General features: G+C 38.8%; 1 protein-coding gene across 1 annotated transcript; it reads left to right on the top strand.

Annotated features, from left to right (window-relative positions):
- The first annotated feature begins 10754 nt into the window (after positions 1–10754).
- Positions 10755–77249, top strand: stxbp6 (syntaxin binding protein 6 (amisyn)). Its single transcript, XM_031747206.2, has 6 exons — positions 10755–11120; positions 21058–21272; positions 62028–62158; positions 62324–62489; positions 74609–74766; positions 76043–77249. The coding sequence occupies exons 2-6, from the start codon at positions 21119–21121 to the stop codon at positions 76064–76066; spliced, it is 633 nt and encodes a 210-aa protein (XP_031603066.1). The 5' UTR covers positions 10755–11120; positions 21058–21118; the 3' UTR covers positions 76067–77249.
- The last annotated feature ends 33265 nt before the right edge of the window (positions 77250–110514 follow it).

Consider the following 110514-nt stretch of genomic DNA (forward strand, 5'->3'; position numbering starts at 1 on the left):
GAACATCTTGTTGTTGCTGAAAAATGTGTCACAATCCAACAGTTAAACTGGAAAGTTGGGCAGCAATAACTTCCAAGAAACCATTTGATGCGGTCAACAAATCAAGTTTCATTTGGCAACTGGATCTAGATATGGAGGCTTAAATGTGGCTATTCTTCTAAAGCTCTGTGATGTTCTGTATATAGCCTGTACTCCAGTGGGATCTTCCCCTATTGTGTTCAAAGTGTGCACTGGAAGTAAAGACGTCACAATAATGGCTCCAGCCAATGACGTGGAGTTCTTTGAACATCTAGACTGCCTTGATGTGAGAGAAGAGTATGTTGCAGGAGACCTAAAGGTGACATTTATAGACTATATGCTTCTCACAAACATTTTTTGCATTTTGCAGGAAGTAAACACATAAAAGAAGCAGCACAATACAGAGAGCAAAGTAGCACCTGTTGTCATTCAATGCAGCAGCTTCCTGGCTGTATAGTTCAATTACAAGGAAGTTCTGCTCCGCTTTCCTGTAGTTCACAGCCAGTTAAAGTCATTGTTAATGTCATGGAGCTCTCTCTGTCTCTCTCTCTCTCTAGGAAACCCTTTCTGACATTTACCCTCTTTGCCTGCAGCGAGCAGTGTGCCACAGATAATGTCAGCTATGCCGGCAGATGTGCAGACGGGATGGCTTTGAAATTTTCTTGAAGATTTTTTATTTTTTATTTTTGCTTTTCAAACCAGTTTTTATCTAGATCAATACTTTTTATTATCTTTCTCAAACTCCTGGCACCTGCAGTTAAAATGTCATTGTCCGGGAAAATTTGTGGTGGTTCAACTACTAGCAGTTAATATAATGAGAGCGAAGACTGATTTTCGGGATGGCGATGCTGTTCAAATGGTTGGGACTACAATCCTTTGGATTGGTCCTGACTGAAATATTTATCTTTTTTTTGTTGTTACTTTTATAATCCCTGTGTCTTAATGGTTTCAGTTACCCGTTTTTTTTTATCCATCAATAGCCACAATGAAGTAAAAACTTGAGTAGATTTCCATTGGATTTATGATGAAACAATCTTAGCATTCTCCTAAATTCTTCTCCATTTTGTTCTCCAGCAGCAAACAAATATATTTCTTTGTTTCAACTCATGTCAAAACCTCATTTTTAAAACGTTTTAAGCATAATTAATAGCCTTATTTATTTAGGTTTGTAAATCAACAACAAATGACCATAATCTCTGAAAGTCTAGTTTGTCTCCAGCATTATTTGAGTGTTTCTTTGTCTGAGCCAATTAATTCTGGAAGTTGAGATCCTGCTTGTTATGAACAGAAAATAATGTCAGATTCATCATTCTTTCCAAGCCCTTTCAATTTCCTTATAGTATCTTCAATGTACACACAGTCAGTCAGTGAGCTTCACCGTTCGGTTTCACATATTCGATGACAGGAATTCCACCCTCGACAGAGCTCACATATGTTATTGCCATTAGTTCAGTGTAGATATTTCCATGGAAAAGGCTCAGTCTGGGCTAAACACTAATGAGTGCCAAGAATCTTATCTTGATGTCATCCATTACACCCTGGTGCTGCTAACCTGACTTTAAAGACTTTATGAACACATGTTCTTTTGTTTCCAAGGCTAAAAAGTTAATTCAATAAGTTTTCTAAATCCTCCCTATTTTCTTTGTTACTCATAAATTCAAATGACACTGGTCAGGAATTGGTTTACACAATCATACCGTCACTGCTGACTCACACACAAGACGTTGTCTCCAATGGCTCCAAAGGAGATTATCTTTCACCTGTTCTGGTTTTGATGGAAGCCAGAAAGCAGTCCCCTTCCATGACCAAAATTAGGCATTCCTATGTCTCATGTGTTGGATGAGTACTGTGAACCTTTGACCACCATCTTGTTAGCCTTGCTTTGAATTCCAGGACACCTCACATGCATTTGCAGAAATATAAGTGTGTCATTAAAGTCTCAGAGCCAATCCAGAGGGTGTCCTCTAAGCAGATGAGGTCATGTCACATGTTGTTTATTGAGATGAGATGGGCCTGTGGTGAGCCAAGACGCTTGCATCATCACTTTCTGCAGGATTGCATGGTCATGAGTACATACACAAGTGTAAGCAACAAGGTTAGAAACCATAGCTAAAGATACAGATGTTGTGTATTTCAGTTCACGTAACAGTTCAGCCTAAGTCTGCTCTCAGGCTATTTGCTGTGAGAGTCTTTAAAGTAATTCCCTTCTCCCTCAGGGATCTTTTGGCTTTAAGCACTGTTGCACATAATTGGGTAATTTGCATCACCTCTCTCTTAAAAATGTATTTTGTGTGGCTTTTTTTTGGCCAAGTAATGCAATTTAAAACAAAGTTTTTGTCAGGGAGTGCATTTGGAACAAAAAGACAAGTGTCAGGTCGCTTTGCATGGCAGTAGGAGAACTTATGGTTGCCTGAGGCATAATAAGAGTACATCTATTCAGGTCTGCTGACTTGTCTGACAAGGAAAAAACCAGAAGTAATCTAATGGGGAAATGTGCAGTTTAGAGCAATCTGAGAGCACTTTTTATTGCATTATGACCTATTCCTTTGAAAAAAAATCAGGTGTCTATAAATCGATCCCTGTGCATCAATAGCATTAAAACAGCCTGTACAGCCATAACTTTTAAAGACCTCACTGGTGCGTTCTCCCTCAGTTTCGCCCTCATTTTTTATTGCTTGTTTGTTACTAGATCTGTGTTTGTCCCAAAGTCTCAGTGGCCCCCATGTCCATCCCTGCATCTCTACCTTATCTCCCTTTGGACTCATGGGTATAGCAGTGTCTTTTGTTCTGTCGACAGTAAAAACGAAATTGAAACTGCAAATTGAAATTGGAATCTTAGCTTACTGTGTTACCCAGGGAGCTTTGCACTTTGATCAGCTAATTTAGCTGCTTTTGACTGTCAGTTGGCAGTGAAACAGTAATAAGGGGTGGAGTGAGAGTGAGTCATTGACAGGCAGAGATAGGAGAAAGAGAAGACACAGGACTCTAAGAAGAAAGCTGAAAACCTGAAGTTGTCCAACCAATGCACAGAGTAAAATGATTCGCTAGCTTTGCACTGCTGTAAAGAAATAACTTGCCTCACATTTATGGCACCAGGTTCCAACATTTGTTAGACATATAGAAACGTATCTAGAAATGACCAAGTAAGTAGAAAGCTGTATGTATAAAAAAAGTAAAAGTGCTGTATTGAAGGACGTATTTAATGTAATGCATGAATGCAGACAGAGTGACTCCTGTGATGATTGCAGGTGCCTTTAAAATGATAAAGGTGACAGTGTTTTGAAGAGTACCATACAATACCCACACACACGCGCACACAGAGAGAGAGAGACACACACACAAAGCTATCATTTAGCTGTCCCGCTGCTGTGATAGAGATGGATTGAGTTTGTATTGTTTAATGGTGCGTGCCTCCATTACGGAGTTTTTTGCCCAGTGAGTTGCTCTCAGATTTGGCTTCAGCACACCCCAGAGTATTAACTTTGATTCAGGATGAGCTCTTCTGAAAAATCATTTTTTCCCCCCCTTTCAATGAAGCAGCTGCCTGTGGGCAAAATTAGTTTCTAAAGTGTTTCCACAGTGCATGGTGGCAGGCAAATGCAAAACAGAGGCAGACTGAACCACGTTTCACAGTTATTAAGTGTTTGGCATTTCACATTGTGTTTCGTTTGTACTCTGTACTACTGCAGCGGCCTTAGAGTGACAGGCTGAATGGTTCATTTTGTATTCACTGTTTATTCGTGTTACTTATTTTCAAGGTTTTCATGGCTGATTTCTGTAAAAACTGCTAGACTTTCAAGCATTGTACTGGAATTTTATACTGTACATTCTGTAATCTAAATCAAATTATTATTATTATTAATAATAATAATAAACTAAATTTACAAAAGTAGTTTTTAAGGTATAGTAGTTTACCACTTAGTTGTGCTAAATGAGTGAATGAATAAGTGGGAGTGGTGCATTAGATGAGTTTGGGACAAATTTAAGCAACAGTGTGAGACTGAAAAAAACCCCTCTGTTATACTATAAGACTGTAAAGTAATTTGTTGTTATTCTTGAACATTTTCTTTCATTTTTTTTCAACAAGTGCAAAGTTTGCCTTTCCCTCATAAGCTGGGTCTTGATTTAATTAGACTTTTTTTTCACACTAACCTGCGTCACTTATTCAAAAACCAGCATTTTATTAGGAATGCAGAATTCAAAACAGAGATTCAAAGCAAATATATTTGGCATTTTTAATAAAGAGACAAAGCTGCGCTGATTGATCAGAGCATGAAAGTCATTACTTGCGGTTGGCTGGGCATTAATATGATTGATGGTTAATATCTTCTGCAAATCTAATTAAAGTGTCGGTCTCTGGGAAAGGAATGGTCCTGTGTTGGTCCCAAAATTCAGCAAAACTGTTGTCAAGAATTATGTCAGTGTGAGCGGTTATATGATTTGCTGGTGAGATCATTTTTAAGAAGTGACGGGTCCTTATGTTCCAGCAGTGGCTGAAAGATCATATGGATAAGTCCTGCAATCAGAATAAACAAAATGAATGAGCAAATCATATGAAGCCTTTGGACAGGCAATGTCCTAAAATGCCTCACTGTAACAGGATAAAGGTACGTCTTAGAAACTGTGTAATAACCATCAACACAGAGGTGCTTGTTTGTGTCTTCATGCTACACTGAGCACAACTGTGCACGCAGCCAAGCAGCTTGTTTACTCCAGGTGTATTAGAACTGGTTCTGATTACCAGAGGATTTTAACTAAAACGCACTCGCGCAAAGAAACTTAATTGTGAGATTCAAGTGGAAAAGGCAAATGATAATGTTAGAAAGTACCTTACAAACAACACAGGTCAGATGCTTCTGTTTCAAATGTGATTAGCTGGGCTACATTTGAGAGATGTTTTATCAGCCGCTAGAACTTCAAATCAATACCAAATCCGAGGTCTAAAAATGTCTTATTTCACACAACTTTAAGATTGTCAGAGTGGATTGTTCCACTTGATGCGGTTCAGTAATGTGAAGTGTGCATGAAGAGTGCAAATATACACTTTTCTTGATAAGTGAAATCTAAACGAGGAGTTTCAGACACACCCTTTTCATAACCGTAGTCCTCAGCTCTGGATGAGCCAACATTCTCGAAGAACTACAAAACGACTGATGGAAGAGTATAAAACATTCTCTGCTTGGAACACAAAGCCATACATGGAAAAATCAATGCACGCCACAGCTCACACACTGTGCACACTTACTGAAGTAATATATGCAGCCACAATAAGACATGTTTTTCTCCCTAGTGAGCTCCCATGCAGCTCTGTAACCAGTGTCTGATGAGTGTGTGTGTTTCATACTTCACACTGTGCAGAGTAAGCTCCAAACCACATGAATTCAGTGTTTGATTTAGCAGGAGAGAAAGAGGGAAGAATGGAGAAGGCGGCCATCTGGCCATGGTGTGGGGAGAAGAGAAGCAGGAGCGGTGGTTGGAGCAAAGGGTCCCTCGCATCGTTCCATTCCTTCTGTAGTCAGATCCCTATGTTTACCCTGCTCGCCACGTGGGACTGAGGAACCTCCTTCTCCCTGATCCCATGAGCGAAGTCGCAGGCTGAAAGCGTGTTTATCTTTTCCAGGATTTTGGCGGGAGGGAAAGAGGGGGGTGGGGGGTAGTGATGGAGCCAAAGGAGAATAAGTGCCGGAGAGCCCTGACAGTAGCTTGGAATTGTATAATGTTCCTGGCTATGAGGAAATACATTCCTCTGTGCTAACAATGAGCATAAAATGATGCACAACACGTCTAAATGTCTACTTGATATAATGGTGCAGCTGAAAGAGGGTTTCAACAGTGGTTTGAATATCACTCAGTGTGACAGTAAAGCAGTTTTGAGGAAGCAATGTAACAAAACTAGATGCATTTTGTGCTTCTTGTGTTTTACCATAATGTTTTAGTCATAAAACTAAGTGTCAGAAATTACAAAAAATATAGATTTTACAATTGTTGACTGCTGTCTTGTAACCACCTTGATAAAACAGAATGAATGCATCATTAATGATTGAAAATTGTTCCTCTAAAGAGTGAAACAGTTAACAACATGCATGATAGAGTCTGTTTTTCCGTGTATGGCTGTAGTTTGTTATTTTTTTTCCCAACAGCCTTCCCTACGCAAAGATTCCACTCCTCTAACATGTCTTGGAAACTTCAAACCACACAAGGGGAACCTGGAGGATGTGTCAGTCTCTGTGGTGTGTCATGCATCCAAAAGCTAACCTCAGCATCGAATTGAGCAATGAGCATAGCCAAGGTTTCGACATTTTCATTGGGCAATCAGTCTTGAGGCTTTTATTGAGACTAGCATCGTACAAAACCTTGACGTGGTTCAGTGCTTTGCCTCTTTCATCGGAGAAATTCACTGACCAGGCTTTCCCTGGAGAGACTCAAGTGCCCCAAATCCCAAACTCAAAAGCAGGAAACTAATGCCTGCTAATGCCCTTTTCACCCTCTCAGCTTGTGTGTGTGTGTGTGTGTGTGTTCTCATATATATGTGTGTGTGGATCAGTTTCTCCCCCTTTGGCCACTTTCTGCTTTTTCCTCCACCTGGAAAAAGGGAGTCATTACAGTAAAAAGTGTTTACTTATGTAGGAGAACACAGAGTGTGTGCAGTGCAGTGTCAAAGTACCTTCTTGTATTTGTCCCAGAGGCCTCACAGCCACAGGAGTCAAGTATTCCCCTTCAGATCAGAATTTATACTCAACAGAAGGGTCTCTGTAACAGAGTGGATGGTCACATGGTAGCCTCGGGTAGTCTCAGAGGATCAAGAGGGTTTTCTTTTTTACAAATTCCACATTCCTGAAATGAACTACATGTTGTGCCAGATTGCTAAGCTACGTGCGGCAACGAATAACAAAGCCATACAAACAGTAATACGATCCCAAGGAAGTTTTGGGAACGTTCATATTTAATTACTGCTGTGCTGTTTGCCAAGTGAAAATTTCCTCTGTTTCTGCATGAAGCAGAGTAATCTGACTATCAGCTGTACCTGTTGTCAGTGGAATGGTAAATAAGTTGCATTCTTGAATGAAAAAAACGACTGATATCTGCCATAAATACAGTTAGCCTTATATTTCAAGAAATAGCATGTTGTAGTTCCTCAGGCTCCAGAATGGAAAGCCAGGCAAGTTCTTTTCAATGACTTTTTGCTGGACAAAACAGAAACATGAATTTCTGATTACAGCATTGCTGTTTTTCCAGCCACAAGTGGTTTTCTTATCATGCATTTCATCTCATAAAGCTGACCTAAGGGCATCTACTATAGTACAGCGGGTCCTCCGCTTATCGTGGGAAGTAAGGATAGCTTAAACGCTCAACAGCTCCCTCTGCAACATGTTAACGATCAAATCCCCGGAGGCAAAAAAAACAGAAGCACATAAAATATGAGCTATCTCAGATGAAGCAGAGGTTTCCAAGTTTCTTCAAAATGAAGACAGAGCGTGTAAAAGAAGCCAGATCTATCAGGAGAGGAATTAGGGCTCTGTGGGGAACACGGATGACTCACAACCAGACAAAATCATCAACTGTTTGTGTGCGTGTGTTTGTGAATTCCCATGGAGCAGATTTCTGTTGGCAAGGTTGTGGAAAAACAAAAGATGATGGTCCTGAACACCTCCCACTCGTCCAGCGGGGCGTTATTGGAAAGTGTTCAGGTACAGTAGGCCTGTCTAAACGACTAATTCAAAGAACTTGAGCTTCTTTTTTTAGATGATCTTGGGGAATGCCTTAGTTAGCAGTCATAATGTGGGAAACTGCCGTATAACCACAAGTCTGTAATGTCTGCGCCACAGGCAGTGTGATGAGAGTCATAGTATAACACCATTATATAATGTTGTTTTCTCGTGAGATGACGCTATAAGGAGTCTAGTAACCTGTTTCTGGAGGGGAGACATTTCCAAACAAATATGTAAAGGTGGATAAGCTAGCTTTTCTTTTTCTTTTTTTTAAAAGAGAACTTCCTTTATAAGACTTCTTGAACAGTTACTGTTCATGAACTCTTACAGGGAGATATCACATACTAAACTTAAAGTCTGAGTCATACAGACTATGCAATAAAGCCAATTGGTGTCATAACTGCCAGTATATCATCAGAGGGACTGAGGTTAACCTCATCAGGCACTGTAATCCTGTCCAGGCTAAGACCAGTTGCAGCTAAATAAGTTGTAGAAGATATTTTGTAGACTAAATATGATAATCAGTCTTCTTCAGTGTTTGAGACATAGAAAAAAACAAAAAACCAATATATATTGTCTCCACCACTACGCTCATATATCCTCAGAAGCCAGAACGCTCTTTTCTATGAGTTCAGCAACCTTGGTTATGTCCAATGTTCCCTCTAATTTTTCATGTGTCTGAGCGAACACACAAACTCCCTGAGAGGACACTTGGACCACTGTGAGCGACATCAGACACGTGCACTTTGGTCACGCCAGCATCTAATCCATCCAAGTTACATGGTTTATTAAAATAATCAAATTACAGCATTTACATTTATGTTAGACTACTTTTAATTAACTGCTTTAGCCCACTTACAATGAAAATGTAAAAAATCTTGTTCATGACCTGTGTAGTATGTTAACACTATTTGTAAGTAAAAATAACTTGAACTCCAATTTTGAAAACACAACTTCTTTCTTTCTTTCTTTCTTTCTTTCTTTCTTTCTTTCTTTCTTTCTTTCTTTCTTTCTTTCTTTCTTTCTTTCTTTTTCACAAAGCTCTGACTTGTATAATGAGTATAAGTCTGTGGTCTGGGAGAGAGTCCTGTAACTCTGTCTGCCAAATACAGTATTTAATGACCAATGTTGGGCAATTAATTATATAGTTCTTCAAAAAAGTAACTCAGTTTGGCAAACAACAAAGCTTTTTGCAGCTATTTTTTTATGCAGCCAAGGCGTTTTTAAATAAACATTTCAAACTATTTACAGAACAATCAGCTGTTCTGCATCAAATCTGATGCCACACAAATTATTTGTGCCACTCCAAAAAATAATTTCTGTCCAGTATGAGATAAAGGAGAACAACAGCCTGATACCTGCAGGCCTGACAACAGGAGATGTATCACTCCTGTAACACCTGTAACAGTCAGCAGTCGCCTCATTGTTCTGACACACACAACAAAACTATTGACTACACTACACACTAACTACACAAGATTTGCGCTAAACGTCTCAAATCTCTCACATCTCAGAACACCGCCGTCACTCCTAAAACTTCCCCCCGTTTCTTCTCAACTAGATGCCAAGTTGCCATATCATTTTTTGATTGGTCGACACGGTACTTTTTTCGACCAATAGGAAAGGGTGGGAGTTTTTGGTTTTGTTTTTGCTCACAGGCGGAGAGCGCTTTCGAGCGTTTTCCTTATAAAACGCCGTTTTTAAGGTTTCTTCCAGCAGTAAATATAAACAACGATAGTATTCAGGAAGAAAACCAAACATTGCATATATTTTTAGCATAACTCTGGTTTTACGTGGCCTATCAACACAATTTAAAAACTGGTATAAAGTCCACACTTTTTCCGTCAATTGTTCCGTCTGTCCTGCTCACATCTCCAATGGTTGTACACGTTGTCATTAACGTGGCTTCACTCCACATCAGCAACGCCGCTTTGCTAGCTAAAACACCGGTGTCGGCACATAAGGACGCTGTCATAGGCTGTCAACGTTGATTAGCTGCATATATACGAATGTGAATCGCATTATTGGCTGGACTTTGGGATAAAGTGGCATCGTTCTAATCCCATACAGGAGCAGCCAGTCACTTACTGACTAACACTGCAAAACAGAATTGTTAAAGTTTTAATTTTAATTTCAATTCAGGTTAGATTTTTTTTGTGCGCAACGCAGATTTTCTGTGCAGAGACCTTGCCAGCAGTGCGCAATTGCGCACGTGCGCAGCTTAGAGGGAACATTGGTTATGTCATATTTATTTAAAGTTGCAACTTGGGGAAGTCCGAATCATTGAAGAGAAGCTACTTTCAGTTTTTTTTTAAAACCCTTATAAACTATTAGTGTTTCATTCCTTCACAGTACAGTTCAGGACAATTTTGACCCAGGCCACCAACCTCAGAATCTCTCTCTCCGCTAGCTTACCTTTTGTCTCTTTTTACCCTCTTTTTACCCTCTTCTCTTTCCCCTCACCCCCACCCGGTTGCAGCAGATGGCTCTCCTTCCCTGAGCCTGGTCCTGCCAGAGGTTTCTTCCTGTTAAAAGGGAGTTTTTCCTGCCCACTGTTTCCAACTGCTTGCTCACAGGGGATTGTGTGTTTTTGGGCTTTCTTTCCAATATTGTAGGGGCTTTACCTTGCAATATAGAGCACTTACTGTTGTTGTGAATGCCATATCAATATAACTGAACTGAATTGAATCGGTGTCTACAACAAATTGACTGACTAAAGATTAACTTGATTTTAACTTAATTCTAGTTTAATCTCACCTTAGAATTAAGTCGATTCTTATGTATTATAAATGTAAAAATGTAAAATCGGTTGGTGCTTGGTATGTGTTAGGGTCAAGGTTAAGTGCTTATTGTACCGAATGATCATAGTTTGACACATTTCTATGAAGTATCCTTTTGCTTTCACTTTTGTGTTTGAATATTATACATATTATGACTTTTCAAGGGACAATAAACATCCAGCCACCGCCTCCATTCAGCCTGGGAATTTTCTTCTCCGTCTCTCGAAGCGTACAGACGCGAGGAGCTCACGACGTGGTGGTGTGATACTGTACGTGATTGGCGGGCGGGTGGGTTTGGTTTGTGTGTCTGGGAACCTGCTACTGGTCTCCCATCCATACACGCTCACACACAGAGAAAGAGCCACGGTCAGACAGACTGGCTCTCCAACAACGACAGCGGGGGGAAAAAAACTCTCCTCGCGGCTCAGAAACCAGCAACTACTGCAGAAGTGAAGTCGACGTGATGTTAACCTCGAAATGCTCCCGTTTATTTTGAGAAGAAGGCTAACAATAGGGAAGAAGCTGCTTAAAAGTAGGTGAAGTGTGACAGCTGGAGACATTTAACCCAAGGATTTGTTGACTGCACGTGGAAACGGCTCGCTCAGACGCATCGGTGAGTAGTCTCTGCGTCTTACTTCGGTTTTGGAAAATTTCCCGCAAACAATCAAAAGTTGGGCTGATATTTTACACAGGCGTGCGGGGGGAGTTTCTTGTTATTGATGAACGACTGGAAGACTGCGCCAACAACCTTTCAGCCACTTTGCGGTACAATCAATATAAGCGTGCGCGCGCGCTTGTTAATCATTAACTAGTGCACGCGACGGTGTGACTTACTTAAAAAAAAACAACTTATGTTTTTATAAATTATTATTATGTATCATTCTCTCGGGGTTTTCTGAAAGGATTGCTTTGACAACATTATTATTTGAATTGTTGTTAGAAAATACATATTTTTTTGTATCCGCGTTCACGTCCCTGTTTTTGTACTTTAAAGTGTACGTTTGATGCCTGTGTTGTAAATTAAAATTAAATAGCTCCCAAAGTTTCTGCCAAACGTTTAATATTTGAGCGCCAGCCCAGCATATACAAATATTCCAGTGAAATTCCTTTGAGCCCAACGTGAATGTGGGGAGTTGTCCAGCATGAGTATTATGATTGTAGGGTGTGCTTCTCTGTCATCTGTTTGCTCGTCTTCATGTCACAGTGGCATGTTAGAGTAAAAAAGCCTCCAGATATTATCCACATACTAATGCACATATGTTAAAGCTGCAAAGGAGAGGGGAAAAAAAGCAAAGCGTTACTAGTTTGAATTCCTTCCAGTGAACCATATGGAGCAAGATGTTTGAAGGCTAAATATGTTCCCTTCTTAAATCTAAAACGTTCAGTGTTTATATTTGGATAATTTGTGCAATATCCAAAAGCAGGTTTTTGGCATCTTTGTGCTAAAACAAAACAGTCCAAATGTGTAGGGAAACCAAGCAACTGTTTAGAGCCTCAGGGGCCACCTCTGAGCGTTTAAAACAAGGGAATGATGAAATAGTGTTTTTAGTTAAAATGCGTATCAACCAAACGGCCTTTTTAAAAGGAAAAAAGACATATGCTTTTCTTTAAATATATCCTAAAAAATCTCAGGGGTGGCTCTTTACAAAGTCCAACACATGCTTGTATTTAAATACTACTATACCAAATCCCAGAGCAATTCCCACTTTTGTATCTGCACAACATGCTGCAGACCTTGAAGAATGTTTAGTTCGGATTAGCTGTGAGGCTCCTCCTATGCTCCTCCTATGCTCCTGGTGGCATTAACTAACCCACTTACATTAAAATATTGCTTCATGCTGCATGAGTTCAGGGTTTAATTTGCTCTGGCATGCCATAAAAGATAAGCTTATACCTTTCCTCATAATTCAGTGTCCAATTACAGTCATAATGTAAACTGTTGAGCCGGCTCCCTCCCTGTGTGTCCACTACCTTGGCTTCTTCTACTGCTAGACAGGACATATCCTCGAAGGCAGACATAAGGAGATAAAGATCCTTGTTTCTGCGGTGCATCATATAGTGAACAAATACACCCTGCTGCCAGGGTTTCTGATAAAATGACATTGAGGTCTGGAGTCTGAGGCTTTCCCTGAATTGCTCTGCTCTGTGCTGTGTTTTAATATACTTAATGGAAAGGCAATAAAAGGAAGACACAATAAAGATATAGGGGTGTGTCCTCTAAGTGCCCCCCCCCCCCAATTGCTAATTGTTAACTAAAATTTGGGTAAAATACTGGCTGTCGTCCCTGTCACTTTTCCCCAGTCCAGTTAGCAGACAGCAGAGGAAGGGCGTGACAATCCCACTGACCAGCAGCCACATGATGCTACTTCTGCAAATGTTGAATGAACAACAGTGAGCCTTATGTGCACTAGATGACATCTGGAACTAGCGCTGTATTAATATGAAAAATAATACTTAAAGAAAAGTCAGCTAGAGTGAGGTAATTGCAACACATTACGTGATATTCTTTGTCATGGCAACCAACTCAATTAAGTATTTTCAGAAGAGAACCTGATGTTTTTGGCTCGCCTTCAGATTTTTAGTTTCTTTAAATACAGAAATATGTAGAATTTCGTCTTGATGCATGCTCAATCATCCAGGTAAGTAAATCCACAAACGTTGAGCCTGTTCACCTGGACGTAGCGTTTTCAGTGGGAGAAACGTTTCAAAGAACTGACCTCACAGCCCATTGTTCCTTCAGTGGTGCTAGTTTAAGTGATTATGCAAATGTACTGTTTATAAGATTGGGGAAACCTGCAGTCAGCTGAGACTGAAGAAGTCACTTGGATGAGTGACGAAACATTCCTCCCACTGAAAACGCTACGTCCAGATGAACAGAATCAACGTTTGTGGATGTAGAATTTCATGCCTAGCATCTCTCTCGCCCCATCACAGTTCACTTCAACTTCTTGTTGCCAACTTAGTGACTTTGTCACTAGAGTTTTTTTGTTTTTTCAGCATCCTGCAAAAAAAGTACTCAAAACAAAACACCCCCACCCAAAAAAACTTCAGGCGGTACTCCTTCGTGAATGCTCTTGTTCTCCCGCTGCTGGCGCAGCTTTTTCACCATCTGCTCTGTTCAGCGAGTGACACCGAACAACAAGGTTTCAGCTAGTGACAGACAGCTGTGCACCTTATGAGAGGAAAAAAACCCATCAACTTGGGTCTGTTTCTCTCAGTCATCATCTTACTTGTAAACGCAGTCAAAAATCACAGCACAGCCATTATATCTAACTTTGGCTAACAAGATGATGTTGAAGGGCGGGTGCTGAGTTAAAAAAATCTAAATTTTGCAGTGAGAGATTGTTGCTCTTATTCAGTATTTTGGCTATATGGACCGGCATCTCTCTTTACCTTGATGTATATTTACTTCTGTATTGTTGATGTGTCATGCCATTGGTCCTCTAACAGTCATTATGCTCATGAGCTCTACAGTGTTTAAGACATCTCTCAGTAAGTGCTCTCTGTCTGCTTTTCTTCTGTTTTCCCAGCCCCCTTCTCAAATGTTTTATTGCTAGAGGGCACTGGGCTCTAAAGAATGAGCTCATTTGGGGGCCTGGCATGTCATTCATTGATTCATGGTTAGCCCATGCTGCCCTGGCACTATATAACCTTCACTAACAGCTGACTTGCACAGGAAAATGGATGGGACCTTCCATATCTTTCTGTTTTAAGGGCAGAAAATAACATCCTATTCAGTCTGGTTGATCTATGGTGCTCCTTTTTAACACAAAATGGACATTAAATGGCATGTGCACTGTTCATTCTTCTGTACGCTGCTATATATGTATATGCGCACAATGGTTACCTGGTGAAGAGAAAAAGTTTACAACTCATTGAATTAACAACAGAATTTTTTTTTAAAACAGGTCCTTATGCAAAAGATGTTCCTTACCTGAGTAAGTAACAGAGCCTACAGTTTGAGCTTCTCTTAGATTATGTATGCAGACATGGATGTCTCTGTTTATTTTCTCAAAATCGGTGCAATCCCTCTGCTGAGCATGAGCTTCTTAGCTATAAAAATCTAAAATGTGTGTAATATAATTTCTTGCCTTGCCGGCATTGTTACCCACGCAGTAAACGGTTGTTTAGGTTTGCATTCCTCGTGTCTCACATGTGACAGCTTTTCATTTGGATTTGGTTATAAGGAATTTAGAAGTCTTGCTGCGTCAAAAACAAAACAAACAAAAAAGTGATGCCTCAGAAAAGAAGATATGGCAGCTCAGAGCCCAATGTGCTGGATGCAGATTTTTTATTTGAGTTGCAGGAGTGGCTTTTATTTCTACTGGGAAAGTCTGAGATAGCTTTCAAAGCCTGGCGATATTGTTTAGTGTCATACTTTTGACTCCTCACCAATACTATTTTTTTCCCCATGCAAAGTACATTTGACTAAATAGATTATATCTAAAGTATCTTGCACCACTACAACAAACCTCATTGTTATTGGGCTTGGTTTTTATTTGGCTTTAAATGAAACTTGTTGAAGAGAAAAAATAGATTTGATATTTCAAAATCTATTTTCAAAGTGACACTACTATAGAGAGCAAACTATTGGATTTTCCAAGCTATAAAATGAGTCCATTCTAGGATCACTGACCCTCTTTCCTTTGCTTGTCTAGGTAACAGCTAGGTGCTAATAATCAAACAGAAGTTTAGGCACTGGAATATTGAGGTGGGTCATAATAACACAATACCATGATGTTCCGATCCCAACAAATTCACTCCAAGGTCATAGAATTTGTGGAAAAAATGCAAGCGCGTACTCTACAGGCCTCAGCTAGCATGTTAAATGTTAAAGTTCACGATCGTACAATTAGGAAAGGACTAAACAAGTATTTCGTGTCATGAAGTGTTGCCAGGCGAAAGTCTCGTCTCTGTAAAAAGAATGTATTAGCATTTGTAAAGAAGATTAGGCTAATATCCATTTGGATGAAGGGAAGATGGATGAAAGTCAGAAAATAATTGCTTCAAGTTACTTGAAGTTGTTCTACAGATACTGAATCATGGGGTCTACTTAGATTTTTTTACAGGACTGGATGGAGTTCTGAAAAAAATCTTTCGCTTTCAAATAACTGTACATGTTTTTGATATGTTGTGTATGCGAAACTGATTTTATTTTTTTGTATTTGTGGTGTAGTGCTGCATTAATACATCGCAGGCTGGCAGTAACGCCTCAAAAACAGCAGGATAGATGTCGTAATCTCTCAATTATTTTATGAGAAGTAACATTCACCATCTGTTCGCGTGGCAGTGTTGGATATCGCTCAGTCAGTGACACGGGTGAATGACATCACTCTCTAAAGATCTAATCTGTGAACTTAGGTGCACTATGGAAGGTTTCTTTTTTTTCTCCTGTTAAATCAAGGCCCTGAAAAGAGCCGCGAGTCGATGTGAAAGATGTGCATGAAAGACTGCAGATGAGGGAGCGTGTTTTTATATCTTTGATACATCTCCCAGAGTGGGGTGTGGAATGAAAGAAACTGTTTTGTTTCTGAACATTTCCAAAGCCGGTCAAATGTGAGTGGGAGGAGTAGATATGTACTCCTTTTGAAGGAGGACTTATTAGTTAGTTATCTCGGCAGATGATTATATTCGATATTCCCAGCTGTACTTATTTCATATCAATTCAGCTGAGGTTCAGTCTGCATCGCTTTTCGTATTGTTGGCTTATCAGGAATAAAAAAAAAAAGAAAAGAAAAAAGATTGTTGGCACGCCACTGCAGTGCACCTGTATGTTTAATTCTCAAATATGGCACAAGGGACTTGTTTAACAAACTGTACACTGTGTAAAAATGTTTGGAATGTTTTTCTGGATATTAGTTATGGACTATTCTCACAAATTTCCATAAAACTGAGTAAATTCCCCAAAGTTAATTAACCTAGATTCCCATATTCGGCACCAGACTCTATGCATAGAATATTAAAGCTGTCAGTCTAAAAAGAAAAGTCTTAAGAGTTGGATTTACATCCAGGCTATACTGCAGCTCACTGCTTTATATCAGTGATAGATAATTTTCTCCTCAGCTACTAAACTTTTTAATTACACATACAGCAGAGTAAATAAATTTAGTAATAGATGGATTACAGATGGACTTGGATGATGTATTTTTTAATTAATAATCGTTTTTTAGCCTGTGCCACCTGCTGATCTGGCTTTGAGCTTTTATGCCTCTCCAAAGCAAACTAAAGACACACCTTTAGTTTAGCTTGACAAAGCCTGTATCATCCACCTGTCTTTTGGGCCCATTTTCTCAGCTCCTGCTGCTTCTGTTGCGGTGGCAGGTTCCTGTGTGCTTGTGAGCACAGACTGGAAAGCGGGAGGACCGTGTTGATGCTTAAAGAAGAGGCTGTGCAGGCTAGCTCAAAGACCGCACTCCAATGAGGTCCCAGGAGAGCACTGAGCACTGACTGAACACGTTTCACACTAACACAAGAGGGGAGCATGGGAATGAGCAGGAACAGGGCCGGTCCTTTTACTGCTTGGCAATACACAACCACAGTTAATGAAGTGTTTTTGAAAGGAGGCTTTGCTTGAAAATGGGGTGATAAGCAGCCGTAAAGTATATGTCCATCATTTTCACTGCCACAACAGCTTCTTGGCTGTGACTGTTCGCACAGCTCAGAATTGCATAAGACTGCTCAAAGTCAAACCATAAGCTGTGCACTGTAGCTGGCTACATTTTGCTGCCTTGAGGCTCATGTTTGCTTCCTTCTCCTATTTCTTTTCCTTGTTCTCTTCCTTGCATCCCCCATCTACTTATCCCCCCTTCCCGTCATGCTTCAGCGGACCACCTGAGGGGGGCTGTGTGCTGGTGACAGCTTGAGGGGTGATGTGGGCAGCCTTCCTTTATAGCTAGAGGATAGTGTAGAAGAGGGAGAGGTGCTGTGGAATAGGCCTTTGAAAGTGAAGAAGTCCACTGCACTGATTTGCTACTAGGTAGCAATGAGACCAAACAGTTGATGCAGATTTTCTGTATTTGCTTTTCACTGTGCTATCTAGTCAAATGACAAGAAAATAAAATAATTGTGGGCAACTGAAAAGGTTGAACTAATTTAGAGCGGTGCATGTTGAATTTAAAGAAAAGCTGTGATATACCCCCAGCATTGTTAGCTAAACATGTACATGCTAAAAATACAAATACCACATCAATATTTTGAAAAAGCTGCTAATTTCTGCTAATGGCCTCGAGGCTGGCTCTAAAAGCAGGTCAGGCTAAAAGGATGTTGGAATCATATTGCGCTTATTTGGCAAACATTATTTTCTGTGTGGTAACTTGCACTAACTTGTTTTGGTATTGTGTCTGTGGGATAGATAAAACCAAGGTTGCTAATGCTAAGTTGAATGATAACCTAGCATTTCATCCTTTCATCAAAATGTGGTCACTCCTGACTTTGAGAGATGAACATGCTATTGACCAAAATGTCAAAAATTCAAAATGCAGAGGCCATAAAACAGCTCTGGTCTGGTTCTGAATTTATTGCTGATTAGGTAGGGATATTTATAAAAGTTGTATTAACAGTATAGTAAGAATTATCAGTTAATGATTTTAGGAATTAATAGGCAGACTGAAGACTTTCTGAATTTCCAATGGGACATAATGAATGAACGAACAGGCTATGGATGTGCTGTCTGCATATGTAACAGTAGACAGTCACGGGACAGTGTCAAATATATCAGCAACAACTGTTAATGTGTTACTCCTGTTGGTTTTTTTTTTTCTTGTCCTTTTCTTCCCCCCTGTTTAATTTGTTGGTGGCCCTTTGGCCCCCCATGCAGTGGAAAAGATGGAAACAAGGATATAAGAAACATATCTCCAGTGAAATGCAACCGAAATGAAACTGTCCTGTACAGCTGTTCTTTGTGTTTCCCATGTGTGCTGTTTTGATCTTTAATTTTTTCTCTTCCTTCTCATAGTGAGCTCTACTCTTGCTCTGTTTTCTGTTAAAGATGTCTTTTCAACCAGTCAGTGTTCTACCTACACACAGCATCACAGCTGTTAGAATACTCGCAGTTGGAGTTTATTGGGTGGACACAAGCGCGTCTCCCTTGGTTGCATACCCATAATCCTTTACTCAGTCAAGACCTCTGCAAATGGGCAGGATTATAAATCCTTTATTAGGAGAATTTGCAAGTCAGAAATTTTATTAAATATGAAAATTTTATGCGATTTGAGATTTAGAGTTAACAGGTGTGTAAAGTAAGTAGGTAGTAAGTAAGTAAGTAGATAGCAAAACTCCTTAATGAATCAAAGATCTGCACATTGTCAGGAATAATCTGAAGACTAAGCTCTTGCTAATTCTTTATAAATAAGGCCGCAGGTTTTTCAGTCCGTGCCAGAGCTCAGAATGGCAGTATACTGTGCATGAAAGGTCTAAAATGAATGAGCTGTCTTATGTTGAATGCAAAATAGTCCTGTGCATATTTTGATGGGGAAACTGTGCTGTCTCTTAGCCAAAGTCTGTGGTTGTTGGACATCTCCAATTCCAAAGAAAGCCATATTTACTAGCCTCTTTAATTACTCTCTTGGCTGAAGTTTTTGTTTACTTTTAAGATTTGCATTGCTGAAAGAGCACACAAGAAGATGGATAGAAAGAGAGAATGTTTAATAAGGCTGTAACTGCTGGCTGTGAAAGATTAAGTTGGAAGTGTAGAATCACTACTACTGCTAGATTGTTACTTAATCTTTATAATTTTCCGTGATGAAAGTAGTATGTTTACCTAAAATAAAAAACATTGTTAGCACATGGTGATTGATGTTGTCATTTTAATTTTAATTTGTAATTTGTATTTCTTCACAGGAAAAAAAGAGCCTTGCATATTTTTCAAGTCAAGACCATATTAACATCTTCAGATTTTTGTGGGAGGCGAATATGGTGACCTTGAAATACATTATATCTATGCTGAACGTGTTGCATTTTTGTGGGTGAGGTGCCTGTGACAGGGAGATGATTCATCTCATTTTATAGATCTTCTGTGTGTGATGTAATTCAAACGAAACCAACATAAAAGGATATATTAGAAATCACTTGGAGCGTGATGACGGGCTCCTTTCTCCATGACTATTTATTAGATTCTCTTATATTGTTACAATGCTGTTGTGTCTAAGGCTTTTAAGTTCCACTTGTTTTGAAGTATTTCTTTTGGCATGATGTAATCCTGCTTTAACACTTAGACCAGAGAACACTGAGGGTGCTTGGTAAAGTTTGTCCTTCTGCAGGTTTTGCTTTTGTGCTAATCAGTCAAAACTCCAAACTGTACTTCCACTAAGCTGCTGAGCGCTCATTTCAAAGCTTCTTGCATTGTTACAAAAAGACTTAACTTTGTGGGTAGTTGTTTTTATAAGCAAGTCAGTTTGATGAAAATGTTGTTTTGCAGTCTTTGCCTCGCTGTAGAGTAATTCAAGCCCTACTTGAGGCTGACAGATTAGTTCATCAGCAGCAGGGTGGCCTGTGCTGGCCTGTGATGTATGCGGTTGTAAGTGGTCTGTGTCTGAAATGAATGTGTGTGGCTGAGAAAATGATTCCGTTTCACAGTCCTCATGAGGGGGTTTGGGCCTAATTAACCTACTTCTTTATGACTGTTTCCTGTGCTCACTCACAGTTAGGGCAACTAAGAACACCTTTCTCTGACACCATCACACGTACTGTTGTTTTTACTGTGGTCTAGTCTCCATCCTCCAGAAAGAGATTGACTAGTAGAGGTTGGCTTGTTGTAATAGAAATATGATTGCTGTTCTGTGTCTGTGAGACTAGCAGTACTCTTAACAGCTTCAGCTGAAGTCATTTCATCTTTGTGAGTGGCAATACTTCCAGGGAGAATATTGCCAAAACATTTAGAGATATGCAATGCTAAGACTGACTGCAAGGGAGATGCAGCTATACAGGATTTTGGAAATAACCTAATGAGCTATGCACTGTGAGCAAATTCAGATAGTCTTGTGTGGATTTTTCTCTGCTGGAAAACAAGATTGACCGGTCCAAGACGAGGTTTGTGCATGGACAAAAGATCTAAACAAATCTGCAATTAAGTACTTCAGCTTTGTGCTGCTGTGGTACAAGGAAGTGTCTCCTCTTCTTTCCGAAACCATTAGAATTTTGTGTATAGCACAAAGGATAACAGGGTTCCAATATTAAAAGAGGACTTATAAAAAGTTACTTTAGGTAATGTAAAACTAAAATGTTTAGTAGTTATTTTATACTTTCAGTTTTTAGAAAAAAAACTACCTGGGTTCCTTTCGTGTGTACATTTGACTTGTGCTGTATATTGCCCTGTCACTGCCATTATACAATGCTGCTTACACCTTGTTTCAGTAGATTCACCCTTCAAATTAGGAACCGTGTTATCAAAGACACTAACTTATTAGAAAAGAAGAATTGAAAATGCCCTTATTGTACTTGCTAAATGAAAAATGTGTGTTTCAGGATATGTGAGATCTTTGCTTTTTCTAAGCACAGCCTGGTTGGTCCTACTTAATTTAATTAGCTTTTCTTCACTCTCTTCTCTTCTTCAGTCAAGCCTGGACTGCTCCACTTTAACTGGTGACCAGCTGTTTACGTCTGCCTAAATCAGAGATGAGTGCCAAATCTGTAATCAACAAGGAGGTGTTCATACCTCACGATGAGAAGATGCTTGCTGCTGTACAGGTCAAGCGGAGGACAAAGAAAAAGATCCCCTTCCTGGCCACCGGTGGTCAAGGAGATTACATGACGTTCATCTGCGTCTCAGGTCAGGACAAATAAAAACCTCCTTCTGTTTGCTTATGTTTAAAAGCATTTTATGCTTTTTGCCTTTCTATTTGCGAGAGCGCACCAGTTGCGCCTTTGCAACCCACAGTCACATTTCCGCGTGTCTCCCATAATTCTTCCACTAATGTTCACACTGATGAGCATGTTTACGTTTCCCCTGCCAACAGAATGACACACTAAATCAATTTGCTGCAGGGCTTCAGGTCAATCTTTTTAAATAGATTAGATTTAAGCTGAAATTGATGAATTGCTTCACCAGAAATTCAGGTTTCAGCTGTTTCAGTTTGGGGTTTTTCTCTCTTATTGTTGGAACATTAGCTGATGTATTACTTGTTAATTGAATTACCCAGGCAAATTGTTCATGAGGAGAATATCTAGATCCTCTTAATTCTCGTGCCAGAAAAACTGCTTGTGAAAATCAGCTACATTTTTCACTATTAATCTGTCTTGAATGCTGCTTTGGCAGCAGTAGATTTCATGACCGAGGGTTACAGTTAACTTAAGGATGATTATGAGGAATTTAAATTATAACCAAACAGCTCAAAGCCAGTAAAGCTCTATGTTGGATTCAAATTCAAGGTTGCCTTGCAGCAGGCAAGTTACTCAACAGTCAGCCTCTTTATTTACACCCTCAGATACATGTACATGAAAGGCAACTGTAGCGAGCGCAAGCCACAAATTTTCAGAGAGTGGACACTGTTTTTCTAAAGGGTTTACAATGAGTCATTTCGCCTTTCATGTGGAAATAAGTATTGCTTGATATTCACTTCTTGTAATGCCAGTCTCGTCACATCCCCTGCAGCAGCGTTCACCTCTGTCTCATTTGAGCTTGGCCACTGTGAAATGTATTAAAATCACTGGATGTCCTAATTGCTTATTTTGCATGGCAGCAAAGTGTGGTAATTATCTGATGTTGTAGCTTTTTGTTAAATTCAAAATTACTTTGTATCTGAAAATTGGGTATCTATGTTGTTCCTTTGCCTGACCCAACGTGATGTGTTTTAATCTGTCTTAATCCTCACTCACTTTGATACTCCTTGTTTCTGCTCTACTTGTTTCACAAGAGTAAAATAAAAAAGAAATGCATGTCACCATGGGCCAAGGGAGTCCAGACGTTTGTAGAGACATTCTGATTTAGGTGGTGAACATCTGTGTGTGAGCGTCAAAGCCCCTTGCTGACATGTTTTCTAATGACTCCACACCTACGATGCTGTGTTGTTGTCTAAGAAAAACATGCTTGGTGTCATTAGTTGGCTTCCATTTGAGTTGCTGGAAATGCTGCAGTTGTTTGTCCTTTTTGCTTGTTAAATAATTTTAAGTTTGACTGGATATCTCTCCTCATTATCTTTTTCTGCATTCATTTGTTGACATCATTGTGTTGCTACTACTTTATCTAAGCCAAAAAATGGCCACTACTACACATTTTACAACAGTTGCAATCGGGGCAGTTGAGTAATTGATCAATTCACTGACCATCATATCCATAAATGACGGGCACACAGTTAATTAAACAAAAAATACCTCCAAAATTTGATAACTGGATATTTTTTTTATTCATTAGCTGAGCATTATTCTCAGATTCTCAGCTCTGTGTTCCAAACATAATCTTTACCCACATGGACCTCCTAAGTAATGGTAGTCAAAGTGTATTTGGTGACTTATTTTAGCATTTTTAAACATCCTCAAGTGATTTATTAGTGGACAGTCTGCCTGTTGTTATTGCAAAAGTTTGGTGGTTTTGCATGCACGTGTCCAGGACTGGGGGAAGAAAATACTTTGGATATATAAACCCAAGATTAATTTGTGCCACAGTGATTGCAATAGAAAACTATGGAAAAGGAAAGCATACCATCTCATCTGTCAAACATGGCAGAGGCACACATACATGGTCATGTGTGGCTGCCAGTGGAAGTAGCATTATTGATGATGTGAAAACTGATAGAAGTAGCAGGATTAATTTGGGCCAAATGGTCCATACAGGCATTCTGCAAAAGCAGCCCAAGAGTTTCTCAAGGCAAAGAAATGGGATGTTATTCAATGGCCAAGTCGTACTCCCTATTCCAGCCAAGTGGAGCATGTGTTTTAGTTACTGAAGACAAAACTGAATGCAGAGACCCACAAACAAACATCAACTGAAGATAGCTGCAGTAAAGACCTGGCAGAGCATCTCAAGGCAATGTCTTTGGCGAAGGACTTTTGCTCCCAATATTTAAACCAGTTCTTATACTTAAAGCTGGTAGTTTGTCCAATTAATTTAGAGCCACTGAAACTGGGCTGTGTATAAAAATGGTTTAAAGTACAAAACACTCAATACAGTCATTTTGTTAAAACCTCTTGAATTGGACCAGAAAGTCTGCACTTCAATCTGGTTTGATTTGAAATGCAGTGCATTGATGTACTGAGATAAATATTTACAAAATTTGCCCTTATTCGACTGCCTTTGCCCCTAACTGTACTTTTGTAGAGATTTTCTACAGTCACTGGCTCCAACCTTGGTCTAAGGATGGATAGGCATGCTGTTGTTGAGTACGAGTAAAAGGACTGTGAAATGTTGCATTCCCACTTCTTTTATTATTGTTTGGTAGGTTTTTGCATTGGTTAACACAAAATTTATGTGGACACAAGAAACGTTTCACATGCTGTCATCATTTTTTTGTATGTAGGAATGCATGTTGTACCAAAAGAAATCCAGAGAATACACTGTCTGAGAATTCTGCTATCACCACCATTGCACCCATTTATCTTTCCCTAGACACTCTGACTGTTTGCATTAGTGGTCTCCTGACTCGGCTGATGTTTTGTATCACATGTGGGAACAGAAATAGTGCCTTCACTACTTCTGTTTCCACAAGTCATGTGGATTTTAAGCCAGCACAGCATTGTTCTAAATTTTATGTGCGTTTTCCTATGAATGTGCCGCACAATAAAACCACAAGTTTAAAACTAGTCAGCTCATGGCTCCCAGGGCATTTTAAACAGAGGGCAGCTTGTGTTGCTTACGTGTTCAGGATGTGTGTAACTGTAAAAGTACTGTGTGTGTGTGTATAAGGGTGGGGGATGGTGCTCGTTGACAGTCTCATGGCGACAGTAGCATATACTTGAAGCCTGGGGGCCAAGCAGTGGCAGAGTTATGTAATCTGTGGGATGTCACTGCTAAAGGAAGCCTAAAGTACAAGAAGCTGTACTGTAGAGACAGCCACAAGAGATTTACTCTCAAACTGAGTGAGGTAGCAGAATGAAACCTTATGACTTCTGCACTTACTCCAGGATCATGTGCTTTTGTGTTGTCAAAAGAGGAGTATTCGTATACGTGAATACGTGAACAATCAAGATGTTTCTGTAATAAATCACTGACTCACTCAAGTCTTTGACTTGTCTGTTTGTTGAGCACATGGCTGTTTGTCTTAGGTAGAGAGCTACATTTATTAATGGAACAAAAAAAGCCTGGACACCTGCCAGTTGGTGAGCAGTGCTGCTTACTCTAAAATTACATGTTGCTGGAGGAAAAATGAGACTAGTTTAGCTCACTTAGCTGGCTGTTGTTTGACTTTAGGGTAAAAGCTTGTAAATCAATCTTATGTTAGCAAAGAAGACTGATAATAATCTTAAATTCCCTGTAGCAATAAACTGATTTCCACTAGAGGAGGTTTTTTTTTTTTGTTTTTTTTGTTGACAAGGTCTAGCAGAGAGCTCTCAGGGTTTAAACTTAAAAAACAAAAAAAACCCACTTGACTTTTTGGTGTGCATGATTAATTTCATTGTTACGTTCCCCCCGAAGGGGTCTAGGCGTGCGAGTGAGGGGACCAGTAACAAATGGGTCCGGAAAGAGAATGAAAAGGAAAACACACAGTTGTTCAATAATAATATAGTTTTATTACAAATAATATTAACTTAAAGAGCCGGCAACGCCGTTTTACCAATAATGTCAAAGAAACAACAGAAACACTTGCAGCAACAAAAGACAAGAAAACTACTAAACAAGAAGGAAGGCACTTCCCACACTTCCTACTTAACTCCTCACCACGAAGAAGAGACACTCTCAGGGCCCACAAACCCATCTACTCACTATTTAGAAGGAGGCTGTCTGTCCAAAACCTAGCACAAAAACCATGTAGAGCCACCGAGGGAAAAACCACCCTGCTCACTGCTCATCCCCAGCTTAAATAGCCTCAGAGGTGATTGCTGACTTGGGTCAGGTGGCAAACGAGGCCAATCAAGAGCAGCTGTGTCCTGGGGAGAGAGGAGAGTGAGAGAGAGACAGAGGGGGTAGGAGTGGCAAGAGAGGAGGAGGCGGGGAGAACGGGCAAACACCCCACCCACACACTCCCACAGCCTCACAGGATGTAACATTCATCTTCCTGTCCTAATTTGTTTGATGTAGTTCATTGCATTTTTTTAGACTGTTTCAGTCATAGCCTAGATTTAGCATGTATATGCACAATGTAAAACTAAACCAGTGATATATCTTTTATTCATATTACAGCCTATGCTAGCTGTTATTCAACTTAATGTGAGGCTGCATAATTTCTATTCTTTCTCACTATTTCATTTCCTAGCTCTGAGTGCTTTTCAAACACTGTTGGGGTCAGTGCATCGTGACTGATCCCTGTTCACATGCCAAAGAGTAAGCACCACAGTGTCATCACAGTTTAAGTCACTGGTGGATCATTAACTTTGATAAGGGGCTGCATGAGAACTAGGTGTGTTGTGGAAGGCTCCACCAATATGATGAAGTCAGTTCTGCTCAATATTGATTTTTATCTCTTCATAAAAGTCAAATTTCAGACTTTTATCTGTATACAAAGTGCTGTGGCCATTTTGCTTGTAGTCTAATTGCTTCATCTTTAGTTCCCTTTTTCTTGTTCAGAGAGAAATGTAGTCTGTTTTGGGTTTGAACAAGTGCATAAGAGTCGGGGTCAAAGTCGGAAAATCCAAAAGACAGTGGAGAGGTGATTGTCATTGAGAATGGATTTGTAACTGGATTTGTTAAACTGTGAATATTTGTTCTCATAGAACGGTGGATGCAAAGAGAACCAACATCTTCACTGTTGGCATGCGAGTAAGAATGTTGCTCTCAGGCTGGCTTGAAAGAAACTGCATTCAACTGCATTCAGTCTGCAAATAGGCCTTTGTCCTGCAGTTTGGTATTTAGTTCATTAGTGCAGTCACATCAACAGCAAATGCATCTGAGAGCTCTAGAGTGTTCTTGCCTTTCTTCTCACAAAACTCTTAAGTATATATGCTTTTGAGTCCCATACTCTTTTTAACAGTTTGCCCAGGCTGAGCCAGCTGACAGCTGTGTGGTAGCCTCTGTCACCACGTTTAGTCTCGTGCTCCTCCGAAAGTGCAAACAAACTATCTGTGATTCAGCGCTCTTGCCTTGACCAAGTTAACTATTCATTAACAACATGGTTAATTTTTAGCACTGACTTAGATCACCTGGAGTATAATACAATACAAAAATACCAGTTTCTGGGTTCGTTTCAGTCTCTTCATCTTGCATCTGATTCAAAAGTCCAACATTTTTCTCTGTCACATTTGGACAACCATTGGTTAAAACGCCCACGAGTGTGTCCCATTTGAGCCCAAGCCCATCAAAGCATGCACTTACCTTCGTGAACAAATCGCTCCCTGTCGTAGTCCCTTTCACTGAGTGCGTTGCTGTCAGCGCCTCCATAATCTCAAACTCTTTCATTATCCCACGTACAAAGATGAGTAACTGGCTTGTGTTGCGGACATCACAGCTTTTGTTCAGAGCCAAGGATAAAAAGGAAAAAACCAGTCTGCTCGATTTGTCTTGGCACAGTTCTTCTGAAGAAGAGTACATTCACTCGTGCTTATTTTCTTTTTCCTCGTGGCATATTAGCATGAGTCCACAAAAAGATCTCCTTCAGAAAATGTCTTACTTTTAGAAAATTGTTTTGGAAAATCACAAAAATTGATGGCTCCATCCCTGAATATGTAAAGCTTGATTAAAAAAAGTTCTTGTTGCTTTTCTCTGTAATTTAATTTCCCATCAAACCCCCAAACAGTAAGTCATTCTCTGTTGGAGTTTATCCAAAGAGAAAAGACTGTTTGGTGGCTGAAAAGGGACAAACTGGATGATGTATATTTGTAGCCTGTTTTTTAAATTTTTTTTGTGCTTATTAAAGTTTTCAGGAGAACATGTTTACTAGAATGATGGCAGAAGCTTAACATTGACCAAGTTGGTTGGTAAGTTTTTGTCTTTGATCACTGGGCTTCGTGTAGTGACTTTTTTCCTGGCCCTTAGGGATGAAACATTTGACCACCCACTGAATATTTGGCCAGAGAGATGTGAAGCTCGTTATGCTGATTAAGACACTGATGGTTCTCATGAGATGGGCTGATAATCTGCATGGTTTTATTTTTTTTCCAATCTGAGAGGGAAGGATATGTTTGCTCCACTTTGTACCCTGTCTTGTTTGAACAACACACTGTCTTATTCATTTTTTTGTGCTTTGGGGGTTGACCAACTTTCCTGGGTTGATGTAAGCCGTCATCCTACAACCAGCTATCAGAGTCTCTGACACATCCTTTGTGCACTTGGGAGCTTTACATGAATTTCCATGAAGGCATTCAATGACATGGTTGTATTCATGAATTGCATTTATGCAGGCATCTTATTTTGTGGGTTGGATTACATGTTTAATTTCATATGCTGGCTGGCTCTTACACATGTGCTGAAGCCAATGCTGGTCTCCTGTTTGTGGTGATTGTTTTTAAAGTTTAAGCTTCTTTTTCATCACACCAACTTAATTAAATGTTGAATAATGTAATGCAGTAACGCTCTAGTTAATGATGTAACACACAGGGATCATTTACTTTGAATACTGTTAATTGGAGCCAGTGACTTACGACAAGTGTGTTTATATATTAATGTTGCTGTCATCTGTCTTGCACCCTTGTGGTGTTAAAAATGATCAAAACTCTCAGTTACCGCGCTTAGCTTGCGTATTGCATTTGTGTACTTTCAGCTTGACTCCATTCATCATCAGTGCCCTTGTGATTATTGATTCACTGGTGAGATGGGGCGAGTGGATTGTGTAGCGCAGTGGTACATTAAGCTGCTCAGACCAGCTAAAAAATCAGATCAGGTATGACCTTGGTTACCTGGTCCAGAGACACAGAAGTCTGAAATTCTCTGTTTACATACACCTTAGTTTCTGTGTCTATTTGCCAGGGTTTCTCTAACTTTAGCCGGATGTGGATAGCTTAGAATAAGAAATGAATACTATCCCTAATAAATTAGTCAGCTGATTTCCAGCAATGCCTTTGTACACTTTCATTTTAAGTTTGCCTGGGTCTATAAAACAGACCAACAACATTAAAATGCGACAACAAGACTGCACATACCGATGATATTTTGTTATATTTAATTGCACCTTTAAAGGTGTCCCTCGAGTCCTACCTCCTTTTGGTTTAACCTTTCCCCACAGAAATCACAGAAACTGGATTACTAGAATGGAAAAACATTCAGCAGTTCCCCATAAAGAACCGCTGAATGGTGAAACACTAATTTGAAATTAAATTTGGCAATTGTTTACAATTATTCAGTTCTCAAAGGAAAAATGTAGTTTGCCTGTATCACGTTTGAAGGACTACTTCAGGTCAGTTGAAATTTGACCACTGTTAAATCTGAAGCCTATAACTGAGGCAGCGTTGGACAATGTACAAAACATGCTGTATTTATGACCCTGATTTAATTGGAATAGATGAGGTTTTATGTAGTTTTTTTTTAAAAAAGCAAATTGATCTCTCCCATCAAATATGTTATGTATAAATGACAGAGAAGAAAGTAACCATGTTAACTGCTGAAACATGCTTTTAAGACCAAAAAGGGAAAAAAAATCAATAGTATATTGAAGAAACTGTTGTGGCCTTAATGTCGTTCTGCAGAATCAGCAAACACCTACAAGTCGCCCGGCATGTCTTTCAACACAGACTAGCTGGAGGACTCCCACAGAAGCACGTTTAAGGAAAAAGGGTGTACGAGAAAAGCTCTTCAGACAGCACAACTGAAATCAAACAGAAGAAAAAAATGCACAGCTGTGCTTTACCTGTGCGTTAGATATTGTTCGTAGAACAAAATAACCCAGATACGACTTTGTTTTTAAAGTTAAAATGACACGAAATCATTTCTAGCTGAAAATAAGCCATTCCTACTTACACTTTTAAGACAAGAAGACAGAAAAGAAAATTGTGCCTCTGGGGATAGTGCAAAGTTCAGTTCAGTGTACTTTACAGAGTTTTCTAGTTTGCTGTAGCATTCCTGCTGTATCTGACTGATATAACTTCTTTAAACATCTCGGGGAGTCTGGACAAATGTTTTTTAACGAGGTTCAGCCAGACGTGGGTGTGTGGATGACCTGGGTTGTGTTCTGAAGATTGTTACCTCTGTGGGTTGCCAGTGGAGCAGCAGTGACTGATGCTAGCCTCCCAGTATTTACTGAGAGCAGAGACATACAGCCCACTCACGCACAACAGTAGATACATCAGCATGGCACTAATAACACAATCCCTGTAAGGAATGTGTGTGGTTATGTTGATGCATTTGTGCGTGTGTGTCATCCATACCAGAGCCTCTTTGTGTCAGTGTGCTATGGTGCTATGGCTAGACTAATTAGGTTCTTGTAGTTCAGCTCATTTTTCATGGTAGGTTGACTACTTTCTTAAACATGAACTGTCTTCACCTTTCACTTTTGCAGCCTTTTTAATGTCAGCTTCCCCCTTATTTCTTTGCCTCTTATCTCCCCTAGGCCCTTGATGAAGGATTTTAAAAGTTTTATGAAAAGTTCTGGTCCTCAAGAAGTGATAGGTAGATGAGGTAAAAAGATTAAGGAGATGAAGTGGCAATATTTTGTGGAATAGTGTGCATAAGTATGCATGCACACTTTCTTTTTTTTGTTGATCTGGAAAAAAAAAAGGTTTGGTCAGATGGTCTGTAAAGAATTGCTGGATAACAGTTTTGCTCATGCAGAAAAACAGAATTTATTGGGATGGCTAAAACTCACTTGACCTTGATGCTCGATTGCTAGCAGACCTTGGGTTGTCATCCAGACTGATGAGTCTCCAGTGGAAGTTCAGCATCCAGCCATGGAGTGAGTGTGATTTGGTCTTTGTCCTCTTCTGTGACCTAAACACAGAACCTGATATCCCAACTGATTTCGTTTCTTTTTTTTGGGCCAGAGTATTTGGATAAAATGGGTTTAATCAACTTTATTTTTTGGTATCCATCCATCTTCTTCTAGCGATGTGGTGGTTAGCTCAGCAACCTCACAGCAAAAAGGTCCTGTGTTCCAATCCTCTCCACACCTCTCTAGGGTGTGTCCTCCCTCTTGACCTATGACAGCCGGTATGGGATTCAACCCCTTGCACCCTGATTTATTGTTACACTTGTTGAAGTTACCACTTTTTAAGCTAAATATTTCTGATAGAAACATAGGGACATAATTATGCATACCCATAATGCAGTTTCCTATTTTTTGTTGTCTAATATATCATCTCACTCATACAGGACATACACATGGATGCAGCAGGTGTAGCTGATAGATGAAAGGCTTACGTGCTCTGCAGGTTGACTGTGCTGTGTTTGGTGTTGTGCATACAAAGCCATCCCCTGCAGAGATGGCCAGCCTGTTTGGTCCAAGAAAAATAGGAACATAATAAGCATGGGTTGGGTGTACATCTTTTTTTAACCAGCACATACCGCTGAAGTTCTGAAAGCTGTCTTCGTTGTCCTTTTCTGTAACTAAACTGTTTATGAGGATTTCATCATCCAGCAGCTTCTTTTGTCCAAGATACATTTTATTTCATGTAGCGTTCGTTCAGTTTATCATCTATTTATTCTTCATAAGTGGTAGTCCTGTGTGCTTTTCAGCTGCTTGTGTTGGTACTGCTTTTGTGTGTGTGTGTGCAGCTTTTTCTTTCCCCCAACAGAAAACAGTAGGGTGCTTTTTTTCACAGGAATCTGATGATTTGTGTGGTGGAGGCAGTGTGTAGCTGGCTTGGAAGACTCCCTTCAGCTCCATGTAACTCTTCTCTCTTTGGCTGCTGCTTGTGAAACTCCACTATGTTTAGGGCTCTTTGTTTAGGACAGAGTGTGCTAACACGTAAAGCAGATAGGAGATGGGAAACAAGGCACCGTGCAGGGTTTTTTCTTCTTTTGAAGGGAGGAGGTTCACTGTACCCTGCAAGCTTAGAGAATACATTTGACTGCTGCAGTTTATTTTTGCTGTTTCTGAATGTTGTGGCAGTGTTGGTGGCCCAAACACGCCAGAGATGAGGTGATGTGGCCAGAGGAGGTAATTATTTGTGTAGAGAACCACACAACACGTGTTTTTGGCATCGTGTGCCCTGACCATATGTATTAGCTCTCTAACACAGTAAAGATGTCAGTGCAATTTCCTGTGTACATGGAAAAAGTAATCTTCATGGTGTTCTCAGCTTTTGTTTTGTGCAAACAAAGCTTGTACCCCACATCCTTCCTCTCATCTGTACAGTGTGAAATGAAGGGAGAAAGGCAGAACGGAGGAAAAAAGAAGAGCTGTAACACAGGAGTGAGCTTGCCTTCATAAAAGTCAACCATCCATATAATTAGCTGATGTGCTGTTTTTGTTAAAATCTGAGCTTTCACAATTATTAATAATCAACTTTAGTTACTGAATGAAATTGACTTTCCAACAAGTTTATGTGGCCAAAACCTCCATTTGAAGATACTGAAAATAGAAATGGCTCAAAGAGAGAAAAATACTTTTACGGCCTGTATCTGGTCTGAATAATAAGGGTTGTTTCAGTACTTTTTCATTACACAGCGTACCGACACTCTTTGATTACTAAAAAGTCTGCCAGTGCGTTATGATTCCGGGTATTTCACGAAGCTATGTTTCTCAATCTGTCACACCAATTTGTAGGTAATAACAACCCTCCTTTGGGGTAAGGAGTTGCCAGATCAAATGAAAAAGAAGCCAAGCACTATCAGTGATGAGAAGAATTGATCTTATGGAAATGTGTTATTTATTTTAAAAAAAAACCCTTTTCATAGACGGATCAGTTCATGATTCTTTAATATCTGCCCCCACTAAAGATGTGTAATGTAATGCATTACAATCTGTCATGTAATCGGGTTTAGAATAAGAGAAGGCAACCAGGAAGTAAGCTGCTCCCGTTTTGTTTTTAATAAAGCCTGACCAATAAATCTGCCAGGTCCACATCAGTTCATTGCCGTTATATTGGTGTCAGCCTGCACAGTATATCATCCAATAAACTGACGTGAAATTGAAGTAGAGGAAAATCTTTTTTTCTATAATGGAATGTGTAAAGAAGATTCAGATAAAGGCATCATGTGTGTCTTTTCTTTAGGCCTTCAACCTCTTATCCCTCATCATTATCATTTCTTTTTCCTTCTTTTAAAATTATTTGACTAGAGTCGACTTGGACTTAACATCACAACAATGAAATCAAAGTCAATTTTCTTGACTGCTTGATTTCTAACAACTCTTTTCTATCAGCTTGCACCGTTTCTTGCATCGTGACATGTCCTTCAAGAAGATTGCTTTTCAGTTCAGGAATGGTCTATTCTTCAAGCAGGACCAAGCAGGAGATTGTTACTAGCCTTGACAGTTATAGACTAGTATTGTTTTCACCTTTTGAGTCCTACTGTAATGGAAGCCATCACAATGAGTACTGTGGATGGATTTATATAACCTTCTTCTATAGACACGCTTGTCATGATATATATTTATTTTTTTGCACGTGTGTAATTAACATGAACGACTTCACTTATTGACTTGGGATGAAATGGCATCTCTTTAGTTTACTTCATGTTTACTTTGAGGTGATAAACAGTAGTTTCTTAGATATGTAGTGGCTGAATGTTAAATCAGAGTCGCTGTAATTGCCAAGAAGGCCTTGAATTAACAGATCATATTTGTAAAGAACTTGTGGTTTTATCTTCAGGGATTCACTTGTATATAACAAGAACAGGACAGTGAACCACACACTTCTCTGCAGGGGATCTCTGCTGTTAAATCCATGGTTGCTTGATTCTGTACAGTTCCACCTGTTCTTTGTTGGATAAAAGTCATCATACATGGACGTAGTAAAGTCACTGTTGGCTGAATGCTACACTATTATCCTGGCTTTGTGCCTTCTCTAAAGTTTATCATGTGTTTGGCTGCAAACTTTGGCACATCTGCAAAAAGTATCTAGTCGTATAAAAACATATGCACATAATGCTGCCAGATGGCATATTTTAGAACTGTGGGTGTAGTTAAGCTGCTTTTATGAGTTCAGTGATGTTCTTCGATACATTTTCAAAATTAGTCATTGATCATCCTTTTTTAAATGAAGCAAATTGTTCTATTTTATCCAAAAGATGTCTTATGTATTTTTTTCTGTGTTTGAGCCTTTAATGGAAATCAACACTCCCTGAAATTCTTGGCAGCAGACAAAAGCTTGACACCTACAAAGTTTGTTGACTAAAACAAATTTCAGTGGTGATAAATGACAGCTCTGAGAGTGGATGGGTCTCCTGTGTGTAAATTTACAGATGCAGCCAGTAAATCTTTTAGTCAAGAGCTCCTATGTGACTCTGTGTTGATGCTGCCTGAGATGCATGTCATTGTTAATAATAAGAAAAGGAGGAGTATTTAGGGCTTCAGCTTAGACTGGGAGAGGAACAGACCAGGGAGAGCAGAGGATAGTGAGATGCAGATGATAGGGAGAAAAAGGGAGTGAAAGATCTCAGGGGTCCTGATCTCTGATAGTGTTTACTGGAAAGAATGAGGGTTTGAAATGGAAAGTAAAGCTGAAAAGTTGTTACTGTTGTTATGAGCTTGAGCTATGAGCTTTTTTTAAATGTGTGTTTTTTTTTTTTTTTTTTTTTTTTTGGAGGGGTGGGGGTGGGGGTGGGGGGGGGTTCTCTATGGCTTTAGTATCTGCAAAAAAAAAGAAAAGAGAGATGGTCTGCTAGGTTGAGATCAGGTGACCGACTTGGCTGTTGAATATAAGTTTTTTATCTAGAGAAACGTTTAGTTTGCTTTTGCAGTGGCGTCAGTTTTGCAGCAGCCGTCACACTATCAATAAACACTAGTGGCTCAGTTCTACTGGCCATGCATTCCCATGCTATATTATTGGCTCGATCATTTTAGACAGATGATGTGGTATGGTTTGGATCCGTCCAAAAAGTTGGGTTTTTTTTTTCTCCCTAAACTCTGCATCCTCTGATTGGTGTTTCCCTGCCCAAGTGTGATCTGGTTTTCCTGTTTCTGGGTGCAGACAGTGGTTTAGACCTTGTTGTTAACTGTGTTTACATTCATGAAGGCAAGGATCTCTTGATTGTATACTTTGACAAACATTCTTGACTGGGATAGATGTTGGGATGGTGTCTTTTTTGTTTGTTTGTTTTTTCCCTTCTTCTTTCCTCTTTTAAACCAACTATGCAATCATCCACTTTAGTTGTCTTCTGTGGTCTTTCTGGCCTTTCAGTGTTGCTGAGCTGGCCAGTGCATTCCTTCCTTTAAAGATTGTTGATTTGGCCACTTCTGAAGTTTTTGTTATCTCTGCGTAAGGTTTGTTTTGTTTCAGCCTAATGATGACTCTTGTGCTGACATCTCTTTGGCTCTCATACTGAAAGTTCCACTTAAGGATACAAAATCAAGTTAAGCACTTGGAATAAACTGCAGATCTTTTATTTGCTTAATTTGTGATGTAATCCTATGTGAAGAGGCCTCACTCTGCTGTTAACCTGCTTTTGAGTCAGTTGTGTTACTTTGGAGTACTGAAAATTTGGGACTGTGTATAAAATCAACCGTAATTACCAAACAGTCAATGTAATACTTTCATTAAATCCTCAAGTTAAAGCTGAGAGTGTTCAATCAAAACCTGATTGTTTAATTTAAACTCCACTGTAGTGGCTCACAGAGACAAAATGGCAAAACTTGTACTTGTAATTGCCCGAAGACTTATGGATCTAATTGCAGATGGCTTAATTATTTCCTTGCCACAGTTGATCCTTGAGTTGTGCTTGTAGGATTCTTTGTGATTGTTTCACTTTGTCTGACTTAAAACTTCAATAAGCTGGTGATATCTTAGCATACTTAAGGTCATATAAATTGAAGTGTATTATCTGAAATTGGATGTGTCCTCTAGCATATTGTTATCTGTGGTGTCATGGTTTTGTGGCAGTTAAGAGACTCATTTGTTCTACTTCCTCCTGCTGCTCATGTATGTCTTCCCTTCATTTACAATTCCTTTGATGGTCAGAATAATTGCATAAATAAAACATCTGTCTGTGCCAAATGGGCTGATCAATTTGTGGATGTCTGCTTGTACTTTAACCTTGTGTGCACACAGAATGAAATGCATCCAATCTTCAGGGTGTCCAGTATTTTCTTTTAATTCCACCACCAGTTTGTAAACTTGCTCCAGAGACAGATAATGAGGCAACATCACGAAAAAGTTCTTAGTACGTTTTTTTATTTAGTTATATTTTCACAGTATAGGATATACAATTTTCTTTATATTCGACTTTTACTATTCCATTTCTGAGGCATCTCTTGTCATCTTTACATAACCTTTTAAGTGGATGGGGAGTTAATAAAGCTTAAAGCATGCTGTATTCGAGCTAGCACTACAGACAAATACACACCCATAAAGAGCTGTAAGAATGAAATTGCCATGCGATAACCCCGGGGGACTCGTCTGCCTGGCTGAAAAACCTTAACAAGAAGCATGATATTTCTTTTCTGCTTCAGCAGGCCCTTTCTCTGGAGCTGTCCAATTATCTTTTGTTTAAATGTCTTTATTGTATAGCAGTTAATGCAAGTGTGTGTGTGTGTGTGTGTGTGTGTGTGTATTTAAATTGTGTAAGAAATTAGCAAAGTTTAGGATTTCTGAAAAATAAATTGGCTTATCAACGAGACATTAGTATTAAGCGTCTGGCAAGCAAAGATATTTTTAGTTTATTTTCATTGCGGCATAATAATACTGTTGTATTTTACAGTTCAGATCACGTGTGAAAATACAGCTCACCTCTCTCAAAACTAAGACTACCTTAACAAATGTGATTTAAAAGCTTCTACTGTTATTTAAAAACAGTAAATAAACCCATTAGTTATATTTTTTTGGCTGTTAGTATCTAATTAATGCAATCACAAGATGAGTCCCAGATGTACTGCTGACCCCTTAATGACCACAAGAAGTGCTGTTGAACTCATTAATTTTCCATCTTTCTTAATCTGTTCTAACTATATGTTTGCCATAATTAATAGACAACGTTTTAATAGCCCACGCCTAACTCTGTTTAACTGGGCAAATGTCATAGTACACAGTAACACCCACACATCTCTTTGCTTTGTTTTTAGTCCTACTGCTTCTGTGCTGGACTTTCCCTGTTGGTGCGACTCATGCAGCTCTTCCACACACGACTTTTGAGAAAATTAGTAACACAAAGTTTGAGCAAATGGGATTATTTCATATCCAGTCTCAAGAGATCAGCTGTTCAACCATTAACCTTAGCAAGCCATATGCTGACTTTAGTTGGGTTAGTGGCATCTAACCTAGAAGCATAATGTGCAGCCTGATGAGAACTAAATCACTCTACAAGCTTTTTCTTTGTTTTTTTTTTTTCCCCCATAAGAGCTTCAGAATAGATTTAAAACAAAACAAATATATATACTGCAACATATTGTGAATATGCCAGAATCTTAAAACACACTATAATACAATTTTATTTTTTATTTTTTTTTATTTTTTTTTTTTATTTTTTTTTTTTTGCTTTCGAGCATTTGAATGGGAATTAGAATTTAAATGGAAAACCCCATAAGCAGATCTTTCCTAATTTCACAGAACATATAAAAGCTTCTTTGTCTGCTGCGGTCAACACAGATGGATGATGAATGAATCTGCATTTTTTTGGTATGGCAGATTTGTTATTTTTTGTACCTCCTGACAAAATGCTCACAGGGATTTGTCTCCTGATTTTGAGCCAGGGATCTTCACATGTTGGGTTTCTTTTAATCTTTGTAGAGCCTGTGACATAACTCACACAAGTGCAAAAGGTTGTTCCTGTTTTGTGCATGGCACCTAATGTTTTAATTACGAGGGCTGCAACTAACTATTACTCTTTTTTTGTAGTTTGCCAGTTTTTCTTTGATTAGTCGATGATTATTTCAATAACTCTTATGTCCATTTTCTGTGGGAAAACCTCCTGTTCTAGGCTCCAGTGTCTCACCTGCTCAAGTCTGCCCACCTGTAAATATCACCGTTTCTCGTCAAATGGAAATGATGACCCAGGAAAAATTTGAGAGCTGCACGAGCCTCTTTACAGGACTAACTCATCTATATGCCGGTGCCTAATACTAGTTAAACAGAACAAAGCAGAGGCTCTGAAAAAGATCTTGCATCATCCATGAGAAGTTTCTGGCAGGCAAGCTAACTTAACTCTCTAAAACTGTTTGTGCACTGCAGTAGTTGTTGTCGTAGAAGGAAAGCTCCACTTTACACAGTCTGCATATAACTGTTTTATTCTGTGAAATGCTTTCACATTTTTTTAAGTCTCTTTCTCCATTTTCTGCCATCCTCCTGTTTTGTCGTTTGCGCTGCTTTTCTTCTTCATTAGTATTGAGTGAAGTCTTGGCAGACACTATAGGCAATACTCCCCCCATAGTTTCCTATAGTTACAAAAGCACATTTCCGGGGTTTTAGAATAGGACGTGTCGACAATAAAATTCTGTGTCGATGAAGTTTCATAGTTGACGATATCACTTATGGTGACAAGTTGTTGCAGCCCTTTTAATGACCTTGTGATCACAGCCTGGTCTTTAATGTATCAGCCTCTAGAGAAACAAGTAAAATCCTGGGACTTCTATTTTTTTCACTCTTTGTTGTATCTTTTCTTTTTTTTTTCCCAGAGGCCGATATGTTTATCTCAAGATGTTCCATTTCTTTGTACATTCCCTCATATCCATTCTGGTAGTTTTGGCCAGGAATTTGCTGACATCTGTGAATCTCTGACTGATATTGAGACTTTGAGACATACAAAAACTGCAGTGAAAAAGTAGCCAGAAAATGAATAGGCGGAATCAGTTCTACTGAGCAGACCTATGACAGTGGTTACAATGTGATGTGTGGTTAAATTTCACATTTCATGTTAAGTTATGGTGTAGGGTCTCAGAAGAGTTTGCCTTACCTAAGACTTAGATTTAACACAGAAGTATAAATCCTATGTTAAGCGAATGCGTTGCCCACTACAACTATGAAAAAATAAAATGCTGCTATCAGCATCTTCTTTATTTTTTTTTCCCCCAAACTGTCTGCTGTAAAAATATGTTCTCATTGCTCATGGAGAAGAACTGGCTTGTTAACCTTCTGTAAGTGATTGAGGCTGGGACTGAAAATTATTGATTAGTTCTTTTTGCAGAAAAGCCCTTTCAGCTCTCACAGTAAATATTTGGTTGGCTCTCTCCAACCAGCTCTGAGTTTAGAGAACAATGCATACAGCATATGCTTAATAATGCTTTGGGAAAGCAAATATTTAACATTCAGTCTCCGTCACTACCTCTACACATAAATAAATAGACTTAAGTAGAACTGCTGAGCCATTCATTCCATCTCTGTGAACTGTAATCATTGTCTCAAGTTTTACCTTTCTATTTCCTTTCTTTTTTGGGGGGGGGAATTCCCTGATAATTTAAAAGAATCCTATCCATAAATTAAGAATTTCAAAATTAATCTACATCATCTCTTTTGTATTCTTTTGTAGGTTGCACTCTTCTACAACCTTACAAAGCTGTATCTCTGCAGATATGCTGCTTCTCTATACTCTTACTTTGTGCTCCTTTTAATATCTCCTCAGTGCATGCACAATTTTAAGGGGAGTGAGGATAGTTTAACACAGTACATGCAGACATATAGTGATATGTTACAAATTGTGAATGGATGGAATAATAATCCACATATCTCTACCACAACTCTACTCATTATTCTTCTTGTCTTTTGATGTATTCTAATTATTATTTTTTATCCCGTACTCTGCAGAAATATTCCGTACTTTGATATGCTCAGCATGTGGTGAGCCATAGCTGTCTTAGAAGGAGCAAAGAAAGTTTAAATACCTATAGAAGGGAAAGCTTTTCTGTGAAAAGCTGGAATAATGCATAGCACAGTTGATACCATCAGATGTAATGAATTCAGAGGCGAATTTGATTCTATGGTCATACGCTTGCTGAGCCTGATGATTCTTACATAATTTTAAAGCTGCTAAGTATTGATTTTGAAGTGAGGCACATGGATTTGCTGAGCCAGTACATTTAGAGTTAACTCTATCAATCTCTTTAAAGGGAGAATGGATTTATCTTTGGCCCCTAAATGGAAAAGAATTTTGCCTTTTGAGCACATCCGATTGTAGCTACAGTCTTTGAGAAGATGCAAGGTTGAATTTGGAACTATGTCGGTATTATGTATTTTTAGCCTTTGCTGCAAGTTTTCGGTATGTAATAAGTAATTGCACCACATTATATTTACAATAACGAAGCACTATTTCAATCAACAAATTTTATTTTGAACATGCTTTGCTAGGGAGGTTAACGTGGAGAATGATTTGTACTTCCTGAGTAATGTGTGCTTAAGGCTAATTCTACATGAGCCAGCTTTAGCTCTTAACAGTGTGCAGTGCTTATGGCGGTGATTGGGACAGTATCCAAAACAGTCTCCTAGAAATTCTAACTTAGTCTTTTTTTCTAATCCTTTAACTCTCAAAGGCCACAAATGAGCTGCAGACTGAGTGAGAGAGTGTAAGCAGGAACAAATGCTGGAGAGAATGAGTGACGATACAGAGCAGTCATGCTATGCTAGATTCAAGCAGCAGAAGAGCATGGGATTCTGAAGTACTGCAGGTCGCCAGAGGTTTTGTGCACATTTTATATCCATTGTGTTTCTAATGCTGGAGTATTTGGGCGTTGGTACTATGTTTATTTGCTTGTTTGTGAGTCTATCCTTGCGAGTTCATTGCAGTCAGCCCATTAGATGTGGATCAGCTTTGATGCAAATAGACAGCACTGAATCTACTAAGCTTGAGTAATTGGACCTTGTGGGGAACATCAGACCCACTTCTGGAAAATGCACACACTCATTACAGCACAATCACACTCATGTAAATGCACTGCTTCCCATAATATCACTCTTTGTAACGGTTATCAGACAAAAGGCAGCCTCTTTTGAGATTAGAATAATGGCTTTTTTGGACAAGCATTTTCCCTTTTGCAATTGCAGATGACACAGAAATGTCAAGGTCATTGAGATTGCTTTGATACATGCTTAGGGAGTGCCATGTTGTCACAGAAGGTGAGCAGGACATAGTCAAGTTCCTCCACTAACTTTCAACTTATTTAAACATTTTATAATTGTAGAATTTTTATACAAGGGCTGCACAGTTATGGCCAAAATAAATGCGATTGTGATTATTCAGTGATTTGATGGTAAAAAAGTTACACAAACATTACACTGTTCTCACATCCACATGAATCCAGATGGAATGCGATTGGTTGGTTATTTCAGTGCATTTTTGTGAGCTGTGCAGCTCTATACAGTGTGCAGGCTCGGTTTTGTGGACATTTGAGTTGATCTTAGGCGATTCAAGTTATTTGGCCTTTATTCATTCATCTTTATTCAATTTGTGCTGTTTTCAGGCAGTTGAATTAAGTTAGCTGTGTTTCTTTTGTAGCGCTGATTTCTTCTTGGTTAATGTCCCTTCTGCTAAATCTGCTGTATTTCCAACAGAACATTCTCCACTTTGAGGACCTATCTCTGTGGCTTCTGCTCTGCTGCACATTTGAGTTTTGTCTGCTTTTTAATACAGTATTACTTGTCCAGGCCAGTCCAGGAAACTTGGTGAAGCGTCATGGTGAAGGAAGCCGCTGGGATTGACTCACGCAGGCGTGTTGTTGGGTGGTGATTTAGGAAGTGCTTGAATCACTTTTGCTTTTATTTTCAGTATCACTCAATTGTGTTAATTTAATTGTGGGAAACCAAGATTTTGATCAAGATTAAAATTTGATTAATTCTACAGCTCGGCTTTGTATTATATATTCCATTCACCTCCATCATAATGGATAGATCATTATTTACTGGGAAGTAATTAACTAACTATTTAACATAGAAGAGAGCTAGGTCAACTTCAGTTTCAACAGCTATTTTAGTAAATCATACTTTTGTGTATTCATTGTTCCATGTAGTATTGCTCTGAATGTGTCTCTCTATTATGCAGAGGCAAAGTCAAAAGCAAAAAATATGCAAAAGGTTTCAGAAGCCTTTGTTATTACTGTGTATTAGTGTCAGAATAATTGTGGTGGGTGCATAGATGCATTTAGTTTCTTAGACCCATCTGTTTAGCCACAATTTCCTTTTCTAATTCTGACTTCCAATGTTAGTCCCATAATGTTTTAATCCACTCTGTTGGATCTGTAATGCTGAGTTTTTATTTCATTGGCGAATTCTAATTACATTTGAAAGTTTGAAAATAAGCTTTTAAAAAATGTTAGCATTAATCTCATATGAAGTTGGGGTTACAAACTTGAAGCATATAAAGGAAAACGCCTTTTTTATGCTCTCTCCTCCTCATAACTAGCACGCTTTACTGTGTCTAACATGCTCATTTTTGTCTTGCTGCTTTTGAACAAGAATGCTCTACAATCAAGGCATTTCATGGTGGTCGTGAAATGACTGAAATGTAGAGTTGCCAAAGAAAAGCATGAAATTGGAATTTGGCCTTTTCTGATAAACTTATCAGAGTTGCAAAATGAAATGGAAAATATAATCGAAACTAGGCTGTTAGTTTTCTTTTCTGTGATTATATCTAACAAAAAGGCAGAACACCTCTGGGACATTATGACACAAAGCTGGTTTTCTGTTTTTGTACATGACGATTCACAGTTTTATTTCCAAGAAACAGTGAGGGTTTCTTTTTAACTGAGTTGTTGTGCTGTGTGACCTGACTAAATGGATCAAAGCTGAAAGGGCGTTTACTTTGCATTACTCCATCTTCCCATGCAAGCCATACTCTAACTGAACAAGCGAGGGTAAAAGGAGATGGCTAACCCTCCTCGTGTCTTTGATCACGTCATATTTAGTTTTCCTTTTCTGTGATGGCTCTTTGATCGCCTCCTTTACTCTCCCCACCCATACCCTGACATCTTTTTTTATTTCTATATCTTTGACCTTCTTCTTGCATTCCACATCTGTTGGCCTTCATCTCTCGTTTATCCTTCATTCAGAACTTTCTCACTGTGTTACTGAGGAAAATTACAAGTCTTGATGTAAAGCAAAAACAGGCTTCCCTTAGAAGCACAGTTAGACCACCTGTTAACTTTTGATGAATCACAGATGCATGTTTATAACATGTTTAACACTTGAATTAACTTTATGAAATGGTTTAATTCTCTAGTCTATGATTAATAGAAGGGGTTATAATACATTTAAATTGCTGAAGTCATTACTGAAGATGCAGAGGTTATAGGGCATGCAAAGTAACTGTCAGAAAAGCTATTGTAGATTTGCTGTAGTACACCCTTGCACCACTAGTTGAAGACTAGCTATTAAATGATATGTAGAACTCTTGCAATACTCTAAATGCATCTTGATTTCTGGAGAGATTTACAAGTTTTTAAAAATTCATCTTGGCAGGCTTTAGACTGTACTCTTGTAACTAAAGTGCAGTAAGTTGGGTACAGTCAGCATCCTCTGAGCAATGACTAGCCCATGAAGTTGTAGCAATGAGCGTATTTTAGGTGTAAGAAGGTACACTGGGTAAGCTAATAAGTTTTTTTTTTTTTTTTTTTTTTTTTTTTTTTAAAGGTAACAAGCTTCCAAGTGCATCAGTGTAATGTTGAAGGTTGTTTGACTGAAGTTGGATCTCCACTTCAGCCAAGCAGTTGGTTATGGGTGAAAACGGCTCTGTTTCTTAGCTCCTAGTTAAATAAACTGGCTACAGTGAACCCTGTGAGCTCCATCTCCTTGTCTTGCTTTTGTTATTGTAAGCAAAAGCTGGTGTGTACATGATATTGATTTATTCTATGTTGAAATGATGAGAGACTCAGAACCTAGCAGTGCACGCTTGCCTATATTTGTATGATTTCTTGGTGTGAAACTGTATCAACTGAATAACTACTATTGAGGAACAGAGCCTCATGACCAAAGCAATACAACAGCTTCCACTATGATATTGGTTTTCCATTATAAGGAGACGTTGAATCCAGCTTGGTATGTGTATAGCTTCTGCCATTAGCAGACACTGCCAAAATAACAAAAATAGAAGAAAAAATTAGCATGCTCTGCTGCTAATGTGGAAAGCTGAATATTTGATTTCTAGAGCCAAAAAATATACATTTCTGTTACAACAGGGTAAAGAAGGAAAAAGTTTCTCTGTGCCTGATTCTGCTTACCAGTCACAGGTTTATTAAAACCTTAGCGTAAAGCTGTGAAAATTCCTTGCATTTCTATATAGTGATGGCCTGCTGTAGGGAAATATCTGAGACATGCTCATCACAAAGTTGGAGCTTGGTGCCACCATATCTAACTATACTAATACTGAACACTGGCCTTACTCCAACTATAGATTCTGCCAACAAAATTGAAGCATAACTACCGACCAGTTTCAGAAATGCTTAAAATGCTTAAAAAAGTATTTCACATCAAAAGTTAGGTATACAGTATTTGCTTTTTATTTTGTGTGCAAGCTTTCTTGATCTTCAAGATTTATGATTGATGCTTAAATGTTGGTTTGACCTGAGGTGCTAGTTTATGTGTCGGTTACACTTGGAGCTCTCAGTTCTGCTTTGGCTTGGCTGCCAGTTGCATGTCAATGAAAGCTTATAGGTCTAGTGTGGAGACAGTTAATGTAAACCAGAGATTTGTTTAAAGAGTTGGCATCTGACCTTGTGCTGCTATTTATTGCAAGCCAGCGTTTGCAGTAAACAAACTGACACTGAAACAGTATCCTGTAAATAGGCAATGTTTTCAGTACTAAAGTATGTGAAAATGTTTAAAATATGCAGCTTAAACAATGTAGGGCTGCAACAATTCATCGAGTAATTTGATTCTAAAAGCTTTGCAACACAAATGCTTGTTTAACACATGGCTCGCCATGGAAACACAAGCCACATTTGCGACTAAAAACAGACCTGCAATACAAACGTATTTAGGAGCAGCGTGTGAATAAAAAGTTGGCAACATTAAGCCCACGCACACTGATAACTCAACAGCAGCAGTGACCATGACACTAGCACAGTTCAACTTGGAGTTGGTTTACGAACACATTGCGAAGAGCGAAAAAGCGGCGCCGTTACTGAGAAGGTGAGCTCAGACTGAGTGATAGAAAACGTGTCGCTCATGTCCAAAACAACAGCGCTGTTCCTGTAATCACCAATAATATCTTTAGTGGGAAAAGCCTGGCTTCATCAAATCACCTGATCGACCAACTCTGATGTGAAGAAAAGCAAACTTTGTCGTGTGTTTGTGTGGTGACCACTCACAGAGTCAGTCCTCATTTGCCCCTTTATAATGTCTTAAGAGTTAGCCGGTCAAATCAATACACGTGAGAAGTTGGCTGCTGCGACAACAAAGGAGCCAAGCATTGCTCTGTTCTTGTATCATTACAAATGTGACACTATCACCTACCAATTAAGCTTTGTTTTTGTTTGCCTTTTCCCTGGAACATGAGACCTGATGAGGCATGTAAATGAACAAGTTTGTTGAGAAAGCAGTGAAAATTGGAAGGTAATGGTCTCTGTTTTCACCTTGCTTGGCTTCTGTTCTTTGATCGATTAGCTTTAAAATAACAAACAAAAGTTCCTGAATAAAGTGCCCATTAGCTGTTGTGCAATAAGCTGACTATTTTCTCAAATTGATTTTTTTTTTTTTTAACATCCAGGATTTTTGACAGCAACCAAAATGATTTGTAAATAATATTGTAGCGCTCTCAGATGATCTTCAGCTCCAGACACTGAATGATGATGGCAGATTTGCATCAAGACATTTAAGCCAATGTCAGTAAAATCAGTGCATATGTATAATGGCTTTGCAGCTCCATAAATATAGTTCATTATTCATTTATTTTAATGACTAATACAGACTAAGTGGTTTTGAGTGATAGACATAGGCAGTGATAGGCAGTATAAGACCTGCACCACCTTGCAATCTTAACCTTTAAGAAGATTCACCAGACACAACTTTATTATTCTCAGAAACATATTTTTCTTTCACAAACAATAAGGATCAATTTGATTCCTAGCATTATTGTTAAAACCCCCCATATTTATTTGTAGCCTGATTTTATCAGCTGTTTTGATTTGTTGTTATCATTGTTTATAATGACTATAAAATAAGAATTCAAAAAGTAAGAGACGAGAGAACCACCCTTTAATGTTATAAGTGCTAACGTTACATAGGTTTTCCACTTGAGTGCACTTCCAATGCTGGCAGCTCGTGTTTGGAAAGCCACAGATGCAACAGCTAGCTGACCCGAGCATAATCAGACATGCTGTAAATGAGTAAAAAACAATTATTATACATAACAAATGTTAGGAAAATCTGTTTGTTTCATTGTTTTGTGTGTCTGAAAGTGGAAAAAATTGCTATCTGGTTTATTAGAATATATATTATTATTATTATTATTATTATTATTATTATTATTATTATATATTGTTGTTTTTTATTTCTTGAGTCTTCATGGGGTAATGCCATTACTGTTTCGGCTATGATTTTTGTTGTCAAAATGTTACATAGTGATGGCCTATGCTATTCACTGTCTATATTAAGTAAAAACATTCACTTTAGCTTCAAATAATACCATACATTCAAATATTATATATTATTTATCTGTTATTTGTGCAATTGGAGCCCATTTTTCACTCACTTTTGAACACTGGTGTAGCATTTTCCCCTATTATCCACCCAGTTATTACATGTAAAAAACATGTAGCTTAAAAAGGTAATGTAGATTACAGTTACGTCAAATGAAAATGAGCTGACTTGAAAATTAGTGGAAATTCTTAATCAGCACAAATTTTTTATTTTGTGTATGTGACATACCTACAGTAGCTTCATTGCGAAGTTAAACTTGTAACAGCCTTGATTTGAATGCTGCTCCTTTTGTCTTGATTTCACTGATATAAAGAAAGGTATTGCTTGTTTGTCAGTGACGGCTAAACTGGTGACAGTGTTGGACTTCATTGCATCTCTAATTCAGCAGCTGGAGGGGAACTCCAGCTTTATGAATGCTTTCATTTATATGATTGTCTTTTGCAGTGTTTTATTGTGGAAATAAATATTGCAATAACACTTAAACAGACAATACAGTTTTGTCTTCTTGGGATTTCAAAGTTTATGCAGCAGAACACCGGTAAGAGATCTTAATAAAACTAATGACACACTTACCCTGAAAGCTCAAGTATCTAATTTGACAATATAGTTCACTCTCTTAAAGATTAATGGGAGAGGAGCCTGATCTATTATACAGTTTCCATTTGCACTGTGGCTCATTACCGTATTATAATCTAAGGAATTCACAGGGTATAACCAAATAATGTTAAGCAGTGAATAATACCACTGTTTCAGTTGTCTGAATAAATACAATATAATGTAGTATTAGTTCCCATTTCATGAAAATGCTTTTTGATTGTGTTCTGTGTTTTTCTTAGTAATTCAGTAAAGCAAACACATTTACATTTTTGAGATGGCCCCTGTGGAACCTGGCTAAACCTACCCATATATGCTTACAGAATGAATGATTTGTAATGTATTTTAAGTTCAAACACAAAAAGAACAAGGTGTTCAATATGAGGTTTATTGTATATACAGTTCTTTATGTAACATCTTAAAAAACAACTACAGAAGTAGAAATTGTTCGAAACACGCTTTCCTGAACATTGAAAATGCTTTATCCTTCCAAGAAGAAACGTCCAACTTTAGAGCAGAAACAAACAAATAAAAGAGCCTGGTACAAAATAATCTGAATTACAGCATCTGTCTCAAATCTATACTTTGGGTTGACTTCACAGTCCACAATGTCCATCTTTTATGTACAGTATATGGAACAGACATGCCATCTTGTTCCAAAGGTTTTTGTTTTTTTTTTAAAGATCTTTTTATCAGTTTTGATTTCCTCCCATTTCGATGGACCCACTTCTTCAACTTTTTTTGGGTCTCCACTGCCCAGCTGTGTCAGGCCTTTCGGCCATCCCTTCTCTCACTGTGCTTACAGTGCAGATTTGACTACAGCATAGTGTGCCTGTGAGTGGCATGCATGTTAATTGTGATAATGAAGGTCACCCAGAGGAGCAGCTGGAGTCGCTCTCTGAATTTACAATACTCCCTGTAGGGAAGTCGCTGCCCGGTGTGAACCTCACCAGGATATCGAAAAACACCATATGCTCCCCACCCACCACCTCACACCTTTTCCAGGCCTGCCACTGAGAAATTCAATCACAGAGCCAAGAGCCTTTTGAGATATGTGTGATATTGTGAGCTCTACTGTCCAGACTTGCATCAATTGAAACAGAACAAATTGAACTAAAATGAGCTCTAGAAAGCTTGCCCTAGTCAAAGTTGCAGTCATTCAATTTAATCATGATTTTGCCAAGTAGGAATAGAAATTAATCAAAGAAACGCCACCTTGAAATCAAGCTGCAGGAGATGTGGCAGAAATGATCTCAGCATTTAATTTGTACCTAGCGCAAACAATCAAAATAGCTCAGAGTAATCCAGATTGGACACCTGCAGCAAACAAGTTAATATTGATGTTGGTGGAGCTCGATACAGACTCATTCGTACTGACATTCTTGCCATAATCACTGTTTTTGATGTGGATCCAAGCATGTGGGAGGTTTTTTTTGTTGTTGTTTTTCTTTACTTCTTTTCATTTATTTTCTCTGGTGGGAGAATCCTCTCTGTATATGATGGAAAAAATCCTGGGATGAATCTCACTTTAACTTTGCTTGCCAGTTTGTTTTCTCAGATCCAAAAGTAGGAAAGAATACCTTAGTATGCGCACAATGAGTATGCAATATTGAGATAATTCAAAACATTTTACTTCATAAACCAATACCCCCCCAACATTGTACTAATATTCAAATAACAATGGATATACTAGCTGGTATATCAGCTGCATTGAAACAGATTTTACTTTTTCTTCCCAGCAAGGGGAAAGATCAATGTTTGTCATGAAAAGAAAAGTGTAATAAAATGCATGGATGTAATAATGTTAATGACTTGTAATAAGAATATTATTATACATTCTTTGGATTTGCCTTCTGTTTAAATCTATAAATGGTTGTTTCATTAAAACAGTATTTGCTTAACATGAGAGATTTGGTATACTAATAATATATAGTGAGATATCTTCTGTGCATCACGTTTTCATTGCATGTGCTAAGGCCAACACCAGGCAGTTAGACAACTTGAAGTTTAGTGCTTGTCATGCTTCAAAGGTTAAACAGGATATGGACTGGCACTTTGGCATCTCTGGCCTGGTGACAGCACACAGTCTTCTGTTCAGACTTCCTTTGTCAGCCCTGGGAGGTCTTTGCTGTGGTATTTCACATTAAGGGCATGGCATAGCACCCCTGCAGGCTCCCTGACAATGCTGTATCAATACACACCGTGTTAGTTGTGGGATGCCAAGCTCACACACATAAAAACAGAAGAATATGCACATTTGTTAGGTATCACATATATTTCTTAAGTAGAATGTGAGAACACCTGAGGTTATTTTAAAGACATTTTTCTTTTTCTTTTTTAGTTGTTAGTGTTATAAGATTCTTCTTTTTTTTTTTTTTTTTTCCTGCACGACTCCATGCTAAACATGGAAGGAATGATCTCATACTTTAATACTAATCTCACAACCCCCAGCTGTTTTCCTACTGCATGGAACATCATTCATGGGAAGACCAGATGGAAAGCCATTGACTGCGGAAACAAATGAAACTTTTTCCTGCATGCTCACGCAATCTGTGCCCTTCAGTAACACCGTTTACATGTGTGGGTGTTTGTGACAACCCCCCCACCCCCCCCGGGTTCATATTCACTGTGTCCTTTCACTCAGTGCTCTGGAGTGCAGCGTCAGCCTTTGCTCTACAACTGCTATTCAATTGGAGATGAGTTTCAGCTCAAGATGCGGTACACTGTCATAACACTCCGATTTACTCTAACAACCTGAGTCGTACTATGAAACTATCAGTTTAAATTAGAAGTGTGTTTGGTTAGAGACTGTGAGCAGGAGGGAAGCTGTTTTCTACGTTGTATTTTTTTTTTTTTTTCTGCTTCGATTTAATCTTCAGGCTGATCCAGTTTCATTCTTTTTCCTGATACTGCATCAAAAGTTCAAGATGAATTGGAAGTCTAGTAAATGAGCCACTCAGGTGCCCCTAATGAGGTGTGGGACTGAAAGTCAAAATAAATATCCAGCGTGTGTCGTCAAGCCTAATGGATACTTAGTATTGATATGGTTTTCAGGTCTGCTGTTGTTGATAGTGTCCCAGTATATTCACTCTGTCACTCTGTTAAGGGTCTCCGATTGATTGATTTGCAATGTCTTTATTACACTTGTGGTAAAACAGTATGCTGCTTGACTTGAATTTACTTTTTTTTTTTTTTAAATAACTCCGAGTACAGACTCCTTTACTTTGGTGTTTTCATTTTCTTTAGATTTACAACACGCTCCAGTTGAGCTGTGCACCTAATTTATTCTTTGGGTATATCTCATACAGATCTAGACTGTATTACAGAGCTGTGTGTCATGCTGAAACCTGGTTTAATGTATCACTGCACACATGTTCGCAGTGTACTGTTGTATGTGTTTATGTGGCCAGATCACCCTCTGTTTCCTCTGTTATGAATCCTGCGTTATTAATCTTTTTCTCCACTCCTCCTTTCTTCCAGAGAACAGGGATGATGAATTTAAACGGAATGAAGGGAAAGCAATTAATTTTCCCACCCATGTAATTTGAATAAACTTTCACTTTTCAATTGACTTTAACTACCGAACAAATGGGCGAATTATTTTATCATTTTGAGACTCCTGTAGTTAATTGTCTATTTCCATTTTCAATTTGGTGGTCAGGTTTGGGGTCACTTAGAAAGGAACATTTATTTTTTTGTTTTTTGCATACCCGTTTCCAGCAATGGTCCACAATTACTTGCAGTGAGGGCCTATATTTAATTGAAAAAGAAAGTACTTTGCAAGCATTTGGGAACTGAGAGAAGCTGTTGTAGTTCTGACAGAAAAATTCTTTCCCATATTTGCTTGATATAGAATTTTAGCTGCTCAACAGTCTGGGGCCTCCTTTGTCATATTATTCTTTTCATAATGCACCAAATGTTTTCATAGGATGATGGATCTGGACTGGGAGACTATTTTAGCATGGGGATTCTTTATCAGTGGAGCCATGCTATTGGAAATTCTTTGCAATATGATGTTGAAAAGGGTTATTGCTATACTTTGCGTCTGAAATGCTGCTTCCGTAACATGCTCATTTTGTACACAGTTGTGTTACTGATTAACGTCATTAGATGTTTTGATGCCACCATCCTAACTTTTCATTATAAATGACAATATGTTATCTGATTAATAATCATTTTTTAATGACTGTCAACATACTGAATGTGTTACAATAACATGTTCCAAGCACTACAAACTGCGTGCTGACTGTAGCCATATCTTTTTATTGGAGACTAACTTCCTTTTAGTACTCAAAAAAAACAGAAGCTTTGATCTAACTGCTTCTTTTGGACTGCTCGATTATGGCAATTTTTTTTCTTTATTTGTTTTTAAATTTCAGCATCTTTAAACTTTATATTAAACAGGGACAATAAAAATTGTTGGAGGTGGAGGACATGGGTGGGGGCACAGGGTTGTCTAGTCGGGGGTTAGGCACAGACGAGGGGATGTTTTTGATCATTAAGCTTGTCTCACAAGGTCAACCACCAGTTCCTGTCAGTCACAGTGTCCACCACCTGAGGTGTATTGAAGCATAAAGGCGTAATGGGGGCTGCTGCAGACTTGCACGCCATGGGAAACCAGTGTGAAAGCCATGGGGAGTGTGACATGGAGCTAGGCTCCCACAGAAACCTTGTTAAACTTGTTGACTTTTTCTAGATAAATCTCATCTCATCACCGCATAAGGTGAATTAAACAGTAAGTGAGTTTGGACTTTTTAGAGGGCCAAAAGCATGTGACTGTGAAGACAAAATTAATTCTTCTTTTCTTGGAGGCCAAAATCATAACTGAAAGTAAAATCTGAAAAATTAGGCAAACTTACTTTTGCCATTATGGAACAATAAAAATTGGCTGTAATGAATAAGAAAGAGAACAAGAAGCATGATTGAGCAATATTTTAAGAATATGTGACATAATAAAAAAAATACAATTTAAAAATGTAATTAAAATATTTAAAAGAATATGTACTACTCCAGGTTGCCTTAATTTAAAATTGCCATTTTAATAACTCACGGGCTTTGTTGTTGTCCCTTAGGAAGAATACATAATACAGCCTTCTGTTCTGTGCAAAGTGCATCATTTGCTAATTGTTTAGTTTCTTTAGCTGTGTCTATGACCTTCATCCTACTCTGATATTTAATTTGGGACAAAGTTCTTTATCACGAGTCTTCACGGTACCCGAATCAGTTTTGCTGTTTCAAAAATGTAGCTTTGTGTATAAAGTCTCTACAGCTCGTGGACTGATGTTGCCCCAGCAGTTTGAAGCCAAGCTCTCATGTTGTCACCCTGCGCTGTTTTTAATCATAATGGATAATGGAGTAGTTGTGGTTACTACAATTTTCAAAATTCATCTATGGTATTCATGCAGTATAATAAGCCATACTAAAATATATTCGACAGTGAAAATATTACATGTAGATTTACATTTTCAACTTTGTGGACATGTACTGACCTTACTCTGTAAAACCTGTAGCCACATAATTAGCAAGGATCCTGTCTGCATCAGTACAAGCGAAATCTACACCCCTGACATATTGAACCACACAAATTCATGCACACACACACATATCCAGGTGTCACACCACATCCAGATTCACGTACAACTTGTAGATATGATTGTATATAAGATTTTTACTTTTGAACAAAAGCCTGCACACCCTTTTTAAACGGGAACATCAAACAAATGCCAATCCCTTTTTTTTGTTAGCTTTAATCTTATAACAAGTAAACAGCGTATCAAAGGAGAAAGAAAATAACCTTGTGGCATTGTACTTGGCATACTTGTACTTTAGATAAAAAATCAGACAATAATGGTCTTTTGAATGTTGTCTCTCTCTCTCTTTTTTTCCTTATAGCTTTTTTAAAAGTGTACGAACAGTATGAACAGTATGGGTTCTTGGATATTTGGAGGAAGTGCAGTAATGTGTACCTCTGCTTTTCAATGTTGCATACAGTCAGTGCTTTACTAAACCTTGTCTAAAAGAGAACAGATGGGCCGGGAAATGAAATCTGGCAACAAGCTTGAAAAGCACTGTTTTGATTCATCATTTGATTTCACTTTTTAGTGCCAAAGGTAGAATACACTTGGTTGACTCACTCATATTTAATCCAAATCCAACTGTCATTTCAGCTGTGAACAACTTAAAATGAGCTGATGGACAATCACAGAATAGAAAGTCAGACTACCCAGACAAGTAGTAACTACTCTAGTATTTCTAAAGTCAGTGGATAAAATTATAGCAAGCTGGACGTAGGTTAAGAGGACGGTTTACATAATAAAACTGGTGGTTTTACAGCATTTCCTGACAAGGTGTCTCAGGATCATAAACAACATATTTGATTTCAGCTGAATGCACCATCCATCTGGGCTCACAACCCAGTTATTACTAAATAAAGAATTTTGTCAAATCTTATTGAACCCAAGTTTGACACAAGATGTTTTTACTTTGAGCGCATCTTTTCCAGGGAAATCATTTTAGGTAATCCTGAAGAAGTAAGTGTGGAGGAATGTGCCTTGTTTTGACTGTTTGACATACCAGTTCTTGCTATTGTGTGACGATATGCAGATTGGCTTGCGATGAGGTCTTTGCCTATTAATGTGCACCAGAAGGTTTGGCACATGCAACTCATTTCGTATGCGTTTTATCTTTTTCTACACAGAGATATGAGAATGTATTACAAAACCTGACGACTTTACTTTATGGTCTCCCTCACTCTCGCTGCGCACTTCTTACTTTTTCAGCAAAGTGGAATATAGATTTTTTGTTAAAATCCCATAACATCGCCACTGTAGGTAAGGCCTCTTGTAATAAAATGTTTCCTTGTATCCCTGATGTCTGGCTCCAGAGGAATGTCTGCTATGTGGACTGGAGCCTAGCCTGAATAGCTGAGTCCTTGGAGCAGTGGGTGGTGGATGAGCTCAAGGGAATACAGAGCTCACAAGAGGCTTTGGTTTTCTCCCTGGATGTGTTCAGGAGCAGGAGAGAAGATGTAAAATAAATGCTATGATCTGTCGCTATGGAAAATAAAATGGGTTTCTTTTACTTAATATTTTTTAATAATGTTTTTCTTTTGCAGTTCCTTCATTGGAAAGTAGTACACAGAAAGTACACTGATTTCCTGAAATTACTTCAGGAACAACATGTCATGCTCTTTGGTGCTCTTTTGCGATCATTTTGAAGCATCCTCTGTGCAGAAACAAGTGCATTCAAGGCATGGCAGCAAAATGCTCTCATAGCATAGCAAATGCACTGAATCTCCTCACTATAAGGCATAATTTCCCAAAAATGTGTCCATCTGCGTACGGGTTTCCACTTTTCTCCATCCACGCAGTGCTGATTAGTTGACAAATGGCTCAGTTACAGAGTTCACCAGGAATGGAAGAAGTGCGAAAAAAAATCAAAGATTAAAAATACAACATGAAACTTACAGACAGTGGCTGCAGTGGAAACTGTTGATTTCACTTTAGGTTTTTGTATGTTTGATGCTGCCCCCATTGACGGCAAAGACACTCTGCAGGTAGGCGGGATGTCCATGAATGCATGGACTGCCTTTGTCTACTGCCGGTCAAGCATAAAACAAGCAGGTCAAATGTTTGTTTTTGTTTCGTTTGTCACCTGCCTGTTTATCTTTGCCTTAACAGAAAGAAAAACTGTCCTGCATTTTATGTGTAGGGAACTACATATATTACACACAGAAGATGATCAATTTCTGTAATCTTGCAAAACAAAAGGGGAGTCTAAAGTTCAGCGATACTCATGAAAAGTTCTTCAGTGGCTTTGATTTGAACTCAACTAAAGAAGTTTTGGTGCCTCTGAAGAGAGTTTGAGGTTTGAATAGCTGACACACGATTTGTCAAGCCTCCAGAATCCTTTTAATGTGTTGTCCTTGGGTGAGTGTTATAATTGGATGGATAACAGATGCGACTGCGGGCAAGAAGCATCTACAACAATGTGCGTTTTTAAAAAGCTCATTTGGCTTTGGAATTCTTAGCTTTAAATGAAAGAACAAGTTGACTTTCAGAAGCTCCTTCTAACAAGGACACTTGTTTTATTCCGAACATATTGTTTGAACATGATGGATGCACACATTTTTATATAAACGCTATCCATTTATTCTCTAGTTAACATTCAGTTTAAGCAGACCTGAAAGAGGTGTACTGTTGTATTTTTCCCCCAATATAAATCCTGGTCTCCTGTTGGCTGTGTTAGACAGCAAGGGACCCGGCACTAGCAGATATAGACATGCATCCAGGTCTGTTCAGAGTTTTTATTCACAGAAATGGCATCATTGAGAATTAGTACATGTTATTACATTTCTGCTATTGTAACATCTCAAGCAATAAAATATATTTTCAGTCATACAAGTTGCTTTCACTTAAAACTGAATCTGTGTTGTCATTAAGGGTGTTATTGTAATACTACTGTCATGGGATGAACTGCTTTATTGTTTGTGCTATGTTAATCTAATGGTGTCTGCATCTGTTGTGTGAGAAACTTGTCACTGCTACGAGTCGAAAGCTAATCTGTATAGCCGATATTCATCATATGGACTCCCTTTTACTGTTGGTGCCTTGTCACTGCTAGGGCACCGTCATGACTGAGGAGAACTTGTAAACAGCACTGACTTTGTTTTCAAAACCATGAATAGACTATAGAGACCTTTGTTCCAGGCTGGTGTTGCCAGTCTAGCCTGTGCAGTGGTTCACTGGCGTGACAGCTTCTTTCTCGAGAGGAACACAGTGTGTTCCAACTCGAGCAAAGTGGGGGCAGCTTTAAAATAGACCTGTAATCATGGACCCAGATGGAGAAAAAAGTCTTAGACATGCCCTCAGACGACAGCTCTAATAACAAACGACAAAACTGAACCTGTTGACCAAACTGCTTAAATGTTTACCTTTCATTCTTGATACCAAAATAGGGGTTTCAAATACTGGACCATCCTCTAATCTGCAAATATAGATCTTCTTGTCATGAAATATGTAGTTCACATACACTCATGAGTCACTTTATTAGTCACAACTATTAACGGCTCGTTAATGCATTTTTAAGCTAATCACATGGCAGGAACTCTGTGAATTTGCATGGTCATGATGGACTGCTGAAGTACACACCATGCATTAAGATTGGGGAAAAGTGTAGAGAATGAAGTGAGAGGAGCCTGGTCAGAGAGCTTCAAGCTGATAGGCAATACCTGAAATAACTGGTCATTACAACCAAGGTATGCAAAAGACCATCTCTAAACAGACAACACATCAAACTCTGCAGCAGATAGGCTACAACAGCAGAATGTGGTCTGAATTGGAAATTCACATCATGAATGTGCAGCCAACAAGTCTGCAGCAACTGCATGATGCAGTCTTGTCAACATTGCCTAGAATCTTTTGGGAATGTTTCAAGCACTTCATTAAATCGCTGCCATGAAGAATTAACGAAGTTCTGAAGGCAGAAGGGGGAGAATGAGCAGGGTGTATTGTAATAGACAGCTCAAAGGTGAAATAAGCTAAACACCCAGCTGAAAAATGCCAAATGTTAATTGCTGAGATAAATGAAAAATATGTGTTTAAACAGTAATAAACAAGTTTTGAACTTTTTCCCAATGTTTTTCTATTATAATCATGTGTTGCCTTGTTTAGTATATGATCTATCCCTTGAGCACTCTTGTGTTACAAACAGAAAAGCCCTAAGCCAAGCCAAACAAACTGCTGCACTGTATTTCTTTGTAGTCCAGTAATTAGCATCCATTAGCTTTTCCTACTGTGTCAATGATATTTAAATGGATTTGTAGATTCAAACTTGCACATGGACATCTAGAGTGTCTTTTTTTTCTGCCATATAAATGTAAATTGCTATGGCAACTGCATGTGCCACTGGAGTAAATAGACAATTGACTGCTGATGGAAAGAGCCTCATTTTTCAAGAGGTCTTTAGCCCACCTGTTTGAGATGGATGCTGCATCAGGTTTCTTTGAAGAAGGGAAACAAGGAAGTGAAATAATTAAAAACATCATGACATTGATATAACAACTATATAACAAGATGACTACAGCCTCTCAGTACAAAGTGAAGTAGACAGAATTTTGTTTATGGACGAAGCAGTGTGTCTCATCTAGCCACACTTTAGATTCTTGGTGGGTGAGTGATGAAACAGTCCACTACAACACAGCGTTTCCCAGACTGTGCACATTATCTTCCATATCTGATGTGATCTTTTGTTATTCTCAGATTTTGAGCTTTCAACGCTTTGCTGTGCTGGGCCAAACTGTTGATGCTCTTCGTTACTTGTGGCCTTTGGCTGCACGCTTTTGATAAGTATCAGTGTTGACATGACGATGATGCTGTGTTTTTATAAGGGAAGGAAGGTTTTAATTTTATGCCTATGTGGGTGGCACTTCGTTGTCTGCTCTTTTCATTTTCTCCGGCTGTTTTAATGTTGTTAGTTTACCAAAATATTTCTGGATAACTCTGGATAACATTTGTTTTCATAGTACTCTATTTGATATTTCCAATAATGCCGATATGCAATCAGTAATGCACACAATTATTGCATGATCTGTTATGTCGTTGCAGCCTGTGCCAGAACACCTCCTCATGCTCGCATTTCTATATTAACAACCACAACTGGGGTTGTGTTTCCTTGAAGTTAAGTTGCTTCCAGGAATTTTTCCTCTGATCTCTGCAGTCGGTGAAATGTACAGTACGGGTTTCCCTTCAGGCAGAACTACTTGCACATAGCCAAACACAACAAGGGATCCACTGGAGGAAGTGAAAGCATGTCACCATCAGAGCATGAGAAAATAGTCAGACAGGAACCTCAGCATGGCCTTCCTCTGATAGCCAGCCCACATAGAAACAATGTGTTTGGCAACTTTTCAGTGGTTGTGGTCATCTCTTGGCTTTTATTTGCATTAGTTAGTCAGGTGTTCTTTGTTCGGTCTCAGCTTGTGATACAAATAATGTTTTAAGGGTGTGACTACTGCAGTAAAAGTGAGAGAAATGGATCACATTACAGATTGTTCATTTTATGTTAAGGAAGGGATAATGTATTCATCCATCTTTGTATTATCACAATAACTCAAACTCAGTGAACAGAATAATTGAGAAACCCAACAGCACCATAACCACTCATCTAAAAAATTCATTTTTTTTAGTTTCATAATCAGCAGAACAGTGATACATGATACTGTACAAAAACACAAGCTTACTCTGACACTGGATATTAAGTATTGATAAAATGGGTTCAACATGCGTCATAAATTCCTTACTTTTTTACTTTGCTAAAGTGTGCTGTTCTCCAGAGTTGGTGTCTAAGTGAATATATTTATTATGAGAGCAGTTTAAAGTTCATTTATTACAAGAAGCTTCAGTATAGGTTTTCTTCGTCCTTGATTGCTATTTCAATAACGCCAGCTCTTCGAACTTTCCGTAATTGTTTTAATATTCCAGGGAGCCACTCAGACAAGGTGGGAGTCAACAGCTGAATATGAAATTGATTTGAGAGGCTCAAAGGTGTCTGGCAGCTTGATTAAGATCTCTGTGTTGATGCCTTGACAATTTAGCTCCATGGCCTTGAGACAGCGGCTCTCTTTCACACATTCACTGATGCATTTCAGTAGTTCGGTCACATTGCAATGTCATCGTATAGTGAAAAAGGTACTTAGGCAAACAGTGCCACCCAATTAAATTTGCTGTAATTTTTTCCCCTCTTCATGTGAACCAGGGCTGATTAAGTATGCATTTGGTGTGCATTTCTCATGTGACATATCATTTTTTTTCTGTGTTTTTCTAATCCTGGAGTTAGTGTGATTACTTTGAAAGCAGCCTGACTAGAAAAGCCAGTGATTTGTCAGTGTATATGCTAATGCAAGAATGTGTCAGTCAGAGCTGCTCAGGCTTGAGGGGTCGTACTCATTCATATACATGATTTTATTTTTATCATCGCTTGTGTTCTATACAGTATGCTGTGGGTGCAGAAATTTACAACCAATGAGCCTTGACATCAGTGGCTGCTTCAGTATATTGTAAAGCTACTGTTGGTGTATGTGTTTGGTGTATTTTCAGCATGTTGCATTCGCCTGCTGTGACTGACTGTTCAGCTTTGAGTCAGAATACATTTTGTGAAAAGGATTTCTAGTCACTTTTTTTTTTTTTTTGTAGAGCTTGGCATCTTCATCTAAATAAAGGGACAGATCGTGCTTAACATTTGATAGATTAGTAATTTGTCAATCTTGAGCCAACCTTAATTTCTTTGTATTTCGCATCCAAAATTCAAGCTTAATAAAGGCCAAAAAAAAATCTTTCGAACATTGGCTCATTTTCAGTCCAGTCCTTGTAACTCCACTTAACGCTGACCTGTGAACCATTCAAGCATAAAAAAGGCACCTAACTTAAGGGGGATGGACCAGTGTTGTGTTCACATAATAACAGAAAAATTGACCAATTTTAAACTGTATCTATAGCAAAAACACATAATTTGTTCACATTTCTTTGGTTAAATCTATGAAAAATGACAATAACAACAAAACATTTTTACACTAACAAAGTTATTCTGAAAGATCTGTTGGCCAAAAACTTAAATATCTCAGCAGGGTGTCCTTAAACAAAATTTTAAATTGACGAAACTGTGAAAATGAAAGAGAACAGAAGAAGTGGCAGGCCTGAAAAACTATTTACAGCAGGTGAACAGGAGTCATACTGTTGAGAAATAAGAAAAATATAGCAAAGACCTGACCCAGGACCTGAGAGATGCATGTGACGCTGCATGGGGAAATAATGAAATTGATTAAATTAGAAATTCAGAAGAGATTTTTATTGTCATGCAATGCTATCTGTAAAATATCTGCTTGGCTTCATTTTTCATCATGGCAATGAGCCCGAACAGACTGCCAATGCAGTAAGTGAGTACCTGGATAGAAAAACACACAGTGGAATTGACCTCCCCATTGACTCTATTGACCTCCCCAGACTTCAACATTATCGAATCATTGTGGGATCATCTTAAGAGAGAAAGGAACAAAAGGTACCTAACATCCAAAGAAGAGCTCTGAAGGTCCGTCAAGAAGCCTGAAGAACTATTCCTGAAGACTCCCTAAAGAAATTAAAAGAACACTTTCCTAAGAGAGTTCAGGCTGTGTTGAAAGCATTTAAACCAAATATTGACTTTCAAATTCATTGCCATTGAATCTTTGCCCAATACACTGTAGTTCAGTGTATGTTTCACATTTCAATATATCATTGCACCATTTCCATTTTCCAGCAGAGCACAGAGAAATGAAGAGTGGCTTAAGATTTTTGCACAGTATTAATCAAAATGCTGAAAAGATAAGGATAACCCACTTTTCCCCATTTTAAGATGGATATAAATTTGAAATTACATTTTTTTTTTTTTAAAAAAAGGACATTTGAATTAATTCAGAAAAGAATAATCAGATTCATTAATAATAGAAAATAAGGATTAGTTCCTGCGCCCATGACGAGTAGGCCATTTTCTACAATTTGTACTTGATAATTTTGAGGAGAGTAGTGGCTCTGTATTATAGCCCATCATCTGCCACCAGTGTAAGTAAAAGATAAATTATTCTTGCTGGGGAGTGAATGACCTTAGTTTCTGCATTTCTACCCTTCAGCACATTGGTTCATTACACCCAGCCTGTCGTCTGCTTTATGAAATTTTCTGCTTTTGAGAGCTCCTATTAGCCTTCACTGTGACACAAGACAGATGTGATCATTCTGTTCATCTGTTAATCATGGTTGTGATTGTCTGTCTGATTGAAATTCTCAAAGAAAAGATGAGAAAGGTGATGTAGGAAAGAAGAAGAAATGCTTGTCTTCCTCTATCTGTCTGTTCCACCCGGGACAGCAACTCAAGTATTAACTGCAGCTGTCTAAATGGATACACAAAACATATCCAAACATCTCTCATCTCATGGGAGTTTGCTTACTGACCTGACATTCAGCCCTACATTTATTTTCCATTTCCAGAAATGGGTGTGGAAAATCTTTCAAAAAGTGAACCGGAACAACAGGGAAACTGGAACAGCATAGTCTTGTTTTTTTTTTGTTTTTTTAAAGAAGTGTGGGGTAAAAACTGGAGAGAATGCAGAGAAAGTGACCCACACACTTCCATCTCTGTGACATGACACAATGGAGGATGTGAGAGAGCGGAAGCAGACGTTTGCTGGCTGAAAAAGCAGCACAGGAGCAATTGTCCCTGAGAATGACACAGAGCTCCAAAATACGGTCACATCAGCAGCAGTAAAGGCTTCTAGTTTGAACATTTTGTCCAAACTAAAAAATCTGGTGGTCTTATTCTCAAACGCCAACACACAGTTAAACACAGAAGTGCAATATAAACATATGTACTGCAATGCTTGGATAAGTGGAGGGGAAGCTGAGGACAGAATGTCATCACCGGGCAGGAGGTCAGGAGTTTGAGTAAAGCCTTAGTCATATATACTAAACTACACATAAAATACCTGAAAGAATATGCTATCAACCAGCTGGCAACTAACTCTGATTTGTACAGAGTAAAGTTACTGATTAAAAATCCCCAGCACCTAATAACCACTTTTAGATTATATTTTATTCATTTGTCTTTGGCGAGTTGTTTAAAAGCAATGCCCCCCTCACCCCACCCCCACCGAGCTCATATTATGTCTTTCAATTAGTTTTAGTCAGCAGTGCAGTGGAAGAAATACATCACATCAGTGCAGAGACCGGAGCTTTGTCCCACACTGTGTTTTCTGGTGACAGATACAATATAGCCAAGTCTTTATGTTTTTCAAAGTAGTGTAGTAAAAAATATGGTGTTATATTGTTAGAGCACAACAGAAACTTATAGCACAGTTTATTGTATATAAGATTACTCCACACAGATTGGTATGAATGATTAAAAAAAGCCATGTTTACAGGGCATATCTGTTCAGGGTTAGGCTGTGTCTTCTAATAGGAAATGTTTATCATGGTCTCTGTTGCTGTTGGCTCTAGAAGCGAAATAATCATTGTTAATGGATCCCTTTGTTTCTGCCGCCTACAGAAAGGAAGCTCGTGACTTTTGCTTGACTAATATTCCACATGTGATGACCTGAGCTGTCCAATTTTCCTAATCAAAACTTGTCTGGGAATCATGTGCATGGGGTCTACAAGTTACACAGAAACGTAATCTGAAATTTAATGTTGTTTTAATTATTGCTTCATTAGGCCTTACTCTTGTTTGGCTTTTGTTCCTACAGTGACGAATAAGAAACCATCCCACGTTTCAATCACAAAGGTGAAGCAGTTCCAAGGATCATCTGCCTTTGTAAAAAGGTCACAGTGGACAATTGACCAGCTACGGCAGGTCAACGGCATTGACCCCAACAAAGTATGTAATTTCCCTTCTCCTTTCCCAGTGAACACAAGTATTGCTAATTCAAAGCATGTTGCTATGTACTCCATTCTCAATTTTCTCATAGTTTCTTCTTGTTCCTTTTCCCTTACTACACACTCTCACTTCTTTTTGGTGTCTCCCTTTCACTTCTGTTTCAAGGACTGTCCGGAGTTTGACCTGATGTTCGATAATGCTTTCGATCAGTGGGTTGCTGGTTCATCAGGGGAGAAGTGCACCTTTATCCAGATTCTCCACCACACCTGCCAGCGTTACAGCTCAGCGCGGAAGCCAGAGTTTGTCAACTGTCAGTCCAAACTGCTAGGGGGTAAGACGAGAAAAAAAAAGAAACCTTTTCAAAATCCACTGGCTCTACAGCGCCAGACTCGCTGCTGTCATGCTGTGCTGTAAGCCAGTCTGAATCTAATTACGTATGATGACAAACAGCACCTGGTGTGTATGAAAATGCATGCTTATTCCTCGTACACAGCATCTGTTGGGTGCTTTGCTGACGTGAGGTCAAAGAGGATGTCCAACGAAATATATCAGTTTTGACTCAAAGCATCTGACACAGATCAGCTGGTTTTACAGCACATATAAACACCCACTAGAACACTAAATAATAATTTTCCCGATTTTAACACATTTCACTGTGTGCCTGATGAGAATCATTGTTTTTGAATGATTTTTACCCTTTAAAATAACTCTGACACTGGTATTGAATCAGTGAGCAAACACTCAACTGAACGCTAACCTCTGTTTTTTTTAAAAGTCTATTTCATGCCCAACTAACAAGCAAAGAGATGCTGATCAAACGAGTCATTGCATAATCAGCTGCCAAATGTTTTCACCATACTTGGTAATTTCCCTGCTGTAAGAGGTTTGTTTACTGTAGGTGGGTTGTGGTGATGGTAACAATGTAGCATCCTGGGTGGCTTAATCAGATATTGATCTGTTTTTGCCTCCAAGTTTCATCTTTGAGAACTGCTCAGCCTATTGTATTATTCATAGAAATATTTATGAAAACGCATTCCCCAGCTGACCCGTGTGTTGTGTCCTCCTGCACAACCCATATAGAAATCTGCTACCGGAAATAGATATTTCTGAAAACCAGGACTTTTTGATTTTGAATCTTATGAAAAATCTATAAATAATAATGACTGAGAGTGCCTGTGATTTGGGGTTTTCCTTATGCACGTCGCCTCATGATATGAACGGGGCAGTTTTGTGAATTTGTAAGTTAAAAGTTAAAAAGTGTTATCGGACATATAGTAGAATGTAGGGACTAAAGACTGAAATATAAATTATGTGTATAATGACACTGTAGTTAATTTCAGATTTGCATTGTTCCCATTTTTCTTACTGTGCGTGGGAGCCTATCATCTATTCATTGATGATAAACCTGCCAGTTCTCAGTATTGTTATATTGCCATGACTTTCCTCCTACTCTGAAATATATGCTCATATTTAGCCCTCTCAAATGAACACGGTGCGTACCATAGCCTCTGTATGTGTAGGTGGGAAAGTAGTGGTGTGCCAAAGAGCACTAACCCAGGGTTCATAGAGTAGGATGCATTATATACTGCAAATGTTGCATATCAAATACACGCTTTTGGTGTTTTAGAAAATTACAAGGCCCTCTAGCATTGATTTTACCATACAAAGTTTAAGAAATCTGAGCAGTGTAGCTTGGTCATGATATAAATAGTTGTAATAAAGTTTTATTTCAAATACAATTTTGTACATGCCAGACTAGTAGCTGTAAAAGAAGCTAATGACCATGAAGCAATCTGATATGTAACCATAATCTCTAGAGGAAGCTTTGGCATGATGGATTAAAAACTTCACCATAGCAGGATGAACAAAGAGGATACTGCCAGTCCTGTCCACTCCAGTTTAAGTCTCACACCAGTGCAAAACAAAAATCATGACGCTGCTCAGGTGTGGGACCATAACTGTGGGAGACTAACTACAGCAATACCCGAGATGGCAGAGTCCTATAAAGACAAAGGTAGAAATGTGAGGAAGAAAATTCAAGTGTTGCTAGTAGCTGGCAGCAATCAAGCTACAAAGGAGTGCAGTAAAAATATATTGGTTTGCATTCCTGCAGATGGTGTGATGTGCTGTCATTAAAGATGGCAAAAGTAAAGCATGATATTAATGCATAGTAAAAAAAAATAAAATTGCAGGGTGTTTTCTCATGCATAGCCCTAATGTAAAAGGTAATGTCAGGTTGTGTTTGAGCATTGTTTAACGTCTTCTTGATGCTGATTACATGACACTACAAAAGGTCATTGAAAGTAATATCGGATGTAAATACTGCTTATCCATGCAGTGCCTTTTAACACAACCATCATTTCAAATGATGTTTAGTCTGATATATGATGTAGTGATGAATTAAAGTGAAAGATTTCATATCATGATCTGTTTACATTTGTAATTATTTTTAAATATTTGTTATTTAGATCTCGAGCAACTTTGAACCTTACCCTGTGTGTATGTTTATATTTTTGTTAGATATTTTATATTCTTTTTTTTTCTTCCTGTCTTTTTTAAAAGGGTTCTCTCAGAACATTATGGTTCAGATGCACGGGCATATGTTTTTGATCCTTGATGAAGCATGTAATCGGTGCAGAAATAAAAGCAGCCAGTGTGCTAATTGAGTTGTTATCAGTGCTGAGTTGGGCTGTTGCCCACATTGTTATATGATGTTGGACTCCAATTCCCACCTGTCTAACTGGCATGTATTCGTGAGTTGATTCTAAATGAATTTTGCTTCTCCTGTTTTTGTACTTAATGTTTAATGATTTCCGTTAATGAGAAATGATGGGTTAAGACTTTTCTAGCAAGATGCGAACACCCGGTATCGTTATCTCCTACTTCTCAAAATGTTTTCACCCAAAAAACCAAGCATATATTTTTATGAGAACGAATGGAAATCCTTTGCAATTACCCTAATGCAGTTTCGGGTCAGTATTTCTTCAACATTTGCGGAGTTCAAACCTAATGCTTCCTCTAGTATGACCTTTGCACTTCAAACAGTGTTAGGCATTCATGCATAAAAAGGTTCAGTGTCAGAGCTGTTGTGTTGCACAGGGCAAGTTCCATACAGAAGAGTTTTAGCCACACATCTTAACCCTGAAACTGTTCACAGAGATGCATGAAACTGTCAGCGTTTCTTTGTCTTTTGTTTGCCCTGTGTCAGTATTTTATGACTGAGCCATGATTCACACAAACAGTTTTTCCTTGAAAAGACCAGACTGACAGTAATTTGAATTTTTACGCCTTAATTGTAGCCAGGGGCACTGAGTTTTTCCAGCTTGGGCTGCTAATAATTACGAAGTACAAATGTTTTTGTGTCATTAGTTTAGGCAAATTTGTGTTAGTCTATAATTGTGACTTGGACAAACATCAGACCACATTTTATGGCTCATTTATGATCAGTGCTGAAAACATTTGTAATTCCAAAGTGTTTCCAAACCTTTTCGTTAAACTTTATTTCTTCAACACAAAATACATTTTATACAGGATTAATTGTGTGACCCATTTATACATAATCAAACTCTAACTGCAATACAGTTTATTAAAAAAGAACTGAACACTTGTGTACTTAACACATAATTTAATAACCCAATCCCTCTCGTCCAATTCCAAACTGCGTGTTTTAAACAACAAAGCTGATCATGACTTTTGATATTCTCTTGTCACAGAAGGCCAAGATCTAGGTTCAGTCATTTTCCGTTGCAAGGTCTTTTTGAACAGAAGAAGGAAAGAATTTGTTTCACATCAAGGTCATCTGCTAAGACGAGGTAAGCGCTAAATTAAAAGCCCCCTCCCCCTTATAGTTGAATAACTTAATAATAACTCCACCCAATTCTAGATATGACCTAGACCTCAGAAAAGTTATATCTCCTATGAATCAGTGATGAGTTCCACTTATCACCAGACTTGAGGAACTACAGTATTTTGTCTTTCTCCCATCACCTGTAACCGGTCATGGCTGATGGCTGCTCAGGAAGGAGCAGGAGGTTTCATGAAGGTTTCTTCATGTAAAAAAGGGAGTTTTTCCTTCCCACCGTTGCCAAGTGATCGCTCAAAGGGGGTCATTACCTTACCATATAAAGGCTCCTGTTGGTCTCCTTGGTCCCATGTCTACACAGTGTGTTTTCATGTTGTTGCTAATAACTGAACAGATGGGTACAAATTGAGGTAACAGCCATCAACACAGTCTTAGTAAGATGCCGCACCACTAGAAGAATAAAGTGATTCATCATGTTTTTACAAGTCTTACAATTCTGTCCTAATTTTTTTTTTTTTTTTTTTTAAATGGTGGAGATGCAATCTAAGGCTTGGGTTTTAAATTTATCTTAGGTGTACACTTTGATTAAGTATTGATAAATGTGATTAAAAAAACATTTTCCTGCTCATAAAACTGCAACGTTTTTCATAAAAAAAAATTTTTTTTTAAACTAACCCAAAAAACCACACCCAGCCAGGAAAGAGATGTGTTGATTTGCAAAAACTATTCCCTCCTAGGGGAGGGTTATTGGAAATCGGGCCAAACCCCGCCAGCAAATTGCTTCTTAAAGCACAGCAGTGCCACTAAATTCACTCAAGAGTCAAGGATTCATTTTTTTCAGTAATTTATCGTCCCTCTGCTGTAGTTACACTTTGAAATCTGACTACAATAAATTGTTCATTCAGACAGGAATTAACTAACTTAAAGCTGTACAGAGAGCCATGCTTTATACGTTTTAAGTGAGTACAAGGACATTTCTTTCAGTGGCATGTGTCCCTGTATGAGATGTGCATTGCTGGAAGGGATTTTGAGTTTATATCCAAAGGTTATATGAGTTATGTTCACTGTCCTTGGCCCCTCTGACAAACTGTGTACATGGTCACTAATGAAAACTGTGCAGAGGTGCAGTATGTGCATTAAAAAAAAATCATTACAACATGTTGGCTTTTTTGATTTGTTTGAAATTGTTTTTCTTTGAAACAGGGCTCACTGATGAGGTGATATACTTGAACAGCATATAGAAAACATGAGCTTTTTTGGAAGTTGAACAAAATATTAACATTTTTTTATGAAAAAAGAAAGCACACCCCCTGACCTCAGCCCCTTTACCAGAAAACACATTGCAGGTGTAATTGCCTGAAAGGTGTTTTCTGGTAAAGGGGTTATTGATGAAACTTTGATAGTGCTGATAATGAAATGTTTGAAGCGTTGCTTGTATACACTGCCCACAACATTGCAGTCTGAGCATTTGTGTAAGCCATTCCATAACACATCACATCTTTTTGGTCATTCACATCAAATTGAAAGGTCCACTTCCACATTAATTTAAAGTTTGGGAAAGCTTTGGCACATATTCATAGTTTTAATGAAGTATTGATAACTCACTGCTATAATTTGATGCAGTGAAGTAATCCCAAACCCTGCTACTTCAATTGGTATGAGGTTCTCCTGAAAAGCTGTCTTTAGTTTACTCCAAGCTGTGGCCAGTATATTTAAATAAAAGGTCCTTGGCTGTACCAGTATGTCCAATGTCAAACTAATTTTATTCAGACTTTCTTTTTAGACTACAAACACTTTTCCCTTGCAAATCTCATAATGAAATTTGGGAGTTCTTTAGAGACAAGTAGTCTGTTTTTCGGCATACACAGCCCCTTTTTGCCTTAGAGATTCCTTTAGATCACAGTATGATGACACCAGTCACGTTGGTAGCAAAGATAACAGCACACTCTGGATGTCAAATGTTGAAATAAGACAGGTTCCCTAGGTTGGTCCCTATGGAGATGCTAATCTTTTGCACCTAATCTTGTAACCCTCACTCTAATATGGATGGAAGGATTTGGTCGTGATAAATGGCAGGGGTTGCTTCAATTTTTCTGTTCAAAAAGAAAAAATCATTTAAATTATAAAAATGTAAAATCTCAGATTTATGAGCGTTTTGTTGGAGAATGTCAGAAAAGCCAACAGTTTTCATATGATGTATTTCTGTTTTTTCAAGAGTGTAAATAACAATCTGGTGTTCAAGGGTAGGACAATGACAAAGTGCTTCTTCCTTAATTGTTTCCTCAGTATAGTCTCCACTCCTGTGAAGCATATTACAAATTAACATTTAAGCTTAGTAAAGACTGTAATCATGGAAATTATGGCTGGTAATGCATTGTGTGATGCTAACATTAATCTGCTGATTAATGCCGCTGCGAGTAGGCAGTTCATGAATACCTAGTAGCTATTTTTCTGTCAGTGCTGGCGCAGCTCTGTGGTACATTTAGGATTTAGTACTTTGCTGAAGACTTTTTAAACAGCTTAACGGTGACTAACCTAAAGGCCAACTGTTCAAAAAAAAGGTCAGCCCTTTGCCTTCATGAAAATAAGTTGTGAGTAGAGTCCTATTTTTTCTGACTGGTTAAACAAGGAATTGAAAGCATCATTCAGGGTTCACGTCCCAGAAGTAATGTGCACATCTGTAGGATGCATAAATACCAGTAATAAGATCATTTTTCTTAAACTCATGGAGTTGATCACAAAATTAAGAGAACATAATTGAGTTTACGTAGGTTGAAATAAATATTGTGTGACTCTAAACAACTTAAGGTTCTGAATGCTGGAGAGAAAAAAAAAAAAAAAAAGCAGAAAATTTTGGAACTTGAAATAAAGTGATGTTATTTGATGTGCAGGGTATCCAGTATGTATTTTATTGTAAGTAAGTGCTGCCTGAGGTGGGTGGGAAGTCGGGTACAGATACTTAAAGGAGCTGGAGGGAGTGAGTATGCTTGATTAAATGGAGATTTGGGGGTGAAAATCTAATAGAAGAAAGTAATTTGACTATGGGGAAAAGGTGCAGGACGAATGTGTGGAAAAGTGATTGGATTAAAAAAGAAACTGGATAACTGGCTATAGAGAAATAATAAGTGTACATCTGGAGCCAAGGGGATGTGCCCTTCCTGTTTGAACCTCAGCTATATTTTCATTATGCTGCGGTGGGTAATGTCAAGATTTGCATTAATTAAACTGCAGCAGGGGGGGTTTATCTTGGAGTAGGAGCAGCATAGCTGTGCCTTTAGGCTCCTAGGAAGTCTGTTAGCTGTTTCATGATTTTCATCCATCATTTTGTACATCATTCTTTTATGTCTAAATCATTTGGAATGAGGGCTTTACCTGCCATGCTCATTTTCTACACGAGAAATGTAACCTTTGGGGAATACACTGACACGTATTAAGACATTGTTTGACTGATCCACATATAGAAGAATGTAAAGTATTTAATGTTTGGAGCATTTTTCTATTTCTTGGAAGCTTTACTTACTCTGTTTAAAGCTTCTTTTTGGTGCCTTTGGCCTTTTCAATCTATTTAGCTCTGATTTATTTCTCTCCACTGGTACAAAAACACACACACACACACATATATATATATATATATATATATATATATATATATATATATATATATATATATATATATATATATATATATATATATATATATATATATATATATATATATATATATATATATATATATATATATATATGTACACACACAGACATCCATAAAACTCTTTTTAATCCCAAAAAATAAATTAAAATTGTTAATACATTCAGTTTAACATAAAACGTTATCAGAAAATTGCAGTTACAATACAAAAATGCATTTTATACTCATTTAGCATCCTTTACTCACATCCTTGTTTTCCTTGTTTTACCTTTTTGTTTTAATTTTTAAAAACAGGAATAAAGGATAATATTGGTATCGGAGTTATAGTTTTGTATTATCTAAATGGTTGTATTTTGTATTTTCTTCTGGTTGTTGTTGGTTTTTTTCAGTTTAATTTCAGGTACTTTCTAGAATGGGTTTGCTCATTTCAGTTTGAAGATGTTTCTCCTTAGTTTAGTTTCAGTGCTACTTTTGAATGTTTTGTGGTATTTTTAGATTTGGGCAGATACAATGAATGCTGTATTACAATACAAATGTAATACATTTTGAAGATTCAGTCATGCAACATCTCTAGTTCCAAGGACGATCTTCAAGCAGGTGTGATACAAAAATGACCAAATTAGTAAAACTGAAGGTATTTGCTGTTTCTGTTCTTATTTTAATGTTGTGAGTACACAATATTGTTTACATTTTTTTAAATCTGCTTTTTACTTTTCTTTGGATTAGTGAAAAAAAAACAAATTCACATATTACTTTGTTTTGGTAATTGTGATTAACGTAATAGAAAAATGCAAAGAAGCTCTATATAAGATGAAAATGGGTTATTCTGTACTTCAGAGTCAAAATGCTGGTGATGTAGGTGAAATTAAGCATTGGCTGCACTTACCAACATCCTTGACAGTACATTTTATATTTGCATGAATAACACCAGCCTCATTCATAATATCTCATTGGAGCTGTTATGCGCACGCTAATGCATAACAAATGATTGCAAAACATTCTCTCCCCTAAATCACCCGCACACACATTATCCCCTACAGCTTTATTCTAACAGACTGACAGCCAGAAATATTAAAAGCACTCCAGCATGGATCCTTTGTGTCCAATCTTATCAATCCCATGTACTGTAATAGTAAATGTGACTTGGCTGTCAGCATCTTGTGAAGTGTATCTGACATGCTCTTGTTGATAACTATCAGGTTATTTTCTTTGCCTCACAGCAGCGCAGGCTGTAATCTGCTGCTTACAGACAAAGTGGAAAAGGAAGGGTTGACTTTGAATTATCCCACCACCCCACACCCCACTTCCTTGTTATGTTTGCCTTTGCTTGTAGTTTTTATTTTTCTAGAATATTTTGCCAGCAAACAGCTTGCCTTTTTTTAGCCTCCATTGTTTGAGAAACCCTGGCTGATCATGTTGATTTCTGTGAGTAAAATAACAAAATGCCTTCGACATTGTCGAGACAGGCGCGTCATGGGTTTAGCAGATTCAGCACCGTGACAGATTGACAAATCTTTACAAAAAGCTCCTCTTTAAGATTTACTAGTCTGACATCAGTGTCATAATAGGAGATACTTTAAACTTCAGCTTCATTAAAATTCATCTTGAATTAAAACCCATATTCCTCCTAAGTTATCTTTTTTGATAACAGTGGCTGATCAGCTTCCACTTCGAGTGCAGACACTAGGCTCAGAGCAGCACAACGATGGCACCACATAACATAATCTACTCCTACACATTTCATTTGGCTTCTGATACTGCACCTCCTATCATAAACCCTCCAGAATGTCTCCACCCTGTCTTTTATCTGAGTACTTTCTACAGCCTGTGTTGCAGCCTGCAACACATCTCTGAGAACGGAGGAAAAAAAGGGACGGGATATTGGTGGGGAGACAAATAAATAGATATGTTTATTGAGTCTGCATGGGGTTGGGTGGTTGTGAGTGTTGGGGTTATATTGAGGATGAAGGGAATATTAGTCCCAGGGCTTCCCTGGAGGAGGAAAGGATTAAGAAGAGTCTGTCTGAAGGTGAAAAGGTCTCATCCTTTCTAGTGAAGAGAATATATTTCCTAGGAGAAAGTATATTTTCAGCAAAGTTTCTTTTTTAACTTAAAAAAAAAGAAGGAAATCAAATGGGGAGTGCATGATAATGACAAAGTGTAGAAATGCACTCTGGCAGTGGACAGAATTTAAAATGTAGACATTATACTAAATGGAAAAGGAAGAGGTATGCGGCTCTTTTCTTCAGAGGTCCAGATGTGTTTGCCACATTGACTGTGCTTCATTTACTGTAATTTAAAGAAAATTGAAGGGAAAATTTGTGTATGTTTCCATTTCATTTAGCGTGCACAGGAATGGGTGTAAACATCTATACTCGCATCCATCTGTGTGCTGCAATACCGATACGTCTCTACATAAATTGCTTTGACTGTCAAGTTAACTTCTTTTGAAGGAGCACCAGCTGGCCTCACTGTCTGCTTTTGGGCTGTCATATAATCACTGAACTAAGTGACTACCTTAGACTGAGACTTAGAGCTTTTTATTGTCATTGTGCAGTTTTTGGAACAGGGAAATTGGGTAGCTGGACCACAAAGGTGCTAAAGTAAGAAAAAGAGAAACCAATATACATCGAAGGTGGAAAATAAATAAAAAAATAAATAGAATAAAATAAAAAGCAGTGTATATATATATATATATATATATATATATATGTGAGTGGAACTATATACATGGTGTATGTGTAGGAAACATTGAAACCGACTGGGACCAAAATAATTGCACTTGAGCCAAAAATATTGCACAGAACATGGAAAGACTGAGATATTGCACATAGATGATCAACAGCAGTGTCAGGGTGGATGTGTTGGGGAAGTCTTTACACACTCTTAGTTTCCATTAATAGTTCTGACAGCCCACGGGAAGAAGCTGTTCTTTAGTCTGTTGGTTTTGCACCTGACGGATCTGAGCCTTTTTCCAGAGGGCAGGATGTTGAAGAGGTGGTAGTTAGTCCTTTATAATTGCCCTGGCTCTGGAGAGACATCTTGAGCTGACAATTAAGTCCAGGGAGGGGAGTGGACAGCCGATCACCTTCTCTGCAGTTCTGATGATCCTCTGTAGTCTCTTCTTGTCAGCTGTTGTGCAACCAGCGTACCACACAGGGATGGCGTGCACCAGCACACTCTCGATAGTGGCACGGTAGAAGGACACTAGGAGTTCAGTCTGCAGCCTGTTCCATCTCAGAACCCTCAAGAAATGGAGGCGCTGCTGGGCTTTCTTTACTAGGGCTGATGTGTTTGTGGACCAGGATAGGTCCTCGGATATGTGGGTGCCGAGGAACTTAAAGGAGGACACCCTCTCCACATAGTCACCTTTTATGGAGAGGGGAGGATCAGTCCTTGTTTTTGCGGAAGTCCATGACCACTTCCTTGGTTTTCTTGGTGTTTAGGGTGAGGTTATTGTAGTTACACCATTCTGACAGCCGCTGGACCTCATCCCTGTAGGCGGTGTCATCATCATTGGTGATGAGCCCCATCAGAGTGGTGTCGTCTGCAAATTTGATGATGATGTTGCAGGGGTGCGTAGGGGTGCAGTCACTGGTGTAGATGGTGTATAATAGTGGACTCTGCACACATCCCTGTGGTGAGCCAGTGCTGAGCGACAGGGTGGATGATTGCTGGTTGCCAACCTTGACTGATTGTGAACGGTCTGTGAGGAAGTTTTTGATCCATGCACATGTGGAGGGGGGGGAAGTCCAAGTTTACCAGCTTGTCTATAAGAATGTCTGGGATGATAGTATTGAAGGCCGAGCTGTAATCAACAACCTGCCTTGATGCCAGAGGATGTACACTACCTATATTGCAGTTTCCTGTGAAAAAGGCTTATCAGAGCCTAATTATACTCAGTACTTCCAACCTTTACTCTGTGCTGCTGGCTCAACCTGATTAAATGCATATCTTTTAATATTATATATTATCATTTTATATCTGTTTTTAATTAAGTTCACTCACCTGACCTTTTTGATGGTTGTTAACAGATCAATGCCCCAAAAAGACAGAATGATCCAAAGTTGTGTTATATGTTACGCTACAGTAAAGCTGCCCTTCTTGTCATTTCCTATTTTCCAATTGTTCCATGATGTTTGGTAGTGGACCGTCTCACCACAGAGTGAAAGTTCCATTTTAACTCCAGGAGAATTGGGACAAAGCAGTATGAGGTGAAAATGTTAAAAAAAAGTGCAGAAATCTCCCTTAAATTACATCAGTATAAAATGACAAATTATATAGCAGTGCAACTGTTCCACAAAAAGAAAGCAGCAGGAAGATTGCTGTTCCTAGTCTAGTTGTTATAGTAGTGCATAATGGCAGCACTCCCAATGTGTGGTAGATTAATGGCTTGTCAGAGGAAACATCCGCAGGGCTGCCACAGCTATCTGAAGATGTGCTCTGTGTCTTATATCCACTACTGGGTCTCCAGGGTAGCCCATGCAGCCGAGCACATATCTGTTTGTTATTATATTGTAGTTTAGGAAAAAAAAAAGGGATCGCAATCACAAAGCTGTCCACGAAAGTTTCAAATTGAAGAAAAGTAGTGCTGAATGTCCCCAAGAATAACAGAATAACACGCTTTCCTGAAGGAAACATTACATTCGGAGTTGCATTCTTTCAAGTTGGGAAAGGTTAATTTCCCTTGATCCTACCTTGAAGTAAATCAGCTTTGAAGAAAATTCATTAGGCACCTTCCCACACTGCACCTGTTTGAAGCCATTTTGTTTTTCATGGTTTTGTCTTCCACAATTAACACTGAGGCTTAGGGTCACTGATTGCACAGCCCTGAGCTGATGTCGCCAGTTCTTTCATGACAGCTAATCTGTTTACATTATTTTTCTTCTCTTTTCCCCTTGTCTTTTCACTCCTTTTTTTTTTGTTGTTGCCTTTGCTTGTCTTTTTCCTCCCTTGCCTACGTTTTGGCTTGCTTCTTCACTCCTACCCTTATCTGCAGGTAACAGTATACTACACTCAGCTGCAGACAGTGTGACGAGTGCTGTACAGAAGGCCAGCCAGGCTCTGAATGAGCGTGGTGAGCGATTAGGCCGGGCCGAGGAGAGGACCGCAGACATGATGAACAGTGCTGAACAGTTTGCTGTCACTGCACACAAGGTGAGTCCATTTGTTACTAAGATGCATTACAATACGTAACCGCAAGGTGGGATTACTATTTTAATGTAGTATGCTGGAATTCTGACTTTGAGATGTTGCAGAATTACCAGCCATTATTGATGAAGATGAAACATTTTCCAAAACCTGAGCATGTCTGCTCTGTGAAGATAATCATTTTTTCCCCTTCATTGACTCCATTTCATAGTTCTCTATAGGGTGTTCCCTCACTCTGCATCAATCCCACATCTCTTGTTCGTCAGGAAAACTAATTGCATGCTGTTTAATGAGGCTATTAGTGCATGATTTTTTTTTTTTATTACTGCAAAACAAGAGCAAAAATTGTATTGCTTTGTAACGAGCACACCTGATTGTGATCATCATATATCTAACAACATCGTAAATCAGACGCCTCGGGTTTGCACCTTGCTGTTCGATGACACCATTCACTGACAGGCATGTGCTTGCTGGCCATAGTGGGATATCATTGACTTTAATAGTAAAGCCATCTACTACCTTTTGAAGTTACCATTTTGAATGATGCATTGCGCCTTGTAAGCCACGGTGAGATAATTGAAAGACATTTGAAGAGTATTGCATGGCCCTCTCACAGCTAAAAGACGTGTTTCCCTGCTGTGAGAAATTACAAAAACTGTAATAACCACAGGGGAAAAGAGAGAAATAGCTTTGGTGGTTTTAGAGCATGACTGCACAACCCCCACGAAGAATTTTTCATTTTTGTTTCTCATTTCACTTGATGCCATGAGCATCAAGTGAAATGTGTTATGAAATATGTTTGAAATATGACATGTTTCAAACTTGTCATTTGTCTTGCACGTTATCAAGATTCATGCCGTTGCCTGCCTGAAATCCTCAGTTGAAAGCGTTTTGGTAACCTTAGAGATGGATAAAAAGTCTTATCTTATTCTGTTTGAGGATGACTTTGAGAATGGATTGGCTGGCTGGATTGTGAAGGATTTGGGTTTTTTCTTCCTACATTTTAACATTAAGCATCTCTACCGCTGCGAGTAGGTCACCTTGACTCTTCGTCTGTGTCCACTTCTGCAATCCCTTGTTGACAGCTACATAGCTGCACTCTTCAGCTTTAATCAGAACCCCTCATTTTTGTGTGCTGCTCTACTGCCCCCACTTGATGGATGTGTAGAATTCTCCTCATTATTTAGCACCAACCTGTAGTCTTTCTGTGTGTGCGTCTTCCACACTTTTCTTGCATTCTCTCACTTTATTTTCTTTCAACCCTACCCAAATGTTTCTACAGCTTGCCATGAAGCACAAGTGTTAGACCACTGCCAAAACCAACTGGGCTAAGGGAGGGTCAGCAATCGCCAGTCGCTGTACAGGAGAAGGATTCCAGATTTTATTCTTTGTAAAAGTTTTAATATGATTAAAATTTGTTAACAATGTTAACATTTTAATGTTTTGGGTTATTGTACTCCGGTGCATCTCGTTCCTAAAGATGGATCGTGCAGGGGACCGAAGAGAGGTAAACAAAACTGCTTGAGGCTGTCAACTGAATGTTTCATGCTTCTGTTTGCCAAAAAAAAGTTACAAGCCACAGCTATGACTCTACTTGATAATGACAGTCACTCAAGACACTTCCTCTTTTCGTTCGCTCACACACAAATGAGAGCGTACACGTGTTGCCAAATCATCATCGCCAATTACTCCCACCCAAGGAACAGCTTGGCTCCCATTTATACTGGTTATTTATGAGGGCTGCGGTAATTATGAAGTCTCGATTTATGAGTGAGGGCGCCCTCTGATTGCTCGACTTTGGATTGGCTGCCAGTATATAACATATAAATAAGACACATATGTAAAAAATAGCCTAGATTTGATGCCTAAGTTGTATTTTAATAGATATTGGTGGGAGTGGGAAGTCGAATGAAAGGGATGATCACATTTCTGTTTGACATTTAATGTTTCCTTTTCTGCTCTGATTTGTGGACATTAAACTCGGACCATGATTTCTAAATCTATCAAAACAGTATTAGTTAAAAAAAAGTTTAAGATATGATTTCATAAACTGCTGATGAGACTGAGTGATGAGTGGTTTGGGTGACAAGATATAAAAATGTTGAAATATTTTTCCCTCTTGTTATGTGTCTGTCATTGAAAAACAACCTAAACTACACGGAATAGATTTTGGGAAGTGTACTTGAAGATTTCATTTAAACAAATAAGCTTTTAAACTATATGAATTACTCTGTGTAATACTTTATGTTAACAGGGGTAATTCAGTAAGCCAGCTTCTGCACTGTAAAAAGCAACATGTAATTCTTCTACTACTATTATCTCGGTGTCTGTAGAGCTAATTTGTCCCTGAACATGGGGGTGCTTTGAAACTGATCCTGGCTGTATTTCAACTCTAAACTCTTCAGTAGTCATACCTTGTGCTTATTGTGTAACTTGGGTTGGTCATTATAATATGTATGCTGATAAAGGACGAAATGTCTTAAATAACAGCAGTGGCGTGTGGTAGTTTTGTCTTCTTTTAGTTTTTTCTTTTTCGTTTGTTTCTTTCTTTTTTTGTTCAATCCGCTCACTGTTCGTAACGTTGGCTTCTTTGCTGGCAGGACACCGCCCTCACGCTTGAGATGTATTTGATTCTTTTATATTTTCAGTTTTGTAATTCATGATGTTACAATGCACTGACGAACCTTATCTTGCAGAACTCGGAGTTCACAATGAAATGTTCCGGTTGCCTAACACTTGTGTGCTTTTATTCCTCTAACACTTTTGATGTTACTTGTTTTAATAAAAAATAGATATAATGACAAATTTATATTATTCTGTGTCCTTTTTATAGCCAACTCGAGCAGTTCAATCAAACAGTGGAATCAAAAGTTGCACGTGATTTTATGGACTGCTGTTTACCGTTTTGGATTTCGCTCACATTGTTGTTTCCGGCTTACAAACAAAACGCTGCTACAAAGTTTAGTGTCTCAGAGGTCTTTATGCCATTTTTGCTGATGTTCAGAGTTCCACCTCATCTTTCATCACACTGATCTCTCAATTCTATAATGCTGTAAGATATAAAATAAAGTCCACTATCACAATAAATGCTTCTTTTTTTCCTTTTCTGACCTCTTTTATATCTCTCACCTCAGTCTGAAGCACTGAAGAAAAAGAAAATGCATGTTTTTATATTGTCTTTGCATTATATTTACTTAAATATAGACTTTAAGTCAAACTATTGCATTCTGTAACAGCCCACTTCTTTGTTTTGCTACACATGCCCAATTAGATAGCTTCCTTTGAAGGTGACTGAAGAAGATGTTTGTAGTTTTTATTACAACTGAATGAAATAATCTGTATTACAAGTCATGAGGAGGTATTTTAAATTTAAAACAAATGCAGTGATGCTCCAAAAGTTTAAACTAATTGATTGGAGGCGAAGACAATACTTCCGTGAGTAGGGAAACTTTTGGCATTGGTGTTTGTCATCACTTTAAAACTAATAAATATAATTTTTACATTTGATTCAATTTTCTTGTCTCAGTTGCAAAGGGTAAGTTGACCATAATGGCAGAAAGTTTAGACAGTCTTAGGTTGATAGAACTAATCTTTAAAATTTACTGACCCCAGTCTGGAACATGGGGTCAGAAAAATGTGATGGAAGCAAATGCACCGTATTTCACCTCTGAGGATCTATTTAGATGTATTTAGACATTTTTCACTGCAGCCATTTTAACATAAAACAGTTGACATGGGTCTAATCCAGTGGTTTTCAAGCAAACTGGAAATAGTACGTTTTTAAAATGCATTCTTAAGCGTTACTCGCGGTCTGTTTGCACCCTAAGGTCCCCCTATTGGAACTGAAATGAGTATTTTAATGACCTTCAAAAAATAAGAACATATAAAATATATATAAATTTTTCTTTGGGTGGCAGTTTGGGAATAAGGTTTGAGTTTTTGGAGGACATTTCCAGGATAAAAACCTGAGGGAGAAGAACTTCAGAAAGAAACACTCAGCTAAACAGGTGGAGGTGTTTCTCCGAAAAGGAAGAAAGGAGTTACACTGGGCAGGTGGTGATGATGGATGTAAGGTAGAAATGTAATGGAGGTGGAGGTGGAATGGAAAGGAGAGAAAACGGGTGAACATGTGGGTAGAGAACAAATTAAAGGTACAGAAGTGATAGAGGTGGTGTGGAAAAAAAAAAATTAGTGGGAGTAGAGGAAAGAGAGGGCTCTCTCTAATCTCTCTAAAAAAAAAAATTGTGTGTGTATACACACACACACACACACACACACACACACACACACACACACACACACATATATATATATATATATATATATATATATATATATATATATATATATATATATATATATATATATATATATATATATATATATATATACACACACACACAGCAGAAGGACAGTTTAGTGGCAGAGCAGACATACCTGATCTATAGCTTTAGAGAGGGCAGTAAGTCTAAGACTCACTGAAATCCGTGCACAGGACTATTACTCACTCTGACAGCACTGTGCATCAGCCCAGATTTTTGTCTTGAAACCCATCTCTCCTCTCTCTCCCTCTGAGCTCTAGAAACAGTGAAGTCCTTGGCATTGTCTACTGTTGATTTTAGCTAAGATTACAACCTGGTTCATTGGAATACTGTTTTAAATTCCACACTCATTGACAAAACATTAGGACCCTTTTACTTTTTCACGTTGTTTTTATATGTTGAAGTTTTATATCTATAAAATTGGCAATTTTCTCTTTGAAAAAGAAAAATTGTCAGTTGTTTTTACCTTTTTGTCAAATCCAGGAAAAAAAAATCAAATACTTAGAAATTGTGAAGACGTTTTACATTTGTTTAATACACCAAGCACAGCTGAATTTCCTCTGTACACCACTAGAGGGTGTGCCAGCCTTGTAGAAAAACATCAACTCTTGTTGGTTAGCATTGCCCAAAAGCAGAGGGAAGGGGATCAGGTGGTGAGATCGAAGACGTGACTGAGACATGTTCAGTATCTGTAAATGCTGGTTACTGACAAATCGGAGCAAGTCGCTAACCTGCAGATGGGTCACAGGTACATTATCGATGTAATTATGTGGGATATTTGTAGTATAAAATATTGTATTGCTTTTTTCTTTTTTAAAAAAATATAATGAATATGCTATGTCTTGTTATAATTGCTTATTACAAGCAGGAATAGAAGAGAATAGCGCTTTACATATCCAGTCATCCACCCATTCACACACACATTCACACACTGGTGATGGCAAGCTACATTGTAGCCACAGCCACCCTGGGGCGCACTGACAGAGGCGCCCCAGGGTGGCTGTGGCCTATACCCATTTACAGTATAGGTGTAAGAGTATGAGTACCATTTATTTAATATATTTGGTATATTTTCTCAAATATAAAACCTCTGTGTGTATGTTACATGTTTAATATACACACATATGCTGTTGAATAGAGGTCAGAGTGTACACATGTGCTACCTAGAAAGGCTGTAGACTCTTAAGGAAAATTTAGGATTTTTTTTATATGTATTGAAGATGAACAAACATAGAATTTATTTTTAAATATTAATTGAGACTCATGAACTTTTATTTTCACATGTAGTGAACACTGGTGTGCATGTAACACTTTGGTAATGTATTTCTTTAGTGATCTTGGCACAAGAAGGTAGAGTTTGTGCAGTCAGGTGTCACCTTGAGAGCTGCATTGACATTCCTGTCAGCCGGGGAATTTGTGTCACTTCAGCAGAGCCTTGGTGGCTGTCTGACTCTTTAACTGGCTGGCCAACCACCCTCAGGGCAACTTCTTTTTAATCTGCCAACCACCCCATAGCTGCACTGGAGTAATTACAAGTTACACCCAGAGGTTAGAAGGATGAATGAATTGGGACTGCATCTCTACTTCTCATTATCGCATACAAATCTCTGCAATGATTCCTGAGTAGACCCATTAGCCAGGACAGGATTTTACCTCAAAGTTAAAGTTTAATATTGACGCTAACTGCAGCTATAAGGTATTCAGGATAGTGAGATGCAAAGCTTTGTGTTTGGAAAGGACTTTTACCAACTGAATACACCAAAAGAAAAGTGCAATAACAACTTTTTCATTGCTTTCCTGAGTTAATTAGCATAATTAATATGAGTAATTAGTTTGTAATGTATTTTTGGTTATAGTTTACTTAACAGGATTAATAACAGTGTGACTATACAGACTTTATCAGTATGTACGCAGATATAATGAAGAGTTCTAAATCTGTTAATACAAAATTAAAAATTAAGCACATAAGTAGCATTAAACTAATGAACTAATATATTTTGAACCTAAACTTTATGTAATATAAGTTTGTTTTCTTTTTATCTTTAGAGGAGGGATGAAAGCCAATTTTATATTGGCCTCCAAAGGCCAGTATTTAATATTAATCTGTGTTGCACATGGTTGGTGAACGTGGCACCCCCTTAGTTATTTCCAGCTAATTGACCAGACATACTGTTATGGCAGAACAAACTGTTACAGTGACCTTTTAGCTGTTGATTGGCATATGTATTATGATGGTTTTGTGCTATAGTGTTTATTTTTTGTTTGTTGTTTGTTTTAAGTTAATATTTACATCAATCCAACTGCCAGGTATTCAGATGATAAGACATTTTCCTTGTTCTTTAGGGTCTGTATTTCAAAACAGTCAATGTAAATTAAAATAAAATGCACTGTGCATTGCTAAAATATGTATTGCTAAGATTTAATTGCAGTAGTTTAGTAGTAGTCTAATCGTAGTAGCAGCAGTAGCAGTCTAATGATGAACACCATCATCATCTCCCATTAATTTAGGTAATGAAGTAGATGGCGGATAACTATTTGCTATCTCTGACCTGTTGACATAACCACATGCTTTGTGCCTTCCTCAGTTATTTTATCCCATACCCTCAATACAGCAGCCCTCAGCTCTTCCTTGTCGGAACCAATGCAGCTGTTCAAGCTGCTTTAGCTTTCCCGCTGTTGCTGTGCTCCTGCAAGCTGCTTTGCAACCCGTCTCCACCCCAGCCCCTCCTTTCATGCTGTATCTGACTTAATCCTCATTTGCTGTCACTGATTTCTGCCCCATTTAAGTGTACAGATGAGGAAATACCAATTGGTTTCACTTAATACACTTTCAACACTAAGATATGAGAACAGATACATGCGGCAAGCAGCTAAAAATAGACGAAAGGTTAAATAGCAGCAAAATAAGAGGACTGCCTGATCTTACGCCATGAAGCAGTCAGTCAGAATACACTGTTTACCTTGGCTGAGCTGAGATATTCATAGTCACATGTCTCCAACAAGGAGCTGCATCTCACAGACACAGAGTCAGCACATCTGATGGAGAGGAGGAGGAGGAGGGAGTTCACAGCTACAGTCCCATCACTACTGCTGTCCAGACCCGTTAATTATTAGTGCTCCTTGTCGCATGCAATTAACTGCAGTACTGTGTGTCCTGTTCAACTGGGGAGTAAAAGTGTGAGAATAAAGATTATGTTAATTGGCAGAATTAGGATTTTATGTAAGGAAACATCAGAGACCGGTGCAGCTTGGGTCACTTCAGTGATTGCCCACAGTGACTTGGCAGATGTGTAGCGAAGTAAAGTGCACAACAGCTGCTTGCTCTAAATCAAGCAGCCTATCCTCCCAATTCTCCTCTCTGCCTCAGAGTTCCCGTGGAGTGCAATGTCAGCTGTGCTGGAATCATCATTCATTATGCGGACAAGCATTCACCTCAACCACCCCTTTCTTCCTTTTTAAAGATCAGTACTTTATTGTTCATCAGAGTTTGTCCTCACTTTACTCCTTATGTTTCCTGGATTGCCAAATACTTGGATTTGTGTAGGCTGAAGTCAAATTCTGCATTACTCTAGCAAAAGACACCTAATATAGTTTGTCGTGTTTATTAATAAACTCAAAGGGATATTTTTGAGCTGAATGGATAGACTTGAAACACGTGCCTTCTGAGTAAAAATATCACCTAAAGCCCCTGAATAAATGAGTTTCAGAAGACAAATGGGAGTGGAAGGAAAAAAGATCTGCAGTGACCCACTTCCTTGTGGACCTTTTCATGCTGTTTATATTCACAATGCAGTGTACGCAGGAATATTGTTGCTACGCAATGCACAAAGCATTAGGATATTTACTGTTTTTGTGAAATAGAAAAGAGAAAATAAATGGCAATATGTGACCATGTGCATGTAATATACAACAAATAATGTATTTTGTAGTAGCTGCTTTAGTGTTTATGTATGTATGACAACCCTACAAGGGATTTTATGGTATACTACTGTATGTGGCATCAATATTGATTCAACAGCACTCCTTTCTAGTGTATCCAACTGTTACCGTATTGACTTGACTGAAGAAACGGATTGGCTTTAAACAAGTGGTGACATGCAATCTTTTCCTGCTTTGGGAGAAGTCACCTGATCCATCATAGGAATGAGGCGATCGCATGAAGGAATCAGCTGTTAAATGCAATCGGCATCAAAATGAAGTGTTTCACATACAGGGAAGATGAACTGTACAATGTGCAGCAAAATTATGTACATGTTTGAGCTTTACTTAATTAGATTTGCCACGCATTTGAATTTAAACTAGATTTGAAATTTGAGTTCAAATGTATGTACCATGAATTTTATTCACTCAGGATAAATGTCATAGATTCACTGACATGAAAAATAAATGAAATATGCTAAACTACCTCTTAACTCACTTTAATCATGCATATGTTGTACAAATTGTTTAAAATGTATCATGTTTTTTAAGTTAACCTCGTTCTGAATAATAATTACATGCAAAACATGCCCCTCAGAATCGCAGAGGGATCGTGGGGCATTAATCACTCTTGCATATCAGTTCGATTATGTTTACTCGTCTATTATCAGAGCAGAGAAAGTTGTGACACAGGCGTTGCGTATGCTGTGAAATGCAGGTGCGCGCATCTAGAGCTGGGCGATATATCGAGTTTTTTTTTAAAATATCGATATATTTTTATACGAGATATAAGATGTGACAATATCCTTTATATCGATATAGTCTATGTTACGTTATAATTATAGTTGCGGAGCCGCAAGTTTGCCTCTCTTTCGTCCACTTTTGTCTTTACACAACGTTACTCAACCTCGCCTCTCCTTCACTGAACACAACTCCCCCTCCTCCCCCATCGCTTCACCTGCAGGCAGCGACAAGATGGACACGGCAAATCTCCGTTAATGAGTTACTGCGCATTGCCCCGTGCGTGGGGCTGGACGGTGTTAACGAGCTAACCACGCTAACGAGCTAGCCACGCTAACGCCATGCACGGCCTGAAATCCTTTCATCTTCTCAAAAGTTGACTGCGCGCCTTTTGTGTGAATTCTGGTTGTGCTTGATGACCACGAACCGATTTTATGTGATACACGGCGCTCAGCAATCTGTCAAAAAATGTTTTAGTACGACTTTGCTAAGCTACGGAGCTGCACCGCTTGATGGATTGTCGGAGCATTACGGCTACCGAGGAACCTCGCGGAGTAATACGTACTGTGCTTCAACGTAATATTACCGTACTGTGTGTATATAAGGACCATAAATGGCACCTGTTCAGAGACATGGTTACGAAGCGGATTTCAAACTCCAGGCTGTCAGTCACGCAGTAGAAGTTGGGAACAGAGCAGCTGTGAAATCTGTCTTTGTTATTATGCTCAGCGTCTTTTAGTTTACATTTTGACTGCACAATTGTGAGCTTTTTGTTATGCACAAAACAACATAGTTTTCTTTTATTTATAGAGCATCATTATTTAATAAATACTCATAATTTACTTTTGAGTAGTTTTTTTCATGTACATCTATGCTGTATGTTAATAAAAGTGCCTGTGTGACATCTGGGACACAGCTTTGACTAAGAACTCTCTTTTTGTTCTTACTTTATGGCTTTAAAAAAATATCGAGATATATATCTTATATCGCCATCCAGCTAAAAAATATCGAGATATGAATTTTGGGTCATATCGCCCAGCTCTACGCGCATCACTTAAGATATGGACCACCTCACTTTTTATTTGCCTGAATCCTCTGTTATCAAGCTTAGTTGCTGTTTGAAGGATGTCTTCAGAAGTGCAGTCTTCACAGATTTTTTGATATTTCTGTTTTCCTCTGTGAAGCATCACCATCCTATTACAATCTAGGGAGGTGTCCCATCCTATGAGCCCCTCCTGAGAGCGAATAGGACATCAGTATGCAGACAACGCCCTACAGTTTGGCAGTGCATGCAGCGTGAAGCCGCTAAATTATGGTGGAATATGCAGACGGGAGAATTCATAACATTCTGTCATTTTCTGTTTGTTTATGATCCATCACCACAACCTGGTTGATATTCACTAAATTCCACAGGAGGACCGGGGGAGGCGGAGGCGAGTTTTGTGTGTGTCTTTTTGCATGTCACTGCAGTGTGAAGTTGTGAATCAGCAGGAGCGTGTGTCTTTCTCTTTATCGACTTAAGAGATTTTTCTTGCGGACAAAGGGGCGGCGCCCAAAACCGTGTGTATCAGCAAAGTAACGACAACCGTGGCACCAGCGCCAGAGGGCAGCAATTAACATGAATTAATCACACTGATTTAGGCTCTCATCTGGTTAGATCCCCGCCTTTCTCTCCTGCGTGCACACATACATGAAGAAGCACACTCACCTAACCTGTTATTCATAAATCAAATTAGTTTTGCCCAGAATAATGGGATGATAATGGCTTCTTATCATTTGGCTCTCTGAACAAATAGAGGTCAAGTTTAATATCTGTAGAGATCCTCAGGTATGTGTCATCATCTTCTCATCGAGATAAAATAAGCTGGAGAAGAGAATGGTGTGTAAATCTCCAAATTAATGAAATGACTTGAATTCAAAGCTTCATATTCTGTAAACAGAAGACAGTAGTGACAAAATTCTGACTGTTAAGCCTAAAGGAGGTTCAATGGCTGTTTCCTTATTCATATTCTAAAAAGTAATTATAGATTTTTTTTCAGCCTACCACACATTTCTATTCATTCATGTAATATAAAACAATTTGTCATTTCAAAGGAAAAATGATCATCTTGTAGCATAGTGATGTGCTCCGGTGTCTCTTTTCCTGACCGTCTCTACTAAGATGTTAAGTATATCCCTCTTTTCGACCACTGAGGGGCACTGCAGCTTCAGTTGAGTCCAGTGGAGTTCGAGAACCCGAATGAACTTTGAGCAGCGCGCACCAGCCGAGGCAGCGTCAGATCCTCACTTCAGTGCCAGCCCCTAAAACTTACCGAGGATGCCTAAATCTGCTGAGCTGTCTCCTCCTCCCGCTCCTCTACCGCAATATGACTTTTCCACCAACTCCCGAAGAAACTTCTTTATATCTTACTCTTCTGGTTATCCTCCTTTCCCCCCTGTTCGCTTTCCCTGTCGTGCTCTTACTCTATCGTCCTCTTTTCTTAGAGGCATCAGGTCCATTCCAGCTGTAGTCAATCTAATCCCTCTAATTCAGTTAATCTAATTTTCTGGATATGGTCACACTGCTGATCTCCACCACTGGTTCTCTATAATCTCTCTCTCCACTCAGATTTGGTGCCCAAATCCCCTGGAGCCTGCTCTTTCTCACTCCATCTCCACATTACTTATAAAAAAGTAACAGATTGGCACCAATTTGGTGAAGGTTGACAAAATATAACAAATACCAACAGCTTGCTTTAAGACATTCATTAAAAATACAGTATATAATGATTTAATCTATGTGGCTTTTAGTGTTTGCTATGTTGGGTGCTGCTTGTTTAAATATCATTATGTATGACTTTGCACTCAATGATTGGTGCCAAGGCTTGGATGATTCATCTTTCATAATATCACTATTTTGCAAGTCAGATCATTTGTTAGGGGCAGTCTAAGCAACAAAAATAATGATTTCTTTAATTCATTTAAATCAGATTCAGACTTGCAGTAATATAGATATGAGTTTAAGTATTTTAGTTTTTTCACAATTGGGTTTAACAGATCTAATAATTTTTGGATATTTGTCACATTACAAGGAAGGCATGTTTGCCATTTGCTCATCTTTATAGTTTTCTGAAGATTATGCACAGGAAGTATACTATAGTGTTGAGAACACATCTAGAAATTTTAGTGGTGGAGCTTTTATGAACTACTGGTTTCTAGCAAACTAGTCTCTCTCATTCATTAGAAGCAGCCAGTGTTCAGTACATGCGTGTTTGAGGGATTACCAAGGTCTATTAGCAGATAAGAGGGACTTTCTCAGTGGAAATCACTGGAGATACGTTATGTGGGTTAAACACTGTGTGCCCCGCCATTCGCTTTTTAATCACATTGCTTGATAAGCTCAGTGTTATTCGCATCTTGCGGACCATTTTAATGCACAGCATCACGGCATTAAAATACCACTTGTTTCATGATGCACTCACGCTGCCGCTCTTTACTTTGCCTCCCTCACTTTGCCTCATCTATCCGTGGCTCCTGGCTGCAGCAAATCTCTGCGGTTATTGTGAAAAAAATGAAAGCGATTTATCCGCATGGAAAATCATTTTCTTTACACGCCCTCCTTTAAACTGTTATCATGTAAAAGTACAAAAGGGGGGGGAGGAAAAAAATCCAGTTGGCGTAGGGGGACAGGAATGGTGTCAGTCTCCGAGAGAGGATTAGGGCCAGGCTAACCAGACGTTCACAGGAACTGAAAGTGGGCCGAACAGGACACACCCTTGTGTTGTTTGTCCTGCCTGACGGCTGAAGGGAGAAAGCACATAATATGCCTATGTGTCTGTCTCTTTCTATTTTTTCCTCCCATCTCTTTGGACTTCTCTTTTGATCAAAGCTCTCTAAGTCACACTTCTTTCATCTGTGTCTCTCTGTCCTTTCCCCTTGCCCCCCGTGGCCCACTTGTAGATTTATAGGTCAACCGTCTGGCGATTTCAGGTCTATCTTATTTAATTCCCTCCCAGTGGGTGTCAGAAAAAATGAGATATCTGCTGCAGTTTAGTTTTCAGAAATACAGCAAGTAACCGTCTGGTGTCAGCTCAGCTGATAGACTGCAGGAATGCAATCTGTGCTGCACACGAGTAAAATAGAAGTGTCCAGGATGAGTCTAATCAAATGTGAGAGTGAATAAGTGAGTGGTAGAGATATTTTTGTTCACAAATGATTTCATTCGTGAGGGCTGATTAGAGTTGATTGGAACAACATGTGGCTTTGTCCTTTCTGTGACCTTCTGTGTCTAATGGAAAATTCAGACAAGTTTTGTCTTGCTAATAACACAGGGATGTGTGAGACATGCTGAAAAGTTTTTTTTTCTTTGTTGTCACTTTTTATTATATATTTATTACACTTCCTTGTGTACATCTTTTTCCCCCCCCCATCTCGCATTAGTTCTGACATTGTCCTAAGCTGCCTTTTCTTCGATCTGTCTTCTTTTCCCCAGTGAAATATGGACGTATTCAGGATGACTGCAATGCAGTTGAAACAACAGCAATGGTCTTACTCTCACATCAGACAAAAGGGAGGGTGGCCTGTCATCCCGGCCTGCGTAGAGGTTTAAAGAGCCCATGTGCTTTCAGGATCTGGATTGGACTGGGCCGGCTGACCTGCCTCGCCAACAGATCCTAGAAGAAGAAGAGAAACACGTTGCTCCTGTCTCAGCATGGGCACGCCACTACAGAGAGGGAGAGATAAAAGAAACAGGCACAGAGAGATAGAGACTGAGAAATAACAAGACAGACTTAAAAAGTGGAAAAAAAAGAGAGAAAGTTAGAAAGCATAGCCACAGCCCACTCTAAAGTTCAACTTCCATGCATTCACAAAGGGAAATAGTCATGAAACGAAAGGCAAATATAGCATATTTTTCATACGCAGCACAGAACCCGCTATCATTATCATGATGCAGTATTTTCAGAAACCGGCCCGAGAGTCTCTCAGCGTCGACTCAGCCTCCTGCGGTCTGTGTAGGCAAGCCAGACAGGTGTTTTCCATTCTCCATTATCCTTTTGTTCAGTATTGCTGTCACACCTTAGCCAGGCCCCACGCCAACACAGCAGGTGACTCAGTGGCAGCCAGTGCTCACCATGCGTCAGCAAGTGTAAATATAACACTGACTTTGGGGCTTTGGAGTTAATTTGAATGCCATATGCAGCTCACTTTTTCCTTTCACTGATATTGTATACAGTCCTGATTGTGAAAACAGTGGACGGGAATAACTAGAAACCAATAATTATTGCTAATCAGCTGTACAGATTTGACTGCCATGAGACACAGAATAACACATCAGCTGTACTTGGGGGCTGTTGTGTCAATTTGCTTGGATTTCTCACAGGATTGTAAAGTATAAATTATATATGTTTTAAAAAGTATGGTATTTTTTTTGTGGAAAAAACAATGAAAGGAACCATAATCATATTTTAACCCTGTAACACCAAGTGTATCATACTCCTGTACAATCTGATGCATGCAATCAGACACATGTAGTACTACTGTGAACAATAAATTGAACAAAAATAATGAATGTACATGTAAACAGTTGAATTATTACACACTTTTCTATAGTTTTGCAGCATGTCTAGATCGTAAAGGGCTTCTTTTTGTGTAATTCCCTTGTGTCCCATGTGAATGATCAGGACTGTCTCTCAGTGTCCTCCTGCCTGTCTGGATGACAGACAATTAGTGGCAGTAAAAATGGCTTTTGAAGTAGACCCATTTCCCCCAAATTCCCTTGTCACAGCTCAATGCAATAAGACTATGACTGTAGAAGCACTGCACGCAGGATAGCGGGGCAGTTACACCGTGCATTTATATTTCAACATCCACTTGGGCTGGGATTCATTTAGAAAGGTACACACACACACACATAAATACTCACCATAGCACTTAGAAAACAGGTCCTGCTCCATCAAGCACAAGCACGGTGTTTCACTCAAGAGTCTGATTATGCCTTCATGTGGTGCACTGAGCCCCAACATCGCTCACCGCAGATGTATTTAATCCACTCGATGAGGGAAAAAAATTTTTTAATGTGATATTCAGAATTTAAATGCACTCCGCCACTGCGTGTTTAAAAACTACTAACTTATTCAGTGCACAAAAGCAATTAGGAGAAGATGAAATGTCTGCATTTGTGAGCACAGTTGATGTTTGCTGCTGTAGCTGTGGAATGAATTAATTTTCAGATGTGCCAGAGAGAGAAAGAGGGGGGGGAAAGTTGAAAATGTCAAATATAATCAGGAAATAATCTGTTAATGTGTTTTTCTTTCTCTGGTATCGGTGAACTGAGGCGTTATGTTGTTGGCTGTCTTTAGTTAAGAGAAAATGAGCGCATGCCATATTTTCCCGTGCTAAACGTTTAGCAGGGATTAGCATCACTACGTTGATGCAGCATGTTCAGCTTGTTACTTTCATTAATCGTCAGCCCCGTGCTGCTCGAAATTAGTCCGAGTAAAACTCCTAGAAAAGTTGTGACTCATGCTGCCATCTGTAAGTGTGTGTGTCTCTGTTACTCATCAGTTTGGGTAGATTTGCACAGAGACTTTTGCTGTGAATTAAGTTTCAGAATAATTGCTCTGTTTTTGTGAGTTTGCAGAAACGTGTATTAACTTATTAGTGCCCGGTTATACTTCATTCAGGTTATTTAAGATAAAACTTTAATCTGAACGTTTTGTATTTTTATAATTTGATATGCAGAGAAATTGCTCACATGCGTTTCAAAGAGGAGGCATAAAAATCAGTAATTTTGCCATGAATTATAAACCTTAACCTGAAATGACCCTCATATTAGAGATCTATTTAAACCTCATAAACAGGATATGTAAATTGGTACTTTAATAATTAACTTATGCAAAAACAAATTAACAAAATGTTAACTTGTTTGTGCATAAAGAAGCTATAATTTGAAAGATTTCATGTATTAGCAATTAAATAGGTAATTACATTTGTGAGAAAAACAATAGGTGACCATAAGGTATACAGATTAAAGTGCATAAATGTGATTGATAGCTAATTAGTGGCACATAAAGTAAACAACTATATATACATTTATATACGTTATATGTGAAGTAATATAAAATTTCATGTAGCAGATTATAGTAGTTTAAATGATCTGCATGTTAAATCCTTCAAACAAGCTTTACCAGTTTACGCAGATTTTTCAACATATCAAGGGAGGAACGTTACACTCTGTATGCTAGCTTTTATTAAGGTGGATGATTTGTTTTTTCACAAAAATTGAACACTACTCATTTACAGTGATGGATTTATTTTTACATAAATCAGATAAGCTTAGAGTACTCTTTTTATTTAACCTTGCCAGATTAATCCTAAGCATTATACATGACCAGTGATGCCTGACAGCATACATTGAAGTGAGTGATCCAGTCTCCAGATGTTAAGTTGTATGTGTATGTAGTGTAGCTTAAATATATGTATTCCAGTGTGGTTACAGAACCCCAGTTCTAAAAAAAAAAGTCGGGGCATAAAAACATAATGCAATGACTTGCAAATTGCATAAACTTATTGTATTTATTCACTGTAAAACAGAGTAAACATATCAAATGTTTAAACTCAGAAAAAGTCACATTTGAATAAAAAACAAAATAGGTCATTTTGAATTGTATCGTAGCAACATGTCTCGAAACAGCTGGGACAGGGCTACTGTGTAGTATCCCTTCTTCTTTAGCAACAGTACATAACAGTCTGGGAACTGAAGAACCACTTCCTGGACTTTTGGGGGAGGAATGCGGTCCAAGTCTTATCATCCAAGATTCTAGCTGCTCAACAGTCTTGGATCTTCTTTGTTGTATTTTTCATTTCATGATGCTCCAAATGTTTTACATTTTTGAAAGATGCTGTATGAGCTACAGACAGTCCACTTCAGCAGCTGGACTCTTCTGTGCAGTATGTGGTTTAGCATCGTCTTGCTGAAATATTTAAGGTATTGTCTGAAAAAGATGTCGTCTGCATATGTTAGCAATGATGGTGCCTTTCCAGATGTGCAAGTTGCCTATTTCATAGGCACTAATGCAGAGATGCAGACTTTTGAATTGAGTGCTAATAATAATGCATGGTTCCTCTCCTCTTTAGTCTGGAGGCATCCATGTTACCCAACAAGAATTTCAAATTTTGATTTGTCTCGTCATCACAAAACAGTTCATAGCTTGGCTTCAGTTGCGTGAGGGCCCAAAGATCATGGGCATGCATTGATTTCCAGCCTTGTTTCTCGAGATTTCTCCAGATTCTTGGAATCTTTTGGTGATATTATGCACTGCAGATTCGATTTTCATATTCAAAGTCTCCACGGTGTTATGTTGAGGAACCTTATTCTGAAATTGTTTCACAATTAGTAGATTTTTTATTGCAGATTGGTGGACCTCTGCACATCTTTACTTCTAAGAAACTCCACCTCTCCAAGATTCTCTATTTATACCCAGTCAGGTTGCTGACCTGTTTCAAAATAACCTAATTAGTTGCAAAATTGGGTTATTTATTTTCCCCCAGCTAGTACTACTTATTTTTCCGTCCATTTTTGTGACATTTTGCTGCCACCAAATTCAAAATGACCAAATCTTTTCATGAAATAGTAAAATCTCTTACTTTTAACATTTGATGTGTTTTATATATTGTCTTTAAATATCTTCTTTCTTTTTGTGGAATTGGGGCTTTAATTCAGAGATGGTGAAATAATTCTGTGTAGAATGTCCATAGAAAAAAACTAATGGCTGTTTGCATGTATTACTATGTGTGATTGGTTGGAAGTATAACAGCTTCACATACACTTTACAGCTCAAACTGAGTTTATACTAAGAACAAGAATAAACGCAGGGAGCTGGTCATTTAGCATGGAAATCTAGTAGACCTAGTAGTAACTCTGTAGAGGAAACTTATGTCATGTGTAAATCGCAGGGGTTTGAGATTTAAAGCTGACCTTTGTGCCCTGACCTTTTGCATCTATGTCTGAGTCAGCAAAGCTGAATAGTGGGCACTCAGCATCCCACTGCTGGATACAGCGGGCGCTGAAGGGGAAAAATATACAGGACGTGGAACGAGCTGGGACTCTTTAAGCAGAGCTCCATAGGTTGGCGGGTCAGAAGGAGGCACCAGGCCTCTGAGACCTGCTTTGATCTCCTGGTCATGGCTTTATCTTTGCTTCACTTTGGGATTTAACACATGTGCTCCTCCGGTCAGCAGTTTGACTTAACATTAGCATTATTACAACGTGCTGGGCTGTGACATGGATGCGGTTTTAAACCATTCCCCATGTGAGTCGGATTTATGCGGCACTGTTCGCCTGTTGCATACTGAGATGCATAGATCACTATCTTAAACACCTGCTCATTATGTTCTACAGTCAGTAATATTAAAACCAGTAGCTGCAAAGCCTGTTATATATAGTAACTAAACCTGGCAGCTATATTAATCTTTTCTAATAAGCGTTCATATTTCTTGTATTTGCTGAAAGAACATTTTCCTCAGGTCTGATGAGATCCATTATTAAATATTATGTATTTCACTTCTTGTATATATTGAGCCAAGAGTTATGATAAAGAATGCAGATTAAGTTTTTTACAAGGTAGACCCAAAAGGCACCATCTCTTGCAACATTAATGTACCGTTATATGACAGTTAAAGCTGAATATTATATTCACTAACATCAGACATTATGTGCTTTTGCTCTGTGAATGTCATTTACCCTGAGAGCAGCGGCATGTCCAAGTTTGTATTGTCTTGGTATTTTCTGAAGGCACCGTATTAAGGAACATTGAATAATTTATGACCCCTATCAGCCACCAGGAGGAGGAAATTACATAACATCACACCACTCACTCCAATTTACACCTTACTCGTCTACAAGCACGGCACTCATGCCCTATCAGCTCTAACCAGCTGCAGGGGTCTAAAATTGTCATATCAAATATGATCTGAAGATGAGCAGCTAATAAAATTAATTTAGCCACTTAAAACCAAACGGTGATATTTGTTCTTTGGGTAGGGAATTTGCTTTTTAGCTGTTGTACCCCAGGTGAAAGGTTTTCCTCTTGTTTCGTCTCTGCCATTAACACTCATATCAAACCTCTTTTCTTTCAGTGTATTATTCGTATCAAACATCGTGCTGTTTAAAGCACCCAAACATTATTTTTCTTACGTGGGTAGTTAGGTTTTACTTTTACAAAATTTTGGTTTATTTAACACACAACAGTGACTTCTGCTGCTGTAATTTGTATTTAATGTAAAACACTGAACACAATCCATCTTGGCCCCTGTGTCACAAATGTCTCTGTTGGTCTGTTTATCTCTCTTCTGTTCAATGAATCCTCAGTCATGGCAGGTTCAGCCGTGACCCTGACCTGCACCAAACGTGTCAGAGCTGACAGTATTTTAAAAAGCCAACACATGTTTCTGTCCCTCTCTTTTTTTTGTGCTCAGCTGGTTTGTGCATGTGCTGCATGTTTGTTTGTTTTTACTCTTTCCTTCACTACTTTTAGGTGTATTTGATAATCACTTCAGTATTTTTGCATGCCTACAGTGCATCCCTAATAATTGTAGACCTTTAGGATTTAGGATGGTTTATCTTCATTTTGTTGTTATTGTTGGAAAATGTTAGCTTGTATCCTCAACTGTTGAAGATTTCATACCTCTGCTGTCCTGTAGTTTCTGGTGTGTCTCTATCAGACTCAGCCCTCCATCGTTGCCCCTCCCCTTCTCCATTCCTCCATTCCTCCATTCCTCCCCCTTGTCTCAACCCCCTAGAGAGGAGTGATACTGCTGATGCATCACCACCCAAGATAATTTGTTTAAATGACAGATTAGGACTATAACTCGATTTGTGTCCAATGCAGTATGTAGTGTCTGTTACCAATCTAATAAAGCCAAACTCCCCACCCCCTTTGCTTCTTCCTCTCAACCCATTCTCCCATCTATATACCCTGCCCCCTTTGCTTGTATCTGCCGCAATAAGCTCCTAGTTCAATGAGAAGGGAATAGGAGGCGGGGGGTAGGAGAGGTTTGTCTCCAGTGTTTGGAACATGATTGTAGGCAGGGGCCACCAAGGCTTCCAGGTAATTGAATTGCAAGGCCGGGAAGCTGTGAGGTTTGGCGAGGCGCTCATTGACTCATTGATCGGCGCAGAGGGGCTTCAGAAATATGCCTCGCAGTCGTGACCAATCAATCAAACAATTAAGCCTAGTCTCTGCTGCCGCCTGTGCTCCATTTAAGTCTAAACTCTTCGCTCCCGGTGCAGCACATTCCAAATTAATTGCTTCTTTCCACAGAATAGGCCCACCTTACCCAACCCCCTCATTTTTTTACCTGTGGGGGAAAAAAAAGGTAAGTGTGAGTCTGCATTTCTGTAGAGCTTATGTTAAAAAGTAGAAAAAAAATACAAAATTCCTGCTCTGCAGTATGTTTGCATAAGGGATGCTTGTGGGAGGGGGATTGTGGGTTGGAGTAGCGCGGCCTTTCCTGCGGCATGCCCCTCCTCCTCCTTCCGTTACCACCACCTTCATCCCCTTCCCTTTTCCTCTTCCCTCCTTCCAGTCTTACAGGGCAGTAAAACCATGTCCTACAACAGCAGCAGGAGGATTATTCCTCGTTCATGGCTTCGTGACTGGAATCCACAGCTGCCTTCTTCTAGCCATATGGCATTATCTTTTTTTTCACTGTGGCACTGCCTATCACCTTAAGACTGCGCCTCCTTGGCATGCCGCCCTAGCTAGCATCTGTCATACGGGACTAGTGAGGGTTTAATGTCTCTCTCTCTTGCTTACACTCTGCCTTTTTTCCTCGCTTTCTTCCCTTTCCCTCTCCCAGTTTTCCCTCAAATGCCCTCCTTCCATTTCATTACAGTCATCGTGGGGTGTAACATTTAGAAGGGTTTAGGAGAGATTGCGGGTCTAGTCTGAAACCTCATGGGTATCTGCAGAAAGCCTAGCTCCCCAGCCCTTTACTGATGCCCTTTTATAGCAGAGATATGATAAATCAGATGTGTCCATTTTTTAGGAACGTGTCCTTAATCTTTCCATTGGCCACCTGGCCTGATTTGTGACCTTGAGGATATGTGTCTGATACTGCGAGGAGCAGCAGGATGTCACAATTGCACGCACTGGCACACACTACATATGCTCACGCATTCAGTGCACACACACACACACACACGCTCACATACATTCAGGCACATGACAAGAAGCCCACTTGTCACATGGATGTCCTTGAGCTGTAAACACAGTCACCCTGAGAAGTGAAGGACCTGGGATGTCACGAAAAAAGGTGTGAGGATTAATTCTGTCATCAAGGAGGCATCTGATGTAAACCACCAAGAGACAGAAACAGAAACAGTGTGTACATATATATATATATATATATATATATATATATATATATATATATATATATATATATATATATATATATATATATATATATATGTGTGTATATATATATATATATATATATATATATATATATATATATATATGCATGTATTGAGACAGGCAAGTGTATAATTTGCTAAAGAGGGCTGGAAAGATTCAGTCTTCTTTCTGCTGTGTTTTATCATTAAGACAATCATATATGTGTGCACACATATTTAATGCTTCAAATGAAGTGCAGTTTCTTAAGATATGTAATCCCCCTGTCTATGTGTGTGTCTGCGTGTATGTGTTTTATCATGCGGTCTTGTTTTGTTGTGTGTAGAAATAGTGGGTTTTATGATGAAACAATCCTGCCACCACAGATTGATTATGAACATCCTTAAATCTGATGCTTTGTGAAGCTCTGCTCCTACTTTTTGTGCATCTGTCGATGTTTCGTAACTCTTTTATGTATTTAGTGCTTCTTACGTAGTGTTTTTCAGTCCTCAGCTTTTTTTCTCCTTCATTTTTGATGCCAATAAGCTGAGGTTACATTATCCAGCATGACCCACTAATGGAATCAATAACACTACACATCCTGCATGTTATTTTAGACTACAAGTTTTGGTTCAAACAGCCAATCACCAAATGTAATTCATTCACAAACTAGCCTCTGTTTGTTGGGTATATGGTCAGATTTATCAAGGCCTTACCGGTATTCAAGGAACCTAATCTCACTTGTCTGGTTTTATTGTATTATTTTATTCTAGTCTTTGATTTTATTGCTTTATCTTTCTTTTTTTGAAAACATAGTTAATAGTGTTAACGCCAAAATAAAATCGGAAGAGAGAAGGAGGAAGACAGACAGCAGCAGGAGGCTTGTGTTAACATTTACTTCTAAGCAGCTCCAGCCTGTCTTAAGTAGAACATTTACACTGCATTGAAATCATCCCAAACGTTGTGGCAGCTTATTTTAGTTTGGCAGCACTTATCTCATACAAGGTAATTTTTAGTAAGATGATGTGTCTCTTATCTGTACGTTTGGAGCACTGGATTCTCAGAGTCCTGTGATTTAATATTCACAACGCAGACGGGCATAAATGCTTCTAATCCGACCCGGGAGTTCTCTTTGCTTTCAGAAAATGAACATAAATATTCAGGTCGCTGATTCAGTGATTAAGAAATATTAGGGTGGCTGACAAAAACACTGGAGCACTATATGTTTTCAGGATTGCAAAAACCAGCCTCGAACTTGCTTCTTATTTGTGGGAGTTGATCTTTTTCATGGCCAGTCCCTGTTACACAGATGTATTTTTCCCCATAGCTTCCATTCAGGTTTTGAATGTATGCGGGGAAAAGCTAGCCTATCTAAGACAGGCATCTGGGAAGAACGACAGCATATATTATATCCTCTAAATTTGCCCCTTTATATTCACATCTTCTCTTAGCTCTTTGCATATGCCTTCGTTACGGATTCACTCTTTCTCTTGTACTGTGTAGCCATGACAAGAAAATGTTCGCTGCTAATGACTATCACACTTCCAATCACTAATTAGCTTAAGAGAGGAGCTGGTTAATTACTTTTTATACTGTTCACCAGTCACTTCTTTGAGGTTTTGAATACTGGGAAGGTGTTTTTTTCAGCTACTATTTCTGCTTTCACTGTATGGCCCAAAGAGAAAATGCTGCTTTATCTTCATTTTACTTTGTATTATTACATTTCCAGTGAAGAGGTGGTTAACATCATTGTCAGCTGTCTTGTAAAAACATGACAGCTAGCTAACACATACCAATCATGTAATAATAACAAATACTAAGCGACTTATGGGCTTTCTGTTTTCCTCGCTGCTGCTTTGAAAATCTCACTACTTCTGACAGCGTGTTACCTGTCAAGGTAAGACAGACACACACATACACACAAGCTGTTGTGAATTACAGAGCTTGTTAAATAGCTGTCTGTTCTCATGTTTGTGTCAGAGGAAAAATGAGACAGCAACTGGGGAAACGGGGAGGTAGGCACATCCAATTATTCTGGAGGGTAGGCAAAATTGTAAACATTTTGGCAAGTCGCAGTAATTATGACTGCCTGGCTCACCACTCCAAAGCACTCAACTGGAAGCCGACACGCATTTGATGACAGATTCTTGTGTGTTTCTGTAACACTGAATATGAGTTTTTGTATGCACGGGGAGGAGGGAAAAAGAGAGAGACTAGTATGTCCCCTTATTTAGTTTTAAGCTCCGGCTCTGTCCGCTCTGACTGCTGACAGTGTGCAGGTTCACGGTGAAAAGCTGCTGAGGAATCCCACAGGGATCCTATTAGGGACACTTCATCTAGATGCTGAGACTGCATTGCAGACATACAGGGCACACTCGCTCTCTCTCACACACGCACACACACAGATAATTTTTATTGGACCACAGATTGTAAAATTATACTATCATTTTGGTGTATTTACTTCTGTTATTGATTTTGAGTGACAGTTACCCAGGCTGTTAATTCTCAGTCAGTGGACATTCATATTCCTAAAAATGGAATTCACCTCAACATTTTAGACTCATTTCCCCACCCAAGCATTTTGACCAAACATCCCATCCCCTTTTTGATTTTGGTACAGCAACTATGTTGAACAGGTGCAGAGAGCTGAAGCAATGTACTATTGAACCGTTTAAAGGGCGTAGATCGATCTTAGTTGGAAGCCATCAATAAATGACCCTCATGATAATCAAAGGCCGATCAATACGTGACCCTGTTACTGAAATACAAGTCAATACACAACCTTGTTATTATCATTCAATGATTTAACCAGCCATAAAATACACATCTGTAGAGTACTCAAGCAACAGTGAAGGCTACAATGGGGATAAAGAGCAGAACTGAAGTAGTTATAGTCCGTATACATTGCATCTTATTGATAAGTGTTTAGAAACAAGCAGATACTTTGCTTTTATTGTGGTATCAGTTTCTATGCACCAGTGACTATTTGATGTGTCAGCAGATGCTCGTTTTATAAACCAAGAAGCCATGAAGGAAAAAAAAAAACCACAAATGACAAATGTGTGGGATGGTATCCGATTTTCAGAATGTGACAGGGAAAATCACTTTGCAAGCCTGCATTGTTCAGACCTTTGGGAGAAGCCAGAGAACATGTAGAAAGTAAGTGTCAGAACAGGGTTACAGTGCATCCTGTTGGGATCACATGTACCATTTGATGCTCTGTGGAAATATATGAAATATGAGACGGATTCTGAAAGTGAATGAACACATACAACAAGCACTGTATCTGCTAAGTCTTCCCTGGGGTCCTCTCTTACATTACTTGAGAGCATTAAGGAGAGGGTGAAATAAAAACCTGTCTGGTTGACTGATTGGAGGCTCATTTTCTTTATTGGTGGATTTAGGCTCATTAGGACTGTCTTGCCCCATTACTTTTATTTCCAGTAGGCAAAGCAAAGATCTCCAACAGCTAAAACATGGGAGCATGGACATACAGAAACTGTAATGCATAGAAATGAAAGAATTATTCACTGTACTAGCAACTGGAGATTTATTTAATGCAGTTCTATTATAATAATTGCTGAAAGGGAAAATTGTGGCTGGTAAGCTTTACTTTCGTGCTAGTTCATTAATTCCTCAGTTTTTGCATTTTTTTTATAGGACCTATGTGAGACACCTTACCAATGTGCATGCCCCACTGTTGATCAATAACTGAAGTGCTATTCTTTAGCCACTAGCACATTTTTGATGGCTTCAACCTCTAAGCAGCGAATTATAATTGCCCCAATGCGACTGCAAGTTTCTGCAGTTTACACCAATGATACAAATTGTAAATATATACATTATATGCACCTACATGCAAATTTGCCCACCTGCACGCACTTGTCACGTTGATGTTGTTTGTCCACACAGCTGTACACATAGCTTAAACAGAGATAACAGAGCCCGTATTTGAATTGCTGAGAAGGACTATCAGTACGTTTGGCTCTTAGTCAGCGGCAAGATGACCTTCATTCACATCTTTCTAGACAGCATAGATCCCTGTGAAGAGAGTGAAGGGGATGGAGGGAGAGGCAGGTGGGGTGATGGTGGGGGATGGTGGTGTTGATGTTTCAGTTCTGTTCACTGGCTGCATTTCTATGTGTTTCTGGCTATGAAACAGATACTCTCTCAAACAGGAGGAAGTGAGTGGGGGAGGATGGAAGACCTCTCAAGGTGAACAAGGCAAAGATATTCACAGATGGAAATATTGGTAGTTGTGGTGGTGGTAAATATTCTTTGCATATCTTTGCAAAAGATATGCAAAGAATACAAATGAAGGCTCAAACCAGGTAGCTGCAGTGCGGAAGACTGAGGAGGAAACTTCAGGGTAAGGTGGAATTGTAAATGTATTTCTCTTGGATTATTAGACAGAATTCATAAAGTTCCTCAGTGAAATTTATGCACGAAACATCCAGAGCCTCACACTACGACACCCACGTTTTATTTCTAATTAAGAAAAATGAGGTAGGCGCTACATATATTAGCACCTTCCAACTCGTTCGTGAACATTAAAACTATACTGCATGCATAAATTAAACAAACATGCAAAAAAGGAAAAGAAAAAGATAAATGGTGAGATTCTACTGCGCTCTCTACGAATGTTTTAAATTGCAAATGCATACTGCCATATATTCATCTGGCACATCCGGCACCCTCCCAGGCACATAAAGTGTGAAACATGCATGATAGATAAGCCACGGAAGAGCATCCTATGTCCCTTTAATCAAAGTAGCAGGTGTAGTGAAGTGAGAAAACTTTACGCTGCTAAGAAGCAGAGATTGATGGATTCCCAGCACACAAACTAATCGTGCAGGTGGGGGAGAGGGACCAGCAGAGAAAGAATACAGTTATACAATGATAATGTAGGTAAGAGTGTCCAGATTAATGTCCTTACATGGATAGATAAAACGAACACATACTCTTTTGTCCTGGAAGGTCACCAGGTGAAGTATATGTATCTGGGAGTAGTATAAGGTCAGTGTCTTCAGCCAGTGAATCATTATCATAATCGTTCAAGGACATCATCATTGCTCCTGTGGACTATCCACAGAGCGGGTGCCTCAGTGGGTGTGACAGGGAGAAGCTGTGGGGGAGACACCCTCAGCTCCTCCAATAATAAGCGAGCTACAGTGATGACGCTCACTTACTCTGCACCTGTGCCATACGTTTCTGTCTTTGTCTGTGAAAAAGAGCAGCACTTCATCTTGGAAGAAGTTTTCCAAAAAATAAAAAGATTTTGAAGTTCTGAAAAATGTTTTTTGTGTCAAGTCTCTATCTTCCTGAGACCCAGCTTATTCATTTATGTCCCCTGTAATGGATATTTGTTTTTGGTCTATATCTTTTGACTTACTTGATCTACGCTACTAAGTCCTAATGTGCTCACAGAGGACATCCTGGCTTCAAAGAGGCAGGAAATCACAAAAAAATTAAACTGAAATAAGCTTTTTTCCTCCGTTCTCAGGAAGATATAGCTGCCATCACTTTGTCACATTAAACACATGTGTAGGTTAGGGGTTGAAACTGATCATGTTAACATGGCTGTAGTGTAAGAAGTTTTTAAAAAGATTGTTTGTTTGAACCTATTTCACTAAACTTCCAAATTGCATTTGGGTGTTCTAAAATAAACGTGCAAGAGTTTCCTCTTCAAAGTAAGCTTAGACTCAAGTATTCAAGACTCAAGGTAAACTCAATAAATTATTTCAAATAATTAAAATCCAGTGTCCAATTGAACTAGTGCCTAGATTTCTGCAAAAGAGATTTGTCTTGCAAATGGATATGCCAGACATCTAAGAGCATTTGTACCATATACATAAAAAGTATACTCTCATGTTTGTTTAGTTTTGGGCGGTAAAATAATTGCCCCTGTGGTGACTGCTAGCAATGATTAAATTCTTGGTTTTGTCCTTTGACGTGAAAATGTATCAATTGCACTACTGCTTTGTGCAGATGTACCCTCACCAGTCACTGTATTAGGTACGCCTGTTCAGCTGATCAACATGATGAATCACATGGCAGAAACTCAGTGCATGTAGACGTGGTCAAGACCACCTGCTGAAGTTCAAACGGAGCAACAGATTGAGAGAGAAAGGAGATGTAAGTGAATGTAGCATGGCTGTTGTTACCAGAGGGGCTGGTCTGGGATTTTCCCACACAACCATCTCATGTGTTTACAGAAAAAGGTCTGAAAAAAGAGGAAACCTCCAGTGACTCTGATCAGAATCTGACCAAACATATATGACCAAAGTGTAAACGTCTTTTGATGGCTGCTTTCTTCATGCTAACACACTACGTCACAAAGACCAAATCATCTCAAACTGATTTCGTAACCATGGCAATGAGTTCACTGTAGTCAAATGCCCTTGACAGTCACAAGATCTCAAGCCCACAGAGGATTTTTGGGATGTGGTGGAATAAGAGATTTTAATACTGTAATATGTAAAATCTCAGAGGAATGATTCCAGCACATTGTTCAATATCAGCCACAACAAATTATAACAGTTGTGATAGCAATAGAGGTCTAAACTGGTATCAGCAAGGTGTACTTGTGAGTGTGAAAGAAGTATAAATGTGTTTCTACTGGCCTCTATAGTTTCCCCAGTTCAGTTCTTTGGCTTAGTGTAGTTACAGTTTACAGTTTATGAGTTACAGTAAACATTCTTGCTGAGCCAGTGTTGCTGTTGTTGCATTATTAAAAACTGTGTTCTTTGTACGCGAGCCCAGGTAATGCAGACTTGTGTATAAGCTGATTGCCCCTCATTAGATGTCTGGATTAAGATCAGGATTGTTAACCTGCTCAAGGACTCTCTGACCCTCTACTTTTAGATTTCCACCATTGCCATCTTCACCCACCAATCTAGCGTTTATAACCAAACTGATTATTATCTGCACTCAGTTGTTTTGTCTTTTTTAATATCTGAATCTTTTATCAACACGCACTTTGTAGAAACACTTAATAGTCAGCAGGTTTAAGTACGGCACTTTTCACAGACAAAGGTCACAAAAGAGTTTCACATCGAGAAGGTACGTATTCTGTAACTGAAACAGAATAAAACGTAAAAGAAAGTAATTATCTAAAAGCCTGTGTCAAAAACAATATCTTTATCTGTTTTCCAAACATGGCCTCAGAGCTAGCAGAGCAAACAGTAACAGGAAGGCCATTCCAATGTAGGTGTTATCTGCAAACCTGGAAAGCATGGACTTAACGGGTTTTTAATCAAGTATGATTTACTTTACACTATCAACAACCTTCGGTTTACTGAAGAATAGAGTAGTGTGTAGTGACTCATAAGTGGATGAACTACTTAAGAGTCCAGTGTCTTAAACTTAAGTGCAGCTTTTCCCCACTTAAAAGAAAAATACATTCACTTTTAACTTTCTGAAGTATTTTTTAAAGGATAATTTTCTCTTGTTGGCAGTAGTGGAGCACTTAGCATCTCCTCTTCATAACAAATAGGTCCTGGGTTTGAACCTGCCGGCCAGCCTGTGCCTGCGTGGCTTTCTCAGGGTGTTATGCCACCTTCCCAAAGATGTAATGCCAGGTTAACTTGTGAATCTAAACTGGTCATAGATGTAGATGTGAGCGTGATTTGTTGTCTGTTTCTCTGTGTGATGCACTGACAATCTGTCCAACCTGTACACCCTGTCTTTTGCCCTATAACAGCTAGGATAAGCTCCTGTCCCTCACTGGATAAGTGGTTAAGAGAATGGATGGATGGATAAATTTTTTAGTGTTCATGGCATTATTTTTTAAAGAATGACCACTGCACCTGCTGTTGGCAGGTATAGCTACCACCCACTGTTTTGGTTCAGTTGCCTTGGATGCTCTTAATAGCCTCTCATTTTTATTTTAAGCCCTAAAATTTTATTTTATTTTTCATTTGTTCAGTCAGTTTCTTACCATGTGCAGCTGTAGTGTTTTAGACACAACCCAGGAGAGGTGAGATCACGGTGTGGTGTTAACAGATTACTTTATCACCTTGTTCATTCAGTTAGCTCTGTTTAAAGGTTACACCTCTGTTGCTGTGGCACAGATGTACTTATTTTTATAGCGCTGAGGTTGTTCTTTGGGCCCTGTATTTTCTAGGTAGACCTGTTTGTTTTGAATTAAACAACATAAAAACTATAGTGTATAAAAACTTATATAGTATACATGAGGTTGTCGTATGGTGATGCATTTCTGAATCTGGATCCCTCTTAGAGGTATCTGTTTGAGCCCTTTTTGTTCATCAGATTTAGTTAAGCAAGAAGGTCAGAGAAGAATCATCTGATTCAGATGTGACGTAATCCAGCTCCCCAAGCTGACAAAGCAGGGGAAAGGCGAGCTTTGTGTGCCTATAGTGACTAATGTGCCTGTAAGCACTAAGCTGTGGGGTCATGGGTTTCTGGACACGTGTCATCCAAAGAAAAACTCCAATCCCCCAGAAACAGTTACCACTGGTTTTCAGTGTCACATCCCTTGTCAGATGGATGCATTTTTGATATGGTTATGTGGCAAGACACCGGCACGAAACTGAATTAAAATCAAAATTATCTCAGGTTTTTTGGGGGGGTTTTGGTGATAAAAGAAAAGAAGGACGAAGGAAGTATAGACACAGAAAACCAAGCGGATTGCTTGATTTTCGCTGTGCCTTAAGGTTCAACTCTGACTTCAGCTCTGCTTTGACGCTGGATCCAAATGACAGCCTCTGTTTCAGCTGCAAGACACCAACACTGACAGCTGTGTGTATGTGTTTTTGTCAGTGCCCGACATAACTGGACTGTCTAACATGTTTCACAAACTTACGCATGATAAAACTTTTATGCTCTTAAAATAACGCTAAAGGTAGTATGAAGACACACAGAGAGAAAACACATGAGACAGCACACACAAACACACAACATGCATCTGTTTACACTGACGAAGAGAGAGGGAATCAGGAAAAAGTGAGCGTTTGTCCACCCATTTGCCATGCCAGCAAGGCTTAATTACTCGCTGAATCACACTGGCAGACTTGAAGCTCTCTCGTGATTACTGTAACTCAGAGGAGCTTTTGATGTGTCACTTTGCTCGCTGTGTGCGCGCCTTCACCACAAATCTTTGCCACCGAGCTCCGGGCAAAATATGATTTAAAAAACAAACAAAAAAACTGTCCGATTAGGTAATTTGAAACTTCATTTTCATATTTTTTAACTTAAAAAAATGCAGCAGCTGGATTGTCTGACAAATTAAATTAGATGTTAAGATTGTCCAGCTATGTAAGGCTGTGTTTATGCAGTGCTTAGAAGTATTTTGAACTAAGCAAAATCATTTTCGCCTTCTTTGTATAATTTGTGAGCATCCTCTGATTTTCTGATCAAGTCTAACTGTAGCTCAGGATAATGGGAAGCCATTATTTTGCCCATGTAGGCATTCACAAATCAACATATTGCTTACATAATGTTCTTTTTTTTTTTCTGGATTCATTGTTGTAAGTCCACAAAAGTCTGTGCAATCCTTGTTTAGACATTACACTAAAAACCAAACATTTTAACCTCACAGAGGTTTAAATGAGTAAGTCAGGAGATCAATAAAATCAATAGGATCACAAACATGATTTGTTAAGATTTGCTGGTGTGATGGACTGCCCCTCACAACAACATTACCAAACTTGAAGAATGGTTTGTGTACCCTGAACGTAGCACAATGATCACGGCTTTTAATTAATCTTAAACCATCTATGTACCTCCTGTAATCCTTGACATTATCACTAATGTTCTGTAGCATAGAAAATAATCTGTAGTTCATCATCAAGAGCTACTGTATTTGCATGGAAACATACAAGGTTGAATTCTTGCATGCCCACTCAGGCGTCTGCCTGTCTGTCTGTATCTTATTCTTCTATGATAGCCCATCAGTCAAATTTAATGACAGGTCATTTAGGCCCAATCTGTCACAGGACTATGACTGCTCTGCATGACTTTCTGTTCACCGAGAGGAGAAAAGGAGAGATTAACAGGAAGGAAGCAGGAAAGAAGACAGTAGGTGGGCAAAGATGGAAACAGAGATGCATTTTTATTGTTTTAATGCGAGTGTCACTAGGAACCTAAGCCTCTGTCAGCCCTGATTCTCCAGTGAAATAAAATCTCTGGCTTTAATCCAGAGACCTCTTAAATCTCTCCAGAGAAGTATGACTAGCTTGTCCCAACATCCCACCCAGAGGGGTAATGGATGTTAGACGAGGTTACAGGTTTACTACCTCAGTGTTGCATGTATAGATGTGCATGTATAGGTGATTATTCAAGTGTTTATCCAAGCTTGTGGTCTTCTCAGTGTATGCATTTATACATTATATTTTTGAGGGTATGTGAATTGCAGTTTTTTTCTTTTGTTTTTTGGCTTAAACTGCGGTCACATATGTTAAAACTGCTTGTTGGGCATTCATGTAAAAGCTATTGATTGTTTCCCTCCATTTCTCAGTGGATCAATATCCGTCCGGGACAATGCATGCAAATGCTGAGCTGAAAATCAGGGAACAACTCCATTGATGCCTTTGCTCTCAGGGTTTCACAAAAAAACAAAGATACTTAGATGGTGTCTGAGATTAAGAGCGCTGTTTCACATTGGCTTTGCTGTTTTCAGTGGAAGGATGTACCATTGTCTTGTCACCAAAAGCTCCTTCACTGACCAATGTGACCTTATGAGGTATATAACTGCCACTGTGGATGGCTGTCATTGCATTGTTATTGCTATCATTATTTTTTCAAATTTTTAATCACTATTCACATTAAAATGGTCTCACTGTGCGATGGCCTGTGTAGTTTAATAATTACAGTTTTACTCAACATAGTTATTTAGCCCCATGCTGCTACATTTATTTCTGGACAATTTCATTACTGTGTGTCATTAAATATTCATAGAATCCGAATAAAATGCAGTTGGGGGTAATTATGTGTTTGTTAATGTGCAAACTAATCCTTTGTGGTGCATGAAATACTGACTGGCAGCTGTCAGCCTAATTTTAACTGTTTGCTATTATTTCTCATAGAATTGTTCTACCACAAATAACATTTTCTCTTCATTTAGTATTTATAGAGTTCTTTATGCCTTTTGTATAGTCATATTTACTGAAATGGTTCTCACTGGAGAAAAAGGCTAACATATGTTTTATTTCTTTCTAATTTATTGATAATTTTTCATGTGGTTTGGATGCAGTGAAAATCCTGATCTCATAAACCTTCCACTTCCAGTTGTTGAAAATATCAATGCCTTCAGCTGTGCCGGGTTTCATGATTGATTTTTTTTTAATTGTTCATTTGTTGATATAGCTATGAGTACAGCATGCATAGTGTCCAAGAAAATGAGAAGTATGGAGCAAAAAAGACGGGGAATAAAATGGACGGACAGCACCTGCTGTATTCTGAAAGACCGCTGTCTCCACTCCTATCCCATAAACCCTCTCTCCCTGTCAACACCCGAGGAACACAGCCATATGCAGTAGCAGGTGACACTTCCATGGCTCATCACAGTATGAATACACACACAAACACACACACATATAGCGGATCAAGCTGTCAGTGTTTGTGGAGGTCCTTGTAGGAGCATCATGTCTTAGGCATCTTGAAAAATCAGTTCACCTCCTGCATGTGACACATAACTCACAACGAATATTCTTAAAGATTTGTGCCCTTTTGTTCAAAAGGTTTTCAGAACTTTTTTGCTGGTTGTTGCATGTCACCTTTGTATCTGTGATATCATCTTGCTGGTGCCATAAAAAATGACAGCAGCTTTTTCACTTCTAGTATCTTTGCTTTATGTGCTGCAGTGGGAACAAGAGAGGGCCAGATTTACTAATGGAAACCCTCTTTTGGAATTCAAAAGCCACTCTTCAGTGACCAAAGATGCACCGTGTATATTTTGTGACAGAAAGGAGCAGACAGAGTTTTTGTTTTTTTGTTTTTTGGTGGCTACTATTATTACAGATATATATTTCAAAGTGCAACATTTTATCCTTTGCTCCACCTGGGCTGTCACATTTGTCCAGGATACAGTTGTTTCTAGTATCCAAGAACAGCATTTCCCGAGCATTTCTAATACAGAGATCCAACTCACCCATTACTATCACTGGGGTAGTTAAGCAACTCCTTGTGGCTGGGCTTCTGGGGTGAAAGAGATTTGCCGTGTTCCTTGGGACCCCTGATGTTGTAAGACTGTCTTGTTGAAACACTTATGAAATATCACATTGAGATCTCTGGATTGCCTACTGGGGTGTTGGTTGCTATATAGCAGTGGTTCCCATCCAAGAACAGCATTTTCAAACCGAGCAGTAATAAAATATTTCTAATACAGAGATCCAACTCACCCATTACTATCACTGGGGTAGACGAGGAATAGCAACTCCTTGTGGCTGTTATTGGAGATGAATTGCAGAATGGCAGATCTGGGGTGAAAGAGATTTACATATACACACGCAGTTGTTCCACGGTGGGATTTTACCCCTGATCAATACATTTGTAAGACTGTCTAGGTTGTTGTGGGAAACACTTATGAAATATCACATTGAGATCTCTGGATTGCCTATGTCAGGAGTAGGTACAAGTTGGTTGAACTAAAATATATATTTTTTGCCCCACCAGTTTATATGTTTTTCTGTGAAATTGGAGAAGGCATTCTACCACGTGTCTCGGGGATTCTGTGGGATTCGAGAGTATGGGGTATCTGGTCAGTTGCTATGAGCCCTTAGATTCCTGTACAGCAGCAGTGAGAGCTTGGTCCTCATTGCCAGCAGTAAGTTGGATTCATTATCAGTGTGTGTTGTACTTTGTTAGGACTGCCAGCAGTAAGTTGGATTCATTATCAGTGTGTGTTGTACTTTGTTAGGACTACCCTTTGTCACTGATTCTCTTTATAGTTTTTATGAATTAAAAACTATGAATTTTGAGGTGAAGCCAGGAGGTAGAAAGCTTCCAATTTGGTAGGCTCAGGATCTCATCTGAGTTTTTTGCAGATGATGTAGTTCTATTGGCTTCATCAGGTGGTGGCCACCTGCTTGTATGAAGCAGCCTGAATAAGAACTCTCAGCCAGTGGTTCTCAACCAAATCAGTTAGTGGGTCAGGGACGAGTTGCATAACAACTAACCAAATCAAGAACATTTTCAAGGAGGTAGGTGTCTTGGGGTCTTGGCCACAAGTGAGAGGAGAGCTGGCTGTCCATCTCCCACCCATCTGTAGTGATGTGGATCCTGGTCCAGATCTATGTTCCTACCTTTACCTATAGTCACGAGCTCTGGGTAGTGACCAAAAGAGTGAGACTATGGATACAAGTGGTGGAAATTAGTTTCCTTCAAAGGGTAGCTGGGCTTTCCCTTAGAGATACAGTGAGGAGTTCACTCATTTTAGAGGGACTCATAGGAGAGCCACTACTCCTCCACATTGAAAGGAACAATCTGAGGCGGTTCAAGCATCTAACTAGGGTGCCTCCTGGGCAAATCTTGGTTGAGGTGTTGATAGCAGCTAGCAGGAGGCTTCAGGGTAGATCTAGGGCATGCTTGAGATAATACATCTATTGGCTCACCTGAAAATTCCTCCAGATGAGCTATAACAGGTGGGACTGGTGAATAGGAAGTCTGGGCTTCTCTACTTAGGCTGTCGCCCGATGACCAAGCACTGGAAAAAATGGATGGATGGACGTTTATGACCCTCTCACGCGAATTGTACTCAAATAAGTACAGCTTAACTTTTGATTCATACAGTGTTTTGAAACTAAAAACATAGAAAGGAACAGAAAAAATAGGCAAATAAAAAAACGGAGGCAGTGAACATAATATACATAATACCTTCTATATGAAATGAAAGGATAGTAAAAGTAAAATCTGATTAGTGTTTAAGTTATTGCTCTTTATGGATATAAGAAGAATTTTTTCAGTCCTTATAAAATGTTGACAGTGAAACATGCCTGTATACAAATGTAACTGGGCCAGATTCAGCTATCCTGTCAGTTTTGCATACACACGCATACACACAAAGCTGTCCAAAGCTGACAAGCTCAGCAGGACAGGGCCTTCTTCCTCTTCATCATTTATTCACCAACACAGCACACTGTGGGCAACACATCCTATAGAGCAAACATTTATTCTCAGCATTCTTCAATTTCCCTCACAAAGCTCTTTTCAAGCTTGGTGCTTAGCCGTTTCACTATGCAATGTGCTGGCAATATTGGTTCCATAAGCCAGTTTTCATTGCTTGTATATTGTGATCCGGTCAAATACTGCTGAGAGGTGATATCGGGGTAACTGAATACATGCATGCATGGACAGTATTATGTATGAATGGACAGGATGGAGTCATGTTTTTCACAATGTGTCCCCTGAAGGTCTTAATTTGTCAGCCTAAGACAAAGCAC

This window comes from Oreochromis aureus, linkage group 19 (assembly GCF_013358895.1).
Source record: "Oreochromis aureus strain Israel breed Guangdong linkage group 19, ZZ_aureus, whole genome shotgun sequence".
In the NCBI taxonomy this organism is placed as follows: Eukaryota; Metazoa; Chordata; class Actinopteri; order Cichliformes; family Cichlidae; genus Oreochromis; species Oreochromis aureus.

Bases quoted from the DNA above. Each gene is read 5' to 3' on its own strand.
- stxbp6 (XM_031747206.2), top strand. From the start codon at position 21,119: ATGAGTGCCAAATCTGTAATCAACAAGGAGGTGTTCATACCTCACGAT. The intron at 62,159-62,323 runs GTATGTAATTTC...TTCTGTTTCAAG, and splicing joins ACGGCATTGACCCCAACAAA to GACTGTCCGGAGTTTGACCT. The intron at 62,490-74,608 runs GTAAGACGAGAA...CCTTATCTGCAG, and splicing joins TCAGTCCAAACTGCTAGGGG to GTAACAGTATACTACACTCA.